Source organism: Glycine soja, chromosome 15 (assembly GCF_004193775.1).
Source record: "Glycine soja cultivar W05 chromosome 15, ASM419377v2, whole genome shotgun sequence".
Taxonomy (NCBI): domain Eukaryota; kingdom Viridiplantae; phylum Streptophyta; class Magnoliopsida; order Fabales; family Fabaceae; genus Glycine; species Glycine soja.
In genome coordinates this window covers 34,059,452-34,203,630 of record NC_041016.1, presented here as the reverse complement: position 1 = coordinate 34,203,630, position 144,179 = coordinate 34,059,452, and the positions used below count along the sequence as shown (strand labels likewise).

The following is a 144,179-nucleotide window of genomic DNA, read 5'->3' as shown; positions in this document are numbered from 1 at the left end:
TTTTAATATATAGTGGGCCTCAAACGGACAATCGTAGTAAAAGTTATGAGCATTTGAAGTTTACTGGTCATATCTGTTATCTTATTTGTTATCCTATCTGTCATCTTATTTGTTATCATATCTGTTTTTCAAATTAAATCTAATTTGTTATCCAAATCCAATCTAATCTGTTATCCAAATCAAATCTAATATATTATCCAAATCAACTCTAATCTTTTATCCAAATCAAATTCAATTTGCTATCCAAATCAAGTCCAAGTTGTTATCCCAAATCAAATCTGTTATTCAGTCTGTGATAATTATATTGTCTTTCCTTTTATTTTATATTACCATGTGTGTCTAATTTGGTCCATCCAGGAACATAAAAGGAAACACGAGTGGTAAAAGGCAAGAGGGAATACATTACACAAAAGCCTATTGAGAGCATCAAACACGAGTGAACTATCATCAAAGAGAGAAACACGTGAGTAGAGTAAAGTGAGGTCCTGAATTTTTTTTATAAAATTACTGCAAAATTCTTTTTTCCTTAATCATGGCAGGAGCTGGTGACAATGATGGTGTATATCATCAATTGGACAGATCTTAGCGCTTATTACTGGACGCGATGACTACACAAATGCAATGTTTGTTGAAACGTAACAGTGAAGAGCTCTACAGGCGAATAGAAGGACTAGAGCACCAAATGAATCCAAATGTTGGGAGACCTTATGGTGGCAACAGAAGGGTCAATGATGGATCGAACCGAATAGAGGGGCAAGACAGAATTGAGGGAGTAAAACTCAATGTATCCTCCTTTAAAGGCAGGAGTGACCCAGACGCCTACCTTACCTTGGAGATCAAGATTCAACATGGATTCTCCTACAATGAGTATCCTGAAGAGCAGAAGGTGAAGTTAGCAGCAGCTACATTCTCAGACTATGCCTTTGTTTGGTGGAAGAAAAATCAAAAAGAGATGAAGAGAGAAGAAGGGCAGGAAATAGAAACATGGACTGAGATGAGAAGGGTTATGCGAAAAAGGTATGTTTCAACTAGCTACAATAGAACCATGCGACAGAAACTCTAGAGGTTATCCTAGGAAAATTTGATTGTTGAGGAGTACTACAAGGAGATGGAGATAACACTAGCGAGGGCCAACATTGAAGAGGACACCAAAACAGTGCATAATGGTTTCACCAACAAGATTTCTTTCCAGCACCATGAACAGAAAATTATTCATAAACCTCTATCCCTCATAGAAGTGTGTGATGACCAAATCAGAAGGAGAGAAAAGAGAGAAAAAGAGAGAGACAATAGTGAGACACTACAGAGAAATAGAAAAAGAAAAAGTGATACACTTGAGAGATGGAGTAATACACAAGAGAGAGAGTGATAATTCTAATCAGTTAACTATTTATGTTTCTCCTAGTGTTCAATCCTTATTGCAGGAATTTAAAGATGTCTTTCCCAAGAATATTCCTCATGGACTGCCACCTTCAAGAAGCATAAAACATCAAGTTGATCTCCTTCCAGAAGCTTCATTGCCTAACAGGCCAACTTACAACAGCAAGCCCCAAGAGACTCAGCATAAGAATGCACAGGCCAAAGTTGAGTATGTGAAAAGATTGTATGACCAAGTGAAGGTGCAAATTGCAAAGAAGAATGAAAGCTATGCCAAACAAGCCAACAAGAAAAGGAAGGAAGTGAGGGCAAATGCCTTCCAAGAAGGAGGGAATGATGAGAATCCTGAAACTGACCAAATACAGACTAAAGGCCCAAGTGGAAAAGGATGAAGGACCAAGTGGAGAAGGAAAAAACCCCCGAGTGGAGAAGGATGAAGGCCCAGAGGCAGAGACACTACCAAGACTATTAATTGTTGCTGAATGCCCAGATTAATTTGAAGGCCCATACCAAATATGTTTTATTTTTATTAATAATTTTTATTTATTGTAATTTTGGCCCAAACTGTTTAGAAGGTCCATGTCTATTTTTATCTTTTTGTTCAGATACACTATAAGTATTGGTTTTTGTTTTCAATAAAAAACTGTTGTTATTTTCATAAAATTTGGTGAAAGCTTCTCTCTGGGTTCCTTGTTGAACCAATCTCAGACTTAACAAGGTAATCCTTGTGGCGTCTACCCTGACTTATCTTCCTTCACTGGAAGTGGCATCATCCAAATCTCCATAGCCTGTATCAAGCGATTCGCTCCTAGTCAGGATCACATCACATGAACAACATGATCATGCTGCAACACACTGAAATTAAAGCATCCTTTGAAACAAGTGCACATGTGGTTGGACATGTTTCTAAAGTTACTTTATACAAGAGGCTTCTTGGCATGGTTTCAAGGTATGTTTTAAATCAAATTGTTGCTGAGTTTGAGCGTGTACATTATGCTAGCAAGAATCCTTCTTCTTGTGGTTGTATCATGAGAACTACGCACGGTCTTCCTTGTGCATGTGAACTATCTAAATATGTTCTTGGTAGCATCCCACTAAATTCAATCCATATGTTTTGGAAGAGACTGAGTTTTTGCTTGATTGCCGTTGTATTAGGTATGGGTGAAGATTCTTGGTCCTTGGTGCGCAACCATTTGCTTAAAGAACTTGGCAAATGGTCAGATGACTATATCAGGCTCTTCGGTGGCACAGGCAGATTCGAGGAATTAAGGAGGTCCCTACTTGTTGATGGGTTATCCATGGTATCTAATTTATATTTTGTTTTTTAAGAATTAACTTTAAATAACTTTGATGTGTATATTTGTTTGATTTCGGTTACTGTGGATAAGTGGATGGATATAACCGAGATGAGATATGTCATTGCATCAAGGTATAATGTAATCCTTGTATCGTTGTCGCTACAACAAAGCATGACGTTCTTTCCACTTAGAAGTCAACCACCAACAGATTCTTCTGTGCATCGCATAATATGTATCGGTTACGTTTATGACAATCATTTTGTTCATGTACATTGAAGATAGTCCTATTTTAAAATTTAAGCAACCATTTGTGTTCTATTGACGTAATATTATTTGTGCATGTACAATAGGTTTATTTAAAATATCGTTGTCCTTTACTGCCTCAAGCATTGTTATGGTCTAGGAATTGTCATCGTCAGATAAAGTAGTGACCAACTCCATATATTAGTAGAATGCAACAGTACAAAAGCTTCATGATGTTGAAAAGATACTATGTTGACATAATTGAAGACTAAACTCGTAGCTTCTAATGCCTTTGTATTGTCCTACATGAATATATAATTGTTACGCTACAAATTCACATAATTTTCAGTAGGTTTGTTACATTAAATTTAATTGGCAAACATGTAGAACTTATGGATATATTGTTACGTCATTAATAGGAATACCTGGTAAGTTTAACGGTTACGTAATTTAAAATAATTTTTTAATGTTAACCCTAATATTTAGACGAATAAAAATAGAATAAAAATTATAAACCAAAATAAGTTAACATTTACAAAATGTTTGGGAAAACCAAAATGTTGTCAAATACAAGAAAATTATAAACATCGTCAAAATATGAAAATATAAAATAGATGACGTCTATGGCTGATCCGTGCGTCACCTTTGTTGCGACCTGACATAAACATTGTCATCTGGTGTGACACCCCTAGTAATCCTTATGTAGTCTTTCATAACCTCGTGTATTTCTATGCCTATAGTGACTATCCTTAGGTTGAGACGCTCCAACCTTTCTGCGATTGCTTGGCAAGCCTCCTATGACATTGAAAACAACCCATATAGTATTACAATAAGTGAACTAAATGACATTTGATAAAAAATTAAAGCAACATTACTTATTACTGCATGTCTAGGCTGCTCCACATCAGAAGGGGCATGTGCCGGTGGTGGTGCTGCTGGTGCCACTGGGACCTCAGGGATATGTGGCTCCACATATGTGTCATCCTGTGACCCAAGTGGATGTCTGGGCGGATCAGCAGGCTGTGCCGGTGTCATGAAAGGATGAGAAATCATGAAGAACCACTCCATGTAATCGGATGCACACTGTCCTGGCACAACACAAATCCGCCCCTCTGCTACAAGATAGTAAGAGTAATGCATCCACATGTCGTCAATATCTTCAAATGATAACATGGAAGCTGTAGTTTGTGGAGGAATGGTCTGAACGTATCCAAATTGTCGCACCACCCTCTCTGGTCGGTGTTTGACCACAACAGGACCCCATCGCAGATGACTTGAAAAACATGAAATCAAATCAAAGTCCCATACTCCGTGGTGCTCACCGTAAGGCATCCAACAAACATCAAGAATCATCAGTCCGTCTAGATGTTTCCTGTACGTCGATGCAGGTAATGACTTCAAAGAAGTCTTCGTAGCAATCCACCGGCAGGCACGTGATGAGATCTCATCATAGTCTGGATCAGTCAAACACTCAGGAACTGAGGGAAAATGCTCATATATCCAACACTACAAAGATTAGATCAAAATAAAACAAATGTCAAATGAACATATTTAAAACATAGTCCAAATTAACATATTAAAAACATATTAATTACCTGTAATAGAGTGATGTAATCAGCAAGCTGTTGGTCGCCGCTCTTACAAGCATCATTCAAATGATCATACATATGCACTAGGGTGGCAACTCCCCATGCATAACTTCCACTCTGACTCAAGTCTCAAAAAACGTCTAAAAAAACAACATGAACATGTGTTGCACTCTTATTAGCAAAAAGAGTGCAACCTAACAAATGCAGCAAATAGGCACGAGCTGCAATAGTCCAATGTCCAGCCTCACATATACTCTGATAAATATCTCGTAGCTACGATAGGTGTATGTATGCCCTATGACATTGTGTTGTCTTAGCTCTAGCTTCCTCTCCAGAGACTTCAAGTAACTCCACCAACATCAATACCGCTTCGTCAACATGAAGAGGCTCGAAGCTATAGAATGCACCAATAATTGGAAGATGAAGCAGAGATGCCACATCATCCAGGGTGATGGTCAGCTCTTCAATAGGAAGATGGAAATTGCTAGTTTCCTTATGCCACCTCTCCACAAAAGCGGATATAAGTCCCCGATCGCCAGTGTCTACTAAACATGCGATCAAAGGACTTAATCCTGTGGCAGCAACTAGCCCTTCAATTTCTGGAGCAGGCCTCCTAAATTTCTGAACCTTCCTCCCATGGGAGAATAACTTCAATTCAGGACGTTCCTACAAAAAAAATGATTCAACAACTTATAAAATTAATCATTTAAATTATGATAAATAAGTTTATTTTAAAATTTTAAATACCTCTCCATTCCACACAATGACTGCAACACGGTCACCATAGTCAGTCAGCATTGATGGGTCATGCGGCCCACCTGGAAATCTCTCAGCATCAACAACAGCTTTTTCACCATGTGCATGTACGTCTTCAGTAAGCACAGGATCATCCTCAACAATAAGGGCAGCTTCTCGTTGCCTACGTGCAAATGCTGTAGGCCTTCTCCGTTGGGGAACATCATCTGAATCATAATGATCATCTCTCCCCAGGGCTCTACCTAAAACCCTGCCTAAGGCACGACCTAACCCTCTAGTTCTAACCATAATCTATAAATTTTTACAAACATGCATTTTTGGGTCAAATTCAATATTTACTATTCAAATAAACATAAATAACTACAAAATTTATAACTACAAATAATATATGACTACCTTTCACTGAAATAAAATAACACCATTTATAACTATTTCATAACAGCATATATGACTACATAATTAAAACACAAAATTCATAAATAAAATAACAACTACATAATTAAATTATATATGACTATTTTTCATTGAAATAAAATAACAACATTTCAAACTATTTCATAACACCATATATGACTAAATAATTAAAACACAAAATACATAAATAAAATAAAAACTACATAATTAAATAACATATGACTATTTTCATTGAAATAAATTAAACATAAACAACTACAAAATTCATTTATTTACTATTAAAATTTAAAACTATTTCATAACACCATGCAATCATACATATTACTTTTTAAAACACAAACAATACCTATTTTTAAAACAAAACTAACAAATAAAATACCTAATTAAAAAAAATTTCAAAAGTTAAATACCTATTTTTAATTTTTTTAAATTAAAAAGGGGCATACAAATCAAGTTGATCCGTATGAGTCATATGGATCAACTTCATCCGTATGACTCATACGGATCAACTTCATCCGTATGAGTAAAGCGGATCCTATTATTAACATAGATTAACTTGATCCGTACGAAAGCCAAAACCAGAAACTGAAATGACAGCCATTAACGGGGAGAAGAAGCTTACCTCGACAGTGGAACAGCCTGTTCAATGCAGGTCCTCAATACCGACAGTCAATAGAGAAGAAGAAGCTCTAAAGGCACGGCCAAGGAAAATGACATGGCGGTGCACGGAAGAATAATGGAGGGGGCTCGTATGGAACGCGTGAAAAGAAAGGATGGGTGCACGCATAACTTTTAAATGCTGGGTGCAGCAGCAATAATGTTGGATGCACCTAGCATCACCCTAATTTGTTGTGGCACTATAACACTTCTCACACTAATTTTAACACATGGGCATTAACAAGACACCTCGATCAGAAAACATGATGCCCAATAACAGTTTGTAAATTTGGGCCCTCTTTCATGTATGTAGCTACGAAGCCATCATCAATAACCGCACGGGCTGGGTTCTTAGGTTGAGAAATGTAATTAGGTAATAATTGACTATGGCTGGGCCCAAGGTAAGGTGATAGGCAAGTGTTTCTTAATCATCAATCAAGTTATACAGACAAAAAGTTATATAGAACCGTTGGATGTTTGTATTCACAATCATTAGAGGTTGGTGTTATCTTATGATAGGTTGTTGGTTATCAATTATTTTGATTGTCCTAGTCTTTATCCTTACCTGAAAAATTATGGCCATCGAATTTGAGAGGAAACTCTCAAAGTCATTTTTTTTGTACATGCTCTCAATTGAGTATAATATAGAAGAACTCGACCTAAATATAATATACAAATTAGAATAATTATTTTTAACGAGAAAACGTACGCTCTTTAGGAATTATTTATCAAAATTTGAAATGTTTTTATGCATGTAATTTATCCATGATATTTTCAAAATTTTGGTTTAAATTATAAAATTTTGATGTGTTGATTCTACAACATGATTCCAAAAAAAGCTCCACTACCTATATAATTAGCATGCTATAAAGTAGAAATCTAACACTTAAATCATTAATTTAGTCACTGTAATGTAGAGTGAAAAAAATAGGTTCATATTACGTAAAGAATTTGTTCCTTCTAGTGAAATGTAGCACTTTTTTTTTTTATCTAACTTTTAATGGTTTCAACTTTATAGCTCATAAATGAACTTTGGATCCTTTGGATGCATGATGTTGGATTTGCATTATCAAAACCTCAATAATGTTTTGGTTGAATACAGGTTTGACACGTACCATATCATGGAAACTAAACTTGGGCACCAGGTTCCACCATTTCTTTGGTCCATCCGTTTCTTTGTCATTGCTTCTTGCAAACTCTATTACTAATTATAGAATAAAATATATAATGGATTATCTTATCTTCATATTGATCCACATGTTTAATTTGAATTTTGATATTTTTAAGTTGATCTATTTTTTTTAAAAAAAAAGACATTCTAAGACGATTATCTGAAAAACCGTCTTAGAATGTCTACATTCTAATATGGTTGTTCAAAGAATCGTCTTAGAAGGGTACTCTTCTAAGATGGTTTTAGCTAACAACCGTCTTAGAAGACGGTTCTTAGCTAAGAATCGTCTTAGAAAGGTATCTTTTTCTAAGACGATTTTTTGGGAACTGTCGTCATAAGTCAACACATTCAACGATGTTGGCTTCAAAGACGGTTCAAAACCGTCTTTAAATATGCTTAAGAATCATCGTAGTATGTTGTTTTTGTAGTAGTGTATCAAATTTGCATGATAGTTTCATGGAAAGTTGCCATTCCAAAAACAAGGTACCAGTACTTGCCAAGTAGCTCTTTCTTAGTTTCTTTCTTTAGTGGAAAAATGTCTAATTATCAACTTGTTCACACTTTCATAGGTCATCCAATAGGTAATAATGTAATATATATATATATATATATATATGTTGCATTTTTATAACAAAACTGTAATTTTGAAAACAGGATAAAAATAAGTTGCTTTAAATTGTGAATCATTTTTAATTTATGTCTCTAATTTGGAATTATTTTATTTGTCATTATTATTTACTAAATTTTGACCCTGCACATGGTAGTATTATTACATTCATGATTACATACTGACCGAGATTATCTGTCTTCTATTTTATACCAGTGCCTAACTCGGTTAGTGTTATACAATTGTTAGTTTGCATTATCATTGAATAGTATCGCTTTTCATAATTAACTAGTTGTAGAATGAGGAGTTTTACTTCAAAATATGGTGCAACTTACCCTTTTATATTTATTATGATTTTCTTTGGTTGCAGGATCCGCGAAAGGAAAGAGTTTGCGACAGTGTTACTGTGTGGCACTAGTGGCTGTGACAAATCTACATTGTTTGTATTGCTGGTAACTTGACAAAGAGAAACAATTGTTTTTTTTAAATGCAAAAAATATAATTTTTACTTATTTTGTGGTAGGATATATATGTGAAGAAGTTGAAAATAAGTAATATTTATACCTTACAGTTTGATAACTACCATTTAAATTTGTTTGTAGATTAATATTATAAGATTGTAAGCAATGTGATATTGTAATGAAAATAATATTTTTAAATATTTTAATTTAAAATTAATATATTTTTTATAAATTGGTTTTAGTTGGTTGATTGTAAAAACAAACAAAAATATTAAAAAATTTGCAAAAAAAAACAACATCGATTAGTCTAAAATCGATGTTGAAGACATTTTTTCTACATTGGTTTTGGTCAAAACCGATGTTGTAAGCACATTCAACATCGGTTTTTTCAGAACCAATATAGAAAGCGCTTTAGAATACACAATTCAACATCGATTTTTTCATAACCAATGTTGTTTTACACCTAACTGTTCTGACCAAAACCGATGTTATTTTTTGTAGTTTTTGCTTTTTTGTATATTTCTTACTATACGACATCGGTTTTCGTAAAAAGCTGATGTTGTATAGTGTATGTTAACATTTGTTTTTTGAAAACCGATGTTAACATTGATAATGTTAACATCGGTAGTTTCAACATTGGTTAAAAACCGATGTTGAAAGTCGAAAACAACCGGTGTTAAAACCATATTTTCTAGTAGATTTTACATTGCCTTGCTAGAGACTAACATAAGGCATTAGCATTAGAAAATGATGATTTTTCTAGTTATAGGTTTCTCTAGCTTTGTAGATTAATATTGTGAAGAGTTTAATCCCATTTAAGAATCAATAAAAAATCCAATTTGTGCTTCCATTAATGAAAATACATCCATAGTTCCATCTTCTTGATCAACCTTATAGCACCCATTATAGAAAAAGGGGTGGCTACCCCATTAGCCATTCACATACCTAAAAAGAGACTTCATGTTTATATAAATGAAATATATGATAACTAAGGTTTATTTAAGTATATTCATGTTATCCTAAAACTTTTTTGTAATTTTTTTTAAAAATATTGAGCATCAATATATTCTTAATAAATTATCTTGATAAATTAATAAAAAAGTGCGTGACAAGATTGAATCTAAATGATTGGTAATATGTTAAGTGTGAAATATAAAGTGTTAGAAAATTTTAGTTATAACTCAAAAAGTTAACTTATTGTAATTTAAATTTTAAAATAAATACTGTCGCAACCTACCCTTCGACGGGAAGGCGAGGCGAAAGGTAAAAGTGCATCTTATCATGAAGAAAACGTGTGGATTCGCCACCAACGTTTATTCGAGGAAAATGTTAGAAAAATAAAAAGGAGGTCTCTGAATTTTGAAAATAAGGGTTTGGGAGTTGTTTACGCATGGGGAAGGTATTAGCATCCCACGTGCCCGTCATAAGGGACAACAACCTTTAATCGAGTGTGCAAAAAACATGATTTCAATATTATTTATCTTCCCTCTTTTATTATTTTTTTAATTTTTTTGGGGTCGACAAGGGTGTTGCCCTTGCTCCTACGTATCCTCAGGTGCGATGAGGAATTCAGATTTACGTAGTTTTTTAAGTCTGAATGTTTGTGAGTTAAATTGGTTTTTTATGTTTTTGAAAGATTCATTTTAATTGCGAACAAAAAGTTGTTTAAGGCGTTGGCCCTTGAAACGATATTTTAAATTTGAAAAGCGGAGAAAATTGTTAAGACGTTGGGACTTGAAATGATCTCAAGTGATATTTGATAAAAAAGAAATTAGTTATGAGTTGGTTTTATCTTGGTTTTGTTTATTAACTTTCAATCTCTTTAAAGAAAACTTTACAACACTAGTGATCGGTTAAGATTGAACTTTGTAAAGAAAAATGAGATTTCCGATGATAGATGGAGAATATGGATGTGCACATAATAACAGGGGGGACCCCTAGGGGTACATAGATCATATTCAAATCTTAAAAACAAAACTAACTGACGGTCATACGAAGAACACCGAACAAGGAACGATGTAGGGAATGATCGCGGTCACGATTCGATAGTGCCTCGACTTCGTTTCCTTTTCTTTCTTCTTCTTCATTCTTAATTCTCTCAATTCTCTCCACTTATGACCCTTTTTTAACCCTTAAAACACCCCTAGGACACCTATTTATAGGCAAAGGGTCCCTTTGGGGTAGTTGTAGCTCGCCCAGGCGAGATGGAGCTCACTCAGGCGAGTTGGTTTCTTCACCATGAAGCTATATGGTGGCCTAGGCGAGCCCGAGGCTAGCCTGTGCGAGCTAGGGTCCAAGAAAACCAAGGAAAAGACCCTTTTGCCCCCATTTTTTTGGTGTTTTTCGCATTATTGATCAAAACACTGAATGGCCATCTGTTTTGCACTGTAACTAGCATTCAACACTATAAGTCGACTAGTAAGGACCAAAAGATCAATGAACGATAGTCCCCGGATGAAATTAGGGTATGACAGTTGCCCCTCTTTACTTATCTTTTATTGGAAATAAAAGAGAAGTAAAGATAACGACACTAATTTTGTTCGAGTGACCTTGCTATTCGACTGGGCAACTAGCAAAAACCAAGGAAGAAAAACCTGTAAACAAAAGGACAGTGAAGTCCTATAAAACATAAAAAGGGAGGACATGGAAGTCGTATAGAGCAAAAGACATTTGTAGTTTTTTTTTTCAAAGCATAGAAACAGAGGATGTTGAGTCCTAAGAAGCACAAAGACAAGGACATTGAGTCCTATAAAAGACAGAAGACGTTGAAGTGTTATAAAGTGTAAAAGACAGAAGACATTGAAGTCTTGTAAAAATGTAAAAGACAAAAGACATTGAAGTCTTGTAAATGTAAATGAAGACATTGTATTCTTTTGAAAGCGTAAATGACTGAAGACATTGAAGTCTTTGAAATGTAAATGAAGACATTGTAGTCTTTTAAAGCATAAATGACTAAAGACATTGAAGTCTTTGAAATGTAAATGAAGACATTGTAGTCTTTTGAAAGCATAAATGACTAAAGACATTGAAGTCTTTGAAATGTAAATGAAGACATTGTAGTCTTTTGAAAGCATAAATGACTGAAGACATTGAAGTCTTTGAAATGTAAATGACAGAGGACTTTGAGTCCTATGAAAGATAAAGGCGAGGACTTTGAGTCCTATGAAACAAGCCAATAGGTACTAGTACCAAAGGGCTTAACCTTATGAGAAAGCAAGAGGTTGACTCTTTGAGAGGGTCTCTCATCCTAAACTCAAAAGATAGGACATTAGATTTGGTAAATTGGTATAAAGAGAAATCTACGTACTTATAGCCTAATATGAACATGATTTTTGGGATGCAGATGCATACAACCTTCATCTTGAAATGCTAGTAATGCAAAAGGTTTTGAATCATGAAAATTGAGTAATGCTCATGACATTCTTTCCTATTTTTGTGATTTTGATTTTGATTTTGATTTGATTTTTTTTCTTTTCTTTTTCTTTTTGTGAAAAACACAGATTAACTGTCTCTTTCTGAAAGACGTGATAAGTCATGAGACCTCATCCTATCTTTTTGCAAATCTCTTTGGGGACTCCCTCAGAGTGTATGTTTTGTTTGATTTAGTCACTTGACAATTTTGGAGTGACGATGATGGAGCCATTTGACATTTAATAAATTAACCGAAATATTGATCCTAGGGATTTCCCCTGTCCTTTCGTTTAAAACTTTGACAATTTTGCACAGTAAGAACATATAAGCCTTTGGGACCGATTGCATGTACCATTGAAGGATGGCAATGGATGGTTACACTTTGGTGTATGACCAAATGAAACTTTCCTGACTTCAGATTATAAGTGATACCATGGGTCTATCAATCCCACTAAAACATGATGGCATGGGTTGATCCCAAAAGAATTTATACAACAAACACCACCGTTGGATTCAAAAGGAATCCTAAGGAGTCTGCATGAGCGACTAACATCAAATGTACTCTACTATCACAATTGTCTTTGGGTATTTTCCATGAGCTCCTGGTTTATAAGCCTTTGGGACCGATCGCATGTACCATTGAAGGATGGCAATGGATGGTTACACTTTGGTGTATGACCAAATGAAACTTTCCTGACTTCAGATTATAAGTGATGCCATGGGTCTATCAATCCCACTAAAACATGATGGCATGGGTTGATCCCAAAAGAATTTATACAACAAAGACCACCGTTGGATTCAAAAGGAATCCTAAGGAGTCTGCATGAGCGACTAACATCAAATGTACTCTACTATCACAATTGTCTTTGGGTATTTTCCATGAGCTCCTAGTTGAATGAGTTTTCTTCTCAAATGTACAAGTGCAAAACCTCGAGGATTCTCTTATATATATATATATATATATATATATATATCAACAATCAAAAGCGTCTGCGGGTTTCATTCGAGAATCCCAACTTAAAAGCAAAATTAGTCATTCATTGATCCACATGGGCTTTATTGGGCTTGTAACGCGGTCAGGGGTAAGAGGACTATGAAAGAAAGGATTAGAGAGGCTCAAAGAGTTTGAGGGTTATATTGAGTAAGAACCTTTAGAGTCTTGCTTGTACTTTGGCGGATTTTATTTTCTTTTTCCTTTCATTGTTGCCCAACTTCATGCATGTGTTGTTTGCAATGCTCTTCCCACCAATTTAGCGGTGGTTCCTACTCAGGGTTCCTAATTTGTTTTTGTTTTCTTTTTTTGTGTAGTTTTTAGAAAAAAATATGCTTTGGCTCGGAGGGGGTAGCAAGGGATAAATTAGTGTTTGGGATGTTGAAACACGACCATGTGTTATTTCAAATCTTGGCTAGATATTTTTGTAGTTTGGATTTTGGGACCAAACCTCTGACAAAACTCCTGATTCTTTATTCTTTTTATTTTTTACTAACCCTAATTTTTGCTTAGGTCGCCCTTTCGGGTTTTCAACCTATCGGGTGAGAACTTTTGATCTGCCCCTAAGTTTGCTTGAGGCTTATGCATGGTGTCTCTCATTGCCCTAGTGTAGGGCTCTGAGGTATCTATTCATGTCTTTTGTCATGACCTTGTAGCAAGGAAAAAAGAAAGAAGTTGTGCAGGTTCTCGAAAATGAATTTTCAAGGACGATAAATATTTACAGGATTTTCAATTGACAGATTAAGTCGAATGACTCTTGTTCTTGACAACTCACTTTTCTCTCGAAAGACAACCTTTAAGAATGATAAAATGAGGTCACATGAATGTCTGTACTTTGTAACACAGTCAATCGAACGTTTTTTTTTCCTTTTTTGTTTTGAACTTTACTCGTCGTTTATGGCACCCCCACCAAACGTGTAGAATGAGCAATTTTCGATTGAACAGACTTGGAGATCAACTTAGGAGCGCAGGTCACTTGAGCAAACAAACAAATAGCTTATATTCATATTCCAATGAAAGTTAAATAAGCAAATATGTAATTGTGAGAGAATGAGAGGCAAGGACATCAAATTTATCCATATTATTAGCATTGTGACTGTTGTTTACAGTAATGACATAAACCTAAAAATCCTAATGAGTCATTGGAGACATTTAACAACAACCTTTAAATTGCCCCAAGCATCATACATAGTATTGCTTAACAACATCAGAATTCACAAGCAATTCTTCTCATCGAATCTCAGCCAGCCTGCATCAATCAGACTTTGCACCTTATGTTTCAGGGTCATACAATGCTCAATGGAATGCCCCGGAACTCCTCCATGATAAGCACATGTTGCATTCGAGTTGTATCCTCGAGAAAATAGAGGTTGGGGAATCTTTGTTGGGATTATGGCTACCATTGCATTATCGAGTAGATGTGGGAGTAAGTTAGCATACGACACTAGAATTAGGGTGAATTCTACAGGCTTCTTTTCTGGAAAATTCCTTCCCTGGTTGGTGTTTTGGTTCGTGTTAAGGGTGGTGTTTGGTATCGAATATGCAGTAGGCAGGTTTTGTGGCTGATTTAGGGGTGGCCTTTGTGGATGATTGGGTGTTCTTAACTAATAGGGTGGTAGGTAATGAGAAGGGCTGATATTGGCTAAGTATTGATATTGTTGAGCAGGTGGGAAATTTGGCCATGTAGGAATGGTAGACACAGCATGGGTTCTTCTCTCCTTCTTATTCTCTCCATTTGCCTTAGGCTTCCTATTCATCAAAGCAGGATAATCAAATTTGCCTCTTCTCAAACCCACTTCAATCCTTTCACCGGCGAAAACTAAATCGGCAAAGCTTAAAGGCGTGTAACCCACCATCTTCTCATAGTAGAACATCGGTAACGTGTCTACTATCATTGTTATCATCTTCCTCTCCATCATTGGGGGCACCACTTGAGCAGCCAGATCCCTCCATCTTTGGGCGTATTAATTGAAAGATTCATGCTCCTTCTTACACATGTTCTATAGCTTCATTCTATTCGGAGCCATATCAGAATTGTATTGATACTGCCTACTGAAGGCAACCATTAGGTCCTTCTAAGAATGGACTCGGGAAGGTTCTAGATTAGTATACCAGGTGACTGCTGCCCCAGTAAGACTTTCCTAGAAGAAATGCATCAATAATTGTTCATCTTTTGCGTATGCCCCCATTTTCCTGTGTTCGGTCGCGGCAAGTGCACCGGATCGCGCAAGTAGTATAAAACGGTAAGAACCAAGTATCGAACTCTCGGGGAACTTGTGTTACTTGGTAAAGCTACTTTAGTGAATAGGTGCCTAGTCTGAAAAGAGAAGTGTGGACTATGCACAAGTATATAAACTAGCTATTAAAAGGAAAATCACATGAGTAATGATGCATAAAGACAAGTAGACAACACGTTGGTCTTCCTAATAGGTGCCTGATCTTAAAAGGATATTCTCTACTTAACAATGCTCATGTGTTCTATGGTGTCTCCTGAAATGCTAAACCCCAATTCCTCATGATAGTCTAGCCTAATCCTGATCAAGTCTCGTCCTCAGATTCCTCTTGTTGGACTAAACTCGACTAGAACCGCATTAAGACAAACATACAAACAACTAGGTTACCGTACCCCGATTCCTCATGATAATACGATAAACTAGCCCTGTCATATCAAGTTCTAAGAATCAGACTAGTTTCCACTGTTGAATGATCCTAACAACACATGCATCTATGTGATCAAGGAAAAAGCATGCTAGAATGAAGTTTTGATAGCACAATGAACACAAAGCATCATTAAATAGATATACAAGTATTTATATCAAGTACCTACAAGGAAGAACCAACAGAGGATTTAGCTCTCCATAACTGGGAAGCTTCCTTTACAACAAAGAGAAGAGAAAGATGAAGGATTGAAGAATTACAAGTAGTGGGGATGTCTCCTCCTCCTCTAGAACCACACAATCACTCACAGATTCATCTCATGCTCTCAGGACGACTTCCTCTTCAAGCTCGGTTCTCTGCAGGTCTTCGCACAGCAAAATCTCAAAACTCTCTGGAACTTGGACCTTTCTCTCTCTAGAAATCTCTAGACATGCAAAAGTTTCAAGAAAAGACCAAACTCTCTCTCCAAAATCTGATTTCAGGATTAAATAGGTGGCTTTGTTTGTGCTTTCGTGCTTAGCGCAACTCTGAACCGCTTAGTGCGCATTAGTGGATTTTGGCTTAGCGCGTGCTCTTCTCGCTCAGTGGATGGACTGAAGTGGTGTGCTTAGCGGGATGACCCTTCGCTCAGCACTAGTGCACAACTCATCCTTCTTCCATATTCTTCCTCGCGCTCAGCCGAGGAGTGTTGCCCTCAGCGGATGGCTCGCTAAGCCAGAAGATTGGCTTAGCAAGAGGGTGAAAATTGGCACTTCACAAACTTGCCTAATTAACCTGAAATGGAGAGGAAATGATTATTGAACACAAAAAATGGAAATACTAAGTATTTATTACCTATATTTACCAAAAAGTAATTACAACACTACAAAATAACCATAAATTGGAAGAGTTTGATACAATTTACACAGGTTTTATACACAAAAGTTAGTAGTATTCATCAACTAACATCATGCAGTACATCTTCAAGTGATTCTTGGGGAAAGTAGTCCCCTTGTACTTATTTAAATCCGACACCTTGAACATCGGAAGGATGACGACATCAGGCACTAGGCATAACTCTGCCATGTCAGCAAAAGCATAATCTCCGCCTCCTTCAATGGCCCTTAAACTTTGAGCCTGAAGAACCATCATTTCCTGGTTAACAATGAATTAGGTACCATGTTCACATGATTTTCAATCATTTTTTAAGAGAGATGAGTGTATAATCCCAACATGGTTTGTTTATAGCTATCATCATGGTACCCAACACATGTAACTAAGAATATGGTGTAAACTTCATTCTTCATTGTGACTTTCTTTTTGTTCTTTCTTTTGTTTTTGTTTGTTTTTTTTTTCTATTTTTTCAAAGGAAAATTCAAGGATTGTGCATGAGTGAACATAACATGCGAACGATGAAAATAGAATGTATGTAGTTGGCAGAACAAAAGCATGCTAAATGAAGATGTATGACAATGCAATGACTTATGCAAATGCAATGCATGAATATGATAAATGATAAATGCAGGAATGATATGTCCATTATGATGCCATGAAGAGATGCATCATGCGATCAAGGAACAAGCTAGAGTGAGTTTGCAATGTGCTCCCTAATTCAAGAATCTAATGGAAAGGATCCAAAAGTCCACTTCTAGTGATAACTCCCAAGGGTGGTTTCATGTAACTTTACTAGATTCTAGAGATATCATCCTCTTAGGTAATATATCACGGCGATAGGGACTATCAGCGACAATGCATCACTAAAAGAGAAAAACTCTAGATGAGGCTTCACTGTTATCAAGCGAGTCGGAGACCTAGCATGACCACAGATCGGCCTCTACTCCTTAAGGCTCACATAGACCCGAGTATAGGGCCTAATATGTCAATGTGTGTGCAAAGATGTAGGTGCCATGTGTGCATAGAACAAAAATATTTCTAACTAGAAATGTAATAGATAGACAGACACACACCAAACACAATAACATAGCAAAGTTTATACACAAATATGGACAAAACAAAAGATAAAAGAGAAGAGGGAAAATAAAGAAGTCACAATAAAACATTGCACACTGATCGAATGACTTAACTCTATAGAAAGTCCCGAGTGGAGTCGCCATCTATCGCAACCTACCCTTTGACGGGAGGGCGACGCGAAAGGTAAAAGTGCGTCTTCTCATGAAGAAAATGCGTGGATTCGCCACTAACGTTTATTTGAGGAAAACATTAGAAAAACCAAAAAGAGGTATGTGAATTTTGAAAATAAGGGTCTAGGAGTTGTTTACGCATAGGGAAGGTATTAGCACCCCACACACTCGTCACAAGGGACGACAGCCTTTAATCGAGTGTGCAAAAAACATGACTTCAATATTATTTATCTTCCCTCTTTTATTTTTTTATTTTTTTGAGGTCGACAAGGGTGTTGCCCTTGCTCCTACGTATCCTCAGGTGCAATGAGAAATTCAAACCTACGTAGTTCTTTGAGTCTAAATGTTTATATGTTAAATTGGTTTTTTATATTTTTGAAATATTCATTTTATTGCAAACAAAAAGTCGTTTAATGCGTTGGACCTTGAAACGATATTTTAAATTTGAAAAGCGGAGAGAATCGTTAAGACATTGGACCTTGAAATGATCTCAAGTAATATTTGATAAAAAGAAATTAGTTATGAGTTGGTTTTATCTTGGTTTTGTTTATTAACTTTCAATCTCTTTAAAGACAACTTTACAACACTAGTGATCGGTTAAGATTGAACCTTGCAAAGAAAAAACGAGATCGTCGATGATAGATGGAGAAGATGGATGTGCACATAATAATAGGGGGGCCCTAAGGGTACATAGATCACATTCAAATCTTAAAAACAAAACTAACCGACGGTCACACGAAGAACACCAAACAAGGAACGATGTAGGGAATGATCGCGCTCGCGATTCTGTAGTGCCTCGGCTTTGTTTCCTCTTCTTTCTTAATTCTCTCAATTCTCTCCACTTCTGACCCTATTTGAACCCTTAAAACACCCCTAGGACACCTATTTATAGGCAAAGGGTCACTTTGGGGAAGTTGCAGCTCGCCCAGGCGAGCTGAAACTTAGTGCTGAAGCAATGAGCTCACCCAGGCGAGTTGGTTTCTTCACCATGAAGCTATTTGGTGGCCCAAGCGAGCCAGAGGGTAGCCTGGGAGAGGTAGGGTCCAAGAAAACCCAGGAAAAGACCCTTTTGCCCCCCCTTTTTTTGGTATTTTTCGCAATCTTGATCAAAACACTGAATGATAATCTGTTTCGCACTGTAACTGGCGTTCAACATCGTAAGTCGACTAGTAAGGATCAAAAGATCAACGAATGATAGTCCCCAGACGAAATTAGGGTATGACAAATAGTGACAGTTTTTGAGATGTCAAAAATCACATTTTAAAATTTTTAACTCATATATTGCTTAACGGATGACAAGACAAAACAAAACTTTTAATATATCAGAAATCCAACGCAAAAAATTATTAGGGATCCAAAATAAAATTCATTAATTTATCAAAAATCTAAAACATATTTAAATCTTCATTTTGTATTAGTCCCTTTGAAAAATATTTGATAGGGACGCAATAGCAAATCTACATACTTTAGGCACAAAAACACACACAAAAAAGAATATATTAGAAGGACTAAAACAAAATAACAAGGTTCAAGAACAAAATTTTTATTTTATTAGGAACTCATTGCAAAAACATAGTTATATTTTGCACATGAATCCAAATTCTAGACATGGATGCTTAAAGGAGAATTTAATTAACTACTAACTTTAATGAAAATATGGCTTTCAAAAATGCCAATTGATTTTCTACAATGTTTTGTTGCATGTTCAGCTCATCAAGGAGAGTTTGTTGTAAAATTGAAAGTATGCTCCTTATTCATTGCCAATAATATGACACCATATCAATTAATAATATATATTGAGAAGATCTATTTTCAATATGTCATGTCATTAGTTAAATGGTGGTTCAAACTCAAAACAAAAGTTTTGATATATCAAGATCCAATAAAATGAAAAAATTTATTAGGGACCTAATACAAAGAGGCTAAATGATCATTTTGGTCTTTAACCTTATTTTTGGTTCAATTTAGTCATTTATCTTTTAAAAGTTCACCTTAATCCTTTATATTATTTATTTTATTAAAAATGATCCTTTATCTTTTAAAAAATTCACTTTGGTCATTCATCTTATTTAAAAGGTTCAAAATGATCTTTCTAATATTTAAATATATTCAAAATGGTCATTTATCCGAGTTTTATTCAAGGATAAAGTTGAATATATTTAAATAGTAGCTCAAATATGTTTTTGATCCCTAACAAATATTTGATTCTGCATTTGTTCCCTAATAATTTTTTTTTTGAGATAAGTCTCTAATAAAACAACAATTTTACTTTTGGTCCTTGACACTTATTTTTAGTCCCTAATAAATTAAAAAAAATTGTGTTTGCTCCATGATAAAAATATTTCCTATTTGTTATTAATACAAACTAAAACAAAATTTGCTAATTTGTTAGGAAGCAAACACAAAATTTTCTAATTAATCAGGGACTAAAAAAAATATCAAGGATCAAATATAATTTTTTTTTATTATGGATTCAACACAAAAAAATTTTTTATTAAGGAGCAAACATAAAAATCGGGTATTTATTAGGGATCAAAAATATATTTAAGCCTTGAATAGTTTAAGGACTATTTTGAACCTTTCAAATAAAATAAGGTACCAAAGTGAACCTTTTAAATACGATAAAGGACTAAAGTAAGTTCTTAAAAAGATAAAGGACCATTTTGAAAAAAATAAATAAGAAAAAGAACCAAAATGGCAAATGGCAATCCCAGCTAGGTTGGCCCTACCATAGCCAGCAATCCCTTGCCATATCACAAAACTTTATTATAAAGAAGAAGTGAAAGATGAAAAACAAACAAACAAACAAAACCATGAGGGGACTAAAGCCAATTTCCATGCCAACAACGAAATCTATATGATATGAAAGTAGACCAATTTTGTTCTTAATGACAAGACAAATCACACACTAGTAAGTCAAACCACTCTCACTAGGTAAAATCACAGGGAGACTAGTCAGGGTCACGCTGTTTTGCGAGAATACACCAACCATGTGGGATCAGCACAGGCTTAAAGGAGCACTCAAACCGAGTGTATTTACCCCCAAGGCCTACACTCCGAAGAGTTCGTCAGGGCCTCTCCCTCCTGATTCAGGTCCAAACCAGAAAATATTTTAGCACATGGACTCTATCTATGAACTATACAAAACACACAACTCCTCAATTGTTCTCAAAATAATTTTATTATGATGGGAACCCCACAGTGGTTCCAATCATAATACTCATCGTGCATTAACTCGTCGCCCTTAAAGGGTCTTATAGTTGTGTGATTGTACGGTTCATAGCTCACAACTCAATGCACATATATATTACAAGTCAATACATACTCAATTTATCACATACACTCGACCTCAATCACAATAGTATAATCCCAATGAATCATGTTATCACACCTCTTGAATCATATACATTTTACCTATGAAATATGCAATACACACAACTACTCAATTATTTTCAAAATCATTTTAACTCGTCGTGCCTCAAAGTGATTCAACTCGTCGGGTTCCCACAATGGAACCCATCACAATACTCGTTACCCTTAAAGGGTCTTACAATTGTGTGATTGCACAGTTCATACCTCACAACTCAATACATACAACATCTCAATACACATGTATCTCACCATTCATCATAGGTTCAATTTGTCACTTACTCATAATTTAAATTACCATTTCATAATATCAATATAACAATTTATTAAAAATGCTTCTCACAATATGAGGAGTAAAACCCCTCAAACAATTTCACACAACCATTTTAAAATCAATGAATGAAAATCATAGGTGAAAAACATGAAAACATCAAGAGCACTCAAGTTTATCAACCAATTCAAACCAAAACATCAATTGGTTCGTCAAACACAACAATATTGTATTTATAATCATAAAGGAAAATTTATAATTCAATAAACTTTCCAAAATAGACTCCAATTGTGATAAACTCATCTCTTACCTCTAATCAGTATCACGTGTGTATTTCGATAGTGATACCAATATCTATAGCGGTTTCTTGTGATTCCTCAAGTTTTTCCTCTGGTTGTTCTGCTGGGGTTTTCAAGCGTTAGAGAGAAAGAGAAGAAATTGAAGCCTTCATTCCACTGTCTGTGTGAGATGAGCATTTCTCCCTCTTCTGACTTTATTTTAACTATCCCGATGGTGACGATGTGTGAAAGGAAATTGCAAGCCTGGTGTCCAAATATCACTATGATCCAACGGTCAACGAGTCGAGGATCATAGTTTTACTGGGACGGATTTGAGTGTATGCAGGAAAAGAGAAAGCTCAATGCGAGGGACATTTCTTGCGCCGCGGTCATTATCTCAAAAATGTCAATGGTGGGTGTCTGTAGAAATAAGTTCCTAACCTTGTGTTCAAAGATTCCGATGATTCAATGGTTAACACATCCAGGATCATCGTTTTACCGAGATAGGTTTGAGTGTATGCGGGAAAAAGAGACGATTTTGGGAGGGGGAGAAGGGAAAACGAATCTGAGAGGAAGAGACAGCGTAGAGATGAATCGTCCATCTGAAAACTGACTTAATATATCTCTATTTATAGCTAGGGTACTCTCAACCTATTATTTACTCTATTTTTTTTATTTATTTGTTTGTTTTATAAAAAGAACTCTATTTTATTTCTCATCAAATGAATAAATAAAATATTTTTTTCAAACCATTATTTTAATTAATAAATCTATTTCTCCCTATTTATTTAATTATAAAAACCTCATCATTTTTCTACAACTCTATTTATTTTTAATTAAAAATCCTTTTTAATTTATTTTACGAAAAATGGGGTGTTGCACTGACAGGGTTACCAATGGCGAACTCCTCTGTGGCGTCGGACGAGGAGGGGTGGATGTGGGCGTAGATCATGGCAGAAGTGCATCGTGAGCCGAGTCGGAGCCGATAATCAAGGGTGCAATCTCGGCCAATACCAGCCCTAATCAGCCATTGTTCATCATCCTAATAAGAGGGTTTAAAGGGTCCATGTGGCACACATTTCTCATCTGAAACCATTGGTGGGCAGTTGAGCATGACTATTTAAATCGGTAGCACTAGAATTTTTGGGTATCTATGGGTCTGTGATGCTTCACTTAGTGCATATCAACAAAATTATATAAATGAGCTGAGTTTGTGAAAAACATATAAAACGCATAATCTAATTAAATCAATTTTATTCAATAAAGTCGTAAGTAAATCCAAGTGGGTAAAAGATCCACATACGCTTCACTGTTACCAAATAAAATTTCTTAGAAACATTTTTGACTCAAAACAAGGTCGTTCAAGTCTACAAAAGAACTCAAGTTAAGCAGTAGAATAAAATAAAGTATAATAACATGTTTGAAACATCATGCAATTAAAACAGAAACCCATGCCCCAATGTCATATCCTATTAGAGCATTGTCTCTCGACATCCTCCGGTATGAGGTTCCTTAAAGCAATCCACCCAGCCAACTGTTCTGACGAACATAAGGTTCAAGATCATCACAGGATCCAAACACAAACAACACATAGGGAGTGAGTCATCATATTCCTCAACAAATAGAGGTAAACAAAAGCATACATGTATGATATAAATATAACAACAATATAGGTATAACAAGGCTCAACTTTGACACAATTCGCATCATTTCAACACTCAACACGTAACATGACTATTCCTAGAATTTAATCACAAATCACATTCCACGCCTTCACGATTAATCACATATACAAGACAACACATCTCAAATACAATATTGCATCTCACACTTATATGTTGGATCAAGTGGCCTCAGAATAATTAAGAAGGGGGGGTTGAATTAATTATTCCTAAACCTTTACTAATTAAAAATTTACTTCTTCTAAGGCTTTTACTATGTTGTTAAGTAAATGAAGAATAGAAAAGAAACTTAACCAAAAGAAAAAGCGGGAATTAAAGTGCACAGCGGAAATTAAAAGAGTAGGGAAGAAGGAGACAAACACACAAGAGTTTTTATACTGGTTCGGCAACAGCCCGTGCCTACATCCAGTCCCCAAGCGACCTGCGGTCCTTGAGATTTCTTTTCAACCTTGTAAAAATCCTTTTACAAGCAAAGATCCACAAGGGATGTACCCTCCCTTGTTCTCTTTGAACAACCTAGTGGATGTACCCTCCCCTAGAACTGATCCACAGGAGATGTACCCTCTCTTGTTCTCAGTCAACAACCCAAGTAGATGTACCCTCTACTTGTACCACAAAGGATGTACCCTCAAATGTGTTAAGACAAAGTTCTCAGGCGGTTAGTCCTTTGAAACTTTGTGAAAGGGGAAACAAAAGAATTCTCAGGCGGTTAGTCCTTTGAAATCTTTTGTTTATGGGAAAGGGAAGAATCAAAAGAATTCTCAAACTGTGTCGTTTTGAATTCTTTGACAAGGGAGAAGGGAGACAGAAAAGAATTCAGGTGGTTAGTCCTTCGTTCTTTTGGAAAAGGGAGAAGAGAGACACAAAAAGAATTCAAGCGGTTAGTCCTTGGCGAATTCTTTTTGGCAAAGGGAGAAGGGAATGAAAATGATGAATAACACAAGTTTTTGAACAAAGAACTTTTCTTGGAAGAAAAAGCTTTGAACAAAAACTTTTAGAAAGATGAAGAGAAGATGAAATAAGAAAGTTCTGAAAGAAATGAAAGAAGATATTGAAAGATAGATTGAAAGATAGAATGGTTGAAAGAGATGATAGATCTGAATGAGATTGTTGTGTTTCATGCCAAGGTCACATATTTATAGTTTCTTGATGACTCAAGTCAAAACTTATAACTCTTGGCAATTCCTTTAAAACTAATCACTTAAAAAGATATGACTTTTGAAAGAATCTTCAGAAACAAGTCACTTGCAGAAATGTGACTTTTGAAAATGAATTTTTCGAAATCAGTCACTGGTAATCGATTACCATAAAGGTGTAATCGATTACACATCAACAGATGTGACTCTTCATTTTGAATTTTGAAAATCTTAACGTTTTAAAACCACTTGTAATCGATTACTATAATCTGGTAATCGATTACCAGAGAGTAAAACTCTTTGGGAATGATTTTGTGAAAACTTCTTGTGCTACTCAATGTTTTGAAAAACTTTTTAATACTTATCTTGATTAAGTCTTCTCTTGATTCTTGAATCTTTGAGTCTTGAATCTTGATCTTGATTATTCTTGAATATTTGAATCTTGAATCTTGATTCTTGATTCTTGAAATCAAATTTGCTCTTGATCCTTGAAGTGTTCTTGACTCAATCTTGAACTCATTCTTGAATGTCATCATCTTTGTTATCATGAAGTGATCTTGACTTTTGAGCTTTTTGACATCATCTTTGTTATCATCAAAACTCCTTGAATCAATCTTGATTCACCATGAAGCTTGCTTCTACATTATACAATCCATTATGCACCATAACATAACAAGTCACAATGATCATTACATATGTGTTATGCAATAAATACACTAAGACTCAATCCTATATGCAATGTGGTACCATGTCAGTGAAAAACCTCGTCGAATGCCTAGGAGTGATGCAATCCTCCCTAGGAAGGGACCAGTCACCAGAGCCATGAGCAAGAGGCTCCAAGAGGATTGGGCTAGAGCTGCTGAAGAAGGCCTTAGAATTCTGATGAACCTCAGGGTAGCTTTCTGAGCCCATGGGCCAAGGTTGGGTTCACTTATCTTTGTACATATTAGATTAGGATTTCATTATTTTTTGGGCCTTGTATTTATGGCTCCATAATGTAGGTAGGGTACCCTAGAAATGTAGGATTTTTCAGCCCTTGTATTTTAGGGCACCTAGACTAGTTTTTGTATTAGGGGTAGTTTTGTAATTTCACATACATTAACTGAATATTTGATGTTTGTGTTGGGAAATAAATTTAATTGGATTGGGCTTTAAATTTTAGAGGGGAAGGTGAGCATTTGCTTGCTACACCCCATTGCCACATCATATAGTCACGTTTTATGCATATCTCATGTTTTACATGTCTCATGACACCTAATCACACTTAGTGGAGAATCTTGGACTTGATCTTGGATTAGTGGGCTGAAATATAGCTAAAATTCACTAATCATAATTAGTGAAATTTTAGCTCCAAAATTTGGCTCCACAAATTCAAATTCAAGTGAAATTTGAATAGAAATTCAAATTTTCCTCCAATTTTGTGTGACACTTAGGCTATAAATAAAGGCCATGAGTGTGCATTTTTTGGAACTTTGATCATTTGAGAATTACACATCAAAGTTCAAACCTCATTTGAGGCATAAAATTTTGAGTTCATCTTCTCCTACCTTCAAGCTCTTATTCATGGCTTTCTATGGTGGTGAGCTTGTTCTTGACTCATCTTCTCCTTAAAGTGGCATCTCCAATCATCTTTCGTCCTTCTCCATTCCGTTGCCATTAATCTTAAAGAAGCAAAGGACTCCACTGATGAAGAAGATCCAAGGCCTACAAGCTCCACATGGAGCTACATCAAGGAGTACATGACAAGATAGACCACACACTGGTAGGTCAAGTCACTCTTACTAGGTAAAATCATAGGGAGACCAGTCAGGGTCATGCTATTTTGCGAGAATGCTCCAACCATGTGGGATCGGCACAAGCTTAAAGAAGCACTCAAACTAGGTGTATTTACCCGAAGGCCTAGACTCCAAAGAGTCTGTCAGGGTTTCTCCCTCCTGATTCAGGTCCAACCCAGAAAATATTTTAACACGCAGACTATATCTATGAACTATACAAAACACACAACTCTTCAATTGTTCCCAATATAATTATAACTCGTTGCACCTCAAAGTGATTCAACACATCGAGTTCCCATAGTGGATCCCATCATAATACTCATCGTGCATTAACTTGTCGCCTTTAAAAGGTCTTACATTCGTGTGATTGTACGGTTCATAGCTCATAACTCAATCCACATAACATCTCAATACACGTGTGACCTCACAATTTAACACATACTCAATGTGTCACTTACACACAGTTCATCACAATTTCATAATCCCAAGACATCACATTATCATGTCTCACACATCATACACATATCACACAATAATAATATTAATATGTTATGTTCATATGACTAATCATCTCATTAAAACGGACATTTAAAATCATATATGGGCCATTGGAGTTTGAACTATGCAATACACACAACTATCCAATTGTTTTCAAAATCATTTTCTTAGTCTTTTTTAGGCTACAAGTTAACTCACGTTGTCAGGAAAATAGCACGGACTTAAAACAACTGACTTTCATTAAGCACGAGCGTGCTCCCATCAAGCACGATCGTGCTTCGCGAAAAACCTTTATTTCGTGAAGCAAAAGAGGCACAATTTAGACCTCAAAATACACCCAAATTCAAAATGAATAGCATTGAACATGTGATCACATCATGGGAAACAAAACCCCTTAATCAATTTTGAGAAAACATGCAAGAATCAAGAATTCCCAAATTTCTAGGTTTTTAACATTCAAAGTCAAACACTCAATCAAACCATCCAATTTGCATCAGGGCATCAATTGGCCTGTCAAACATGAGTGATTCATAGTTATCATTGTACATGCAAAAACTAAACGAATAAAACACCTCAAAATTAACCCCAATTTGATCCTCTATGGATCCCTACAGATGCCACTCTAACTCTAATTGCGATAAACTCATCTCTTACCTCCAAGCGGGCTCACGTGTGTAGTTTGGCAGTGATAATGGCATCTCTAGCGGTTCCCTAAGGTTTCTCAAGCTTTTCCTCTGGTTGCCTTGCTAGGGTTTCCAAGCATTAGAGAAAATGAGAAGGAATTGAAGCCTCAATTTCATTGTCTCTATGCAAGGGGCATTTCTTTCTTTATAGACATTATTTCACTAATTCCAACGGTGTGAGTGTGCTAAAGTTAGTTCCAAAGGTGGTGTCCTAATTTCAGGACAATCCAATGGTTAACAATTCTAGAACCATAGTTTTACTAGAACGGATTTGGGTGTATGGGGAAAAAGAAAGAGCTTAGAAACATATCATAAATGGTAAAACTGACCTAATATATCTTTATTTATAGCTAGGGTACTCTGAGCCTATTATTTACTCTATTTTTCTTTATTTTATTTTTTTAAAAAAAAAGGAACTATATTTTACTCTTTCATTAAATAAATAACCAATTAAAACATCCCTTTATTTTCTAAAACATCATTTTACTCTATTTATTTTATAATACTATGAAACCCTTATTTTAATTAACAAAAATCATTTCCTCTGATTTATTTAATTTCTAAAAACTCTATTAATTTTGAAATAAAACTTTTTTATTTGTTATGGAAAACGTAGTATTACACTCAATAATCTCCCTTGACATCAAACAAACTCTTTCGCCTGCAAGCTGGCTCAGAGCTTGAGGGCTTATGTACTGTCCATGGCCCACAACGTGGACATGATAAGCTAGGTGGCACTCCAACACACACGTCGGCCCTGTCACAAGAGCACGAATGTATCACCCTTAGCAGTCGGGCTCCTACAATAATAGTAACCACTTCAATAATAGTAACCACGAATGTATTCAATTATCTATAATTTACACATTATAAGCTACAATTATCTACTAGCTATTATCTACAAGCTAGTAATTGTCTGCAAGGGTTGTTACAACACTGTAACAATCCCTACAAATAAGGACCCACAGCTTCCACTTCACTCTATAAGTATCAGGTTCTATCTCACCCTTTTCATCTCTCATTCTCACCTAACTCATGTACTTACTTGAGCATCGAAATCCTTTGTTTTGCAGGTCCTCCCTCTTGTCCTCTTAACAAAGGATATACTCAATCTGACGTACAAGATTGTGGAGCTCACTTTGGCCACGTCCACCCTAACGTTAGTCAGCTCCAGATTTTGGTAAGTACATATGTAAATAATAGAAAGTCATTTATGATGACAATGAGTTTTAATTTTTTTTTTTTACTAATTTGTTTAATAAATACATTTTTTATTTGGATTTGCAAATTTTCAATTATATATTTAATGTTACTTTTATGATTTTTAATACATTTCTAAATATGTATCATAAACGTATTGTATCCTATACTTGTAAGAAATGGCGTATCACCGTATCATATCTGTATCATATCCGATACACGTACTATATTCGTGCATCATAGGTACTCACTTCTTTTTCTTACATGTGCCTTTTTTTTCAGTTATGCAAATATATACACAACACACTTTTCAGAGGAAAAAACTTTCATTTCAAGTTTTTGGTTAGTTCTTTTCCATCTAGTTGATCTTCATTCTAATTTTTTTCCTTTGGCTTCCCAAAATTTTTCTTGCTTTGTCTTTTTCTTTCTTGCTTGCTTCAACTTGAATGCTTTCTTATCATTGTTTTTGGTTTCTTTGTCTTTTTCTCTTGTATACCAGTTACTCTGCCCACTCTCAAATGGCTTTTCAACTATCATGAATTTCAACAAACACATGATCACCATGCAGCATCCATCTGCACATATTTAGTATAGTTCAGTGGGTCTTGTGAGCTAGATGGTGGCCTTTCGTGAGATGAATTTCACAATTCACAATGCATCAAATACAGAATTAAACTGAAAGGTGAATAGTTTGATATCAAGGACATGCTTTTATTTTGTATGAAGTTTAAAAGCATAGAGATTTGGTGGTGGTCTTGTGATGAATGACACTATTAAGTTTTAATCATCTATATTTTGTAGGTTTTTGCCAACACACACCAACAGAAGGATGAAAGCACAATTGACGAAGAAATACAAACTTCACTTATGGGTTTCATCAACTGAGGATTAAAAGCAATCAAAGCAGGGGAGCCTATTAATAATAACTTGTTGGGCATACTCTTGGAATAAAATTACAAGGAATCTGAAAAAAGTAGTGTAGTAGAAGAAGCCAAGCTATTTTCTTGGCAACGCAGGAAGTGTATGCAGAGCTTCTGGTCTGCACTTTTTTATTATTAAGCAAGCATCCTGATTAGCAGGCAAAGGCGACGGAGGAGGATTTCCAAGCGTTCCATAACATATATAAAATTGTAAGTGCAAATATTTTTAACAGTAAGATGCACTATGTACTAAGGCATAATCTAATTAGGAAGAACCTGATTTCTTAAGGTAGACAAGCTTGGCCCTATAGGAAGATGCAAATCATATAAAAATCACTAAGTGAACTATCCAAAAAGGGGCTCCTGTAGACTTTGTCTATGCACGAAGTAATATAATCCACATTCACATCCAATAGTACCTGAATGTTCGGAAGCTCTAAGGTATGTTTCTGTGGTCAGCTAGTGGGTACAACTGTTGCTTTGGATAAATCTGATGAGAAATTTAATTATGATCAGGGGCCAACATCCTGTTGTTATCTTCTAATTGCATCCATTTGTTGTTTTTTGGATAGTGTAGTTTGCTAAATAAAATAAAATAAACTTGTGTAATTTACTAGGTACGAATAATGATAATGAAATTCTGAAAATGGGTTGGTTAGATCTAGATCAGTGGCTTTGATCACTATACTCACTATATCATTTCTAGCACTTTTTAAGTTGTCATGGAGTGTTAACCTATGTCGTATTTGAGAGTAGGTGTTTGTAAGAGACTTTGTCCCCAATGCTTTGGCTTTTCTCATGAAGGGAGAACCTGATATTATCAGAAAATTTATATTGAGAGCACCCTTTGCCTTCATTCATGGGAGTAAAGGATTGATAAGTTTCACCTAGCAGAAAGAGTAATGCCAGCAAGTTTTGAAGTACTTCATGATCCAGTCAGAATCTATGAGACTCTTGGAACAGACTTTGGTGAAAGTTGCACCTATTGGTTCTGGATTTTGGTGGATTATATTACTTCGTGCATACTTAAAATCTACATGAATGTCAGAACTCAGAAGGCCATGATACTTAAAATCTTTGTGCATACTTGATTCTGAATTTATGCCTTTAAGAGGGACTTCACACATTTTCGACTGTACTATGTGCTCACGGGTGTTGTAAAGTTGATTATACAATGGTGAGCTTCATGAAGTCTGAGATCCAAACTATCATCATATTTTACATTGCCTAGAGGCTAAAATAAGGCATTAGCAATAGGAAAAGATTATTGTTCTAGTTCTAGGCTTCTCCAGCTTTGTAGATTAATATTATGAAAAGTTTAATCAAATTTAAAAATCAATAACAAATCCAATTTGTACTTCCATTTATGAAAATAAATCCACAGTTTCAATGCTTCTGACTTTCAATTTTTTGACTTACAAATTCATAATTTTTATTGTTATCCAATTGAGATTTAAGCACTTTTATTTATGGCTTTCAGGGTGAGAAAGAAGAAGAAAAGTCAACTCACTTACTGATCACTTGGCAGTCATTGTCCAATCGCTGTTGGAGATTTGTTCACTGTTGAATCGCGTTTGCTTGTGGTCAGCAGGTTCAAAAGACATGGGATTCTTGGCTTTCAACAATTAGATCGGTTATTAGACCTTTGGAGTGTGAGGAAACCTATTCGTAGTAGTAGCCCTATGTTTGGTGTTTTTTCATTGTTTTGTTTGGTTAGTTTTTTAGGCTTTTTTGTACTATTGATCATAATGAAACTATTTCTTTGGTGTAAACGACTCCATGGTTTTTTTATCCTTATTTTGATGGATTTTTCACTTTGAAATCCATGTCTCTTGTGAGTTTATGTTGTTTTATTGCATATCATATATATGTTAAAGTTTTTTGTAGGTTCTTACAAGTTGGGAGAATTTATTTCTCTGCATATTAATATGTTACATTGTAATTTTGTTACCGTTTTGTCATTCCTCCCATAAGTCAAATTGAAGACTTTTTTTAACCAAAATGCGTATTTCGCAAAATTAATTACCAAAGTGGATGTTTTATAAAATTATTTACATGTTATGGGTGATTTTTTCCATGTAGGATGCAGGAGGTGTCACCCTAAGTGGCACTTTGTGTCTTTTTTATCCTATAATAAGAGGTGTCATCCTGGTACGCTCCATGTCATGCATTTAGCATCAACCAAACCAACCCTAAATATTTATTTAATGACTATAGGAGTATACTTACTTGATAATGTAGTTTTCTTTTCTTAGCTAATTTGTAAAGGTTAAACTATGGTTAGTAGTTAGTATATAGTTAGTTATTTAACTGTCCTAACAGTTGTCTCTAACTAACTTAGGTTAGTTGACAGTTATAGTTATGTAACTCATTATAAAAATTGAGTTGTAATTTGTTTTTCTCTTGGGTTGAATAATATCCCTTTCACCTCAATTCAATTTTCTAAATTCTCTCTAAAGTTTCTTTTATGGTATCAGAGCTTTGTTTCAATCCCTAGCTTTTCTCATGGCTTCTACTTCCAACAATCCTCATCCTTTTCCCCCTCTTCCCCTTCCTCCACCTGAGAAGGTGCAACTCCAGTAGCCACTACAATTTAAACGGTTGCGACGACAAAAGAGTTTTCTCACTCAATGTTGAAGAAGCTAACCAACTTCAACTACCTTCTTTGGTGTCAATAGGTTGAACCTGTTCTCAAAAGTCATTGCCTTCATCATCTTCTCACCAATCCTTATATTTTGCTGCGATACACTATTCTTGTCGATCGCGACATCGGAAACACCTCAATGGAGTTCTTGCCTTAGGAGCAACAAGATCAGCTCCTACTCTCGTGGCTACAATCCACCATTCCCGGCATAGTTCTTCCATGAATCATTCATTGAAAATCATCCTAGCATCTTTGGGACAAAATTCATTCGCATTTTCAATCTATTGTTCATTCTATGAAGTGTCAACTTTGTAACAATCTAATCAGTTCACTTTCTTTGATTAGAGAACATGTTTCAGAATCTGAACATCTTGATATAGTTCTTGATGGTTTGCCTGATGAGTTTAAGTGTTTTATCACTTTTGTTTGTAGAAAGTTTGAATCTTTTTTTATCAATGAGGTTGCAACCTAGCTTTTAGCTCATGAAACTCAATTATCTTGAAAGAAAGCACTTACTTCATCTCTTGCTTCGATTAATCTTATCAAAGCTACTAAACCTAATTTTAGACCCAATTCTTCTCAGTAAGTGTTTTCCAGCAACTCTATTTCTTCAAATCTACAAGCTTATGTTGCCCAGGGCTAGTCTAGCTCATCATAGAACTCTTGTTCGAATTACAACAACTATAATGGTGGAAATCAATTTTTCAACTCAAGTCGTGGTGATGGCTGAAATTTCTTCTATGGTCGTCGTGGAAGTGGCCACAACAAAGCTCGCTACTCCAATATGTAGTGTCAGATTTTCCATAAATATGGACATGAAGCTTATTTCTATTACTACAGACATGATGATGATTATGTTCCCACTCAACCTATGGATTACCCCCAATAAATCTCAATCTCAGTCTTCACCCAACCCCAATCAGTATCCAAATCAGAACCCTAATTCTTATCTCAATTAGAATTCTAATCAACCACAACACAATCAACATAATTAGTATTCTACTTAGTCTATTTACAACAATTAGTCAGCACTTGCTCAACACCCTCCACAAGCACATCTAACTAGTGTTCAATCAAACACTTCTAAAAATTGGTATACAAATTCAAGTGTTTTCCATCATGTCACAAATGTTTCTCAAAACATTCATCAGAAAAATCCCTTTGAAGGTCCAAACTAGATCATAATTGGTAATGGCCAAGGGTTAAGCATCAACTCTTCATGTGTAACTTCCTTTATTTCTCCCTTTAATCCTTATGATGAGTGTGAGTCAGCTTTGTAGAGATAATTCTGTGTTTTTTGAGTTTTATCCTAAATTTTGTTTGGTAAAATCTCAAGTCTCTAAGGAGGTCATTCTCAAAGGGGAGGTAGGCTACGATGGCCTCTACCAATTCCTTAATTTGCTTCAATTAGCTAGACAGCAAATCAAGTCTCATTTCACTATCAATACCATTTTTTTGCTAGCTCAAAATTTGTGCCAAGTGTTTCTACTTCAAATTTTGTTTCAAATTGTGTAAATAGAATAAATACTTGTGTTTCTCCTACAAATACACTTTTTAATAGTGTTATTTCCTTTGCCACTTGGCATTCCAGATTAGGACATCCTAATGTGGATATTATGAAACTTGTATTCAAGTTGTGTAATATGCCTATTATCGATAAAAAATAGGTTCTGATTTTTGTTCAATTGTTGCATTGGAAAATCCCATAGACTCCCCCATCCCCCTATCTTATTGTTTATTCTACTCCCTTTGAACTCATTTATACTGATATGTTGGGTCCTTCTCCACTTTTATCTAGCACTGGTTATAGGTATTATGTAACCTTTGTTGATGCTTACACTCGTTTCACTTGTTTGTACTTGTTAAAAAGTAAATCAGATACTCTTAATCTGTTTAAATAGTTTCAAGCTTTGATTAAAACCCAATTTGATTTACCTATCAAACGTGTGTAATCTGACTAAGGGAGAGTACAGGCCTTTCACTAAATATATTGCAGAACTTGGTGTGCAACATCAATTAATTTTTCCTCACGCACACCATTAAAATGGTGTCGTGGAAGAAAACATAGGCACATAGTGGAAACTCCCTTGGCAATGTTGTCTGAGGCTTCAATACCTCTTGATTATTGGGACCATGCTATTATTTCTACTCTATATCTCATCAATCATCTTCCTTCATCAATAATTCAACAAGATGTAACACCTCATTTTTCGTAAAATAAATTAAAAAGGATTTTATTTAAAAATAGAGTTTTGAGAAAATAATGAGATTTTTGTAATGAAATAAATAAGAAGAAATAGTTTTATTAATTAAAATAATGATTTTAAGGTAAATAAAATAAATATATGTTCTTATAAAATAAAAAGAATGTTTTATTTATTCATTTGATAGGGAATAAAATATAGTTCCTTTTTATAAAATAATAAAAAAGAAAAATAGAGTAAATAATAGACTCGGAGTACCCTAGCTATAAATAGAGACATACTAGGTTAGTTTTAACTTTACGGTATATCTATACGCTCTCTCATCCTCTAAAATTCATTTTCATGTCTCCTCTTCCAAAACTTTCTTCTTTTCCCGCATACACTCAAACATATCTCAGTAAAACTATGACCCCCAACTTGTTAACCATTGGATCATGGTAAACTTTGAACACCAGGATTTGTGAAATAATGTATGTGGTGAGAGAAATGTCCCTCACACATAGCTCTCTTTTTCTTGCAAACACCCAAACCTATCCTAGTAAAACTACAATCTTGATTTTGTTAACCATTAGATCATCATTAAATTTGAACACTAGGTTTGGTACTTATTTTCACACATTTTGACTGTTGGGATTTTTGAAATAATGTCTGTGGAGAGAGAAACATCCCTCGCACGGAGACAGTAAAATGGAGACTCCTATCCCTTCTCCTTCTCTCTAACGCTTGGAAACCGTAGCAGAACAACCAGAGCAAAATCTTGAGAAATCTTAGGGAACCACTAGAGATCTCATTATCGCTACCGGACTACACACATGAACCCACTTAGAGGTAAGGGATGAGTTTATCACAATTGGGGTTAGAATGAACATGTGTAGGAATCCTTATAGGATTAATTTGGGGTTTATTTTGGGATGTTTATTGAATTATAATTCTTCCTTTACAATTATAATTATGATGTTGTTGTGTTTGACGGACCAATTGATGTGCTGATGCAAATTGGTTAATAAAATTGAGAGCTCTTGGTGTTTTCACGTTTTTGACCTATGATTTTGATTCCTTTGATTTTGATGTGATTATGTGAAATTGTTTGAAGGGTTTCACTCCCCATGTTGTGTGAAACACTTTTGTAAAACTTGTTTGTATTTTGTACAAGATTTACTACATTAGCATGATAAATTGTTGTATTGGAATCATGAAATTGTGATTGAAATTGTGTGTAAGGGATAAAATGAGCATGTGTTAATCTGTGGGATACACGTGAACATGTGATGGTGGATTGTGACATTGTGTGATGTTAAATTGTGGACATGGGATGTGATTATAAATAAGTGTGTGGTTAACACTTGATGTGACAATTACTTGTGTTGTGAGTTGTGAATTATACAATAATCCGACTGGTGTTTACCTTGAGAAAAGGGTTTATGCACGAGGTGTTAAAAGAAAAGTGTAGAGTTCCATGTTAGGAACCTAAGGTGTTAAATTTTAGCACAATGCACAAGGTGTTAAAAGGAATGTGTAGGGTTCCAAGTTAGGAACCTGAGGTGTTAAATTGTAGCGTAATGTGTTAAATGTGTTTGAAAACAAGTGTGAGGTCGTGGGTATTGTATAATTCATGAGCAATGTCTGCATGTTGTTTTAGAGGTTGGACATGAATCAGGAAGGTGAGGCCTTGACAGACTCTTCAGAGTCTAGGCCTTAGGGGTAGATACACCCGATTTGAGTGCTCCTATAAGCATGTATTGATCCAGATGGTTGGAGCATTCTCACAAAACAGTGTGACCCTGACTGGTCTCCCTATGATTTTACCTAGTGAGAGTGACCTAACTTACCATTGTGTGGTCTGTCTTATCATGTACTCTTAGGCGTCCAATGAGGTTTTTCACTGACATGGTACCACATTGCATATAGGACTGAGTCTTAGTGTATCTGTTGCATAATGCATGTGTAATGATATTTGTGACTTGTTACGTGATGATGTGTAATGAATTGTGTGAGTGTGAGATGTTGTATTGTGCTTGAGATGAGTTGTTTTGAACACGTGATTAATGTGAATGTGTGGAATGTGATTTTGTGATTAAATCCTTGGGACAAGTGATGTTATGCAATGAATGGTAAAATGATGTGAGTTGTGCCAAGTTAAGCTTGTTATACTTATATCATATGTGTGTGTTTGTGTGCATGCGTGTGTATGTGTGTGTTTTTTCATAAAGATGGTATTGTTAAACCCAAACTTTAGCACACTATTCTTCTATCTTATTTTGAACCAAAGTCTACCAAGACAGCTCTTTCTAACCCCACATGGCTTGCAGCCATGAAAATTGAATATGAAGCCATGATTAAGAATGATACCTAGTCCCTTACTAATCTTCCTCCCAATAGATTTTTTGTTGGTTGCAAATGAGTGTGTAGAGTAAAAGAAAATCTGGTGGCACTGGCAATAAGTACAAGGCTAGGCTTGTGGCCAAAGGTTTCCTTCGGCAACTTGGTTATGATTACAATGAGACCTTATCTCTTGTAAGTGAACCAATTACTATCAGAATCCTTCTTACACTTGCTATTACTCAAAAATGGAGTCTTAAGCAATTAGATGTCAACAATGCTTTAATTAATAGAATTCTTGAAGAAGATATTTACATGACTCAGCCACCTGGGTTTGAAATTTCCAACAAACACATTGTGTGTAAACTGCATAAGGCAATTTATGGTCTTAAACAAGCTCCTAGAAGTTGGTTTGAGAGGTTAAAAGCTACTTTACTTCATTTTCACTTCAAATCTAGTAAGTGTGACCCTTCTTTCTTCATTTACATTGATTCCAATAACATTGTGGTCTACATGTTAGTGTATGTTGATGACATCATTATCACCGAAAACAACTCTTCATTCTTCAAATCACTAGTTACTAAACTCAATTCTGAGTTTTCTCTGAAGGACCTAAGGAGTCTTGACTATTTCTTGGGAATTGAAGTCAAATCGCAACCCAATGGTGTTCCAATTCTAACTCAATCCAAGTTCATTAGGGATTTGTTGAGCAAAACAAAGATGGATGAAGCTAATCCTATTTCTTCTCCAAGTTGCAAATTAACTAAGTCAAGGTATGAATCCTTCCCTAATCCCACACACTACAGGTCTGTTATGGGAGCATTACAATATGCAACAATCACCAAAGCTAAGATAGGTTTTTTTGTCAACAAGGTCTATCAATACATTTCAAATCCAACTAAACAACATTGAGCAATAGTGAAAAGGATTCACATATGCTTGGCAGGCCCCATCAACTTTGGTTTGAAGTTTCTTCCTCCTTCCACTTGATCTCCATTCTCTTTGCAAGCATACTATGATGCTGATTGGACTTTTGATCCTGATGATAGAAGGTCCATTTATGGAGCTGCCATATTTTTTGGTTCCAATTTGGTGTCTTGGTGGTCCGAAAAACAAATTGTAGTTTCTCGTTCTAGTACAAAAGTAGAATGTTGTAGCTTAGCCTTGGAAACATCAAAGGTTACAATGATAGAGGACTATCCAAGGAGGAAGAGTTTGGCTTAGGTGGGCTCAACATGGATGGACCAATCACTTGAGCAACAAGTAAGAGATTTCAAGAAGAGCTTGGCAAGAGACTAAATTCTCTCATGGAGGAAAGGAAAAAATAAGGGAAGTTCATTTATTTTAGCCAACTTTTAGAATAAGATTTATTTTTGTTTTTAATTATATTTTGGGGCCTATTTTTGGACTTGTAATAGGCTGCTACCTTTTTTTATTGTTATTTTTAAGTCTTTTAATTATTAGATTAGTTATTGGGCCTAATTTAGGATTATTAGTAGGAGTTATAAATAGACCCCTTAAACACTTTGTTGGGAGTTTTTATGAAACTTTCAAATTAGACACAGTTAAGAGAGTGCGTCTCTTGCTTCTTGTGTGAAACCTTAGGCTCTTATCAAAGAATTTCATTCATTGTGATGAATCATCCTCAACTTATCAACCTTCCAAGATTGTGACATTGTTGTTTCCATCTTCTTCTCTAATTTCGCTTTATCCTTTTATTTTCCCCAATTTCATAGAGTTCTAAATTGGTTTTCCAGTTTGCTGATGCTAAAAATTGGATCCACAAATCAGGATTTGGCAGCAGCAAAGGTTACAAGGATCAAATTTCTTCTACCTAAACTTCACATTGCTCATGCTACACTAAGTATTTTTTGTGATAACATAAGCACTTTTGCTTTTGCTCACAACCCAATGATACATCCTCGTACTAAACCTATGGAGTCAAACTTGTTCTTTGTCAAAGAAAAGGTTTTGGCTAAGAAAGTTCAAGTCATCCATGTTCTAGCTATTAATAAAAAAGCAGATATTCTAACTAAGGCTCTTACTCCTTCAAATTTTTCTACATACAAGTTCAAGCTCAGAAGGGTTGAAAGGCATTTTGCCAACCACTCATGAGCTTACAAGGGGTATAGGACTGTACTTACTCAATAATGTAGTTTTTTTTTTCTTTAGCTAATCTATAAAGGCTAAACTACAATTATTAGTTAATTAGTTAATTTTTAAGACATTTGTCACTACCTCAGGTTAGTTGACAGTTACAACCACTCACGAGCTTACAGGGGCGTAGGAGCATATTTACTCGATATTGTAGTTTCCTTTTCTTAGCTAATCTGTAAAGGCTAAACTACAATTAGTAGTCTAATGTTAGTTAATTAACTGTTAGGATAGTTGTCACTAACTAACCAATTGATTACAAAAACTGAGGTCTAATCTATTTTTCTCTCGAGTTGAATAATATCTCTTTCACCTCAATTCAATTTTCTAAATTCTTTCTTAAGTATCTTTTAATGACTAGATACCATGTAACATTTCAGTCAATTTAGTGTCGGTTTGGCCAATGCTAAATACCAGGGATGGAGCATATTAGGGTAACGCCTCCTACTACAAGACAAACAAAAAACACATGGTATCACTCAGAGTGGTGTCTCCTGCATCCTATATGGAAAAAATTACCCATGATAGGCTAATAGGTTTGTAAAACACCCATTTTGATAATTAGTTTTGCGGAATAACCCATTTTGGTATATAAAAAAAAGTCGGTATCAAAGCTCTTTTGTTGGAGGGCTTTTTGGCTTGTTTGAATGATGGAGGCATATATTATATATATATGATAAATAAATATGTAAGTTTGATACTATTTGTCTTTCTATTTATTAAAAATTAAATTTTAATTATAATATAGTTTTTATATTGAAAAATATGTATTTGTTATAAACTTTAATTATATAAAAATAAATATTCATTGTATGCAATGAAATTAAAATACTAGTTGTAAAAATGTGTTATACTTAATATAAAAAAGAAAGTGCTATACTTTAAGTATATTTGTTCAACTACTTAAGCATGATACAAGTGATGACATTTTAGTGTTTGGGAGAAAAACCCTAACTTCAAATTCATGCTAACTAAATAGATTTGTCTTCTTCTTGTAAGTTTTGCTTAACGCTCACTTATCTCATTGGCTTCCCTTTCAAATAAAATTAAATTTTAGTGTTTGGAGAAAAACCCTAACTTCAGTTCCCTACAAACTAAATAGATTTTCTTTTTCTTGTTGTAAGTTGTGCGTAAAATTCACGCGTCTCATTTGCTTCTCTTTTTTCGATAGTAGTAAAACTAATTCATTTGTAATAAAATGTTGGATAAAATGAGGATTCAAAATACAATGAGGAATAGAATAAAAACAAAGACTACTAGGATTAACAATAGAATATATTTATTTATAAAAAATAATTTTTGAACTATGCAATCATAGGCTGCCACATTACTATTTTTTGTTACATCAGCATAACTGATTACATGATGCAGGATCATTACTATAATCTGTAATTAGATTGCAGATTAGATGATAATAGGAGGTTGAGGGAGTTAGTTAGCAGTGCCATGTGTCATTATGTAGTTAATTTTGTTAGGTTTTCCAATTGGGAAGTTTGTTAGGAGGTAGTTAGTAACAACTTGCCATATATAGCAAGTTGTTGTGAAGGCTTACGTTTGGAAATTTCCAATACCCTTGTAATCCTCTGCATTCTTCATTCTATATCAATAATATTAGAATCTCTTCTTGTTTGGGATTCTCTTCTTCATTTCTAGTTCTTCAATTTGATCCAAAATCCTAGTACTATATCAATAGGTATCAACTTAGCACCTTCTAGATTCATCTCAAAATGGTAGAAAATATCAGAAATCAGTCCCTTCTTCGTGAAGCAGAAGAACGTTTAAGCTCGAAGCTGGATGAGAGGTTCTTGTAGCTTGCGGGTTCGTTACGGAAAATGCTACGTGAAGACATGGATGAACTTTTGCAACAACAGGCAGCGGGGCATTCTCCTTCTTCCAACGCGGGAATTACGACACGCGGTGAGAAATCTTCTACCTATTCTTGTTATACACGTCTTGCAAGACTGGTCTTCCATGGGTTTAATGTCGATGGGATTAAGAATTGGTTGGTTAGGTGTGAGACTTTTTCGGTGGATAATACTCCAGAAGATTTCAAAGTTAGGTTGGTTGTGGTACATTTCGAGGGAAAAGCATTGCAATGGCACAGTACTTATGTTTGAACAGTGGGATTGAGAAATTTGCCTTCTTGTAAGGATTATTCCCAAATTTTATTGGATAGATTTGGTGAAGTCTATGAGGATCCTATGACTGAGTTGATAAGGTTAAGGCAGAAAGGATCCGTGACTGAATTTCATGAACAATTTGATGCAACTGTATCAAGAGTTGAACTGGCTGAGGAACATCAATTGAGTTGTTTCTTGGGAGGGCTCAAACAGGATGTGCAAATGATGGTGAGGATGTTCTAGTCAGATTCAATTAGGAAGACTTTTTCTTTAGCCAAAATGTATGAATTTGCTATTACTGCTAACCCCCAACAAAACTATTTTTTAAATCATCCAAGACCAGTCACTTCTTGAAACCACCCTTGTTACCTACACCCCTTAACCTTGCTGAAACATCTAAGCCCAAAACACAAACTACAAGAAATCTTACATCTTCCTATATGAGTGAAAGAAGAGAAAAGGGGTTGTGTTATTTCTGTGATGAGCCCTTTACAGTAGAGCACAATTTGACACACATGAAATTGCAAATACATGTTACAGAGGTTGATGATAATTCAGATTCAGAAAGGGAAGATGTTGTGAGTGAGGAGTTGGCTGTCTCTTCAGGTAGTGAACCACTAATATCAGTAAATGCTCTAACTGGAACTACTAGTTTCAGAATAATGCGAGTCACTGGTTATTATAGAAGAAAAAAAAACTCCTTCATATCCTCATTGACAATGGAAGTACACATAACTTCTTGGATGCACATGTGGCCAAGAAATTAGGATGTAGAATTGAGGTGATTCCCTCTTTAAATGTAGTTGTGGCTGATGGAAATAAGGTACAAATTTCAAATGTGGTTAAGAGTTTTACATGGGTGATTCAGAATACCAGTTTCTCATTTGATATAATGTTGTTGGCCCTAGGCTATTGTGATTTGGTGCTTGGGGTGGAGTGGTTGGTAACTTTGGGTGAAATTACTTGGAACTTTGATAAGCTGACTATGGAGTTTGTTACGTAAGGAAGGAGACATGTGCTGAGAGGGGCTTCTAATGCTAAGCTGAAAATAGTGAAGAAGCAGCAATTGCACAAGGCACTTTCTTCTGGTGTGCACATTTCTATGTTGCAATTGTGTGAGGGAGAAGAAGACTTATTGTTGAATTCACTTACTACTCATGCACCCGCATCTGCCATGCCTACTAGTGTTGCAGAATTGCTATGCAATTTTGATGATATGTTCCAAGAACCTACCAATCTACCTCCTTTTAGGCTTGCCCATGATCATAAGATTCCTCTAGTCTCAGGCGTTGTTCCTGTAAATAAAAGGCCATATAGATATGCTAAACACCAGAAAGACATCATTGATGGTCTGGTCAAGGAGTATCTGCACTCAGGCATAATACAAAACAGTAGTAGTCCCTATTCTAGCCCAATTGTATTGGTAGGGAAAAAAGATGGCAGTTGGAGGCTTTGTGTGGATTATAGGGAGTTGAATAAGGCTACAATGAAAAATAGATTCCCAATCCCTCTTGTGGATGATCTTCTAAATGAGTTGCATGGTTCCAAGTGGTTCTCTAAGGTAGACCTAAGATCTAGCAACAATCAGGTGAGAATGGATGAAAATGATGTGCACAAAACAACATTTAAGACTCATGCAGGTCACTTTGAATACCTAGTTATGCCCTTTGGTTTAACAAATGCACCAGCTACATTTCACGGTCTTATGAATGTTGTGTTTCAAGAATATTTGAGGAAGTTTCTGCTAGTATTTTTTTTATGATATTCTCATCTATAGTAAGTCATTAGAAGACCATGTCTCTCACTTACATACTGTCTTTTCTACAATGAGGTCTAATTCATTGTTTGCAAAGAGGTCTAAATGCTACTTTGTTGTAGCTAGAGTGGAATATCTGGCTCATTTCATTTCAAGTGAGGGTGTTGCAACTGATCCAGCAAAAGCTGAAGCAGTTAAATAGTGGCCTCTGCCCCAACCTTTGAAGCAGCTAAGGGGATTTCTTGGGCTTGCGGGGCACTATAGAAGGTTTGTGTTTCGATATGGGATTGTGGCAAAGCCCCTTAGTGACATGCTTAAGAAGGATAACTTCTGTTGGACTCAAGAAGCTAAGTTAGCCTTCTAGAAATTGAAGGATGTATTAGTCTCAACACTTGTCCTTGCTCTACCCAATTTTGATAAGGAATTTGTAGTAGAAGCAGATGCCTTAGGTACGGGTATTGGAGTTGTCTTGATGTAGGACAATCGTCCCATAGCCTTCATCAGCAGGAGCTTGAATGTGCAGCAACAGTCCCTATCCACTGATGAGATGGAATTGCGAGCTGTTGTCTTTGCAATGTAGAAGTGGAGACATTATTTGTTACCTAAGAAGTTTGTAATCAGAATCGATCATAGGAGCCTCAAGTATATTTTGGATCAGAGGTTAGCTACAACATTCCAGCAGAAATGGTTAGTAAAACTCATGGAATTTGATTTTTTGCATAGAATACAAGCAAGGTCAAGAAAATTTGGTGGCTGATGCATTGTCTCGAGGACGTTTAGTTGAGTGTAATGTTGTTTTTATGGTTCAACTTGAATCAGATATGCTTACCAGAATTAAAGCTTCTTGGCAATCTGATCTAGATGTTCAAAAGCTAATTTCTAAGTTGCAAAGTGATTCAAACTGGGTAAGGGGGGAATTGAGGAGGAAAGGAATGTTAGTAATTGGTAAAGATTTGGAATTAAGGAAATATATTCTGAAGTGGTTACATTCTTCAGCTTGTGGAGGCCACTCTGGTAGAGATGCAACCTTGCAAAGGGTCAAGGCAGTTGTCTTTTGGAAAGGAATATCCAAGGATGTTAAGTTGTTCATTCATCAGTGCAGTACTTGTCAAAGGTGCAAATATGACTCTGTTGCATATCCTGGACTGCTGCAACCTTTACCTATACCTAAGCATGTATGGCAGCACATTACAATGGATTTCATTAAGGGACTTCCTAACTCAGGGGGCAAACAAGTTATTTTTGTGGTGGTGGATAGACTCAGTAAGGCTGCACACTTCATGGCTCTCCATCATCCTTATTCTGCTGATGATGATGTAGTTCAATGTTTCATGGACAATGTCTTTAAATTGCATGGGTTTCCTGACTCTATTACAAGTAACAGGGACCCTATCTTTGTTAGTCGGTTTTGGCAAGAGTTTATGGCTTACCAAGGTGTGCAAGTCCAGTTGTCTACTACCTATCACCCACAAATAGGTGGGTAGTCTGAAGTGGTTAATATGTGCTTGGAAACTTACTTGAGATGTATGTGTTCTGACAATCCTAAACAATGGTCTAAGTGGCTTCCCTTAGCTGAGTGGTGGTACAACACAACCTACCACAGTTCAATTAAAGCTAGCCCCTTTGAAATAGTGTATGGACAAGCCCCACCTACCTACCTTCCCTATATGCCTGGTGAATCTAAGGTTGAATTGGTTGATAGAAGTTTGCAGAAGAGGGAGGAAATGCTTAAATTGGTGAAGTTTCACATGAGAAGGGCTCGGGATAGGATGAAACAACTAGCAGATAAGCATAGATCTGACTGAAAGTTGCAGATTGGAGATTTGGTTTATGTAAAGCTACATCCCTATAGACAGGTCTCTGTAGCTTTCAGAAGCAATGCTAAATTGGCCCTTAAATACTATGGTCTTTATCCTATTCTGGATCAGATTAGTGTAGAGGCTTACAAGGTTCAACTTCTGCCTAATTCTTTGATCCACAATGTGTTCCATATCTCCCAACTCAAGAAGTTTATAGGGGAGGCATCAACATCTGTTAATTGTCCAAGTACTGATGAAGAAATCAGTCACAAGGAGCCTGAGGTTATACTCGATAGGATGACAATAAAAAGAGGCAACAAGGCGGTGACAAAGGTGCTCATCAAGTGGAAACATTAGCTTCCAGAGGATGCCACATGGGAATTTTACTATGATCTAAAGAAAAAGTTTCTAGAATTCAATCCTTGAGGTCAAGGGTTTGCTTGAAAGGGAGGAATTGATGCAGGATCATTATTATAATCTGTAATTAGATTGCAAATTAGATGATAATAGGAGGCTGAGGGAGTTAGTTAGCAGTGCCACGTGTCATTAGGTAGTTAATTCGGTTAGGTTTTCAAATTGGGAAGTTTGTTAGGAGGTAGTTAGCAACAACTTGCTATATAGCAAGTTGTTGTGAAGGCTCATTTTTTACGTTTGGAAATTCCCAATACCCTTATAATCCTCTACATTCTTCATTCTATATCAATAATATCAAAATCTCTTCTTGTTTGGGATTCTCTTCTTCATTTCTAGTTCTTCAATTTGATCCAAAATCCTAGTACTATATCATTACACGTTACTTCACCCTCGATCTTACGTCAAAATATTCACTCCGGATACAATTCACACACACTCAAAACGTTCACTTCAGATGCAATTCAGGCACAACCAATCACACCAAACTCTAAATGCAATTGATGTTTTTGAAATACACGCATGGGACAATTCACACTCTATATGCAATTCATGTTTCTGAAACACACAAATAGCTCGCGACATTCACTCCAGACACAAATCATGTTTCTAAAACACACCCATGGACAATTCGATAAGCTCTTTCTTCCTTGAGAGATAGTTGATCTTCTTCCTTGAGATGACTTGGTTGTGATGCGAAAGAATAAGAAGACTATTGAATCACAGAATCTAAGGGCAGTAATTGATTCTAATTGTTTCTATAGAGTTTATACTTTTTAAAGATCATATGGCAATTTGGTCTTCCAGCAAGCAAAAAGAGTTGGTAATAGTCTTCTCTGAATCCTATAGGCATATTTTAATACTCCTATTACAGTCCATGTTTCATAAATACTATTTTCTTGGCATACATTCTCAAAAATGGCTTTCTGAAATTCATCTTGAACAATTATCAATTAATTTAAAGTTGATCCATATTTAAAAGTTGTTAATTTAGCTCTGCTCATTGTTTTTGTTGACTTTCAATAAGTAGTTTTCCACTCCGAAATCCTATTACATACTATTATCAACTGAGGCCCCAGCCATTGTTATGGCAAAATTCCACCACGTACTTGTATTTGTTATGGTAAAATTTCAAGGATATCATTATAAGGGGTTACATGGAAGGTTACTTGTTGGCGTCATTTACAATAGCATAAACCTGTTGATAAAAATATTTTAAAAAAATAGCATAAACCTTTTTCCTCCTAGATAGTTATTTTCATTCACCTTCTGGATTTGATTTGTAATTGTGTGTACCACTCTATTTTTTTATTTATTTCAATTTCAACATTTGGAACCGCACTCAACATGAGTAATGGATTTGTTTTCCCTAACCTGTAGATAATTAAGTTCCAAAGTTTCATTATTTGTTTCGATCAATCTCCAATAATTGTAAAAAATAAATAAAAAATGGTCAAGTGTGAATATATTAGAGTATTAATAGCCCCACCTTTTAAATTTCTCTGTTATGTTAAAATAATTATTAATGGTATTAATTATATATATTAAAATATAATTAAATGGAGTTTTTTGAAACCGTTAAAGAGTTAATTACAAACAAAAACCCCTGAGATTATCATAAGGCATTACAAAGCACTGCTAACAGCAAGAAATACAAACCGGACTACACAATTGCATGCCCTTTTGCCCGTTACGAACTAACAACCATTCATAATAGTCTGTTATCATAGTTTCCCGCATAAACCTCCATACTAACTCATTATTAATACTAAACTGCTATTTCAAATCGTAAAGACATTAAGAAATCTCTTAATTACAAATTATATATATATATATATATATATATATAACTACTACTTAAATATAATTTAAAATTATACTGATTACAAATTGTAACAACATTGTTAATAAAATTTCAAATTTCCCTTTACTTTAATACAAATTTTAAATTCATTATGGTTCTCTTTCTTTTTTATCAATGGAAATCAAAAACAATGTCCGAACAATAACTCATGATCTGTCCAACATACTAAGTTAGATTTCCTTACATTATTATTATCTTTATTGTATGTATGATACTTTAAAAAAATATTTAAATTAGTTTAAATCAGTTATTAAATCCAGAATAAAAATTTAAATTTATACTTTAAAAATATAACTAAATTCAAATGACTCATGCATAATTACCAATACACTACAATTTAAAATAACTTTTAAATCATACAATTTAACAAGATAACAACCTCATGTCTTAAAAATGATTCAGGCATAATTTACCAATATATTGTACTTACGGTTGCCTCATCCATTATTCTAAAATCTTCATCTCCTAAAGTTTAATTAATAAATAAAATATATGTTATCTATGCTTAAATGTTATTATGCTTCTTTATTTATTTCTGACATATACTTTAATATTCATCAATTTTATTTATTTTTTAAATATTTCTAATATCACCAAATTACACCATATACATTTTTTACAAACTTGCGCAACACGGAGGTCAATATCTTGTTAAATGTAAATATATAGAAGCAATGGAGTGTCAACTATGCAGGGACGGATTCAAGGCAGCAGGGCGTAGGACTCCCTCCCTTATATATATATATATATATATATATATATATATATATATATATATATATATATATATATATATATATATATATATATATATATATATATATATATATATATATATATATATATATATATATAAAGAAAATTTAAAATTAAAAAATAATAAAGAAAAATATTTTTTTGAGTTAATATTTGATTATTTTTTTCTAGTAGTAGATCATGTAACCCCTCAATTTTTTTCTAAAATATAGTTTTAAAATTGTTTAAATAATAAATATTGTGAAATATGTGTCACTAAATTTTAGTTTCTATCTCTAAGTTGATAAAATATCTCAATATATTTTTTCTTTTGGGAAAAGAAGGAATATGTATGCATATATATTTATTGTGCTTGAATAAAACGTGTACATATAATTAAATGTTCATGAATAAAAGGTATTGTCAAAATGTGTAATAAAAAATAATAAACTTTTTGAAAGTTGTTACCATTTTTCTTTTGTCCTTATGCAACGCTATAATAAATTACAGATTATAAAGAAATAACTTGCACAAAAATTAAATGATAAAAATTAGAAGAAATAGTAAACATCTATATTGAGTCTCAACGACTCTAAAGGTTTAACATAAGTGTCCTAGAATCATTACAACCCGCCCCCTCCCAATCTAAAAACATCACACAGTATCGTCAAAAGGTTTTATACAACAAAATATTATGACTAAGTATAGAAATCTTCTCACCCCAAATATACATCAAAACGAGAAAAAAAAATCCTACACTCAAAGTCGTCACTACCCCAAACCCACAACAACCTAGGGCAAAGTCATATCTTCAGAAGGGTCGCTCTCATCTCCCGAGGAATCACATTCCTCATCGGATGAAAGCATCTATCCCTCAAGTATCTCTTCACCGATAACATCCCAATAAAAGGTTATATCGAACGGCGTTAGATCCCCATTATCACTAAATCTCCCACATCCTCTTGAACTTCAACAGTCGTGTCCTAGCGAAAGGTAGATCTAGTAGGCCTCTCGTTGACATCGTGCCCAAAGAACTGCTGCAAGAATTGCAGTAGGTTGTCCTGTCGCGCAAGCTAAAAGTAATCGTAGTAAGAAATGATATGGGTAATATCACACTCAGAGGTACGATCGAACGGGTAGTGATACAAAGCATTTGCCTCAATGGTGATTAGTGGCACATGGGGCTCATCTACCAGCAAAACGCGGCACCAGATGTATCCAAAATATGTGTGGAGGCATGCCTCTTCCTCCATCGTGTAGCTGTAGCGGTAGTTACTAATCCATCTAAGCATCCTCTACTAATGTTCCATGACCTCCCCTTGAAATTGGTGGTTGCAAAGGTGAGTCCTCTGGTCCTTAAACACCACAAACAAAAGGCAATGACAAACAAAATTAAAACATACAACCTACGTAACCCTACGTGTGGTCATCTAAACAAACAATACTTTGCATCCTAAGCATGTAATATCACACTTAATTCACAATAGGGCCCAATCACTACCATCATTCCTTCGAGGTCTTAATGGTCTTACAAAAATCATATGGATGACAGTCGGGAGTGATCGCTACATACAAATACATCGTACATCAACCCATTATCTCCAACTCAAAACACATAGTCTCAGAGCTCGTTAGGAGTAGCAAAGTGAGGTTTGTCAGTTACTCGCGCTAAATGATTGCACCAATTATCGAGTAGTCACCATTGCCTAATTCCCCTAGGTTCTTCAAGCCTCTCCACCCCCTACACCCCAGTGTATCTCTATCCATCTTCCACTTCCTCAACGCAATCTCGTTTTCACAAAAGGAAATAGAACCACTGGTTCTTTTATTCTCTATCCAGTCCTCTTGAACCTTGCCACCGCATCGCGTGCGCAGTTATCGTACCACGTACATCAACGAACATGTACAAACAAGCAAATATATATATATATATATATATATATATATATATATACTAGAAAATAACGGTTGTAATCATAGCTATCTAACCAAATAGAGCAAACAATTTGCCGAGGGTTAAACACCTCTAGACCCAAACCACAGCGCATACAAATAAAAATGACAATATAATTACCAGAGTTCACACTTTTCCGGTCTTATCATTCAATAATCATAATAAAATACAGGCGTGCATTTCAGTAATTTTATCTGTAGAGAATCATCACAATTTCAAAACATGCATCAGTCATAGATCTTGCATTTATCTCAACAATACAATAGTAAATAAATCAGCAATTCCAAAAAATAAATAATTCTAAGATAATTTATATAGAGGCACAGATTCCAAGTTTAAGCTATCTAATGTTTAAAATCGCTCTATCGCTCATTTTCCAAAGTTTTGCTCCTAACTTATTTTTAGCGCTCTCGATGTTTCGATAGTCGGATATTTGCAAATCTTATATGCTACCCTACATTTTCAAACCTAAGAAACTCATTTTTAGGTCAAAGCTTTAATAAAAATGGTTTATATTTTTGTAACTCTTAGTCCAAATTAGTGACAGACTTTTCATTTTACTAAAGGTCCTTAAACTTGTTTTATTTGTAACTTTTGCTAGGAAACTTCGATTTAAGTGAAATTTAGGCTAACTTTATGTTTTAACATGCAAATAACTCATTTTTAGCATAAAAAACTCGAGGAAAATAACTCAGCACACAAATTCAAGACATGAAAACAAGCTCAAAAATTTCAATGCAACATGTTCAAGGAAGTTCAACAACAAGCACATGGTTCAAGAGTTGGAGATTGAGATCCCCCCTTACCTCTTGATGAACTCATGAAATTTTGAAGGAGAATGAAGAATATTCAATTTTTTCAAAGTTTCCCTTCATAAGTAAAACAAAATGACTGTTCCAAGTTATTAGAGAAACTAGAACAAGAGAATGAAGAGGAATCAAGTCTAGGATGAAGAATGGAGCTCATTTACCTAAGCTCAAGAACACTAAGAACCAGCTTGAAAGAAGAAGAAGCACAGTTGAACTCCACCCCCTCAAGTTTGAATTCGTGCAAAATGAAGGGATAATGGCACCAAAAGATTTTTTTTCTCACAAAGACTAATAAGCTATGGTTAGGCTTCAATTGACAAGGCTTGGTGACACTTGAATGACCCCTTTCGCTGCCAATTTAAATGTGTCAAGGTATACAACAAATGGGTAGTTTTACTTTTTGCAAAACTATCAAAAATGGAAGGAATAGGGTTTGCCAAAATGGGTATTTTTACTTTTTACCTAAACTAGTAAATTTTATCTTAATCGTATAGGTTGTTGCACTAATCTCCCTAGGAATACATGTACCTAGAGTGGTCCTCACACAGAGAATACTCTTATACAAAGTTAAATTACATTGTCGCTCAATGTGTGATGCAATATCGCTACAACTGAAATTTTTTTATTTAGGAAGTTTCTAAATTTCTGCTAACTAACTAAAATGAGTTATTTACACAAAAAATAAATAAATATAACTTACTCTAAACTTATACAATTAACATGTGTAGAAAAAATAAATGAAAAATGAAATTTCAGGGTGTTACATATCAGATTTCTAATTTTATATCTAAAATTACTAATAAATATTTTTTTAAACTTAATATTTATTAAATAATTATTTATTAGAAGTTAGATATTTAAATAATTGTGAAAAAGCATAATAGGTTGATCTAGGAATGATAGTAATTAAAAAACTTAAAAATATAATAAAAATAAAATATTTTGTATGTAGAGTAACATGGATATAATTATAAATATATTTAGGATATAAATATTTATACAATTTTAAGTGAGTTTAACATTTTAATATTATATAAATATTAAGACCATATAATATATATCTTTTCTAATATATTTATTAATAAGAAGCACCTTTACATTTGATAAGAAATTATTTAAATTAATTATTAAACAAGTTTGTTTTATTTTTTTCCAAAAAAATTAAATAACTTATTCATATATACAGTTAATAGATTAGATATCAGACACTTGTAGGTTATAATTACATATTAGCGCTATCAAGTTATAATATTATATTTTATCATCCATATTACCAGTTTCATCACAACTTACCAGTTTCATCACAACTCAAACAAAATCAAATTATTAAGCTTTGAACCAATATCTTGAACAATTCCGTCCGATTTTGAAACATTATTATAAACACCCAATGTTATTTGGTGAATGGTGATAATAAGAGGAAAAAATAGTTCAATTAGTATATTTTGAAAACTCATCGCACTTATTAACAAATTGTAAGATTAATTATTCTGATTAACTTAAATTACTATTTATATAATTTTATGAATTATAAATAACAAAAAATCCTCTAAAATTTTCATGCTCAATTGCATAAGATTTATCTCGCAAAGATAAAGATAAAATTTTAATTATCTTCATTACTATGATTTATAAAATTTCATGAATTAAAAACAATATCTAAATTTTTTCTGCTCAATTGCATAAGATTTCCCTGACTTGTTAAATGCATGAAATATTTATCAATTGTAAATATATTTAGGTTTATACTTACAATCATTTACCAAGAATTACTAATAGTTTTTCATGTATTTATTTAACTGTCAGTTACACTTAATCCACTCCACTACACAAACGCCCTAAAATGCAGAATTCTAAGGTATACTACATAGTAATCATTCACAATAGCTGTATGGCTAAACAACTTAAACAATTAAAATATTACACAAATGGCATTCCCCGCACCACAAACTAAAAAGGGGAAAGTGGGGAAACTAGAAACATCATGATACACAAACAGGACGATTCGTGTTTTTCCTGAATCACCTGGTTCGCATAATTCTAAGTATACGAACCATGATGCAAATTCAATTACACATCTTTGCAAGCGATAGAAAGAGGGTGAAAGGGAATGAGGAGACTACAATATGAACAAATCGAAGCAAAATATTAAGAGGCAAACACTTGTCATAGCTCTGAGAGAATGGCAGGAATGTAATGTGATAACTCTGCTGTCAGTGACTGGAAACCATTTACAAGTTGTGTGTGGAAATCCTGATCTTCCTCACCAATCAATCTGAAATGTACACGGATGGCACGTTTACAAACAGCCATGAACTCAAGAAGGGCAGCTATAAGTTGCTGCAGTTCCTGTGATCGTAACCTGGTCGCAGGCTCCCCGGACAAGAAGGCAGTGCAGACACTCAAGACTCCACTATTCACCTGCACAAAGAGAAGTGTGCTGACAGAATTGAAAGACCAAAAGTAAAATATTCAAATCTGGGAGGCCAAAAATAGAATTATCAACCAATGTTTTTAAAACCGGTTAGGTCATTGAACCAGATATGGTATGGGTTCAGAACCCTGGCCAAACAAGTAATAATAATAATAATATCATAACTAAAAAATAAATAAAGTTTCAAAAATACACAAAAATATTCATTAACAGTAACAAGTTTACATCTAGAACCAAAAAACAAAATGACAAATACTTTAGGTTGATCTTTCATTTTTTTTTAAAAAAAATAAAGAAATTTTCATTGGCTCGTGAAGAACCAAGGTTTTGCCAGGTTTTGACTGGTTCTCTGATTATTTGACCAGTTTTTGTCAAGACCGGTTCAGTACTTTATTGAAAGGACACTGAACCGATTCACCAGTTTTCCAGTCAGACGGGCAGACCTGGTCTAGTTTTCAGAACACAACTTGTAACCACAATTAAAAAATGCATAATGTAATAAGAACCAACAGTAAAACATACTTGTACTGCAACACTGCCTTGTAGGATTCTTTGTAGACTCTGGAGTCTTGGAAGTTGATCCCCCTCTGAACTTCGAGGCTCTTCAAGCTCATTTCTTAAGGCAGCGGTTCGTGTTTCAATCATTCCGATTGCATTTTCTACAGGAGAGAACTCAAGGGACTCGGATTTGATTACCAATAACCTATTTACTAATGCAGGAAAAGAACCCTCAGTCCGAAGAACAGTGCGTCTCTTCCATTGATCTTCCAATCCACCTTGAGTCTTGCCATTTTTGGTAAATGGGGTGTCAAACAAGAATCGGTCAAATACGCGGGCTCGGATGCTTCCAGTAGAGAGAGAGAAAATTCTTTCTCTCCTACTTCCTAAATCCTCATCTTCCATTACTGGATCAACGGCAGTAATCTGAAGGTAACAGACACCAGGCTGCAACTCCTCTGCCTTCACTTGTCTAGAATCTGGAATAATATGCAAAGTGTGATTACCATCCATTCTAGACTCGTATGTGTGACTAAGTTTTTCCATTATGTCACCTAGACGTACATCACGAGGCTCACGATATACATACTCCTTTTTATCAAGTTTCCCAAATCTAACACCATAAAATCCAACCCTGTAGTACGTTGCATTTGTGAAAGGAATTGGACTAGATTCCTGTTCAAGAATTGATTCATAGATATTAGTAAGTAATGTGTGACATTTAGCCAACTGTCCATAAGCCCTCCTGCTTTTGTAAACTGGGATTACAAGTTCCAGAATGCTTGCACAGAAATGAAAAAGCTCAGCTTGCGAGAAGAGCTTATTAGCAAGCTGCAAGTATTTCACAGCCGAGTCAACAGTCAGTTTTGAAGCACCATATCCCTCAACCTCCGCAGCAGATGCTTCAGACGTAATCTCATTGCTAACCATAGGACAAATCTTCCGTAAAGCAGAAACGTGGTCTTTGCTCCAAACACCATCGTTTCTGGCAACAAGGGCCTGCATCAAATTTAATAATGGTGTAAGCTCAGAAAAGAAATATTGCCAAAAAAATCAGAGGAACTTTTCAGCTCTGCCTTCCCCCTCCTCCCATGGAATAAAATAGAAAAGACAAACCATGTCTAAAATGGAAAGGATGGCTATTAGTGAAAACATGAAAATATTAATAGTGTATTAGGAGTATATCTGATAGAAGGCAGTGTAATTTGGCAGTAATATGTGGACAGGAGACTTTTGTCTCTGGGACAGCAAGTTTATTGCTGTGTGATGGGAGATTTGTCTGAGACAGCAAGTGTATCGCTGTATTATGTGTGATTCCAGTGTTTCCAATTTTATAACTTCCATCCAGCAGTTTCTAATATAAAACTAACTACAACCAGATATTTTGTGCACAATCCTAAAGTTTCTAACATAGAATTGTTTTTTAAAGCAGTTATGTTCTACACATAACTGAATAACAGCCCTGAACTAAGTTTCCATCAGAGTTCTAAATATGCACTAGATCTTTTGTGTTAAGCAAACCTTAATAAGAACCACTGTTCAAGCAAACACTTAAGATCCCAAAGTGAATCACTTAGGGGGCATTTGGTAGGAAAAAGGCTTTTTCATGCCCGGAAATCATGATTCCTGGATACGAATAAAATTTATTTGATTGGCCATATATATTGTTGGGAATATTTATATAAGTTTCTTGAAAATCAAAGAGTTACATGATATTTTTATCAAATTGTTTACCTCATTAAATAATTTGATAAGGGTAACATGATAGTTTTTACTGCAGTAAAAGAAAATTTTAACTTGGAAAAGTAAGATTCTAACCTCCTCCCATGGGAAACTTTGTGGAAAACCTACGAAAAACAAATATCGGGAAACCTTTCCCGGAAATTTTATTTTTTAAAACAGATACCAAACATGGAAAACAAAGATTCTCAATCTACAATTCCTAAGAAACTAACTTTCACCCCTACCAAACACCCCTGTAAGTTGTTAGTTTAAAGATTTGTAAAATTATTCCCGATAAAGTGAACATGGAAATGAGATATTCCCATGTTTGATACAAGTTTGAAAGAAATATTCCTGGGCATTATTCCCAGAAAAGTAACTTTCTCATTTTTTTTATCAGAAAAATAAGAATATATATAATAGTAGTAAAATCAGTACAAGTAGTACTGTTGTATTTACATCCTTGATTGACTATGTGCTGAGCTATGGTGTCCTAATACAATCTGTAGTGCAAGAATTAGACAGCCATAGATCTGAATGTAACTAGATTCCCAACCACAAAGAAACTAGACCAATCCCCCCCTGAATACAAAACCCAACCCTGACATTGCTAGGCCATGAATGAAGAGGAATGCCAAATCCTTTTTCCATATTTTTAAGCAATGTCCAACAGAAAAATATCATGTCATCCATCAGCTTTCGTTTGAGAAGATAATCTTGTTACTATGATACCATATGCACCAAGTCAAAGAAATCCACCAAATTTGCCATCACTGAAGTCTGATACTGTTGAGATAGCAATAGGAATGTTGAAGGAAGTGTTCTCTAGGCATTTCCGGGGAGACACCCACTATGTTTAGCAAAGATAGTCATTCCCACCATAGTGGCATGGTTTTAGCACAGCTGAAGAAAAGGTGGGACGCATCCTCATCGCAAATTCTGCAAAATGGGTAGCAAATGTCATTCAGTTCCACGTTCCTCCTCCTCAAGTTAACCTTTGTTGGCAATTTATCCCAAATCAACCTGCAAGCAAAGTGTGATGCTTTACTTGGGACTTTTAGCTTCCATAGATCAATAAACACTCCATCCTTATTTTCATCTGTCACATGTCTACTGAGCAGTTTGAAGGTGCTCCCCACTGTGTAACTCCCGCTTGGATCCGCCTCCCAACTCCAACTATCTTGTTGAACTTGCACTGCCACGCCCTCCATAAATTTTGCAGCTATGTCTATCTCCCCCTCCATAAATAATCTCCAATGGAACTGTCATTCCCATCCTCCATTTGATGCCACCCCTAGCTGCTGGATATATTGTTGCTGTTGAGAAATGATGTACATTGGCGAATATTTCTCCAGCAACGAAACCCCATCTTCCCAAAACTTCACCTTTGTCCCAATTTTGAACCAACCCCCCTCCTCAAACATATTGCGAACAATGCTTAAATCCCACCACCAGATAGACTCTCTAATATTCCTTCTTGGTTCATCCAAACTCCTCCAACTTCCATATCTGGAATCTAAGACTTTAGCCCACAATTCTTCTTGGTGATGGAAGAGGTTCCACCGTCATTTTGCAAGTAGAACATAGTTGAATTTCACCAAATCCCATGGGAGACAGATTGCCTCCCAATCCACCCAGGCAATCTTCTGCTGGTCTGAATCCCCCCCCCCCTAAAAACACAAAAACCAACGCTGCAGCCTCACCAGTCTATCCACAATCTTCTTCGAAATCCTAAGAATTGAATTGAGGACTGACTTTATCAAAGGTCACCTATCCCCCGAAAGAGAGATATCTTTGTGATGAGAATCATGAAACTGGCCAAATACAGGCTAAAGGCCCAAGTGGAGAAGGACAAAGCCCCCGAGTGGAGAAGGATGAAGGCCCAAGTGGAGAAGGATGAAGGCCCAGAGGCAGAGACACTATCAAGACTATTAATTGTTGCTGAAGGCCCAAACTAATTTGAAGGCCCAAGTTAAATAAGATTTTAGTTATAATTTATTTTTATTGTAATTTTGGCCCAAACTGTTTAAAAGGCCTATGTCTATTTTTATCTTTTTGTTCAGCTACACTATAAGTATGGGTTTTTGTTTTGAATAAAAAAGAAACTTTTGGCATTTTCATAAAATTGGGTGAGAGTTTCTCTCTGGGTTCCTTGTTGAACCAATTATCAGACTTATCAAGGTAATCCTTGTGGCGTCTACCCTGACTTATCTTCCTTCACCGGAAGTGGCGTCATCCAAACCTCCGTAGCCTGTATCAACGATCCGCTCCTACTCAGGTTCACATCATCTGGTATCAGAGCTTCGGCTCTTGATACAGTTTCTATCCTATCCTATTATTTTTCTTTGTAATTTGTCCAGGTTCGTGTTTTGTCCTTGTTCTGTTATTTGCGTTTTTGTTTACGTCTTGTTTGGTTCTTGTTTGCGTCTTGTGTTCTGTTATTTGCGTTTTGTTTACATCTTGTTTCGTTCTTGTTTGCGTCTTGTGTTCTGTTATTTGTGTTCTTGTTTACATCTTGTTTCGTTCTTGTTCTTGTTCTTGTCACGTTCTTGTTCTTGTTTCTTGTGTCTTTCACACTTTGTGTCAAAAAAATGTCTATTTTTATCTTTTTGTTCAGCTACACTATAAGTATGGGTTTTTGTTTTGAATAAAAAAGAAAGACTTTTGGCATTTTGATAAAATTTGGTGAGAGTTTCTCTCTGGGTTCCTTGTTGAACCAATTATCAGACTTATCAAGGTAATCCTTGTGGCGTCTACCTAGACTTATCCTCCTTCACTGGAAGTGACGTCTACCCTGACTTATCTTCCTTCACCAGAAGTGGCGTCTACCCTGACTTATCTTCCTTCACTGGAAGTGGCGTCTACCCTGACTTATCTTCCTTCACTGGAAGTGGCGTCATCCAAATCTTCGTAGCCTGTATCAAGTGATCCGTTCCTAGTCAGGTTCACATCATCTGGTATCAGAGCTTTGGCTCTTGATACAGGTTCTATCTTATCCTATTATTTTTCTTTGTAATTTGTCCTGGTTCGTGTTTTGTCCTTGTTCTGTTATTTGTTTTTCTTGTTTGCGTCTTGTTGCGTTCTTGTTTGTGTCTTTGTTTCGTTCTTGTTCTTGTCACGTTTGTGTTCTTGTTGTTGTTCTTGTTTCTAGTGTCTTTCAGACTTTGTGTCGTAAAAAAAAATTGTTTGGGTTCTGTTTCAAGTAAAAAAAAAGTTGCAGAAATTTTGAAGAAAAAAAAAAGAGAAGAAAAGAAGAAAGAGAAAAAAGAGAAAGTGGGTGTTTGATCTTTCAACACGAAATTGAGGCAGTTAGAGGCTTTTTTTTGGCAGAAAATCGTGTACCAAATCCCCTTATCTAGATTCTCCTCTGAATTCTGAGCGTTTTGATATATAGTGGGCCTCAAACGGACAATCGTAGCAAAAGTTACGAGCATTTGAAGTTTACTTGTCATATCTGTGTTATCTTATCTGTTATCCTATCTGTTATCTTATTTGTTATCATATCTGTTATCCAAATTAAATCTAATTTGTTATCCAAATCTGATCTATTATCCAAATCAAATCAAATCAAATTTTTTTATCCAAATCAGATTTGTTATCCAAATATAATCTGTTATCCAAATCAAATCCAATCTGCTATCCAAATCAAGTCCAAGTTGTTATCCCAAATCAAATCTGTTACTCTGATAATTATATTGTCTTTTATTTTATTTTATATTACCTTGTGTGTCTAATTCGATCCATCCAGGAACTTAAGAGGGAGTGAGTGGTAAAAGGCAAGAGTGAAAACATCACACAAAAGCCTATATTGAGAGCATCAAACACGAGTGAACTACCATCAAAGAGAGAAACACGTGAGTAGAGTGTGGTGAGGTCCTGAATTTTATTTTTTTTAATTTACTGCAAAATTCTTTGTTCCTTAATCATGGCAAGAGCTGGTGACAATGGTGGTGTATATCATCAATTGGACGAATCTCAGCGCTTATTTCTGGACGCGTGGACTACACAAATGCAACGTTTGTTAAACCGTAACAAAGAAGAGCCCTACAGACGAATAGCCAAATCTTCCTCGTTTACTCTTAAACCTCTATCCCCTAGAAAAGTGTGTGATGACCAAATCAGAATGAGAGAAAAGAGAGAACAAGAGAAAGAAAATAGTGAGGCACCACAAAGGAATATGAAAAAGAAGAGTGATACACCCGAGGAAAAGAGTGATACACATAAGAGAGAGAGTGATACACATGAGAGAAAATTTAATTATTTTGCAGAGGCGAGTGAAGTGAGGAAAGTGTTACCTGCTCATGAACCACTCAATCTACAGTATTGCAAAGACAGTAAAATTTCTACTGATAATTCTAATGAGTTTACTATTTCTATTTCTCCTAGTGTTCAACCATTATTGCAGGAATTTAAAAATGTCTTTCCTAAGGAGATTCCTCATGGACTACCACCTTCAAGAGGCATAGAACATCAAGTTGATCTCCTCCCCGGAGCTTCATTGCCTAACAGACCAACTTACAAAAGCAATCCCCAAGAGACTCAACGTAAGGATGCACATGCCAAAGTTGAGTATGTGAAAAGATTGTATGACCAAGTGAAGGTGCAAATTGCAAAAAAGAATGAAAACTATGCCAAGCAAGCCAACAAGAAAAGGAAGGAAGTGGTACTTGAACCCGGTGATGATCCTGGACATTTGAGGACAAATGTTTTCCAAGAAGGAGGGAATGATGAGAATCATGAAACTGGCCAAATACAGGCTAAAGGCCCAAGTGGAGAAGGACAAAGGCCTAAGTGGAGAAGGACAAAGCCCCCGAGTGGAGAAGGATGAAGGCCCAAGTGGAGAAGGATGAAGGCCCAGAGGCAGAGACACTATCAAGACTATTAATTGTTGCTGAAGGCCCAAACTAATTTGAAGGCCCAAGTTAAATAAGATTTTAGTTATAATTTATTTTTATTGTAATTTTGGCCCAAACTGTTTAAAAGGCCTATGTCTATTTTTATCTTTTTGTTCAGCTACACTATAAGTATGGGTTTTTGTTTTGAATAAAAAAGAAACTTTTGGCATTTTCATAAAATTGGGTGAGAGTTTCTCTCTGGGTTCCTTGTTGAACCAATTATCAGACTTATCAAGGTAATCCTTGAGGCGTTTACCCTGACTTATCTTCCTTCACCAGAAGTGGCGTCATCCAAACCTCCGTAGCCTATATCAACGATCCGCTCCTACTCAGGTTCACATCACTTTGTTTTCATTTTGATAGTTTTCTCTCACATCTTTGGACTATTGTATCTCGTGTCCCACTACGCCTTGGGTTTGTCCCAATAGGGATACCCAAATACGAAAAGGTTACAATCAACAATCTGCAATTTAAATAATTGGCAGCATTTTGCATCCATTGATGAGACTTTCCGATCGCCCCAAATTTGTTTTTGGCAAAGTTTATCTTCAAACCCGACACCAACTCAAAGCTCCTCCACATCACCTAGATTGCTTTTACATTCACCAATATTGTTTTTCCAAAGAAAACCATATCATCAGCATACTGTAATAGATTGATGTCCACATTATTTCTTCCTACCATAAAGCCTTGAAACAGATTCTTCTCCTGAGCTTCTCTCATCAATCCAGTTAGACCCTCAACTACAATATTGAACAGGAATGAAGCTAGTGGGTTCCCTTGCCTATGTTCTCTCTGAGGGATGAACTCATCTATGGGGCTCTTATTAACCAATATAGATATTGAGGCAGATTTCAAGCATCCCTCAATCTATCAAACCCATTTGGTACAAAACCCTATCCGAGTCATCATATACAAAAGAGAACCCCAACACACTAAGTCATACGCCTTTTCGTAATCCACTTTGAACACTAAGAAGCTTTTATTACACCTTTTTGCTTCTTCCACGACTTCATTGGCTATAACCATGTTGTGCAGCATATGTTTAACCTCCATGAAAGCAGTTTGGCGTTCATCTATTATAGATGGCAGCACTTCTTAAATCTCCTAGATAACAGCTTTGCCACAATTTTGTAAATACAGCCTATTAATGAGATAGGTATGTATTCATTGAGGCCTTGAGGGTCATGGACCTTAGGAATCAGGGTCAAGAAGGATGCATTGCTTCCTTTCGAGAAGACTCCATTGTCATGCAATTCATCCAGAATGCGAAGCAAGTCTGTTTTGAGAATATCCCAAAATTCTTTGATATTTTAAATTTAGTCCACCTGGCACTACGCACCACTACAATCCCACATTGCAGCCCTCACTTCATCCTCTTCAAAACGAGCCACCGAAAGATCATTAAGTTGCTGGCCAATAAATAGACTTGAATTTGACCCCATCCAACCTAGGTCTCTCTCCCACTTCACTTCCTCAAATCTCCTCTTGAAAAATAATTTGATTTCCTCTTTGACTCTGCTCGGCTCTTCTATCCAGCACCCACCAACATGCACTCCTCTAAGCATGTTATAACATCATTTCCAATTTACCATCAGGTGGAAATACCTAGACTTACAGTCCCCTTCCTTAATCCATCTAGATCTTGCCTATTGTCTCGCAATGGATTCGATTGAGATTGCTGCCACCCAAAGCTCCTCCTGTAATTGCTTTCTCAATTTTTCCTCTTCGTCATTCAGCTGTTCGTTATCTCCTTTCTCAAGCTTGTTAAGATCCAATTCCGCTTTTTTCAATTTCTGCTGAGCATCACCAAACTAATCTTTGTTCCCTTCATGTAGTCTTAGGGCATACTCCCCCCCCCCCCCCCCCCAACTAATTACAAACTTCTCCAACCAGAACCTGTGCTTCCTCCAACATTAGGTCCAGCCCTACCTCACTCCCGTCTGAGGATATTTCTTCAAAGGACTCTACATAGCTCCCTATGTTACAATTGCATCTAAGATAGTTGTAACACAACTCTTCTACAATCATAACCACATAATCTACCCCATTAATGGACGCGGTTATAGTGTGGTTGATTGTAGGAGGCCATGATGTTTTGATTAAAACTCGTGCCCTATCCAACCTTTGGAGATCTTCTACGTAACTCACCATTTCCCCTTTGCGATCTTTGTGATGTTTTCCACATCCCATGCGTGTAACAGAATCCCCCAACACATAATCCAAACCATCCTGAATCCAGGCCTTAGATTTGGGCTCTATTTCCCCATGGTAAGGAACATGGATAGCCCGCTTTCAACTCCTTCTCTACATAAATCTCCTGCTCTTGTATCACTGAGCCCTGTGAGAACCATGTCGCCACCAAGGTACTTCAATTTAATATTTTCGCCATCGTCCCACATAAGTTCTTCTAGTCTATCTTATGCCATTAGGTTCCTCAGTCTACCTATCTATCTAGGCTTTGCTTAGCCATGTCTTCTTTTCTATTGATATTGTTAGCTGGATTGGCAAGCAAGATGTCATGTTCAATGCTTGGACATACTTCGATGTCCATCATTTCGCCATATTTTTGCTACCTGTTGCAACCACTTTCACATATGATCCAAATGTTGTCACTCGTGAGGGATTCTACTTTTGTAATCCTCTAGCCAATGTCGTATGCTTTGCTATCCCTTTCCTTTACCTTTGTCTCTCTCTCAACCAACTTCTCTATGGCCGCTGCCTCCTTATGCTGATGATCCTTGTTAACTCTGTTGGTTTCCATTCCTTTCATTTGTCTCTCTAATTCCCTGGCATTTTCGACCCTTTTAAATCTCATAAAGCCGTATCTTCAACCACTCATGTTTCTGTTCTTTGCGATAAATACCTTCATGACATCGCCCCACTTCTTAAACTCAAACCACAGGTCCTTTCCCCCCATGTCTTTTGGAAATTGTGTGAAGTAGAATGACTATATGTCTGGTGCATCACTCCAGTTTTTGCTCCTTCCCTTCCGCCATCGTGCTACCATTTTCGTTGCGTCATGTTGAATGTACCCCTTCCCAGCGTAGTTGAGACAAGACCTCTCACTCACGCACTCTCTGTTTCGCTCTCTCACCTCTCTAGAATTATACAGGTCTAAAAGTAACTTTCTCATAACTTCCTATACTCTTATTCTTAGTGAGGAGTGAGAGTGTTTCTTAAACATGGGAATATGAAAGTTACCATTCAACCAATCTAGTAACTTCTCTTCCGACTCCCAATTTTAACTCTTATTTGAATTTTGAAAAAAGCCAATAGCAATATATTGAATTTCAACTAAATACATTCTTTATGAAAAAACGTGGAGAAACATTCCTATTATTTGGAATGACATTCCCAAGAATCCATTCATAAAGCTTGAAACAAACGCTCCCTTAGGGCTGAATTTTGTGGAAGCGAATTTGTGATATAGGTTGCTTGTTATGTTTCTGTTATTTTATTTAGGATTTAAAAAAATTGTTATTTTTATTTAAGATTGGTTATCAAGAATTTTGCCTTAATTTAATTATGCTATAAATTTAGTTTGGTTTCGTTATCATTTGGATTAGTTAATGGGTCTAACAATAGAACCTTCAATGTAAACATTCATAGAGCTTTAGCTATTTTGATATCGATATTTCCTTTTGTTGAAATATTTTATAATATCAATATTATATCTTAGAGTATCATAAAAATTATGTCTTTGGATTATTTCTTAATTTACATGTCTTCTAATATTATTTGTATTTGTTTCATTATTTAATTAGGATTCTTAGTATAAATAAGGACCAGCGTTTTAGGTTTTATTGTCACATTAAATCTTATAATGTAAATAATCATAGTATGGGGAGGAATAGTCCTCCTATTTCTCATCTGTTTGCTGATGACTTGCTCCTTTGTAGTCAAGCTAAAATCTCTCAGATGCAGTGTGTTCAAGACACAATGAACCTCTTTTGTGAAATGTCAAGTCAAGAAGTGAGCAAGGAGAAGACTCAAATATACTTCCCAAAAAATGTCAGTCTGCATACCAAAACATCCTTGGTGGCAGTGTCGGGGATATTCAGAGGCAATGACTTTGGGGCAACATTTAGGGGTTCCTCTCTTAAGGAAGACACCTAGAAGAAGACGAGATACAGAAAGTACAAAGGGCCTTTATCTAGGGAGAACAGAACAACCAGTAAAACTCATGCTGTTAATTGGGGTACTATGTGTCTCCCAAAACCTAGTGGCCATGAGGAATCTCAGTGTCATGAACAAAGCTTGTCTCATGAAACTGGGATGGGCTATCAGAAATAGGATCCATTTGTTTAAACTTTTTTGTTAAAAAAAGTGTTTTTTTAATAAAATAAGCAACTTTCTATTTTCTGATGTGTTTGTTTAAACTATCTAAAAAAACAATTTTCTGCTTTTTTAAGAAGCAAATATTATTTTCTTCTTAGAAAATCACTTTTTCATAAACACTTTCAATTTTAAACAAACAGGCCCATAATCATTATACCATGTGGTGTATGTTATCAGAGGGAAATATGCTAGACATGGCTTCAGCCAAGATTCATTAGCTGTCACATCTGCAGATTCTAGCCTATGGAAAGCTCTGGTGGAAATCTGGCCTAACATTGTTAATGGGGAGTTTTGGACAGTTGGCAATGGCAACTCAGTTGATGTTTGGCATGATAAATGGGAGGATCGGGATTTGAGGTTGGTGGAATATCTTCACAGAACTCCATTCAATACCAACATAACAGTAAAAGATCTAGTTGATGCAGGTGGAAATTGGGATTTACAGTTTCTTCAGCAGTTGTTTCCCATGGACAGAATTCACCAAATTACAGCTATTCTTCCTCCTAGGCAAGATGCGGGAGAGGATATGTGTTTGTGGCCTGGTGATCGGTTAGGAAATTTTAGTGTTTCTAGTGCTTACTGTCGAATTCAGAATTTCCACATCTTGGTGGAAGATGCTGATTCGAAAAGAATTTGGAACATTAAAGCTATAGAGAGAGTAAGAGCTTTCATTTGGCAATTGAAGCATAACAGATGTATGTAACACAAATCTGTGTACTTCTAAGTGGTGCTGCCAGCAATTATAGACGAAAGACAGACTGCCCTCATAAGGGCACTTGCTGCACAGCGTGCTTATCACAAATGAAGCAGTTGAGGAAGCAATAAGGTGCCAAAAGCCATGTCTGGTGTTCCAAGTCGACTACGAAAAGGCATATGATTCAGCTTCGTGGGATTTTCTAATATCCATGTTGCAAAGGTTGGGACCCACTAGCACCCCTCTTGTTTAATATTGTTGCTGAATGCCTAAACGGATTGATGAGAGAAGCAGTGGAGAAGAACATATTCAAAGAATTCTTAGTAGGAAGAAACAATGTGAAAATCAGCATTCTACAATATGTTGATGATACAATATTTTTCGGTGAGGCATCAATGGAAAATGTTGAGGCAATCAAAGTCATTCTGAGGAGCTTTGAACTCGTATCAGGGCTTAAAATTAATTTCACAAAGAGCAGTTTTGGGCCAATCGGGAAGTCGGAACAATGGAAGAAGGTTGCTGCAAAATACTTGAACTACAGATTGTTGTCCATACCGTTCACATACTTGGGTATCCCAATAGGGGCAAACCCAAGGCGTTGTGAGTTGTGGGATCCTATCATCAAGAAGTGTGAGAGAAAGCTAGCAAAATGGAAACAAAGACGCATTTCATTTGAGGGTAGAGTGACTCTTATAAAGTCAGTATCCATTCCTATTTATTTCTTTTCATTTTTCAAGGTTCCTAACAGAGTTGTGGATAAGCTGGTGAGTATACAACGCCGATTCCTATGGGGAGGATGATTTGAGCAAAAGAAGACTGTGTGGGTCAAGTGGGATACAATGTGCCTCCCAAAGGAAAAAGGGGGATTAGGAATCAGGGACATCAAGAGCTTCAATTTAGCTTTGCTTGGAAAAAGGGGATGGAATCTATTTCACCACCAAGGCAAACTTTGGGCTCGAGTATTGGATTCAAGATACGGCAGTTGGAGGAGTATGGATGACAAAAGAAGAGGCAGCAATGAATCTTTGTGGTGGCAGGACTTAAAGTCACTGTTCCAGTCATCGCAGGAGGTTAATTTCTTTCAAAAGGGAATAGCCTGGAGGGCGGGGTGCAGAGATAAGGTCAGTTTTTGGGTGGATAAATGGAATGATGATGGCAATCCACTAATTCTAAAATACCCTAGGCTATACCACATTTCCTGCCAGCAAAAACAGCTCATTCAGCACATGGGAAGTCACACAGCTGCAGGCTGGGAGTGGAACTATATATGGAGGAGATCTATGTTTGACAATGAAATTGACATGGCTGCTAGATTCTTGGGGGATATAGAAAACAATTCAATCCATCAAGATCGACGAGACAACTGGATGTGGAAAGCTGATCCAAGTGGTCAATATTCAGTGTGGAGTGCATATAATCTGCTGATGGGGGAATCAATAGACGAGAATCAGGATGGAGTTTTTGAGGACTTATGGAATTTAAAGATCCAAACCAAAACATCCTTCTTCGCTTGGAGATTAATTAGAGATAGATTTCCAACAAAATTAAACTTGCGAAGGAGGAATGTAGAAATCAATGATCTACTTTGTCCATTTTGCAGAAACAATGAGGAGGATGCAGCTCATCTATTCTTCAACTGCAGTAAAACCCTCCCTATATGATGGAAATCTTTGTCTTGGGTAAACATTTCAGGTGCTTTCCCGCAAAACCCGAGACATCATTTCCTCCAACATGCTCATGGGGGATATGCTGGACTAAGGGCTCACAGATGGAAGTGTTGGTGGATAGCATTAACCTGGACTATTTGGCAGCACAGGAATCGGATAGTTTTCTCAAATGATAGCTTTAATGGTAGCAAACTGATGGATGATACAATCTTCTTGTGTTGGTCATGATTTAGGAATATGGAAAAAGGTTTTGTAATGCATTTTAATCAATGGTCGAGTAATCTAAGAGAAGGATTTTGTAATCAGGGGAGGGAAGCATACATAGGACCTGGGTAGCCTATAGCTTACAATGGAAGCAACTTAATGGTTAGCTAATTTGACTGTTCAAGCTCGTATTAGGAAACCATATGTCTGCTGAACTACAAAAATTTGTAATCTTAGTAACCCAAACCCCTGGTACTTACATATATATACTAATTTAGCTTTGCTGATAAAAAAAAATAGAGGAAAGCATCCTCCATGTCATGAGGGAACTCCCTTTAGCAAGCCAGGTTTGGTGTCATTTGGTTCATTCTAATTTTAGAGCCACTTTCTTTACCACAACCCTGCAGGAATGGATTCATCTAAATCTGGTCACTCTTGTGGGGAATTTCCCTACTGATACTTGGACAGCAATTTGGGCAGATGCCTGCCACCCAATCTGGACTTGATAAATAAACACGTGCATGAAACAATGCAAGCTGACAGATCTGTTCAGGATGCAGAAAACAATGCAAGCTGTGGAGGGCTTATAAGAGATGCAAATGGTAGATTTACTGCTGGTATTTTGCTAACTAGATTGGTAGAGCTTCCCCATTAATAGCTGAATTATGGTGGTCTGTGTCGGGCTGTTGATAGCTAAACAAAGAGGCATGTAAGCTGGGGAATTGCATGTAGATTCTTATGCAGTGGTGAGAAATATAGCTGGCTCAGCAGATGGATGTGCTTCTGGATGGAGCCTTCTTCCAGCAATTCGTCATAATTTTTTTTTTGGAAGGCAGAAAATATATATTATAAAATAAACTAAACAGTACCAGGGGTACTGGATGAAAGATAATACAAGGCACCTATGGTGCTGCCCTCCAAAAAGAAAAAACCCAAGCTAACCCAACAAGAAAAGGCAAACCCAAGCAATTCGTCATAATATAATAAATAGTTCTAGGCAGGTTCATGTTAGGCATATTTATAGAGAAGCAAATAGTTGTGCTGATGCATTAGCCAACTAAGCTTGTAGTATGAGGGAGGACTTTATGATGGTTCCGCATCCACCTACTTTTTTGAGTAGTTTCCTTTTAGCAGATGCTTCAGGAGTTGTAACTCCGAGTTTGGTTCATTTGTAATTTTGTTGCTTCAGGTTGTTAAGCCCCTTATATTACCAAAAAAAAGAAATATCATAGTATACAATATTATACAAATTCTCTTTTTTCTTTATTCTTTCCCTGTATTCCAAAACACAAAAATTTCTCATATTTGAGTTGAAGGAGCACTCTGCCCTAGAGGAGTACTCTACATTTGAGCCAAAGGAGCACTTTGCTTATTTATAACTAAGTGTTCCTTTATATGCTTCACTAACTATCTATAAATAAAGTTAACATTTGTTCAAGGGCATTGCATTGGAGATTCTACATCTACTAGTGATAAGGGCCTGAAACATGTTAAACAAATTTGTGTTTGGATGTAGTAGGGATGAGGACCCAAACTACGTTAAATAAAATTGTGTTGCGTGTGTCAGTATGAGGGGCAGAACCACGTTAAATAAATTTGTGATCTTTTTCTATATGGTGTTGCCTTTTTAATTTTACGGTGTCTTCTCTCATCATTGTGTGTAATGAAGAGGTGTGCACTTTTCCCAGCACATTGCCACTGAATTTGTCTTTAGATTATAAAAATAAGCATGATGATTCAAAGCATAATTGGTCTGGTAACATTTTACACAACAAAAAAAACAATATCCAAGAAGCAATCATTTAAAATCATAACAACTACACTGGTCTATATCATGATTAAGATAAAAAAAAAAAATCAATATTTATAGATCACCTTGGCATTAATAATTTATCTGAAAAATGCCCATCACAATAATTTATGTATCAGAGAAATTATTAGGTTGCACAACATGTATATAAACAAATTGTGTCTTTACCTGCATTACAACACCAGCAACAGCAACAGCACACTGAGCAGCTTCTGCCCATGACTGCATTTCCTGATGTGCATCACATAGATGAAGCAACCACATTATGTGAAGATCAGGGACTGGGGCAAATGCCATGGCCAGTTTATAGAAGCTTTCAGCAGCAGCATATCTATCCATAGTCATCATGGGGGCCTGAAACAGAGATTAAACTTATTTAAACTGAAGCTCAATAAACAAGTAGTGATCAGGAGCTAAGCCATGAACAGATAAGCATTCTATTGGGAAAAATCCAAGTTCCACATTGACTAGAGATAAGACAAAAATAAAATATATAAGTGGGGGAAAACCCTCACCCTATGAGCTAGCTTTAGGGTTGAGTTAGGCCCAAACTAGACAACCAGAATGGACAACTTCTTCCACTTCCATCTTGAGCAAGAGAAAAAAAAATGTTGAAAAAAGGAGGCAGAGGGACATGTAACTCCAGATTATGCTAACATTAGGGAATAATGACAATATACTAAAATGATCATATGAAGACCATAAGTTACTTTCACTAGCTTAAACAAACATATTTATGTGTTTATATTATAAGTCTTAGAATTTGGACTAAGGGCCTAACTCAACCCCACAGAAAGCAACTTGTAAAGTGAGGGTTGCCCCACTTAAATACACTATTTTCCCCATCTAAACCACCACCCTAAGGCAGCCCCCAAAGAGGCATAATAATGGCTTTCTATTTCTACAACATCTCTAACATTTCATTTGTTTATATAAAAAAACAAGTTTGCACATTTAACAAAACAAGAATTAGGATCCTTTTAATATTGTTGATACCGTTCTTTAAAAATTTCCACGAGAGGATAAATTGACATTTAGTACAAGAAAAACGAACCTATATATTAATCTTCTTGCATTACAAATGAAAACATTATACCATAAATATCAGAGAAAGTCGAAAGAGCGGACTCAGTATTTGTAATAGTGAATCTAGGCCCAGCATATATAGCATAAAGCATAGTCCAAATTGGTTATTCCAGAGTATATAGAAATGACTGTATAATTAATCTCACTGCAATTAAAGCCTATAATGATGCATAAATAATTAAACTCACCAATAGTGCATGCTCCAAGCTGCCATCAAGGGCCAAAAGAAGGCTGTCAGAGAGATATTTCACCTCAGACCAGGACCATCTATTTTCTGTCATTTTTTCTGGTACAGTCACAAGAGCATTCTCAGGTAAACCACACTCCTTCAACAAGTAAGCATTTTTAGTTTCATCCTTCATTTCATCTACAGACTTCCTAAGTCTCCGTGCTTCACCACTTTCTTCTAAGCTTCCATCAGATCTCATCTGAGTCACTTGCACATCAGACATTAGCTCTGATAATGTGATAATCAACATGACTCTCAATCTTGCTGTCTGCATAAAGTAATGAAATGAACTCTGCACAAATTGGAGAACCAAAAACAAGAATTTGATTAATATGATATGAAACCAACCAAAGTAACAACTTCTAAAATTTAAATAAATGGAAACATACCCTCACAAGTATTTGAAGCCCGACAACTGCCCTTTGCCTGATGTTTTCATTTTGGAAAACTGCAAGCCGAAGGAGATGGAAAGTGACTTGCTTTAGAAAACGATCATTTTCCCTTGCCATCAAAGTTGCCCCATGTAAATCAAACACACTGTTAAATACAGGAAAAAATGCTTTCCAAAAAGTTAACGGCTGATTTCTGGATAAAAAGCTCATGAACACAGCAGTTATGCAATCAAGTTTTCCATAATCAGTGGCAATGCTATGGGATGCTGCCATCATGGAGAATTTCTCAGTCACCTCCAAAGCCTGAAGACTGATAAAGGCACTCAAATTTTCCTCCCAAAGTTCCTACATCATATGCACGTCCATATCATAAGAAAGTGGAGAGTGCAGTTACCAAAAGTAACCAAAAAAGAAACACAAAAACAAGCAGGTGGAAATTCCTTCCAAAGGAACAGTAAATATATCCAAGCGCAGGTCAGGTGTCATTGCAGCTGAAGATTAATTTGAAAATTGTGCACAACAGCATGGGAAGCCTTGACCAATAAAATAAAGTAACAATGGCAGTTTACAGCATGACCCATAAACAAATTATATTTTAACTAAAGAAGGAAAAGTGTACCAATTTCTGCCTCAAAAGTGGATGTAAAGATTCTCGAAGTGCTTGAGCAGAAGCTCCAATCCTAGAAGACTGTGCTTGAGCTAGAGCTTCTCTCAAGGAATATGGCTGGCTAGGGGAGCTTAACTGGGAATTTACTCTCTGCCATAAATAACCATTATCTGGTGTTCCCTGAGGCTGCAACAAAATCATAAGGCGTGAGATGCACAAAATGCAGTCACCTACATCCAGTACTTAAGCAAATCAAGCAGTAACAAGATATCAAACAGCAGAAAAATATATTAGAACACTTGACTAGTAATAGCTAATTAGCTCTGCAGAAGTTGGCTCACTCTGACTTCCTGCCTTGAGGCCTCAGACAGATAATTGTTGATTGCAGGAGAAAGTCTGTCAGAGTACTTAGGGGAAGCAGGTGCCTCCCCTACTGGGTTGCGAGAACTGGAGCCAAGTAACATGCCATCAGCAGGTTTTTTGTGCTGTAAAACAAGTCAGAGTTAACAAACCAACTATGACAATTGACAAAACAAGATTAAAGGCAAAAATAAAGCTTCGCTGTCCAAATTAGCACAAGTGATCAGCAACATCAAAATTTCTATTAATTCAACACCATAAATCACATGATTTGGAAGAATGATAACTGACAAGTTAAAGCATAAAGTGTAACCTCAAAAAGAAGCAAGCATTCCTCCATGAGCTTGAAAAACAATCTAGTCCGGGCAATGCTTTGCTGCCATGCCTTGACAAGTGATGCATCATCAAGGTTTCGAACTATTTGCAAAATTACTATTGAAACTTCCCGCTTTTCAACAGAATTAAGGTTGTAGAAAACAGGCATTTCATCTAATATCTGAAAAGACCAACAACATACATTATGGAAATTGGACATCAAGGAATAGTTTAAAAATGATGACATGATAAACTCAAGATCACGTCCATTTTCCATGTGATATTACAACAAATATTAACTCTTCTAATTCAATTCACCTATACCTTTGCATTAGTACCAATAGGTGGGCACAAGCCAACATCTACATTTCAATTTAGTGAAAAATATTGTTTTTCAGGAAAAATGGGTAAATATTATTTTGCAGTTTACTCCAATTCTCCGAACTGTGCCAAACATCATATAGCTCCCACTAGTCACAATTTTGCTTCAGTTCCACACATCCCTAATAAAAAATACAACCAAATCTTCACTACTATCACATGAGACAAGTATTGTTGGCAAGTCTACAATCAAGTTTCTTCTCTCCAAAAATATCTTCACAACATAGATACTTGTTGGAACAAAAATCAAAAGAAAGTAAAGGGACTAGGGCCGGTAGTTTAGTATACCAATCATATTATTCAAAATGGATGGAGCCTAATAACTCAAGGGCGGATTTCCCAAGTATTAGACAGAAATCCACATGAAAAGTGATCAAACATGGAAACACAAAACTCCACACAGAAAAATTCCAACTGAAATAATGTCAGAAAATTAAAATAATTCTATACACCTGTCCAACAAGTGGGAAATATAGCTGAGCAATATACAATTTATCTTCAGGCTTCTGGTATCTCACATCAAACTCATGTTTGCACAAGAGCACTACCAAAATTCTTGCTGCCTACAATGGATAGACAAGAATGTTAATAACAAATTTAAACACTATCAATCAGAAATGATAAAACTTTGATCAGGCAGAAGAAAATTAACATTACTCTATTCTAACTAAACTCACCTTTGCTCTTAGAGACAAATCTTCATGATCCCAAGTTACAAAGAGTTCTTGTATTAGTACAGAAGAAAGGTAGTTCCTATACCAATAGAATACAGTCAAAAACATGTGGGATTGACTGATAATATACAATTACAGAGTTTCCTCTGGCACACTTACACCGATACATTAAATATCGCAAGTCATAAATCATAACCGAGGTTATTCCATTTGTTCCAATTAGTTTTGTTTATTAGCACCTTCTACTTCAATAATGTATAACATAGTGTCATGTCATTAAAAGAAAACCATGTCCAATCAGATAGGTTATCATAGGTAAACTAAAACAGTTATCATCAGTAAACAATATTGAGTACTTATCATCAGTAAACAATATTGATTATATAATGCACAGGAGTAGTTTAAAACTTATTAAAAAATCGAACTGCATACATTACAATATTTGTAAGTTAATATCTGTGCCGAAGATAAAAACACAATGAAGTACCTATCTGAAGGGTCCCTTCCAGGCATTTCCACAAAAAGATCGTGATCACATATTATTTGTAAAAAGGTAAGTTTGCATTCATGAAGTACAGATTGACATACACCAGAGAACTTGTCAAGATATAATGATACCTGCAGTAGACAATGAACTTCACATTAATCACAGAATCAAAGTATGGCAAGCAGTCATGAAAAAAACACCAAAACTTAAGAGACAATACTTGCCAACTGAAACAAGATTTAGCATGCACTAGCAACCATATCAAAATCAAAAACTTCACAAACAGAAATATAAGCTGTAAATTGTCTCAACTATACCAGACTATATACTAATATAATGAACAAAATACTAAATACTAACAAAAGAGTCTTAAGAGAATTTCAGAAATCTAAAGTGAGGTGAAACTTTTGATTGCATTCAACCCAAGAAGATGGTTACACCTCAGTTTATATAGAAAGTTACACAACTGTGACTGTTAACTAAACTGAAATAGTTAGTGACAGCTGTCCTAATAGATAACTAACAAACTATAGACTAACTACCAACAGTAGTTAAGCCTTTACAGATCAGTTAAAAAAGAAAACTACTACACTGAGTAAGCATACTCCTATACCCCCCGCAAGCTCATGAGGAGTTGGCAGAATGCTTTTCAACAACTCTGAGCTTGGACCTATATTTAGTAAAATTAGAAGGAGTGAGGGCCTTTGTTAGAATCTCTGCTCTTTGATCAACTGCTGGAACATAAACAACTTGAAGATGCTTGGCAATGACTTTCTCCCTGACAAAAAATAAATCAAGCTCCATATGTTTGGTGTCAGAATGCATCACAGGATTATGGCCAAGAGCAACAGTGCTCATACTATCACAAAAAATGATAGGAGTTGCATGAGGTATATGAAGCTAAGACAAGAGAGACTTTATCCATATGGCCTCTGTTGTAGCCAAAGCTAGACTACGATAATCAGTTTCTGTGCTGGACCTAGCAACCACAGATTGCTTTTTATTTAGACCCCCAATACCCTAGATTTGAGCCAAAGAAAACTGCTGCTCCTGAAGTGGATCTTGTGTCATCTGGATCAGACCCACAGCCACAACAGATTTGTACAGGATGGGATCAGAAAAGGACTCATACACAAACTTGGTTAACTTACAGCCACCAACCACTGGAGAGGAGATCAGATTAGCTTTATCCATCTTGGTTTTAGTCAACAGATCTCTTATATACTTGGACTCACCATTAGGCTGAGGTCTTACTTCAATACCCAGAAAATAATCCAAATTACCTAAATCCTTTATAGAAAACTCAGAATTAAGCTTAGTAACCAAGGATTTAATGAAACTATGACTGTTGCATGTGACAATAATGTCATCAACATATACCAACATATAAATCACAGTGCTGGATTCAGTGTAGATGAATAAAGAAGGATCACATTTGCTTGACCTGAAATTGTATTGAAGAAGGGTAGTCTTACGTTTGCCAAACCAAGCTCCAGGAGCTTGTTTTAAGCCATAGATGGCTTTGTGCAGCTTACACACAAGTTGCTTGTTGCTGTTTTCAAAACTAGGAGGTTGAGTCATGTAAATATCCTCTTCAAGAATGCCATTTGAAAAAGCATTGTAGACATCTAACTGTTGAAGACTCCACTTGTGAGTAATGGCAAGAGACAAAAGAATTCTAACAGTTACTGGTTTGATTACAGGAGAAAAAGTCTCATTGTAATCATAACCAAGTTTCTGATGAAAACCCTTTGCTACAAGTCTTGCTTTGTACTTGTTCATAGTGCCATCAGGATTTTCCTTCACCTTAAACACCCATTTACAGCCAATTGGAGCCCTAGATGGAGGCAGATCAGTAAGAGTTCATGTACCATTTTTCATCGAAGCATCATACCCAGTCTTCATCGCTGCAAACCAAGTAGGATTGGAAAGAGCAGTTTTTGTTGACTTAGGCTCAGAATGAGCTAGAAGAAGAGTAGGATGGAGTCAAGGCTTGACAATACCAGCTTTAGCTCTTGTTTTTTTTTTTTTTTTTTTTTTGAACGGCCAAAAATATAATATATTAGTTTAAAGATAGAAGATACAAAGTACCAGAGGTACTATAACAGACCACAGGAGGTAGAGCCTCCTGAAACAAACCGCAATAAACAGAAGCTACCAACCCAACAAAAACCAAACAACCCATCCCAACAAGACAAACATTACTTAAAAGCTACTGCCATAGCTGAGGACCATTGGTGAAAAGCAACATGAAAATCCTTTTCCCACCCCCTCATCCAGGACCAAGAGAGGAAAATTGTATTATCCACCAATTTAGAGATGACAAAAGGCTTATTGTTGAAGATAATGTCATTTCTAAGATTCCATATTGATGTTGTAGCTGCTATCCACCAGATTTTCCAGCTTTAGCTCTTGTGCACATAGAGTGCACATTATTTTTATTTTTTTGCTCAGCAAAAATATATTATATTTATAGACTAGTACCAGTGGTACTGAAAGTACATAGGAATAGATGTGAATCCTGCTTTTCCAGAATATAGACTGGGAAAGAGCTGGAGACACAAAAATGTGTTACAAGAATCCACCCACACCCTAATTACAGAATCCTTCCTTCAGATTGGAGGACCATTGGTTAAAGTGAAGAGTAAAATCAGGTCTAACAATATTTATAGTGTGCACATTATCAGGTCTAACAAGAGCATTTTGAGAAGTATTGACATGAGGTACAGAAGCAGTGGCAGGTAAAGATACCTCAGCAGTACTAGCCTCAATATTGAAAGATCCATCTGAAGAAACAGATGATGCTGTTGCTGGTGGAATAAGAGGTAAGTCAGGATCTCCTTGTGGCAAAGGAGAAGAACTAGCTGAAGAAGTGTTGATAAGGCTGGTGTTGCAGCTACATGTGAAGTGACAGATGCTGGTTGTGAAGCAATAGCAGAAGGTGGAGGCAACTGGAGTATGAAAATGCTGAGGAGACTGTAGTTCAGTTAAAGTATTGTGATTATCAACACTGTCAGAAGGAGTCTGATCTGATTCACCCATTAAGGAAGGAAAGGGAAATCTGATTTCACTGAAAATTACATCTTTGGAGATGTATATTCTTCCATCAGCAGCAAGGCATTTATAGCCTGTGGGAAAGAGAGTACCCCAAAAATACATATTCTTGAGACCTTGGTTGCAGCTTGTGTTGATTATAGGGCCCTGAGAAGAGGAAAGCAAGCACAGCCAAAGACTTTAAGGAATTTGTAATCTGGCAGCTAGTGAAACAGTCTTTGATAAGGCACTTCATTTTGAATTGCTGAAGGAAGTCCATTTACTAGGTAAACACTAGAAATGACTGCATGATCCCAATAGTCAAGTGTCATTGAGACTTGAGACAACATAGTTAAAGCTGTTTCCACTATGTGTCGGTGTTTCCTCTATACAACACCATTCTGATGGTGTGTATGAGGACAGATCAATCTATGCATAATACTAAGATCTGCAAGATAAGAAAGGCCTATATTCCCCTCCCCAATCTGAATGAACAGCTATAATTGGTAGGTTAAATTGAGTTTTAACCATAGTTCGAAACTGTTTAAAAATAGTTAGTGTATCTGATTTACTTTTTAACAAGTACAGCCAAGTAAATCGAGTGTGCACATCAACAAAGGTTACATAATATATGTAACCAGTGCTGGACACAAGTAGAGAAGGACCCCACAAATCATTATAGATGAGTTCAAAGGGAGTGGAATAGACACTAAGAGAAGGGGAGGAGGGAAGTCTATGGGATTTACCAATGCAAAAATGTGAACAAAAGTCAGAACCTGTTTTATAGATAATAGGCAGATTACAAAGTTTGAATACATGTTTCATAGTAACCACATTAGGATGTCCTAATCTGCAATGCCAAGTGGCAAAAGAACTAGAACTATTAGAAATTGTATTTGCAAAAGAAGCATCATTAAAACTCTATTTACAGAATTGGAGACAGAATTTGAGGAAGATGCTCTGAAGACAGGTATTAGAAATTGTATTTACAACAGAAGCATCATTAACTCTATTTACAGAATTGGAAACAGAATTTGAGGAAGATGCTCTGAAGACAGGTTCTGAAACATCAGAGGAAATGGTATTGACAAATGAGATTTGAGTTGCTGTCAACATGACTGAAGCAGATTAGGGAATTGGTAAAGTCCATCAATACCAACCAACCCTTGAAGCAGGACCTCTTTAGAGACCTGAGATTTGACCAAGCAAAACTGAGAAACAAACTCAAAAAACACAAGTTATCTCCACAAAACTGACTTACACTCATCAAATTTTTTGTTATAGAAGGAACAAATAACAGACTGTTGAGAACAAGAGGAATTTGAGAATTAAAAGGAGGCTTCAAGGCAGTTACACCTGAGGAATTAATGTTCAATCCCTGAGGTCTGTTGAATATTCTGCGATACAATGGTCACATGGTGAGATGCACCCGAATCTGGATACCAGTTCTGTGAAGACGAAGACTGAGCACTGGTTAGATGAGCTTGTGGTGGTGGATTGTTGTATTGAGGTGGAGCTTTCTGAAATTGAAGCTGATTAGGGTACTGATTAGGATATGAATTGGAAGGTTGAGTGGGATATTGGTTTGGATGTTGGTTATAATAGTTGGAAGGCTGAGTGGTATACTGACTTTGGTATTGGTTTGGGTATTGGTTAGGATACCACTATTGATTGGGATTTTGGTTTGAGTACTGATTCTGATTTAGATAGGGTTGGGTCATTGGTTGAGTAGGGACATAGATATCATCATGCCTGTAATAGCAATATGAAGCCTCATGACCCTATTTTATGACAGATTTGACACTGAATGTTAGAGTATCTACCACCACGACCCCCACGGCCATCACCATAGCCGCGACCTCTGCCACGGCCACCACAAGAGAAATTGCGGCCACCTTCACGGCCATTGTTGAGGAAATGATTACTGCCATTATTGTAGTTCGAGTCAATGCTCTGAGCAGCATTGTTTGAGGCCTGAGCAGCATCATTGGCTTGCGCCTCTAGAGTAGTGTTGGACTACACTCGCTGTGGAATTGGGGCTAAAATTAGGTTTAGAAACTTAAGTGAGCTTGATGGAAGCAATTGATTTCTTGCAAGACTTTTCAATGCGAGTCTCATGAGCAAGAAGAAGAGCTTCGACTTCATCAATCGTGGGAGGCTCAAACCTACAACTAATAAGCGTAACCAAAGACTCAAATTCATCTGATAATCCATCAAGAACATTATTAACATGTTCATTAACCAGGACAAATTCTCCAATAGATGAAAGTGAATAGATCAAGATCAGAACTCGAAGAAGATATTCAGAAATTGAACGATTATCCAGCAAAATATTATGAAGATCATGATGAAGTTGTTGCTTCTTCGCATGAATTGTAGATTGAAAGTGAGAATGAAGTTTATCCCAAAGATGCTAGAAAAACTTACAACCAATGAGTCTTGGAAGAACTTCACCGGAAATCATGGATTGAAGCCACGAGAGTAAGAGTTGATCTTGTTTTTCCCAAAGTAGTAACCTGGGAGAGATGTTTCCAGCATCACGATCGGCAAGAGTTGCATATCACAGTGGAATTTGTGGATTTGTGAGAAGATAATGAAGGCGATGTCCTTTGATCACAGGTTCAACTTGTTGACACCATAGCAAATAATTGGAATTTGTGAGTTTCTCTGAAATCGAGTGCGAGAAATCCTTTGTGGTAGTAGTGGAAGAAATAGTGGCGACCAACGTAGCAACAACAGGTATCTCTACATCACTAGAATCTCATTACCGAATTCACATCATTCATTGGAACTTCATTGTTCATTGGCAGCGAAGGAGGAGGAGGAGGATTGTGAGAAGCAGAAGCCATGAAGATAAGCTAAGGATCGAAAAACTAGTTGTGTGATACCAGAAAAGAGTCTAAGAGAATTTCACGAATCTAAAGTGAGGTGAAACTGTTGATTGTATTCAACCAAGAAGAAGATGGTTACACCTCAGTTTATATAGACACTTACACAACTGTAACGGTTAACTAATCTGAGTTAGTTAGTGAAAGCTGTCCTAACAGATAACAACTATAGACTAACTCCTAACTATAGTTTAGCCTTACAGATCAGTTAAAAAAGTAAACTACTACACCGAGTAAGTATACTCCTACAACTAAGATACAATTTTCCTAAATCCTAAGTACTATATTTTCATAATACACAGTACCATCTGTTCCGCAACACAACCACAAAAGCTTTACAGAATATTATTCACCACGAAATCCGTCTTAATTTTTTTTTTTTGCTCAGCAAAATATGATATGTATATATAATAAAGAAGTACCAGAGGTACTATAATTACAAGGTGTTATGAAAATCCTAGTGGATCCACATAACATGCTACATTCGGACTGATATGAACCGCCCTACAAAAGAATACATCATCAATACCCCTTGGCTTGTGAACCCTCCTATATAAATGCCCCACTACTAATAAGCCCTCCTAATCTGCTGAAAAAGTGAAAAACATATTGATAGGTTGGTAGACCAATAGTTAAAGTGCATATTAAAGTCTTTCTCCGATGCTCGAAGCCAAGACCATAGCAAAAACAGTGCATCATCCATCAGCTTAGTAGCGCTGAATGATTCATTTGAGAAAAGGATCTTATTCCTATGCTGCCAAATTGTCGACGTTAAAGCTACCCACCAGCACTTCCACCTATTGTTTTGTTTCCCTCCATTCATCCCTCTTAATAATTTCATCGTGTACTTCTTAGTCTCCCTTTACCCTTTTTCACAGGGTTACAAAAAAAATGCAATCTGCACTCCTCACTAGTGCTTCCAATCACCTTGTTTGCGCATTCATGTCCCTAGCACTCCTCTTCAAGGTAGAGCATACAATTCCTATGAGTCAAACTTGTAATAAAGGAAACTTATCAAACGACCTCTAAATAATTTGGTAAAAAAAACCTACTGGTTGATCATTTGAATTGACAATTAGTATTGATGTCTCTAAATAGGATCTTCAGTATGACAAAAGTGCCAATCTACTCCAATGTGCTCACTGCTCAGTAATCTCATGGAAAACAGCAACAAACGCTATAAGCAGTAAAGCTTGGTGATCACCACCAAATGTCAATTATGTGATTTCCTTGTGTTGAAGATTCTTTAAAAATTTGTTTGACAAAATTAGTATCAATGTCTCCAAATAGGACATTTGCAACAATAAAGTGTCAATCTACTTCAATGTACTTGCTCTCAGTCATCTCATGGAAAACATTACGTTGTTTCCCTTTTAGGATATTATGTTACCCCCAATAAGAACACAACACTCCAAAGATCTAGTAGTAGGACAACTTGCCCATTCACCTTGAATATCCAACAACATCCCAATAGAGGAATGTAGAAACTACACGATAACTATACTACTATTATAGTCATTAAAAAAACTAAAAATGATAGAAGTGTCGTGAAGCAGATAAGTTTTCTAACCAATCTTTTGTATCTTCCAACCATTCACCTTACAGTAATTTTCAGTCTTTTCTTCACCTTTCGGTTGGCCATAATAAATTCTGGTCAGTCCTTCTCACATATTGATTCATGCATGTATCACATGATCCAAAGCAATCTTTGATTCATAACAAGGTATGCTGGATCGCCAAAAAAAATGCACCAATTTGTGTGTTTCGAATCACAAATCATGAGATTCTAACAACAATGGTCAAAAACACTAATAGATTCATACAACAATCAAATAACTTTCATGTATATTAGCAATTAGCATAAGTTAAAGATTTCAAGACAGTGTACAGACACGGACAGAAAAAGAAGCATCTTATGGTAGTTACAAATAGAAAGTCTTTTTATAGTTGATATGCATAAGCTATTCTTAAAAGTAAAGAAAAAATTACATCCAAATATATAGAAACATGGGAGGGAGGGGGGGGAAGCATAAATAACATACCAACTCAAAAACTTGCCGTGGCTCAATAATGGATAGAAGATCATAACAAAAGAAGGCCAAACTACTGTTCAGGCGTTTTGCCAAGCTTAAACCCTTCTTACAGCGCTCATGCACCTCAGTAAGAAGGCAATCATACAACTGCAATATACATCTGAATACACCATCCTTCAACTGCATTGGAGGGATATCTTCACCTTTTAAACACAAAAGAAAGAAAGAACAAGATCAAAATTCAAGCCCGAAACTAAGCCAATTCAGAGAGAAGTGCAGTGCTAAATTTTGATATCATTAATTTGACTTTCAATCACAACCAAAAAAAATTAAAGGACATAGTTTCTCCAGTGAATCAAATACACAAACAGTAATGGGGACAACCAAAGTATAGATAATACTACTGTTAAGTTGCATAATTGTATCTGTTAAGCTAAATAAGGATGCTTCCATTTCTATGGTAAAGTCCATTTTATGGCAAAAGGCAATGTGAAAAAGTGTTTGACCATGGGCCCACAAAACACATGGCAGGACAGATACATATAGACCCCTGTTTTAAAAGGTTGGCTAACTTCAAGAAGGAGCCAAGAAAAACAGATATGGACATATAGAGTGGAAACAGAAGTGAAATAAAATAACAAATGTGATTCCAAACATATATATTCTCAAAATCAATATTTATGTAAGCTTAATAATGGGATCATAGGAAGAGATGATAGAGGTAGAGGAAGAGACCAAGAAAAATCTAAGTGAAACTATTAAAAAGGCATTAAATCTAGATGGCATGTCTACAGATTTGGTTTTTGACATAACACAGTGCCCCATTTGATCCATGTAGCTAAAACCCACTGAGTAGAAAAGGCATGAAATTAGGAAAAAAACCTAAGCCCCAAACTTTTATATTTTCTCATAAATATAAGTATGAGAGAGAGAGAGAGAGAGAGAGGAGGGATCAAATTACATTGGTGAAACTTACACCACAAATAACTTTATATAGAATGTGAATTTTATTGATCCAACCAGTGAATTTTAACTATATTACCTTGCTTGTTTGTATCAAATTTTATCAAAATTGAACAAGATAATCAGACGAGTCATATTGGTACATGTTTTAAACGTACAAATTACATTAATTTTAATGTACATGAATGAGGAACCAAATACTTTTGAATTAAAATAAATTTTGTAAATATAAATCTTTGTGAAAGAAACTTTAATCCAACAGTATGTTTTGAGATAAAATTATCCAATTAAAAATTATTGAATGGTGTAAGAGTTGGTAAAGTTACACTAGTGTAATTTGATTCCTACACACACATATTTCATACCCTAACCAATTTAATCCATGTGCTAAACAGGTCTGGTCTGGTTTACTGCTTTTAAATTTCAAACAATCCAGACTACGAGAAAGCCAAACAATTTTTAAAGCCAGGTTTGAATTATCTAGTCCATGAACTTATGCTCTTTTCCCCAGCTCTAATTATACAATACTATTCATAACAGGATAACACATAGAAATGAATTATGTGGAGAATTGAAAAGGATTAAAATTTTATAAGAGGACATACATGATCAGATCATAAGCTTTTAAAGGTACCTATTGGAAGGCTGTGATAAAAGAGACGAGTCTTCTCCAATGCCATTGATTTAACAATTAGCTCCAGAAAAAACCATGCCATAGCCAAAACATCATCATACACAGGTCCAACACGATACCCTTTGGCCTGCAAAATGAACCCTTTCTATTTACTAACCTGAGGGATGAAAAGAAGCATACATTTGAGAAATCCTGCTAATGTTAATTAACTGAATTTGTTTTGTTAATATCACTCAATAGCCTGCAAAATTAGGAAGCACATCTTGAATTTTTTTTATCGGCAAAAATAAATATTTAATTATATAAATAGGATTGAAGTACCAGAGGTACTTTGTACATAGATAGGATTCCATAGACATCGTTCCTCAGTGAAACTAATATAGTTTGATTAGGAACCATATTATGGCTACATATGTATTATACAGCTACTAAAATCCAAATGAAAGCTACCCTCTACTGATACAAAAAGCCTTGTCGAATATGACTTGACCAATAATTAAAGTGAAGTGTGAAGTCTTTCTCAGAATTTCTAAGCCAAGTCCAAATTAGGAACATTGCATCCTCGACCAATTTGTTGCCATTGAATATTTCATTTGAGAATATAATTCTGTTACGCATCTGCCAAATGGACCATGCCACAGCTACCCACCAACATTGCCATCTCTTGACCCTTATGCCATCCACCTGAACAAATGAATGTTTGAGGAAATGACATTTTGGGTTTAAAGAAAGAACACTTTTAATATTCATCCACGACATGGTTTCCCACCAAATAGGCTTGATTTTATTGCAGTGAATGAATAAATGAGATGCCTCCTCCTCCACCCTACCACAAAAAGGACATAACAAATCCATAATCTGCACTTGTCTCCTGTGCAAATTTTTCTTTGTTGGCAGTCTATCTTTAAATAGTCTCCACGCAAATACTGCAGTTTTTCTAGGGATTCTTAATTTCCATATCTCCGCAAAACAGTCCTCCTTACTTCCAGTTGCTCCCCCCTCCCATAAAAACTGATAAGCATTATGTGTGGAATAGGTACCCGATGGGTGACCTATCCACTCCCATTCATCATCTCCCTGCTGCTGTATGGGCCTGCCTTCAACCTCTCCAAGGAAATTAATAGCCGAGTCAATTTCACAATCAAATAGCGGTCTTCTCCAAAGAAAGTGTCACTCCCATCCGTTATCCTTGTGAGAACCCATTTGTCGGATAGGCTGGTGCTGCTGTGATGAGATGAGGTAAAGTCTAGGATATTTTTCTGCTAGTGATATCTCCTGACTTATCCACCTATCCTCCCAGAATTTGATCCTATCCCCAGCTCCTACCTTCCATCTGAAACCATCTTGGAGGGCTCTACCCTAGTATGAATGATGTAAAGCCCTTTTTAAATCCCTCCACCATACTGACTCATTGGCTGCCCTGCCTCCTTCCTCCAAACCCCTCCATCCACCATATTTGGACTCCATTACTCTAGCCCAAAGTTCACCTTGGTACTATAGAAGATGCCACTTCCATTTGCCTAATAGAGCGAGATTAAAAGTGTTGATGTCCTTGATGCCAAGCCCTCCCCTTTCCTTTGGTAAGCACACTGTCTCCCACCTAATCCATGCAATTTTCTTTTGGTCAGAACCACCTCCCCATAGGAATCTGCGCTGTATTTTCACTAACTTATCCACCACTGATTGAGGCACCCTGAAAAAAGAAAAGAAATAGATAGGAATTGATGTTAGTACTGACTGTATTAATGTCACTCTTCCCCCAAACAAAATGTGTCTTTGCTTCCATTTTGCCAATTTTCTCTCACAATTTTGGATGATGGAGTCCCACATCTGACACCTCCTCGGGTTGGCCCCTATGGGTATGCCAAGATAGACAAAAGGAAAAGCCAGCAAACCACAGTTCAAATAATTGGCCACAACTTGCTTCCATTAATCTGTTACTCCGAAAGCTCCAAAACTACTCTTAGCAAAATTGATCTTTGAATAGAACAGTAAACCTATGCAAGGTTAGTTTAATTGTCGAAAAGGAAAACTAGGGATGGCTTATTCGGTAATTCAGATATTTTATTTTGTGTATGCCACTAATAAGCACCCATGTACTTGGGAAACCCTCCCTTAAAAGCTAGCTGTGACAAGGAGGAGAACCAAGCAACTTAAATACTCCATCAAGCATCCCATACTACTCAATGTAGGACTCAGGTACCCTATAAAGCTACAGTACCCTATGAAGAGATTTCCCACCTTTTTGTAGAGTAGGGTTACCACGCTCTTGTGAGAGTGGTGTGACTTGAAGCTGCACAGAGTCACTCCTAAAGAAAATTGCATGTCGCATTTATAAATTTTCAAACATGCAGGGCCATACCACATCCCTATCATAGCAACACCCTTGAGAGTTTACATCCCGGTGGCTGCACTCTACAATGCTTAAGTCTTCCTTTCAGGTCAGCCTCTTCACAGGTAGCTCTTTCCAAGACATTGGCAACCAGCTCTAATACCAATGATACCCAAACCAGGGGAAGCCTTCGTTAAAAAGTTAGTTGTCAAGGGGAGAGAACCAAGACACTTACTTAAGCACTTCACCAAGCATCCCATATTACTCGCTGTGAGACTTAAGCACCCCATAATATGGTGCCTATCAGCCACTTCATCCATACGTCAAGACATTCTTGAAAAAATAGTTATAAACAAAATTCAACTTACTGGGAAGAATTTCCTGCTTTTTATGAGATAATTCAGATAATAATTAAAATCTCCTCTTTCTCTTGGTTACGACTACAATCTAAATCTTCTGTGACAGCTGTTATAAATTGATTACACCAATAATGTAAATAATTGGTTGGAGAACAAAAGTCTTCGGTTCAATGTAAAGAACCAATAAAGGATAAGACGGACATGTATTATCTCAGAGATTTATGTTCACAATAGCTTTGGTGACCTTAAACACGTTGCATACATTAGCATGCAAAATAGAGATGAGTAGAGAGAGAAACACTGGAAGGGAGAGAGATAGGTCTAAAGGCCAGGCAGCTGAGAGAGTTAGAGTGAGCTTCAGGGAAGATCTCCGAAGGGCCTATGCCGGAAACAAGGAAAGAGACCAGCAACATTACATTAATTCAAATTGGAGGGATCACAAGGACATATCATCCTTCTACTTCACACGGTTTTCTGATGAAATCACTGAGAAGGAGTTGTGGCACCATTTCAAAAAGTGGGGTGATGTGAGGGAAATCTTCATACCCAATCGAAGAAACTACAATGGAAGGACGTACGGGTTTGCCAGATTCAAAGGGGTAAAGGGCGCTCACTACCTAGCAAAGCAGCTGGGCAAGATCATTATTGGCGGGATGAAATTATATGTTAACAATCCAAAGTATGGAAGGGAGATGCCAAGAAAGGTAGCTGCAGGAATCAAAGCACAGGGGCACGTGGAGAGTAATGAAATTGAAGTTGATCGAGCCAGACAACCACACCAAACAAATCCAGCCTCATACGCGGCGGCGCTGATAAGAAATACCAGGTTTCCAGGACAAAGGTGGGCTCCCAACAACCAACCCCAAAGCCGCGAAACTTCAGTATCCTCGGTTCACCTCGACATAGGACCAGAAGACAAGAAATGGCTGAATGAGGCATGGGTAGGGCGTTTAAAAACCCTGCCATGTTCGAAAGAATGGAGGATGACCTACTGTTGGAGATAGGATTGGACATAACACCCAAGTACATAGGAGATGACTTGGTTTTCCTACTTGGCCTCACGGACGCCGAAGCAAAACAAGTGCTGAATGGTGGAAAAGATGGAGGCGCCTCGCCGTTCTACTCACTGGAGAAATGGAGTCCAAGCTTATGCACTGGATTCAGGCTAACTTGGGTTCAATGCTGGGGTATCCCGCTTCAAGCTTGGGATACGAAACACATCAAGAAGATATTGGTCGCCATGGGAGAAACAGTGGATGTGGACGATGATGTCGAGGAAAAACGGAGGCTGGATAAAGCAAGGGTGCTCATTAAGACCCCATGGAGGCCTACAATCCAGCATACCGTCAACGTCCACATCGACGGCAAAACGTTCAAGGTGTAAGTGGTCAAGGAGTGTGGTGACGACAGCCACGACTGCCATAGAAGATGATGCAGCTTCATGGGATCGTCGGAGGAGATCGACTCCTACGAAAGATACCTCGGCATTCTCTCTCCAAGACCGACAACCTCGATGGAGAACAAAGGTGACATGCACGACCTGGTGGCATCGGAATCGCTAACTGCACCATGCAGGACCACCCCCAATCCCATCGCCGACAACGACGACCACGGGATAACCTTATTAACCAGTGGTCAAAGTGAGTGTAACTACCCACTGGGTAATAGCAATAGTCCGCGGACACTAGACAAAAAGCAAAAAGCCATCTTGGAGGTTCAGATAGCAAGTCTAGGGAGACAAGCAACGGCTACCTACCAACACGCTGATTCACCCAAACAGGGGGAGTTTCAGTGTATCGGGTACACAACCCATGCAGCAGGGGAGCAACTAAGACATGGAAAGGGCAATCAAGAAAAGGGGGAGCAGTGATGCGGCAGAGGCACAACTGATATTTGAAAAAGCAGCACATGATACTTGGATGGCTGAAGGATGTTTAAATAAAGGGATGGGTTTTTCTATTCACACCCCCAATGAGAAAATAGAACACTTGGGCCTCAGTCCACAAAATAAAAAAGGGGGATCTACAAGTACTTGGCAGGTTTATTCAAGACAGAGGAGGTACTAAAAGAAACCACAAATGGGCCATGCACTCTTTACTACAGTGATAGAAACAGATATGAGCAGCCTACATAATCAGCACCTACAGGACATGGCACAAATTGGGACTGCTCTCAATGGCAACAGTGCCCCTATCACAGAAGGAAGGTCAAGAAGCAAATTTACAGAACCATCACATTCAAGAGGCAGCCAACATCTGGAGCATGGCCAAACAATTGGGGGCTACAGGAGGAGCTGAGCAGGATATACTCATTGACAAAATAAAGTCTATGGAAGAAAGGGACAGGAACGAAGCAGAGAGGTTGGGAAACAGCAGTAGTAGTCCATGAATATTGTTTCATACAATGTCAGAGGATTAGGGAGGGGAGTAAAATGCGGATATGATGTTTTCAGGAGACAAAGAAAGAAATGATAGACAAAGCCATGTGACAAGCATTATGGGGGAATTTGGAAGTTAGTTAGGAGCTGCAACCTGCTAATGACACAGCAAGAGGCATTTTATGTATGTGGAGTGAAAAAACCTTCAAGCTACAAAGGAAAGTCATTGGCAATGGATTTATTCTCTTGGTAGGGGAATGGATTAAGGAGGCATAGCAAATCAATATAGTTACCATCTATTCGTCGTGCAACATTCAACTTAAGAGAACATTATGGGATAATGTAAAGCAGCTGAAAGATTCAATTTATGGGGGACTATGGTGCATTCTGGGTGATTTCAACAACATCAGAGACCCAGAAGAAAGGTTTGGAATATGTCAAAGGGGTTCAGGGGATAGTAGCATTAAAGAGTTCAATGATTGGATAGATGACTTAGAGGTTGTTGAGGTACCATGGTTGGGAAGAAAATTCACTTGGTTCAGACCAAATGGTGCATCTAGGAGTAAGCTAGACAGATTCTTGGTATCCCCTGAGTGGCTTGCCAGATGGCCTGGAAGTACTCAACTTACATTACCAAGGAACTTCTCAGATCACTGCCCAATCCTGCTTTGGTCTAAGTCTATAGATTGGGGTCCTAAACCTTTTAGGATTCTAGACTACTGGCTATCAGACAACTCTTTCAAGGCAACTGTTCATCATTGTTGGACCTCCAACCAGCAACCGGGTTGGGGAGGTTATGTCCTCAAAGAAAAAATAAAGAGACTCAAGCAAAGGCTGAAGATCTGGAATAAGGAACAGTTTGGAGATACTTTGAAGAAGGTCAAGAAGATTGAGGCTGACTTAAACAAAATGGAGGAGGAAACAATTCACAAACAGCTATCTATCCAAGAAGAGATGACAAGGAAACAATTACATGAAGCACTATGGGTAGCTGCTCAAGCTCATGAATCTTTGTTGAGATAGAAGGCAAGGTCAAGATGGATCAAGGAAGGTGACTACAACTCATTACATTCATTTGATGATGAATGCTAACCGCAGGAATAACTCCCTAAAAGGAGTCATGATTGATGGAACATGGACAGACGAGCCACATAAAGTGAAGGAGGAAGTTAGATCATTTTTCTCACAAAGATTTCAAGAACCAGACTATCACAGACCTCGGCTTGATGGAATTTATTTTCAGACCATTAGTCAGCACCATAATGATATGTTGGAGGATCGTTTTCAGGAGGAGGAAGTAAAACAGGCCATATGGGATTGTGGGAGTGAGAAAAGCTCAGGTCCTGATGGACTGAATTTTAAGTTCATCAAGAAGTTTTGACAGATAATTAAACCTGACGTTCTTCGTTTTCTAGATGAATTTCATGCCAATGGTACCTTCCCAAGAGGCTGTAATGCATCCTTCATAGCATTAATACCCAAGGTGGCTGACCCACAATTCTTGAATGATTACAGACCTATTTCACTAATAGGTTGTATGTACAAGATAGTGACGAAGCTGTTGGCTAAAAGAATGAAGAAGGTGATGCCATTTATCATAGATGAAACCCAATCTGCATTCATTGAGGGTCGACATCTATTACATAGTGTCCTCATAGCAAACGAGGTGATTGAAGAAGCCAAAAGGAGCAACAAGTCATGCCTTGTATTCAAAGTTGATTATGAGAAAGCATGACTCGGTCTCAAGGGATTTTCTATTGTACATGTTGAGAAGAATAGGTTTTAGCTCCAAATGGGTCAAATGGATTGAGGGGTGTTTAAAATCTGCGTCTATTTCGGTTCTGGTGAATGGTAGCCCCACGGCTGAGTTCTCTCCTCAAAGGGGACTTAGACAAGGGGATCCATTAGCACCCTTCCTATTTAATGTGGTAGCTGAAGCTCTGAATGCGCTGATGAGGAGAGCTATGGAGGAAAATTTGTATAAAGGTTTCCCAATAGCTTCCAACAATGTGAGAATAAGCATATTACAGTATGCGGGTGACACAATCTTCTTTGGGGAGACATCTATGGAGAACATCAAAGCAATCAAAGTTATCCTAAGGACGTTCGAACTTGCATCAAGCCTAAAAATCAACTTTGCAAAGAGTTGTTTTGGAGCAATTGGTGTATCAGATCAGTGGAAGCAACTTGCAGCCAATTATTTGAACTGTAGTTTGTTGGTCCTTCCTTTTGTTTACTTGGGCATACCCATTGGGGTCAACCCAAGGCGATGTCAGATGTGGGATCCCATTATCCAGAAATGTGAGAGAAAATTAGGAAAGTGGAAACAAAGACACATCTTTTGAGGGGAGAGTGACACTCATACAGTCCGTGCTAAAATCGATTCCTATTTATTTCTTTTCATTGTTCAGGGTGCCTAGTAGAGTGGTGGATAAGCTGGTGAGACTACAACGTAGATTCCTATGGGGAGGTGGACCTGAGAAAAACAAGATTGCATGGATTAGGTGGGAGACAGTGTGCTTACCAGAAGAAAAGGGGGGTCTGGACATCAAGAATTTTAATCTTGCATTGCTCGCCAAATGGAAGTGGAACCTCTTTCAACATCAAGGGGAATTATGGGCTAGGGTATTGGAGTCCAAATATGGTGGGTGGAGAAGTCTGGATGGAGCAGCTAGAGTGGGCCCTGAATCAATATGGTGGAGGGACTGAAAAATGGTTTTCCTTCACTCACATCAGGGTCGGGCTTTTCAAAACGGACTGAAATGGAAGGTAGGATGTGGGGATAGAATCAAGTTCTGGGAGGATAGATGGATTAGTGGGGAGGAAACATTAGCAGAAAAATATCCTAGACTATATTTGATATCATCACAGCAAAATCAGCTCATCCGACAATTGGGAACTCACAAGGACATAGGCTGGGAGTGGAATTTTAACTGGAGAGGCTGCTATTTGATAATGAAATTGATTCAGCTGTTAGTTTTCTATATGAGGTTGAAGGGAAGTTAATACAGCGACAGGGATCTGATGATTGGGAGTGGAAGGGAGATCCAACAAGCAAATATTCGGCACACAGTGCTTATAATATGCTATGGGAGGAAACAACAGCAGGAAGTCAGGAGGATTGCTTTGAGGAGTTATGGAGAATAAAGATTCCAAGCAAAATTGCGGTCTTTGCTTGGAGGTTACTTAAGGACAGATTGCCAACAAGACTAAATCTACAGAGGAGACAGGTGCAGATTACAGATATGTCCTACCCTTTCTGCAGAAGTAAGGAGGAGGACGCATCCCACTTATTCATTCACTGCAACAAAATTCAACCTATTTGGTGGGAATCCATGTCCTGGCTGAATATCAAAGGTGCTTTCCCGCAAACTCCAAAGCACCATTTCCTTCAACACACATGTTCAGGCTGAAGGCATAAGGATCAAGAGATGGCAATATTGGTGGTTGGCTTTAACATGGTCTATATGGCAGCTCAGAAATAGAATACTGTTTTCCAATGCAACTTTCAATGGCAACAAATTGTTTGAAGATGCAACATTCCTACTTTGGACTTGGCTTAGAAGCTTGGAGAAAAACTTCACAATCCATTTTAATCAATGGTCAAGTAACATTAGATAGGGTTTTCTGTATCAGCAAAGGATAGAACAAATAGAATAGTAGCAGATGTAGATTTAAAGTGTAGCCATAGTCTGATTCCTATTCAGACTTTGTTTTGTCTGATTCGAGGAACCATCTGTATGGTCCTTCCAAACTATGTAATCTTAGTACCTCTGGTACTCCAATTATATATATATATATATATATATATATATATATATATATATATATATTTTGCTCAGCAAAAATATTATATTACAATATAAAATAGTACCAGAGGTAGCTGCACAAACAGAAAACAGTAGACCTGAAAGTAACCTCTATAACCAAATAATATTAAGTGCTTAGTGCTTAAAAACATTATATGGAAACTTGAGAACCAATATCAAACCGACACCATGTGAACGGAACTTGGAGTTGGAGCCCTAACACACCAAATCATGCACATGTACAAATAGCTTATTTCTAAAGCATAATGAAAAACAAGACAGAAAAGTGATGGTTGTGATTATTACAGCGAACAAGGGGTAGATTAATAAACAAATCATAATGAACTCGCCAGTACCTTACTTCGTGCCAAGCTTCCCCAAACAGTGGACAGTCCAGGATATACAGGTGGTTGACGACCACCAAAATCATCAAAAGCACAATCAACATAGTTGACTAGGAAATGATTTCTTTCAGCATCATCAACTGACTCCTGCTGCACCCTAAATCAAACTCACATTACAAATCATAGTAAATTTCCCACAGCATTTACATGACAATTACAAAATCAGAGGTTTAATGATTATGCAGTCACATGTCTATTCCCCTTCTTATTTTCCATTTTGCATATCTGGTTACAAGACTCAGGCAGATTGGCATGCCTATTTACTAATTGGAAATGACGCAAATACCATGCAACTACAAGTAATAACACAGCAACAAAATACTTCCCGGTCGTCCCAAAATTTCCCATTTAGAATGTCCTTCAAAGAGGTTTTAACAACATACAATTTTAAAAAAAAAAAAGGAATCTTTTATCTACTGTATTGGAAGTTCTTAATACCTCTATAAGCAAAGGTGTGTACCAATTAAGAATTTCAAACACAGGTAATGCCCATAACAGATGTACCTCTAAGCATAGTCATTAAGATAATAAAGTACTATAGTAAAGACATTCTGTTGGGAAACTGTCTCAATTGCAATCACCCCTATCGAGCCTTTGGCCAATTCTCATCTTACAAGATGGTTTTGTAGGATGAGTTAAGCCTTAAGCCTAATTTCTTAGTACAGAATCAAAGAACAAGCGCTCGTAAAACAAATGAAAGATTTATATACGAAAATAATTAGGGCTGTTGGTTTGGGAAAATGTTTTCAATTTTCACTTATAGTTACAAAATTGTCACCTTGTTTTCATTTTGTTTTTGATTTCAAAGATTTATAAAGGAAACAGTGAAAACAACTTTTTATTATTTTCACTGTTTCATGTATTAACTTTTGAAAACAGAAAACAAAAGGAAAACAAGATAATATTTTTTGTAGTTAACAGTGAAAAACAAGACACATTTTTTCAAACCAAAGAGCCCCTTAATTTGTTTCAAACATCAAATACATTTTTATCCAACTTGGATCAAGTATAGGTAAAAGGAATACCTGGTTACAATATTAACCATGGCCCGAAAGGCAGCAACCTGAAAACAATGGTGGAAAGGTAAATATAATGTAAAAAGCAAACCACATGTGCAATTAATGGAGACTAGATAGAAAATTAAACCACCAAAATGTAAAGGAAAAACATAACAGTAAATGCAGCTTATTAGAGTAGTTTTACTCTGTTCTTATTTTCTTTTCTTTGTACAGCAGTAGGCATAGCTTTGTAGTGTACCAGCTGCCATCTCCAACTAACTGATAATTAGTTGAGTTTGTTAGGTTAGTTAGGACTTTGTTCAGTCCTGTATATGTAGCTTTGTTGTAACCTTTCACAGAGTGGGTTGAATAATATTCCTCTACATTTTACAAAACACCTTTTGTTTTCTCCAAATCTTTTACAGCTCCAAGGCACTTATTTCAAAAATGTAATTAAAAAAAAGAACTAACTAAGGTGCAAACCTGGAGTGTTTCTCCGCCATTGCCAATAAGATGAAGTAGCATGTTAAGAATTGGGTGAAGAAACTGAAGTAAAGCGGTGGAATCAACATTCTTCAAACTATTAATAGCCTGTATCCAGAATAAACAAATCTTAACTAAGCATTTGAACAAAGAAATCCAAAAATATGTATACAATATAAACAAACAAAATCAGACAGTCAACAATTTGTTTACAAATAACTAAAACCTATAACTTTTCCAAAATAATTTACACAATATATTAAGAAGACATGATCTTTGACATGATAATAGAACCTCTATGACCAAGTGATTGCAAACCCCATTATAGCAAGAAAAGGTTGAATTTCAGCATATAAAGAGTAGACATGAGCATTTTCCAAGCTTCAAGCCCTTTGGTGTGAGAAGGCATGTCAGATAAAATAACACTTAGCATTTGGTGGATGTTTGTACAGTACAGAACATAACACAAGTCCCATCCGATGCTAGGTTCATTATATTCAAAAAAAGAAAAAAGGATAGTAAAAGGTGATACAACTTCATTCCATAAAAATGGTGAACCAAATGTAACAAAACAAAACAATTCTGTAGAAAAGATAGAAGAGAGAAAAAGGATTTGTATATTGATTTAGGAGAAAATACAAAAGCCACCTCAATCTCTTACAAGTGTAGTACTTATACTACAGAGATTCAGCTGTAACTGAAAATACAATTGTCAACTAACTACAGTTATTGGAACTCATAAGCAAACCGAGTAGGAGACAAGGGCTTAGTAGGTAGATCTGCCCATTGATCTGTTCCAGGAATTTTTTTTTGTCAGCAAAAATAGATAATATATTAATTGAGTACCAGAGGTACTAGATTTACAAATGGTGCATTATAAGACCACAGACCAATGATTCCCTTATCAGACTAATGTAGTCTTGATGGTAACCAAAGCCTAGATTACATGTGACCTGTATTTTGCAACTATGCATTGTACTGTCGACAACTAATACACAAACCCTGATCTAAGATTGCTGGACCAGTGATTGTAGCTGATGTTAAAGTCCTTCTCTAAATTCCATAGCCACGTCCACAGTAGAAAAGATGCATCGTCCACAATTTTATTAGCATCAAATGTGTCATTGGAGAAGAGTATCTTATTCCGCTGCTGTCATATCGACCATGTAAGAGCCAACCACCACCACCTCCACCTGTTACCCCTAGCTCCCTGAGTCACTCCATGTATGTGTTGGAGGAAATGTTGTTTTGGATTTTGCGGGAAAGGAACGACAGAGGTCACCCAAGACAACGATTTCCACCAAAGAGGAATGACTTTGCTACAATGAAAAAACAAATGTCATGTGTCCTCCTCCATGTTGCCACACAACAGACATCTCCTATCATTTATCTCCACCTGTCGCCTATGAAGGTTGCTTCTTGTGGGAAGACGGTCTCTAAGTAGTCTCCATGCGAAAACTAATATTTTATTCGGTACCTTCATCTTCCACAGTTCTGCATAAGCTGTATCTTCTATCACTTCTAATGGAGCCTCCCTCATGGCGATGTAAGCGCTCTTTACTAAGAATTGGCCACTGGAATCTGCCATCCACACCCACCCATCTGACCTCTGGCTGAATTTGCTGGATTTCCATATCTTTTAGAAATGCAATAGCCACGTCTATCTCATTATCAAACAACGATCTCCTCCACGTGAACTACCACTCCCACCCTGAGTCGTTATGGACCCCCATATGCTGAATAGTGTGATTTTGCTGACTAGATATGAGGTACAATCTAGGATATTTTGTTGCTAATGCACCGCTATCTCCTATACAATCATCTTCCCATAACTTAATTTTGTCCCCACATCCGACCCTCCAGACTGTGCTCCTCTGTAATGCTTCGCCGTGCTCCAGATGATGGGACGCCACCTTCAAATCCCTCCACCAAATGGATTCTTTGCTGCCTCATCTAGACCCTGCTATCCGCCGTATTTGGATTCCAATACCCTAGCCCACAGTTGCCCTTGGTGCTGGAAAAGATGCCACTTCCATTTTGCTAGTAATGCGAGATTGAAGGTGTTTACGTCCTTGATCCCCAGCCCCCCTTTGTCCTTTGGGAGGCACACTATGTCCCACTTGACCCAAGCTAGAGTATGATCAAGCGCTCCTCCCCATAAGAACTTTCTCTGAATGCGAACTAACTTGTCGACCACCTTCTTAGGAACCCTGAAAAAAGAAAAGAAGTAAATGGGTATAGATGTTAAAACCGACTGTATGAGAGTCACTCTCCCCCTAAAAGGCAGGTGTCTTCGCTTCCATCTCGCTAATATTCTCTCACATTTATTTTTAAGAGGATCCCACATATGACACCATCTTGGGTTTGCCCAATAGGTATACCCAGGTAAATGAAAGGAATGGTCAACAAGCTACAATTGAGATAGTATGCAGCTTCTCTTCTCCATTGGTCAGACATGCCTAATACACCGAAGCTGCTTTTCGCAAAATTAATTTTGAGTCCCGATACGAGTTCGAAGGACCGCAGAATTACTTTGATTGCTTTTACATTCCGCATGGATGCCTCCCCAAAAAAGATTGTATCATCTGCGTACTGGAGAATGCTTATGTCAACATTGTTTGACCCCACTGAGAATCCCCTGTATAGGTTTTTCCCAATAGCTTCTCTTACCAGCCCATTCAAAGCTTCAGCCACAATGTTGAATAGAAACGGTGCTAATGGGTCCCCTTGCCTCAGGCCTCTCTGTGGTATGAACTCATGCGAGGGGCTGCCATTGACAAATACTAAGATAGAAGCAGATTTTAGGCATCCCTCCATCCATCGAATCCACTTGGAGTGGAAACCCATCCTCCGCAGCAAGTAAAGCAAAAAGTCCCATGATACTGAATCATATGCCTTCTCGTAATCCACTTTAAAGACAATGCACAGCTTCTGCCCTCTCCTAGCTTCCTCGACCACCTCATTTGCAATTACCGCGCTATGCAACAAATGCCTTCCTTCAATGAATGCAGATTGCCTTTCGTCTATGACGAAGGGCATGACCTTCTTCAATCTGTTGGCTAGTAGCTTTGCCAAGGGATTTAATCAAATAACTAGTCAGGATTATTCAGAAACCTTTCCACCTGTTGCTGTGAAACCTGTCACAATCAAAATAATGTTGACTATTGCTCTTGCTCATCACTGGTCTATTCAGTAAATTGGTGTGAACAATGCTTTCCTTAATGGCTATTTGGAAGAAATCTACATGACCCAGCCACCTGGATTTGCTGATTCTGATAAAAAGTATGGTCTGCAAACTCAAGAAAGCTATCTATGGGTTAAAACAGGCACCTAGGGCCTGGTATGAAAGATTAACCAAATGGAAGCTTGGCAAATGGAAATGGAAGCTTTTTCAGAATCAGGGGGAGTTGTGGGTCAGGGTAATAGAGTCAAAGTATGGCAGGTGGAGGAATTTAAATGAAGCAAGGTCAGCCAATAACGAATCTACATGGTGGAGGGACCTGAAGATTGTAGCTCAGCATCCTCAACAGGGTCAATTGCAGAATAGTTCGATAGTGTGGAAGGTTGGACGTGGGGATAAATTTAAATTTTGGGAGGACACTTGGACAGGGGAAGATAACAAATTACTAGAGAAATACCCTAGGCTTTACAGTATATCTGTTCAGCAAAATTATTTCATTCTGCAAATGAGAGACTTCAAAGATTCAGGGTGGGAATGGGACTTTAAATGGCGGAGACCGTTGTTCGACAATGAGATAGATATGGCGGTATCATTTCTACAAGAACTTGAGGGGAACAGAATTCGGTCCCACAGGGCTGACCAGTGGGTATGGGTGGCAGATCCTAGTGGCCAGTATACGGTTAGGAGTGCCTACAATGTGCTTAGAGAGGACTTATTACAGGAGGACCAGGACGGAGAGTTCAAGGAGCTATGGAAGGTGAAGGTTCCATCTAAAGTAGCTGTGTTTGCATGGCGGTTACTCAAAGATAGGTTACCAACAAGAGACAACTTGAGGAGAAAGCATGTGGAGCTACAAGATTTTATGTGCCCTTTCTGCAGAACAATAGAGGAGAGTGCAAGTCACTTGTTTTTTCACTGCAGCAAAGTGTTTCCTATATGGTGTGAAATGCTGTCTTGGGTAAATCTGGTGGGTGTCTTTCCACATCACCCAAGACATCATTTTCTTCAGCACATATATGGAGCATTTGAAGGAATACAGCTGGACAGATGGAAAGGGTGGTGGCTAGCATTGACATGGACTATTTGGAAGCACAGAAATAGTATAGTTTTCTCCAATTCTGCCTTCAACACAAATAAAGTGGTGGATGATGCAGTATTTCTGTTATGGACTTGGCTCAAAAACTTAGAGAAGGATTTCACAACCCACTATAATCAGTGGTCATCAAACCTAACTGAAGGATTTTTCCGCAGATGAGGATTTGAATCTAGGTTCAATAATTGTATTAGTCTTATAATATGAAACTTATTCTGGGTCAGCAACCAAATTGTTATGGTGCTGAACTAGACCAGAATTTTAGCTTGTACTTCTAGTACCTCTGGTACTTTGCTAATATATATATATACTTATTTTGGCTGATCAAAAAAAAAAATGAAAGATTAACCAAAACACTACTGACTTTTGGCTTTGTTCAAAGCAAGTGTGATCCTTCCCTTCTGGTGTTCAAGATTGATTCTGTGTATTGAAGTAAATGAGGTATTGAAGTAAATGCTGTTCTTGCTCTAAAACAACTAGGAAATTCGGATTATTTTCTAGGTATTGAAGTAAAACATTTGAGTAAGGGTTCCTCTATTGTTGTCTCAAGCTAAATATATTCGCGATCTACTTGAAAAGGCTAACATGGTTGATGCCAAACCAATAACCACTCATCTGCCCTCTGGTCTTAAGTTGACCAAACATGGTACAACTAAGCTTGTTTCAGTTCCTGTTGCTGATGCTACTCTCTATTGGTTGGTTGGTTGTTGGGGCACTTCAGTACATTACTGTAACTAGACCAAAACCGAACTACAGTGTAAACAAGGTCTGTCAGTTTATGTCAGAACCCATGGAGGAACATTGGAAGGCTGTCAAGTGTATTTTAAGGTATCTAAAGGGTACTATAGACTATGGATTGTCTCTAAAATCTGCTTCTCAGAGAGAAGCCTATACTTTGGAAGCTTTCTGTGATACTGATTGGAGAATGGATATGGTTGACAGAAGATCAATTTCAGGGGGATGTATTCTCTTTGGCCCTAATCCTGTTTCTTAGTGGTCAAAGAAGCAGTCTTTTGTTGCTTGATCGACTACAAAAACTGAATATCGAAGCCTGGTTGTTACCGCATCAGAACTTCTATGGATTCAATCCTTACTAAGAGAACTCTATTAAAATTACCACCCCAGCTGTCTACTGTGATAATCTCAGCACTGTTGCTTTGAGTCACAATCTTGTTCTTCATTCAAGGACAAAACACATGGAACTAGACATCTTTTTTGTGAGAGGAGATTTTTTGGATAAGTCCTTACTAATGTGTCATGTTCCTGCCTATCCTCAACTTGCTGATGTGTTGACAAAGCCTCTTGCCAAGCAGCCATTTCTGGATTTACGATCCAAACTCAGTGCTTTCTTTCACTGAGTTTCAGAGCACTCTGCATTTGAGGGGGGGAAAATAATGTATAGTAGATACAGCTGAGTCATTGCTGACTCAGCATAAGAGTTAGTTAGTTAAGCTAACTACTAAACTTCAGTAGTTAGAATCCTTTATATATACACCATAGTGTAATTCTGTTGTAACTAACTCATTCATATATACAATAACAATTTTCATTTTCTCTTGTTCTCTCTCACCTCCATGGATTTCTAAATTCTAATTATAAATAAATCAATCTGCTGGGTGGAAGATTAACCCAGAAATAGCTATATTTATTGAACACCTGACGAGTCAGTGGAGAATTGAGATACCATCAAGAGCAGCATATATAAAATGATATCTACATGAGTCTAGAATAAACAAATAATAAGATTAACAAGAATACCCAAAATAACAAAAAAAAAAAAGCTAGACAAGAATGATACCTCCAGAAGTTCAGAACCCCATGGTGGACTTGTTCGAAGAGTATGCCGGTCATATTCAAGAAAGAAATCTCTAATACGCTCATTGATAGGGTATAAAGAAGAACATAGTCGTAAAAGCAATCTGAAGACACTTTTCCCATCTTCCAAATAATCCAATCTCTCCTATAGTAAAATAAGAAACCAAAATATAGAATGACTTTAAGTTCAAAATTCAAATATAATAACAGAAACCAATTAAGAGCCACATAAAGTCAAGTGCAGTACAATACAATATTGTGCATCACATTACAATTCACAAGACTAGTAACCATCATTACAAATTTAAAATAATTAGACAACCATATTATAAGTTTACTAATGCATTAAGTAGCGCCCTAATAAGTTATGTCCCCTGTCTTTGAATATTTAATATTCTCCAAAATTGGGGGAATTTAAAATGTTATGAGGGAGAGGTTCTGAACAATTAAATGAGTATCTATAATTTTCTTCTTTTTATAAAAATCTTAAACAATAGGAAATTTTAAGTAAACCTTCCCATCCTCCATCCAAACATACCCATTGGGTCACACTACTCAAAGAGAAAAGGGAGAACAAGCAACACATGAAAGTTAATTAACATGTATAGGTGTACAGTAATAAACACATACCCGCCCTGCATCCTGGAGATAATGAGGAACCAATTCTCTCATAATTGGAAGATTTATTTCTGACCGCAGCCTGTATAAAACGACTAAAGCATAAGCTGCCATATACCAAGTTAAGATTATAAGTGCATGTTCGATAACAATTTTTTAGGGGAACTTCTTAAAAAGCTCTCTAGTAAACTGGGGCAAAAGAAAAGAAAACTTTTTGGCCCCAAAGTACACAAAACCAGATATGAACCAAGTCTTCAAGACATAACTAGTTCTTTCTATATAAAAGGAAAATAGGAAGCGGCAAAAACATAAATGAAGAATCACATTGGCAACAAAATATCAATTATCATGTAGAGTCAAACCAGACCTACAAGAGAGGTATTATCATGAAAGATATTGTAAAGATTTTCAATGCAATATAGGTGACCATTTTTTACTTTTTTGTTAATAATACATGTTGCGATATGATTCTATTTCCATATTTCTGTTGAGATATGATTCTGTTTCCATATTTCTGTTGAGATATGATTTTGTTTCCGTTATTATTACCACAATAGTCAAAATCAAGATCTTACTCAAGATTGGGAAGGGGAGTATGGGTCGTAAATCGGGAGATCGTAAGATCCTACAAAATTTATGAAATTCATATATATGCACATAATCATATATATGTGCATATATAAAGTAACATAAATCATTATATCACACTTAAAACACAGAAACACAGAATGTATGTGTGTGCAGCAAACAAAATCACAGAAATGATGTGCATACACTGCAAACAGAATAACAGAGACGGTGTGCATGTTCTGCAAACAGAATCACAGATTAGAGAAGAGTGCCTCATGCACAGTCCACACAAACAGAGCAGGAGAAAGAGTGTTTAGTGAGTGAAAGAGATCAAAGAGGGGATTAGGGGGCGCTGTAATTTTTTGTTTTAGGCAAAAGCAATGCAGCAGTTTTCATTTTTTAGGTGAAAAGGGGGCACAGGATTATTTGGACGCAGAGGGAATAGAAATTGGGCTTAAGTAATTAGGTGTTTTGAGCTAAAGCAGTTCAGATTAAAATACTGGGTCATAAGCCCGACCCGCAAATAACCTAGAAACAAACTCGTGAAAAAGCGACGTGGCACCGCAAGTCTCAATCTTCAACAGCAATCCAGTGTGATCCGCCAAATTGCGACCCAGATGCAACACAAACTCGGAGGATGGAAAAGATCGTAAGTAGTTACTATTTTTATGCAATTGATTCTGATTGTATCCCTACAATTAAGGAATCACCCATTATTATCTAATTCAATTCTGGTTATTATAAATAAAGAGCTGAGGAATCATTCTCCTCAAGCCTTTAGATCAATCTAAGTCTGATATTCAAGATTGTGCTCATTAGGTAACTTATGATCCATTCGTTGTATATGAACACATGCTAAAGGCTGAACCACTTTTCATATTGCCAGTTTGAATTATTAGTTAATCTGGTCATGTATAAGAATATCAGAAAAGAGATATAACCAGCATGCCACACAAGTACAATTTTGGATCCAGCCTTGCCATCAACATTGTGATCATTAAAATTGTAATTGAGATTCCTATGGTAACCATTACAATTTTGGTTTCACTATGCAACAGCAACCGGCCAAGAACTATCATTAATTAATAAAATAAACATTAAAGTCTAACCAATGGAAAAAATATCAAATTAAGAGAACATACTGAGCATGGGAAGATAAAGGAAGTGCTGCATATCCAATCACCACCTGTAAAAATTAAGAAGCGTAATCAATTCATAACAATCAATATGCAACCCCAGACAGCAGTGGTAAAAGGAAGGAATTAAAAAACAATAAATTGGGTGGAAAGCGAAAATGAACTTACCGGCTTTGGGGCATCCAATTTTGTTTGCAGATCAACATGAAATAGAGTAAATAGAAGGTGGTGCATTGGTGTCCACATAGCAGGAAGGGAAAGTTTAATTTCATCATGGTAACAAGCAACCCTAGCTCCAACAGCAACTTGGGTGTGACCCCACTTCTGAAACGATGCATCTAGACCTGGATCTCTAGGATATATTGCCTGGGCAGATTGAGTCACACATAAGATGAAAGCATAGGGCCATGGCTTTCCTCAAGAACAGAAAAATAAAGGTCACTACCTCCAATGGCTGCCTACGAATATCACCATCATCCTCCCTGAGTTCAACCCGTATAAACAAATTCCTTTTCCTACCCAAACTTACAGTCAACGGATACACATACAGGCAGTGAAAAAGTTGCAAAAAAGGCTCGTTTCTTGTTGTAGTGCGGAAGTCAAAAGCATGGAACTATATGTTAACCAATATAGAGCAATTAGCAGAAGCATGGCACATACAAATAGAATTACTTAAAACCACCGTATCATGAAATATCTTTACCCCCATAGCAAAATTAAGCACTATTGACACTATTATATTAATCAAATACAAGATAGAGTAGCAAGATGCAAATATCCCTCGTGAAGGGATCAACATGAGAAATGACAATTAAGAAACACCAAGTTTTGAAAATTATGTCCTCCTTGAAGTGGTTCAAGATTATACACAAGTTCCTTTTATCTTACCATTAATTAGAAATAAACCATTAAAAAATGAACCGTAGCACCAAATATGTCCAATTTTACTCAATGATAAAACTTGGCACTTTGGTATAGTACACCATAAAGCTGTTTTCATGATCATGCACTAAAATATCCATAGTTAGCACTATCTTCCTTGCAAAGACTCCAAGTTTAAAGAAAATATCAACCACAAACTCAGCAATACAAATTCACTTTTAACATCAAATTTGTTATTATTTGGAAAGTGGAGGTGGGATATGACTTCAGCGTAGGTTCTTATGGGGAGGAGGGTTGGATCAAAGGAAGATAGCATGGGTAAAATGGGAAACAATTTGCCTCCCAAAAGAAAAGGGGGGCTGGGTATAAAAGATGTTAGGACCTTCAACAAAGCATTACTTGGAAAGTGGAGGTGGGATATGCTTCAGCAAAACAAAGAATTATGGGCCAGAATATTGGAGTGGAGTCCAAGTATGGCAGGTGGAGATCACTGGTTTAAGGAAAAAGTGGCACCAATGAATCATTGTGGTGGCAGGACCTAATGGCGGTGACCCATGACCATCAGCTGAATAACGTTCTGCAAAATGGAACAACATGGACTGTGGGGTGTCGTGATAAAATCAAATTTTGGGAGGACTGCTGGTCTAGAGATGGTGTGGCACTAATGCTGAAATACCCCAGGTTGTATCAGATCTCTCGCCAGCAACACAAACTCATCCAGAAAGTGGGTAGTTTCACTGAAACAACCTGGGAATGGAACCTTTCATGGAGAAGGCCTTTATTTGATAACAAAGTCGTCTCGGCTGTCGAATTCATGAGGGAGATCACACAGACTGTAATCCAGCAACAAGTAGCTGACTGTTGGTTGTGGAAACATGAACCCAATGGTCATTACTCTACAAGGAGTGCATATAACTTACTGCAGGGAGATTCAGAGGATGAAAATCTGGATGGAGCACTCCAGGATCTATGGAAGCTAAAGATCCCAGCTAAGGCATCAATCTTTGCTTGGAGGTTAATTAGAGATCGATTGCCGACTAAGTGTAACTTGCGAAGGAGACAAGTAGAGTTAGATGACAGCATGTGCCCTTTTTGCATAAATAAGGAGGAGGATGCATCCCACCTATTTTTTTACTGCAGCATAACACAACCTTTATGGTGGGAATCCCAATCTTGGATTGGAACCTTGGGGGCTCATCCTATAATTCCAAGGCAACACTTTATGCAGGTCGAAAATGGGACGACTGGATCGAAGAGGTACAATAGATGGAAGAGCTGGTGGGTAACCCTAACCTGGTCCATTTGGCAGCAAAGTAATAAGGTCATCTTCTTGAATGAACCATTCAATGGAAGCAAGCTGATGGAGGATGCAGTGTTTCTGCTCTGGACATGGCTCAGAGCAATGGAGAAAAAAATTTCAATGTACTTTAACCAGTGGTCTAGCAACCTAACAGAAGGTTTCTGTAATTAGGAGGGAAAACCAGCTGAGGGATATTGTATATGTATATGTGGTGACCACTCTGGATCCTATCAGCCTGTAGACAGCCTGATCATTGTATCCAGAAGTCTACCTAAAATTATCTTGTAACTTTAGTTCCACTGGTACTTTTATATATATATATAACTACTTTTGCTGACCAAAAAAAAAAAAATTAATTTCTTTAAAAGATAAATTCTACTCTAAAAAAAAGTTAACTCCACTGGCTAACTAAAGACTGGTAACTCTGTCAAAAGATATAATACTTACATCATCAGCATTAAAATCTGAATTTCCATGTTGATTTGCTCCATTTCCCAAAACTGGAGATACTACCCTGAGGTTGCTACCCTGAGGATCATCACAACCATTACTAGGATACTTTCCAGACAGTGAATCCACAATTCGATCCCCAGGGTCAACAGAATCATTGGTTATACTACCACTTTCTGACACATTTTCCAAATCAGCTAGGGAAATCTGGTGCTTTTCAATTTCCAGCCTCAAAACACCTTTGATAGGTTTGTGCATCTTACGTTTAGGATCCTAGATATTTCAAGAAATACCAGCCACAGAATAAATCAGTATGAAACACTAATTTTTTTTAATCATAGTAGTCATATAAATGTCTTCTCAAGAAAAAAGAAATGCAGCTACCAAAAGCTCAAACTTGATAATAAAAAAGAGGCACAGCAGAATTGTAATCTGCAACTTGTACCTTTAGTACCTCTGGTACTCAATTAATTCATATAGATTATTTTGGCTGATCAAAAAAAAAAAGTGGCACAGCATAGTGACATATATACCAAACACAGATTCTTTGATAATCTTTGGAAACCCAAACAATAAGAACAATTAAAAATAAATTTGAATTTAATATTAAATAAAACAAACAATAGATCATAAAGGACAATGCAATGACAATCTAACATTCAATCAGACGGAGGAACAGAAAACAAAACCCAAATAAGAAGAAAATAAATAAATGTTTAAAGCAAACTGAATAAATGTAATATAGTGCATATAAACAAAAACAATAAATAAACAAAAGCCATATAAGAGGGGCAAATCAATAAATAAGTATTTATTGCATAAAGAATTATTGCCAAAGTCATTAATATCACCTTAAAAGTGTTATAAATAAAAACAAATTTAATCCAGAAATTTCATTCCTTCAATTCAGCCACTAAGAACAAAACCAAAGTCAGGAAACCTGAAGCACACACCTGAAGTGATTCCTCAGTATAGCTTTCTTTGACTTTATTTAAGTTTGAAACCTCTACTACCACAGAATTTCCATTGGAGTAACTCAGCTTTCCATCTAAAGAGATTTTTGCACTAGTATCAAAAACACCTTCATGAGAACTCGAACCAGATATACTTGGAGCAAGAGGGCTGCTTGGGGAAGCAGGCCCTACTGAAGCTGCACCAATACTGCTATCAAATAATGATACGATGGTCCATGTGAAGGACTCTTTGTAAGGCATGATTTTAGACCACACCTGCAGTTTTTGCTTCTCTCTCTCAGTCAAGTGCACCTGTAAAGTGAAGTAAATGTTAAAGCCTAAACAATTTCCTAAAAGGCATCATCTCACACAAATAGCAGTCACCTTGTAAATTATACACTAAAATAAGCAAGCATCCACAGTCAGCAAGAAAAAATTCACAGAACTTATTTATTATTACTACAAAGAAAAAAAAATTCAAAGTCCAAGGTAGAAAATGCATATTTAGACCCTGCTTCTACCTTTTCAACTAATATTTTAAAATCTTGTAACTAACATCCTAGGAACACATGTTCAAAATTAAAAAATTTTAAAAAAAATGTCTTCACCATTTTTTGAAATGTCCAAGCCCAAAAAAATGTCTTCACTATCTTTTATAATGTATTTCTTATAGAAGCATATGGTTTCATTGCATCTTTCAAGTCCCACATAGGACAAATCACACTCTTGCTCTCCCATCACACTCTTTTCCTTACCCTTTTCCCAGTTTCCCTAAATAAAGTGCTGATCCCCAAATCTAACTTGTGAATCATACATTTCTACAATTCTGGAGATGCCATTGATCACAATCACCTATGGAAACTTGTTCTAGTGTGATTGGTTGATCCATTGCTGATCAGAAGAAGGCCCACTTATGAAGGAAAAAACAGGAACCTAACCAACTTTGAACACCCACCTAAAAGAATCCAAGCCCTATTTCTTCCTCCATTCCGACTTGTGTCTTCTTGTTCCAATCTGCATCTTCTTCTTCAGGTTCAATCTTGTCTTTTCTGTTTCTGCTAGGCAGCTCGCTGATCTGCCTGTTTTTTTATCTTCTCTAGGTGCAAGTTCAGCTGCTTTTCATTAAATCAACTTATGGGATTTTACTGCACAATCTAACGGTTATGCTGATTCAAAGCAGGTTTTTTCTTCTTTGTTTTACTTGTAGCTTCTCTTCCCTTCTATGTTTTGGTGCTTGAGATTAACGGAGTGCTAGTGCAGCTGCTGGTGGTGGCAACCCAAGTGATGCCGTGAGTGAGGGTTCTAAAATGCACAAGAATCCAATTGGACATGGGAGTGAGGTGGAAGCATATTTAAGTGGACGGAGATGAAAGAAAAAACATTAAATGCAAACATTACAATCAAAAAGCATCATAGGTCATAGGGTGTGGACACAAAGCAGGTTGTAGCATGTAAAATTGTTACTAATGAAATGAAGAAAGAAATGTGAGTAATTGCATCCCTGTTGCAAGAGAGATTAATCAAGAAATCAAGCACCAATGATGAGCATATAAATCTGGGGAAAAAAGAGAAGGGAATGATGTGGTTGAGAACTGGTTGAGAACTCGAGAAATACTTTTAAGAAAAGCAGAGTAAGCACCCCAATCCACAACAAATCACATTTTTAAGAAGAATTTGTTGGAGGAAGCATGTCAAGAAATTGGTTCTTTTTCTAAAATGCCATCCCATACCATTCAATGTGGCAAGGAGTGATGAATTCCATGACATCTTGGAATTGGTTGTAAGACATGGCACAGGATTTAAACCACCATCCTATCTTGAGATTAGAGTCAAATATTAGAATCAACAAATGAATTTGACCATAGCTTATTGGAAGAAAACGGAATGCAACATCATGATTGGTGGGTGGAAGAATATTAAGGAAAAGAAGACCATATTAAACTACTTAGTGAACAGCTCTAACGCTTTGTTTGAATTGATAGATAGAGGAATGGAGAGGAATGAAATCAAGTTTTAAAGTGCGCCATTGTTTTAATATTATAAACGAGACTATCTATTGTGTGCCCATTCAAACATAACCTATTAAATGCCTAAAATTACTTAAAAGAGCATGAACTGAATTGCTTATGTTTTGGATATAATAAATACTCTCATTCCCAATATAAACTTCTTATTTCTATCTTCTTATCATGTGTCCATGCCTCCATGGCACACAATAAAAACCCTGTTCTAAAATTGCAATGCATCAAAACCCCAATTTGACCCCCCACCCCACCCCCCAATTGATGGGGGTATGGATGGAATCAGCACTTTTGATTGTTTTATTTGAAAAGAAATTAATTCTTTATTGTGATTCTTCCTCCCTCTGCAAGTGTATGCTTCTTCCTTCCAAAGTTGAAGGCATCCAGCATATCTACAAACTAGGCCATTCTCTCATAAGTATGCCCTCTCTTTCATCTTTAAACAATTCTTCCTTGTAGGAAGTTATTTAGACTATTGAATTGACCTTTTTGTTTACCCCCATTGTTTCACAAATTATATTTCCAAATACCCACATTCAATGACACAATAGAGGGATGATAAGTCCCAAATCTCAATTTATTGTTAGTTGCTTTTTGCAATAGGGGCAACCCACTTCAAGCTCATTGCTTAACTGGGTAGAGATGGGCAAAAATGGATATACAAATTAGGAGAAGCAACCAGGAAAAAGCACCAAGTGAGATAAGAATAATAAGTTAATGAAATAATTGTTACCATGTTCCATCATAAAGTATCCAAACAATGGACTGGAATTTTGATTCTATTTCATTCACCATTAGATATCCAAAACATAATCTAAGAGAACAGTCCTTTTGAAGCCTATTGATACATCTCACATATAAATAACAGCTAAATAATATTTTTAAGATAACGGATGGCAGTTGAAAAGATTGGTCAACAAAATGCAGTCCAATTTGTGACAATGCAACAAATTAAAAAGACTTGGGCTTAATATTAAGCCGTAAGTATAGGCTTTGTAGTGTTCAAGCTCTAGTTATTTTACTCAAGATCTTCTTTTAAAGAAAGTAACCATCGGTTGCTCTTCAAAAATTCAGATTTGATTGTAGTGCACCCACCCCATCTTTATGGACAAAATGTGCTCCTATATACTGTATGTACACATGCAATAGTGGAAAACCAGCTTAAATTCTTGGCTAAGGCACAAAGAAAACAACAACAACAAAGGAAGAAAAATGTCAATACATACTGGATCTTTACGTGAATAAACAGAAGCAGTAACCCCGCCTTCTTCAGTAGCATGCTTCTCCAACTGGATTAACAAACAAACTGAAGCAGATGGCGCATCTAAGTAAAAGACTGCACGAGGTTCACATGTAATTTTGGCCTGGAAATTGTAAAAAGTGGGGGGATGGGGCCAAATCATTGTCACTTCAAAATCACCCATTGATTACATATAACTTAACAAAAAAAAATCATATACTTACATTCTGCATTTCAGTTGGTAAGACATGAAAGTAAAAGTCTTCTGATAACTTTTCTCTTCTCTCCCTATTGTACAAGCACATTGTACCATAAAAGGGCTCTATAAATTATGAGAAAAAAAAAAACAGAGCTCTGTGTCAGACACATAAATCCACTTTCAGCATAAACACTAAAAATTAAATGGCATAGCATTGGCAACAGCACAATGAGAAGAAGCAATTTGTCTACCACATTATCCCACCAATATCAACAGCAAAACACTCACCGGCCAATCCTGCTTGAAATTGTAAAGACTGAACTTTTACAGAGATCTTCATTCCACTGAGATGCCAAACAGAAAAGGATTGACAAAAAAAACTCAGTTGGGCCAAAAAGAACAGGAAAAGATGAAAATATACTCTACTCAGAAACATCTCACAAATGACATACTGCAATACAGGAGTTTCCGGTATCCTTTGTCCAAATATCAATGCCCTCTCATTTTCCCAATCAAATGCAGGCTCATAAGCAGGAAGGAGAGATTGACCAATATGCTTCACATTTAAGTAAATTAATAAAATCAAAATCAGTACCAATACCATTTCTACAAACTTGAATCGTAAACTAGCACAGAATCTCCAATAGAATTAAAACAAGGAACCAAACTACACCCCTATCAACCTTTGGAACATCCGAAGGCAGCAAGTCACCATCTGCACCTTCCATAAACTGCCTTCCTGAAGTACTAGGTATGTCATCTTCACTAATATCATCACCCTTTGTTTGCCTTGCCCCAGCAAGGCGCATTTCTGCATACAACAATAATTTTGTTCAAGAAAACAAAAAACTTGCTACAATCATTAATCACCAATAAACACAACCCAAAACCCACCCATATGATATTACCAGTGTTATGATGAAGAATGCAGAAGCTGATATGAGGAAGATGCAGCAGAAGCAAAAAATATAAAAAATATGGGGAAAAAAACAAAAGAGAAATACCAGTATCTGTGTCACATGCTATTAGCAGTAATAACCTAGTTAATAAGCACATGCACATGTAAATCCCATTTCATAATTTTAAAAAGTATAAACAAAAAATTGCTAAATGCAGAAGCTAGTATGATAGAGGAAAGGCAAAATTGTATTTACAAAAAAATCTACAACCACTAATCACAAACACAACCCTAAACCCACCCACATGCTATTAATAGTGTTATGACGCAGAATGCCCGAAGTCACAGAATGCAAAAGCTGATATGATAAACAAGAAGCAAAAGCAAAAAAAAGGGATAGAGAGAAATAAATACCAATCTCAGTGTCAGCGTCACATACAATTATTAATTTATTAGCATTATCCCAGTAAATAAGCACATTCACATTTAAACCCCATTTCACAACTTAACAAAAAAAAAGGTAATCGCAGAATGCATAAAGCTCTGTTTTTGGATAAACTCCATAAGCACTTCTAGGAGAGAAAAGATAATAAGGAAAAATGAAATAAGCTTCCGCATAAGCTAAAAAATTTAACTTATGCATAAGCTAATTTATGGAAGCAAAGCTAACTTTAGCTCATGGAGAAACTAATTTCATTTTTTCCATATCCAAACAGCCCTAAGCTGATATAATGAAGAAGAAGAAAAAGTGGCAGAACAGAAATAAACACCGATTTCTGTCATTGTCACATCACAAATGCTATTATTAGCATTACCCCTATTGATTAACCACACTCACATTTAACCCACATTTCAAAAATTCAAAAAAAAACGCAGAATAATGCAGAAGCTAATACGATAAAAAAAAGCAAAAAAAAATAAGAGAGAGAGGGAGAATACCGGTTTCAATGTCAGTGTCGGGGCCTTCATATATCTGGTTATGAAACGACGGCGTTCCGACGGAGTCGTAGTGTCCGTACTTGTTCTCATCCTTGACCCAATCCGTGGTGTAGCAATGGACGAGCTCGTTGAGGTGCGGCCACTGCTCCAGATTCTCCTCGAACTGCACACAACACAACACAAACACAACAAAAGCGTCACTTCAAAAACGTACCGTTTCGGGCGAGGAGGAGGAGGAGGTTGTTGTAGCCGTAAAACTACCGTGTTGCGCCAGCGCGTGGTGGCTGGCGCGACGGCGTCGCGGCGCTGGCGGAGGTGGAGCATCGCAGTCGCAGTCGCAATCGCAGCAGATCTAGGGTTTTGCGCGGGGGAGTGAGGGCGAGACGGCGTCGTTTCGGGGTTAGGGGTTAGGGGTTAGAGAGAGAATGCGCAATGTGGAGCATTAGCTGGATCTGGAAGAAGGAGGAGGAGGAGCATTGTTCGCGGGGGTGATAGAGAGAAAGGTTGCTGCAGTTCAAGTGCCGAGAGAGGAAGAATACGAGACAGAGTGAAAAGAAGTCAAAAGAAGTCCAAAGAGAGAAAACGCCAAAGAGGGTTCATAAAGTACACAGCAGGCAGGTGTCGGACCCAATGTCTCTTTCTTATTATTTTTTTCCCCAACTTGGTTATTCTGCTCTGCTTCTGCCATTCTTTTCTTTTCCGAAAACTTTTTTTTAAGATAATAAAGATCATCAGACTTTAATTATTTTGCATCCATAATATGATAGTTTTTTATATAGTTAACTAATAAAAATTATAATAATTATCATTTATTGACCAAGGCATTCTAGCTGAATTAATGTTGAGTGGGATCTCTGAATTAGTATAAATTTATTGTTTTTTATTTCTATAAATAAAAAAAATACTATTATTTGTTGAATGTATAGGATATTTTTAAGTAAATATATGTATTGGGTCATAAATGGTATGTATAGTAAAATGGTATGCATTTTTAAAATATTAAAAGTTTTTAGTTTTTTATGCAATGCTTTCTTTATTAGATCGTAGGAGAATTTGTAATAGAATATAACATTATAAAAAATACACTAAAAATATATAGAAATTACACTCATTAATAATTAGACTAAATTAATTTGATTTTCTTTTTTTTTTTTACTATTTTGGTCCCTATTTTAAAAAATTAATAATTTTGATTGATCTTTAATTATGTATATGTTTACTTCTTTTATTTTTTATATTTTAATTAACTAAATTATTTTATGATATCTTCATAGATAACATTATAATCTTGTCGTAAATCTTTTCCACATGTGAATAGTGTTTTTTTCTGCAGGTTAATATATAGTCATTTAGACTTTATACAAGGGTGAGTCCACCCTTAATTTAGGTCTCTTCAAGGTGGCTGTAAGAGTATTTATGGTGCATGTCTCTTATACGGATTTTTTTAATTTTTTTTTTTTTTGTCCCTGTAATACTTTTTGTGATTTTCACAGTGTCATATCACTCAAAACAAAATCATACATAATTTTCTCAAAAAAAAATCATACATAATTTTCATTCAATGCAAAAGATCAAAGGAAACTTTAAAAAATTCACACATTTAAATTTTTTTATTCTAACTTAATTTTATTCCAATAAAACAACTAATTCATTTTTCCAATTTTTATGTATACAAATAATAAATATAAATAATTGAAGAAAATATTAAATATAAATTAAAAATAAACAAAATTTCATAACATTGAAAGAAAATGTGTAACAATAAAAAATACATTTTTATATAATAATAGATAATTAAACACAATGACATTGAAATAAAAAACATAATGATGAAAAATTAAAAAAAAATATTACATAAAATTAATTGTTATTTTCATTTTTGAAATGTTCCTAAATATGTTCAAATAAATCTGCTTGAAGTTGGCGGTGGTTTTGTTTGTCATGAACCTCTACTCTCCTTTGGGGGTATGTTGATTTGATACTAGGGTGAGCACCTAAAAATACTTACCTATACTACTGTAATCAATGTTATTTTGATATGTGTCATGTTCATCCTCAACAATCATATTATGCAATATGATGCATGCATAGATGATATTCTTCATTTTACCAGCATCACAAAAACGTGTCGGACTACGTATAATTGCGAATAGAGATTGGAGCACTCTGAATGTCCGTTCTACATCCTTTCTTGCTAATTCTTGTCATTGTGCAAATAATTTTTATTTTTCTCCTTGCGGAATTGAGATGGTCTTCACAAATGTGGCAAAGTTTGGATAAATGTCATCCACTAAATAGTATATCATATTATATTGGATTCTATTCACTGTGTATTGCACTGCAAACGCACGTCTTGACAAAGCTTCATCAAACACATTAGATCCAATTAACATAGCAATGTCATTATTTGAACCAGCGGTGCCAAAAAATACATGTCAAATCCACAAGTCTTGTGATGCCACAACTTCAAGAATGATTGTTGGGTTGCAATGATCACCTCGACAAAATTGACATTTCCGTGCAACTGAACAATTTTTCCATTCCTAGTGCATACAATTAATGGAACCTAACATACCTGAAAATCTGTGTGCTACTCCCATTTGTAGTAGTCGCTCGGTGTCTTCGTTATTTGGTCTCCTCAAGTACTCATTCCTAAATATGGTGCATATGCCTAATACAAATCGCTCCAAGCATTCCATTGCAGTTGTTTCACCAATTTGAACATATTCATCCACACTGTCAGCAAGTGATCCATAAGCCAATATACGAATAGTAGTTGTGCACTTCTGCCATGGAGATAGGCCTTTTCGACATAATACATCGACCCTCATTTGAAAGTATTCATCATAATTGTTGAGCGTGTCTACAATTCGGAGAAACACATGCCTTCACATATGAAACCTTTTTCGGAACTGAATGTATGTGTATACAAGATTTTCTGAAAAATAGCCATTGAACAATCAACCATGACCTTTTTCACAATTACGGTGTATCACTCTTCTTCTTTGGCTATGCCTAGTGGTGTTGCCATCTGGTTGTTGTTGGCTCTCAAGTATCAACCTAATGATTTCTCCATCAGTGTTGTCTTCCAAATCCTCATCTATCATTTGATCCAAAGCTTTATCTAAATTGATGTTTGGATCCATTATATGGTAATTAAAGTGTTTGAAATAAGAGAGAAATATTGCATATTTTGTATGAGAACATGTGAGAATGATGAAACATTGGACATTTATATAACTTCATTTGTAACGCTAGTTTTCTAGCGGCTAGTTTTTCAACAGCTAGTTTTCCAACATAGAATTCTGAATTTGAGATACAACAACAACCTACACTGCTAAAATTAAATATCAAACACGACATTAGCATAACATTCATACATAAGAACTAAACATTTAATATCCTAGTTTTTTCCTAATATGGTCACAATACTTTTCGTGATCTTGGTGTTGTTGTTTGAACATGTTGGATGTATCCTTCATGAAATTTCATACTATATGCGTCGTTCCTATTCTTGCAGACGCCTTTCATGTGCCTCCTTTAACTGAATAAGTTTTGATGTGTTGACATTTTTGTCCTTCATTACACTTTCTATGTTAGATAAATCGAGAGTGTTCGAAGATTCATTTCCTTTGCTCTTCCTTTTTGCTGTTTTTTGTCCAATTGGGTGAGAATTGGCGATGGCGTATCATATTCTTTGACTTCAATGGGTGTCTCTGGGTTAGAAGATGACGAGTAATTTCCAGAAATAGAAACCTTTGTTCTTTTTGAATACTTTGACATAAATTTTGCATCGAATTTTGGTTGATCTTTCAACAACAACCAAGCTTGCTCAACCTCAAATTTTTTACCTGAATCCTGTCTGTAAATCATATGAGCATCAGCCAAAACATTCTTCTCAAAACTTCCACTTCTCCTATGTTTACGTGCTTGTTTGTAGCACTCATTAAACTTTTGAATTGGAAGGGGGATCCTGTTCTACCTAGATTTTAATTGAGTCCATCTTTTTTCACAAAATTGTCCGCTTTGACGCACATCATCATTGTTGTACGCATTTTTTATCCTTGCCCAATATTGGTTTGATGTTTGGTCGACTCCTGTAATTGAATCCTTTGACACATTGAGCCATGATCAGACGAGAATCACATCTTCTGTCATTAAGAATGTTGTACGACTTTTTTCCCATCTGAATTTTGATCTCTTTCGTCTAGTTGAATACTATCTACACCGATTGGTGATTCAATTTCATTGCTAGGGGACTCAATATTGGATAAAGAAGGCCTATAACATGTGTTTGGGTTGTGGGGTTGATGATTTTGACTATAAATTTGTGAATTTTGAGAACTATCATTGGTACGTAGCTCTACATTGGATGAAGGATGCATATACCACATGTGTGGGGGTGGTGGATACATAACATACTGTGGTGGATTTTGAGAATTTTCATTGGTATGGAGTGGTACATAACGTGTTGTGGTGAATTTTGAAAATTTTCACTGATAGGAGGTGGTTGATTTTACAAATAACTATAGTAATATTGATTGGGATCCACTTTAGAGAGAATAAAAAATATTGAGGCTTGATCGGAACAAGAAAAAAATTAAGAGTACAAATATTGTGCCCAAAACTCCATCAGATGAATCCAAATTTATAAGAATAATGTTCTTACGTTAAAAAAAAATTATGTGTGCAACGCTAACTTCAACAGTCCAATCCTCCACAATGTTCCAATTTATCCAACATTCCAATTCTACACTTTTTTTGCCATTATTTTCCAATTTCATTTTTTTAACTATCAACGTTGCTATGTTATCTCGGTGGAAATAATATCCATTCACGAAACTTTTCCTTTACACCAATTATGTGTGCAAATCATAACAATTAACAAATGTCATCACATATTAGTACTTGTTAAGAATAAATAACTAAATTATATTAAAAAAAATAAAAGTTTTAGGTTTTAAATAATTTTTTTGTTAAATATCATTTATTTTTTAGCTCGAATTTAACTAGCATTTCATAAATAAGTTTTGATGGTTATGGCCCCAATACAAGATTATCATTAACCTATTCATTATAAATATATCACTAATATAGAGATTTTTTTTTAAAATTTATGATTCCTTGGATATGAGAAATAAAAATGTGCTTTTATTTAATCTATTTTATCATGAATAAACTTTTTTTTTTTTGCAACTACTGCACTTCTCCACTTCACCTTTCCACTTCTCTAGAATCTTTCCCTTCCCTACACGTTGCCTTTCCCACTTCTCCACACACTCTCCATCCACACCCCACCTCTCTTGATGTGAACCTTACAGGGAAGATCGCTTGATACAAGTTACAGAGATTTGGATGACGCCACTTCCGGTGAAGGAAGATAAGTCAGGATAGACGCCACAAGGATTACCTTGATAAGTCTAAGATTGGTTCAACAAGGAACCCAGAGAGAAACTCTCACCAAATTTCATCAAATGCCAAAAGTTCTTTTATTGAAAACAAAAACCAATACTTATAGTGTATCTGAACAAAAAGATAAAAATAGACATGGACCTTCAAAACAGTTTGGGCCAAACAAATTATAAATAAAATAAAAACAAAATAGAACATATTTATTATGGGCCTTCAAATTAATTTGGGCCTTCAGCAACAATTAATAGTCTTGATAGTGTCTCTGCCTCTGGGCTTTCATCCTTCTCCACTTGGGCCTTCGTCCTTCTCCACTTGGGCCTTTAGCCTGTATTTGGCCAATTTTAGGATTCTCATCATCTCTTCTCTCTTTTTCTCATTTCTCTAGAAGCTTTCCTCTTCCTCGAGCCACACCACACCTCACTTATTTTCTCTCGCTTTTCTCCACCAGACCTCCACACCCACACCCCTCTTCTCTCTTTTCTCTGCCACACCCATAGACCTCTTCACTTCCCCTATTCTCTTTCTGTTCTTTTCTTCAGGGCACCACCACCATCGTAGCACCATCTTCACAACACCACCATCACGCCACCACAATCTTGCCACCATCATCATGCCATGCGCCACCATCGCGACCCTTCCCTCATGCAACCATTGTTGCCCCTCTTGCCATCATTGCGGCTCCTCCCTCGTGCAACCATTGTCACAACCCCTTGAATCCGTTCTTAATTTTTTTTCCATTCTCAGATTAATTATTCATCGTTCTTTCATTTTTGGTTCTATGTTGTTCTTGTTTGATATGTGTTGTTCTTGGTTCTGTGCTCTCACTGTTCTTCTTTCTATTGTTTTCCCTCTTTTTTTTTACATGGTGGTTGATGTTAGATATTAATATATTAATGTTAAGCACTTGTTCCTTATATAAGAATCATTTCTTTTTCAAGAGGAAACCGTTCCGCCATGGAGACCCTCTCTAGTGCAAGGTCTCTTCATGAAACTGTATCTTGCTATGAAGGAACCACTAAAGAACCTTGCGTTGGAGATGCAATAAGTTTATGGCTTTTAGATTTTAAATATAATTTTTAAAATAAAACACATTTGACAAAATTTAAGTTGTATTGGTTTTAAATTCAATTCTAAAACAATTTTACATTCATTATCAAAACCAAAAAAGATTTTGTGAATTTGATTTTTAGTTTTTAAAAAACACATTCTAACCATAATCAACATACTACGACTGCACCACCTCCACCACCACAACCATTCCACTACCGCCACTATCATCACACCTTACCTTTGTTGTCATCACCACTTCTATTTTCATTGCCAACATTGTCGCCACCACCACCACCATTTAGTCACCTTCATGGTCATTGTCACCATTGTTGTCAATATTTCACCTCACCACCACCCCTAATTTTAAAAACCGAACTAGTGATTGACCCGGTCAAGGCAGTGGGTCTCTGGGATAATGTCAAAACTAGTTGACCCGTATGACCCGATCTTTATTAAAAAATAAATGAAACTTTATGCCCAACGTCAATTAACCCGCATGACCCAGTGTGTTTCCTGCATTGGGCATGACTCGACCCGAGTTAATGGGTCATCAAATTAACTACAAACCCAATCAAATCGTATCGAGTTACACCAAGTTCAATATATGATTGATCTGATAGGTGACTCAATCTACTTAGACTTCCGAGTCATGGTCGAACCGGTCTGACCTACTAGGTTGGTCCAAATTTTAAAACACACTCATCGTTATTCCACCGTCACTATTATCATCATCATCATTCCACCACCACCATTGTCGATGCCATCGTCACTACTATCGCCGTCACTCCCACCCTGCTACCTCTACCACTATTGTTATTTTATAAAAAATGAGATAAGATAAAACAATTGACTTATTATATTTATCTTCAATTTATAACATATTTTTAAAACTAAAAACAAAGAATAAATTAAAACTCAAAAATAAAACTAATTTTAGTTTTTAAAAAAATTTAAACTAAAAACAAGAAATCACTTGGGACTTAAATATTTTCCCATCAAAAGATGTGGAAATGGAAGTGTAGTAGTTATTAGGATTGATTTATTTTATATTAAATGTGTTTTTTTTTAGTTTTTAAAAGGATTTTGTATAAACTTAAAAAATATTGTGATCACTAAAGACTATTTTATGTAGATTTTTCTTCAAGAAATTATTTTTTTCAAGTTTCTATTCTTTCAAGAAAATATAATTGTTACCATTTTTTAAAATATTTTTAAGCAAAAGGAAATTATTAAAAAGCTCAAATAAATGAGTCTTATGAGAAATTAATTCCTAAAAGTACACATCTATTTAAGACTTATTTTTTCAACTGATTTTTTTTAATCCAACAGATTTTATTTCATATTACATATGAATCTAGAGATTGAATTCTAAGTGGACATGCTCAGTAGACATAATTATTTATATCATAACATATACTTAAAAAACTTCAAATTTTAAGTTTAGGTTTGACATTTTTATCTAATATATATCATTTTTTTAGGATTTCACTTCACCTAAAACTTTATTTGAAAAAAATATTTTTGCAAGGTATGTAAGTTGTTTTCTAAAATACACTTTATTCGTTTATATTTTTAATTATATTTAGTTTGATATCTTATCTTTTAAAAAAAATTAATTTAATCATTTTTGTTTTTAGAATGAGTCAAAATTGTTCTTCCAAAACAATAATTAATTTCAAGTTTGATACATAATTTTTGAACCCATTCATGACTTATTTAAGATCTGACTAAATTTGGAATAAGAAAAGATTTTTCGTGCTTAGGAATCACCATTCCTGAGAATCATGAATCCTGAACATCACGACTCCTAAGAATGACTAAATTTTTTTGGTTGGTTATAAATATTTTCATATATAATAATACTTTTATCACAATCTTTAATTATTTATCATATTTAATGATTTAATAAGAATAACATGATATTTTTATTATAATTAAACTTATTTTTAATTCAAGAAAGTTGGATTCTCAACTCCCCCACTCGAATATTTTTGTGGGAAACATAGCAAAAAAAATCTCGGGAAATATACATTATTTTCCGAGAATGCTTTGTTTTAGAACAAATCAAAAATGGGAAACAAGCGTTGTCAACTTTAAGATTCTCAAAATTTGTCTTGTACAAAAGGATCCTTACAAGCAAATGATGTTTGGATAGAAAATGACCCATAAATATGGTGAAAGAGAAAAGTAAACCTAACCAGCAATTGAAAAGTTCTAAAGATAAAAAATCATATTCTTTTTTGGTTACTCACACACTGAGTTTCATAATTTTTATGTAAGTGAAAAAATGGGATGAATTTAATGTCTTAGATGAGTCAAATTGTTCAAAATTATGATCCAAACTTTTAAAAAACAATCAATATTTCAAAAGAACTAACTTGCTTTAAAAACATAAAGGATTGCATTAATATTTTAAAAAATAAAGGATGAAACTGAAGATAATAAAAACATAAAAGACTATAATTATATGTTAATAAAAAAATTATTCCCGGCTAAACTATTTTTTTTAACGAAGTTCTCTTAGGAATATAATTCTTAAGAAAATTCACATTGTGCAGTAAAGAAAAAGAAAAATAAAAATTCACATTGATTATTATTCAAATTTCTTGAAAGTAATAATATATTTATCATCATTTTTTGTAGACTTTTTTTCTTTATTATTTTTAAATTAGTATTTTTTGAAAACTATTTGCAATTTTTTTTAATTCTCTTTCTTAACTATTTTAAAAAAATCTTTTTTTAAAAAAACTTATACTAATTCATTCAGTAAATAAATTATATATGATCTAATTTGAATGAGTAAGACAATAATATTTACAGAATGAAAATGAAAGCTTCTTCTATACCATTAATAGTTTCTAAAACATTTTATAATTAAGGTTTTAAGGAAAAGAAAAAGGGTTACCTTAAAAAAAGGAAAAGAAAAAGAAAAAGAGAAATGGTCCAATATTTTCTTAATTATCAACACCAAGGCTGAACTATCAAATTAATGGTGAAGGGAGAAGAGAGATTGTGGATTCAAATTTCCCACTAAAAAAACTAATAATTACCCACTAGCATTTGCAGTAAAAAACTCATAAAAACTAATTCCTTTTAAAATGTATTTATACATTAATATAAGGTTTGTCTTTCTTAATAAAGTCTCAACCAACTTCTAAAACCTCTTAGTTCCGATTGTAATGACCTAAATGAAACAAAATAACCACATCATTAACATGTGGAACACACCTCACTCACACATACACACTCACATAATAGAAACCGTTATACCCTTGGAAATCCAAAAATTAAGCTTGACTTTTACATTTAAATTGAATTGTGAGTTGAAGAAGTGACTTTTTGGAGGAATGAAAGGAACAACGACGGATTGAAGAGAAAAATTCTTGAGCTTGATTTTGTAGAAGCATGGGTAAGAACAAGGATGAACAACAAAGCATGTGGGTTTGGAAGCAACGGGAATTTTGAGGGAAGGCACAATGCAGATGAGGAGGTGGTGCGGGTAGTGGCGTAACATAGAGGAGATGTGGTAGTACCATGGTCACCAAGTCAGGACTCATACCCAATCGAAACCACCGCAAATCCAAAACACCTCATTGCCATGCAAAACTCCTTTGTAGGTCTATATTATTCTCTTCCCAGGTCTAAATCCACGGTAGCTAATCACAACTACAAGATTGAGTGTTGGTTTGGATCGTGCCAAAGTGAGGTTTGGGATGGTGGTTGGCGAATCTGGACTAGAGGTAGGTGGTGGTGGTTGGCGAATCTAGGCCAGAGACAGATTGTGTTGGAGTTAGGTTGAGGATAAAGAAGGTTAGGGAAGAGGGGTTCACAAATTTGTGGGTTTTTTTCTCTCTATATTTTGTAACAGTTTTTAACTCTTAGAAATCACCCACTCATAAAAAAACTAATGAATTTCAAAAAATTTCTTTGGCTAAAATATCAATTAGAAGATTTAGCTTGTATAAATTGATATTGGTTTAATACCCATAATGGTAGTTGTTTCAATATAATAAGGATACATAAATATCTATGATTAAAAATTTGTTAATCCAAATTTGTCTTATATTTACCATTTTTATTTGGCAAATAGAAGACAAATTAATATTGTAGCCAATGATGGAGTCAATGAAAAAGTGTAACGTAGATTTGGATTTACCCGAACCTATGTCTAGGTAAAAAAAATAACATATTTAATTTTGTGAAAACGAAAAAAAGACTCAAAATTATGTTAGTGTCTTCGGAACATTTTGATATTTATAAAGATGAAAAATATATTTTAGTCATTTATTTAATACGTAGACAAACATTGCTTTAGTTTTAGGCATATACCATGGCTTGAAATTGTGTTGCAATTAAATTAACACATGGGATTAGTACCTTGAATCCACTCGACGTGAATCATGATCCAAGATTGGTGCTTGTTAGTTTCATACAAATTTATATGTTAGTTTTTCATTCATAATTATTTTTTATCAACTATGTATATATATATATATATATATATATATGTTTATTTATATTATTATTAATTGATAGTTATGATGTTATAGTGTTTTTATAACATGATTTCTAATATGTAAAATAATTAAGTAAAGATGGAAATACTAGACTTGGATGGTGACATCGATCTTGATAAATAAATGTCTAGTTTTGGACTTGGAATTTGCTCGATCCACTGTAACTTCACAATTATCTATTCATCTATCTTGTTCATCCCAATTCACTAATGTATTCTACCTCAGCTCCTGCATGGTCGCATATTCTAAACTACTTGCTTGATAACCAATTCCTTGGACATACAGACAAAAGCAATTGGCATTAATGATCGAGAATAAGTGAGGCTTAACCAAAATTATTCTATCCCTAGAGATAATCTCTACTAAGTACTTGATTCATGTTCAAGTTTCAACAAGGCTCACCAAAGTGCAAGTCAATTCCTGAATTCATCTATAATATGATCAGTCAAATAAAAACATAAGTATGGAAACAAATAAAAAAAAACTCAAGATGAAGTATTGAATTGATAGAATTAAAGTGAAACAAGGTTCTTTTTTTTTGTCTCTCGTAGGTGGAAGGAAAAATAATACAATGAAACCTAGGTTCTCTAATGGAATAATGGAGGTATCTAGTAGGTGAAAGTCTAAAATATAATTCAAAGAACTGCTTGGGACTTCTACCACATTACAATGAATGTCTAATCTCTTATTTATAGAATTATAGTTAGGTTTAATTAATGAGATAATCACAAGAAATTACAAACAAATAACATATCTAATTAATTCAAGTAATTATCTTCTTCTTCAGCTGATTTATCCTTGAAAAATATCTTGCTCTTGATTTTTCTAGCTTTTACCTTTACTTACCGCAAATTTTCCTTTTCTAACTCTGCTAATTTTGGTCCTCTGGAGCTTTGCCAAAATGACATGTTTATGCTGAAAAACTATTAAAAAATTCGTTAAAAATAACTAATACATAAAATTCTACCTAAGACAAAGTAAAAACTAAATTTAAAGCTAATTTGATTTAAAACAAGGCTTAAAATTAACTAAAATGCCAAATAAACATCACAAAATGCATATGAAATATGGTAAATTTGACGTTTATGAACGCTCCAAAACTTAGAAACTTGCTTGTCCTCAAACAAGACTAACTAAAACTACTAAAACAGTAAAAACTACTTAAAAGAATAAGGACTCAAAAACAAAATTAAACTAAGACTCAAAAACAAAATTAAACTAAAGACTAAGGGTATACAATGACAAGTTACATACACACTCTTCTTGCATTCCCCTTATTCAACAATTATTTTGTTCATGTGCTTCAATAAACTAAATATGGTGCCCACATTCAAATTTTCAGCTCAACCAAATCAAATGCAAGGCTAGAAATATGCAACAAGAATGAGAATCAAATTTAATGTCATAGCAACTTGTCCTCACAATAAGTGTTTCACTCTTAAGCTTTTGACTTAGTTTTTGGTAAGTGTTTCACTCAATTCACAAAAGACACCACAATTCAACTTTGACTTTCATTTGAAGTTAATCAACTCATCAAATGCATGCAGAGATCACATAGGACTTTCTTGACTTGTAATGGAGCTTGGCTAATAAGGAAAATTGGTTTTTCTAGATATTCAAAAGTAATTCAAAGGAAGAAAAACATTTAGTCTATTCATTGGATTTTCATTCACTTTCCACCGATCCTTGGTACCCCTAATTTTTCAATTTCATACATATTTTGCTTTGTCCTCAATTTTTTTATTTTTTTTCTTTACTTTATTTTTCTTCAAATTTCCCCTTTTTCAATACACTTTACAAGAGAGAATAAGGATAATACTTTCTGTCTTTGTTCTCGTGATAGCTTGTTGGTATCCATTATTTTGTTTCCTTTGAGTGATGCATTTCCACTCCAAACTTAAAACTTTTCTCAATTCCTAAACCTATGCTCTCCTATCTTTTAAGTTAAGGGTAGTAGCGAATATATAAACATATAAATTTCAAGGTTAAGGAATTAGAAAAGAATACATCAATTAAGCTCAAAGTAAGGTGTAAGGGATAAACAATGTAGGGTAGGTTTTTTTGCTCTTGTCTAAACATACAATCATGACCTTGATCATTTCAATGCATACAATTGCAATCAATCTACAAGAGATTCAGTCAAAGTCTATTGTAAGTGAAATAGGAGTGTCTCTCAATATATATTTGTATCATTATAAGGATCACTCACTCACCGGGTTAGGTCTACAAGTTGCTTTATTTGCTTTTAATTTTTCATGCCGAACTCATTACACATCTCAATTAAACAAAATAAATGATTTTCACTTTTAACATTTGAGTTCAACCACACAAAGAATTATTTAAGCATACAAAATTATTTTATTTTATGATGTGTTTGCAAGAAAATGGTGATGCTTCTTAATCAATTGTGTTTCCTTATCTTCCTAATAATAAACATATTCCTAAACTACCACACATATACTAAACAACTAAACTAATAAAGTGAAATTAACAAAAAGTAAAAGAGAGGGGTAGATAAGGCTTCACTTAAGGCTGAAGAGCTATCACCATCTCCTCTTATCCATTGTAGCCTCGCCACCTTCCTGGATGGCGATTACGTGGTCCTTCAAACGAGTTGGTCATTAAAACCTGCCAATCTTACCTATATGCATAATTGTAGAAATATTATGAGATGAGCATGGGGTCCTCGGTGCTTGCTACTATGAATTGGTTGTGGTTGAGGTTGTTGTGGACTCATGGGGGGAAATTGATTTGGTTGTCTTCGGTGTTTGATGGTCTAATCGGTTGGCTCACGTCAATTCCTTGATCAGTTGCTAGTTCTGCTATGGTTTGCTCTACTTTTGCCATTCCTTTGTTGTCTATTTTGGTTGCTTCGGTTAATGAGCTTGAAAAGGATCATTCTTTGAACAATTGCTTCTTTGTATGGGAAACTTCTCCCTTTAGCTTTTGAAAAATGTATTCAATTTCGAAATCAAAAGGAGTTAGAACACCCATTTTGTTTCTTGTACCTGACATATAAACATAAAATAGAAACTTGAAATATGTGTAAGTAGAGTGATTAGTTTAATTAGTTTAAATAGAAAATAAAATATATAAAAAATTATTAAATTTTCAAAAATTAACTAAAAAGGGAAAATATTAAAATATGAAAATAAAAGATAAATTCATAAGTACTAAAAAATAAAAATCAGAAAAATAAAAAATTAAAGATAAATCTACCAACTAAATAATACATATTATATTTACTAATAGAGATTAGAGATAAAAATTTAACAACTGAAAATTAAAAAATATTTACATGTTATTCAAAAATTAGGAGTAATTAGGGAAGAAAAATTAAATGTTGAAAATATTTACAAGATAATTAGATAAGATATGTTACAAAAAAAATCTAAAAATTATATTTAATTAGATAATATATTTAAAAGATAAAATTGAAATTAAAATTCCAAATAGGAGTGAAATGTCAATCAAATCTTAAAAGATATGATATATTTCAATTTCAATTTCAAATTTTTTACTAACTACCTTGAAGATAAAAGATATTTACAATCTAATAAAATCTAATTATAAATAATTACCTAAATCTAATCTAAAAGATATATAAACCTAATTAAATATGTATTCACTCTAATTATTATCTACTAATCTATCTACAACTTATAAAATCTATCTTCAATTATCTATAACTCTTTACAATTAATTACTAGTCTATTCACAAATATTTATAAGTTCTTAATCAAATAAAAATAAAAATTCATTCATTCCCTCACAACGACATAAAAAATGTGTTAGGATTTTATTTCATGGTAGATTCAACTTATAAGTCAAGTGTAATCCAATCATGATGTAATAGCTGAAAACTAAGTTTTTGTAAGTGCAATCAAAGGAATAAAAGAGAGATTTCATGTAATTATTTAACTAAAAACTAAGTTTTTGTATTTTTGTTTTATGATTATCATGGAATAAATAACATAAAATAAATTACAATAAAAATTAAATGACAATAAAATAATTAAGTAAAGATAAAAATACTAGACTTGGATGAGACGCCGAATTTAATGAATAAATGTCTAGGTTGGACTCGAAATTCGCTTGATCCACTATAACTTTACAATTCTATACTCATCTTTCTTGCTCATCTTCAATTCACTAATATATTCTACTCCACTTCCCGCATGGTCATAGATTCTAAACTTGTCCAATACCCAATTCCTTGGACATACCGTTAATGGTCGAGAATGAGTGAGGCCTAACCAAGATTATTCTATCCCTAGAGATAATCTCAATTAAGTACTTGATTCATATTCAGGTTTCAAAAAGGTCACCAAAGCGCAAGTTAATTCCTAAATTCATTTATAAGATGATCAATCAAATAAAAACATAAGTATGGAAACAAATAAAGAACTCAAAATGAAGTATTGAATTGATAGAATTAAAGCGAAACAAGATTCATTCTTTCCTCTCCTAAGTGGAAGGAATTGAACTCAAAAAAATAATACAATAAAACCTAGAGTGTCTAATGGAATAATGGAGGCGTCTAATAGGTGAATGTCTAAAATATAATTCTAATAATTGCTCGGAACTTATACCACATTACAATGAATGTCTAGCCTCCTATTTATAGAATTATAACTAGGTTTAATTAAGGAGATAATCATAAAAAATTATAAACAAATAATATATCTAATTAATTCAAGTAATCATCTTTTTCTTCAGCTGATTTATCCTTGAAAAATATCTCGCTCTTGATTTTTCTATCTCTTATCTTCAATTTTTGCAATTTTTCATTTTAGAACTTTCTATTGATTTTGGGTCTCTGGAGCTCTTGCCAGAATAACCTATTTTGGCTGAAAAATCATAAAAAAATTCATTAAAAATAACTAAAACATAAAATTCTACCTAAGACAAAGTAAAAAATAAATTTAAAGCTAATTTGATTTAAAACAAAGTCTAAAGTTAACTAAAATTCCAAATAAGCGTCACAAAATATATACCAAAATCCGATAAATTTGATGTTTATTAGAGGATAAAACAAAATTTATGAGACACACTTTACATGCAAAAGACAACACCTTGTGTTTCCAAAGAGACAATTTTTTTGAGAGTTTATCTAAGGTTTTCGAGTAGATTCTAGCCTACGGTTTGCAACTATAGGGACTCCTAGATAAACAAAAGGAAGAGACAATAACTTGCAATTCAAAAAATTGGCATACCTTTCGATTAGCCCACTATCACCACTAATGATCCCATAGTTGTTTTTGAAAAAGTTTACTTTAAAGCCGAAGACTAACTCAAAACATCTAAGCATACACTTTATAGCCACCACATTAGAAAAGTACACCTCTCTAATGAAGATAGTATCATCTACATATTGGAGTAAATTCACTTTCACCCCTTCCTCTCCTACTAAGTAGCTAGTAAATACATTCTTGTCAATGTCTTCTTTCATCAATCTACACAATCAATTTGCCACAATATTGAACAAAAAGAGTGCAATTGGATCTCCTTGTCTCAACCCTTTTGTTACCTCAAACTCACTTGTAAGGTTCCCATTAACCAACACCAACACCTTACTACTCACCAAGCAACCTCTAATCCACCTAATCCATTTTTCATGAAAACTCAACCTTAAACATGTAAAGAACTCCCAATTCACTGAGTCATACACTTTTTCATAGCCAAAAAGAGTGCACTTCTTCTTCCTTTTAGCCTCCTCCACTACTTCATTAGACCCAATCCATTTTTCATGAAAACCTAACCTTCCAAGCATGTAAAGTAAGAACACCTAATTCATCGAATCATACATGTTTTCATGAATCTACATCATAATGCTTGTATGTCTATGAGAATGTTTGCAAATGTGTTATTGTACATCATAACTTATTTATTTTATTATGTTTGGTAATCTCTTCTCCACTCCGAGAAAAGTAAAAACTTTTCTCATGCTTTTCTCTCCCAACTCCCATTTTCAAGTTTTGCATTTTCTTCAAGTGGTTGATGATAGATTATAGTGCATAATTTTGACATTTTGACGGAAGAAATATAGTATCATAGTAATGTCATTAGTAGCAAATAGGAAGAAGCAAACAATTCTTCTTCATCATTGTTGATTCCTTGTCCCACCATGACTGAGAGGCAAGAGTAGGAGAGATGTGAGCAAGATGATAGGAAGTCTTCATCAACTTTAATACTTCCATTGCTATTTTGGATTTTAGAATATGAATGAATTTTTCTTAATCAAATAATGTTAGTTATATACTTATATATAATAGATATATATAATTTTGAATTTTTTAATATATATCTGGTCAACCTGGATCAATTACTAGCCCACCGGTTGAACCACTGATCCACTACCTTGACCGGATCAATAAGACCATATTTCATAACTTTGGTTACAATATAGTAGAAAACATTTTTAGAAATACTTAAATATATTTTAATTCTTTCAATATTGTCTAATTTTAGTCCTTTTAGAAAAAAATTGTTACTTTTAGGTCTTTAACATGTTTTTAGTGTTTTTTAGTCCTTGCTATTGACTTTAATAAGGTTAGTGTTGATATGATTAATAGAGTGAACAATATTAATTAAGATGATTAATGTGATAAAAAATATTTTGCATTAATATAATTATATTATTTTTAGATGTGTAATTCTATTAAGTATTTTATATAAATAAGGTAATTATATATGATTTAATTTTATAATTTATTTATAATTATATTTTTTAAATTTTAATATTTGTTAATTTATATTTCTTAAATTAACAAATGGGAGGTTGAGGAGTAGAATCACTGAATGAGTCATGACTCATGATGGCATATAACCCTCGTCCAACCAGCTAGTTTTTATGGAGTGGGTTGGGTTATCTGTACCTTTACGGTGTAGGTGGGTAATATATGATAGTGGGGTGACATAATGTTAATATCACATTGAACTAACAAGTTAACAACTCTAGCTTAAATTAATATATATTTCTGCCTTACGTCAAAGTCAAGTAGATGACCAATGAGTTTTTCCACTGTTTAATTTTGGGTTAGTTTATTAGCCAAATTTGGATCAGTTAGTTTTGAACAGAGAAGCAGTAGCATGTTAGGTAAGTACAATATACTGTTGCTACAATAATTAATTATTAATTTCGATGTTGAATTTTCTTAAAATAATTTGTAGAATAATGTTTTGAAATGGTTAGAATTTATTATATATCAATGTCAATGTCATAGCTGCGCAGAAGTGAGACTAATCCTCTTTGCTAAGAATTGAAATTGTCATCTAACATTTAAGCTGTTATACAAGTTTGAAGCTAGGTAGGGCCCCAACTTTCCCTCATTCCTTTCCGTCAATTATCTCCACTTCCAAAGCCAAAAGTGTTGCTAATTTCGCAAACAAAGGGAACAAATTGACCCCTTATAATTATAATATTTTTTTTACAACAATATATAAAATTAGAATAGTTAAACGTTAGATTCTCATGAAAAAAAACTCGCTAAAAAAATAAAAGATTCTCATGTAAATTTGAATTTATAAAGTCTGTTTTTTTTATGTGAATGTATAAAGTCTGGTTTATAACTCTGAAAAAGAAAATTCAAAAATTATAATTTATTAAAATAAATTATATAATTTATCAAATCCTATATTATAAATTTAAGTTCTCATTTTTAAACACGAAGAAATTTCTTACTATACATTCTTTCTTTCTATGACATGTAAACTTAATCTTATTTAGCACTTACTTTTATATTATTTAAAAATTTCTATTTTCTTTCCTTTTAGGATTTCAAATTCTTGAATACAGTATTTGATTACTTCTAATTTGAAATTTTAGGTTAACTTTTTTTTTTCTTAAATCTTAACTATCTATATTCTAAAATTAATTTTTAAAGTATTTTTTTTAAAAAAATTTGGTTACAAAACTTTGTTACTTATGTATATATGCCGTATTCACAAGATTTGGACCACTTGGCTACTAAAAATCAAGTATATATGCTTAAATAGTTAAATTTGCTTCGTTAAATTTTTACATTTTATTTTAATAATATTAACAGAAACATGTAAAATGATCAAGTCGCTTCACTAAATTTTACATTTTATTAGCACAAGGGATGTAAAATAAATCTTGTTTGATTCCTTCAATTGGGTTTGTTTGTGATTCTATAACAATAAACTATTGGGTTTATCTTCATGCATCCAATAGAAATTCTTTTACACTCAATATAATTTTTAAAATTTCAACTTTATCTTTATTTATTTCTTCTTTTTCTTTGGTTTGTTGTGTTTTTTTTCTTCATACATCATTCCCCGTTTTGGGTGAGCTCCTCCTTTGTTGTTGTGGTTGGTTTGATCGAGGTGCATTGACACGGTGGTTCGTTTGTAATTTGTGATTGTCGTCATGGTGGGTGTTTCAGTGCAATTGCGGAGGAGGTAAGTTTTTTCATTTGCAACTTAAAGTTGAATCTGTACAAATCCGTAATAAACACATAGATTGACAATTCGTATGAAACTTATGGATTGACAATCCGTATAAAATTTAAGAATTGTCAATCCGTATAAAACTTATGGATTGTCAATCCATAAGTTTTATACGAATTAACAATCCATATGACTCATATGGATTGACAAACCATAAGTTTCATATGGATTGACAATCCATAAGAATCATAAGGATTGACAATCTATAAGGTTTATATGGATTGTCAATCTTTATGAATCATACAGCTGACAATTCGTATAACCTATTTTTTAAATTAAATAAATTTTATTTTGAATGTTTTTTTTATAAATTTAGTTATATTTTTAATATATTTGCGTAACTATTATTACATTAGGTAGTTTATGAAAGTGTATAAAATATGAAAATTTAGATATAAATTTTCATATATATGCTTATCAATTTCAATGTAATATTAGTGTATGCAGTAAAAAAATAATAAAATTGTGTGATAGTACATATTAAAAAATATATATTGATATATCGACATACTTATCTAGTGTAAAAGTTTTTAAAATAAATTTTAATATGGAAGTTTTTTAAAATAAATAAATTTATTTGTAAATAATCAAAATTATGGATGGTGTTTTTAGGTGTTGTTAGTTTGTTATTGATTTTTTTTTAATGTTTTGTTAAGATGAACGAAGATCAATGGATATATGACAATATAATGTCTGAAAAAGTTAATATGAATGAAGACAATGGACATGAACCCAGTGTTTTGAAAATATTGATTGTTCTTATGCTTTGAATACTTGTCAGGTATTCATATGATTTTTTTATTTTGTTAAAATAAGTAAATGAATGTTCCTTGAAAACTAAACATGTATTATCCCTTTTGTTGGTGTTTGCCACCCATGATGATGTTTTGCATTTGGCTCGCTCTGTTGCGTATGATATTGGTTTTGTGGCAGTGATAATGAGGTTAGACACAAATACTAGAAAGAACGAAAGCATCTCATATGTTTTAATTGGTTGTGAGAGGAGTGGAAAATATAGAGCATACAAGAAAGATTTAGTATGAACAGTGAATGTTAGTAGAAACTATGTGTGTCCCTTTAAGCTGTGAGTGAAACCGGTGTAGGGAGGTGAAGGGTGGATGGTGAAGTTAATATGTGAGACTCATAATCATGCATTGGCTAAGTCATTCATTGGACATCCATATGGTGGTCGATTGACTGAGGATGAGAAGATTATTATTGGTGATATGATAAAGTCAATGGTCAAACCAAATAATATTCTTCTAACTTTGAAGGAGCACAATGCCAATAGTTGTACAACAATGAAGCAAATATACAATGCAAGATATGCATATTGTTTTTCTATAAGAGGTAGTAATAGTGAAATGCAATAACTGATGAAGCTTCTTGAACGCGAACAATATATTTATTGGCATAGACTGAGAATGAAGATGTTGTACGTGATATATTTTGGGGTCATCCAAATGCAGTGAAATTAATCAATGTCTATAATTTGGTATTTCTCTTAGATAATACCTACAAAACAAACAGATACAGGCTGTCTTTACTTGACATTGTTGGTGTGACACCTACTGGGATGACATTTTTAGCTGCATTTATCTATTTGGAGGGAGAACATATAAACAATGTTGTTTGAGCTCTGTAACGATTTTGAGGTATTTTTCTTAGACATGATGCAATTCCTCAAGTTATTGTTATCGACAGAGATTCAACATTGATGAATGTAGTGAAAACTATTTTCCTTGAGGCAACTAACTTGTTGTATCAGTCTCACATTGATAAGAATGTGAAGGAAAAATGTAAAATTCTTGTGAGTCAAAAAAATGCATGGGATTATGTTAGGGAAGCATGAAGGAGTCTGGTGGATTGTCCTTCTGAGCAAGAGTTCGATGACTGTCTTATGAATTTTGAAATTGCTTGCTTATCATGGCCAATGTTTATTGACTATGTCAAACATACATGGTTGATTCCCCACAAGCAAAGATTTGTTAAAGCCTGGACGAATAAGGTGATGCATCTAGGAAACAAAACAACTAATAGGTATGAAAATTGTAAATGTAAATTAGTTTAAATAACAACACATCAATGAATAAAAATAATTATTTGTGTTTTTCAAATGCAGGGTTGAGTCTGCATATTGGACCTTAAAGAGACTACTGTAGAATAGCCTTGGAGACCTATGTAGTGTTTAGGAAGCCATGAACAACATGATCACTTTGCAACGCACTGAAATTAAGACATCTTTTGAGACAAACACACATGTGGTTGGACATGTTTTTAAATTTATCTTATACTAGAGATTGATGTAAATCATGAAGATTTTGATGATGTGAAGAAGAATTAAGAATTTGCTTGAGAAAGGGGGAGAATGTAAATCATGTAAGCTTTGATGGTGTTAAGAAGAAAACACATATTTGTCATCATCAAAAAGGGGGAGAATGGGAATGTATGTATACATGATTTTGATGATGTCAAATGAAGAATCAAACAAGGCTCATTTTGATTCAAGATTAATACAATATTGTTTCAACAAACAAAGCCTTGATTCAAGATTTCTTCAAGATCAAGCCTTGCCTCACAATGAAAGGTTTCAAGTCATTCAAGGCACATGTAATCGATTACCAATACATGTAATCGATTACCAAAGGTTTGAAAGTGTGTAATCGATCACACATCATATGTAATCGATTACCAGAGACTCTGAACGTTGGGAATTGAAATTTTAAATGAACGGTCACAAATGTTCAAGAAAAACAACTGTGTAATCGATTACACTAATTCTGTAATCGATTACCAAAGAGGATTTTCAATGAATATCGCCAACAGTCACATCTTATCATTTGGATTTTGAGTGACCATTAAAGACCTATATATATGTGTGACTTGGGACGAAATTGAAGAGAGAGTTTTGATTGATTAAAAATGTTTTATCCTCTCAAAAGATAAAGAGAGAGTTTTGCTTGGCAAAAATGTCTTATCCTCTCAAAAGAAAATGAGAGATTCCAAGTAAACTTCATTGTCAAATGCTCTCTCAAAAGAAATCCTTGGCCAAACACTTGCAAAATCTATAAGGATTCTTACATGATCTTCATTGTAATATTCTTCTCTTGAAGAGAGAATTCTTCTTCCATTCTTCTTACTCAATGAAATTGATTAAGGGACCGAGGGTCTCTTGAGTTGTAAGGATTCCTGAACACAAGGGATGGGTTGTCCCTGTGTGGTTCAGAAGTTATAAATGGATTTTTACAAAGATAGTGAAAATCTCAAGTGGGTTGCTTGAGTACTGGACGTAGGCACGGGTTGTGGCCGAACCAGTATAAAACTGTGTTTGCATTCTCTCTTCCCTTATCTCATTAATGTTATTGTAATCAATTTTGTCTTGCATGTTTAAAGAACATTATTAAATTGATTGTTGTTGCTTCTTCTGCATTCTAAGCATATCCCTCTTAAGTTATTGAGGCCACAAGGTCCAACAATTGATTGGCACGATATTAAGGTATGCATTAAACCAGATTGATGCTGAGTTTGAGCAAGTAAGTTATGCTGGCATTAACAGTTCTCATTGTGGATGTATAATGAGAACTACTCATGGTCTTCCATGTGCATGTAAGCTAGCTAGATATGTTTTTGGTAGCATACCACTTGACAAAATCCATATGTTTTGGCGGAGGCTAAGTTTTTCAGATCAAGGTTTATCTGAGCCCAGAGTCTACATAACCGAAGAGATAAAACCCATATCCAAGCAGTTTGAGGAGCTTGATGTCTGTGGCAAAGTGACTCTAAAGAGTAAACTTTGAGAAATTACCTACCCTGCTCTAAATTATATGTGCGCTCCTCCTGAAAAGGTCAAAACAAAAGGTACTCAAAAGAAATAGATCACCAAACAGCAAAGATCAACAAAGTGTGATCCATCTTATTGGGAGTGTGTGGATGCATTACATTTTGTGCAAAATAGTAATTCTTCAGTGAAACGTTGTACATCATTATCTGAACAACCAAAACCAAAGCGGAAGATGCCAATGTTGGATCAATTTCATCTATGCATTCATGATTTCATTGAAAACATTGTCGATGTTAAAGCTGATGGTAATTGTGTATATCGTGCAATTGCTGCCTTATTAGGTATGAGTGAAGATTCATGATCTTTGGTTCGTAACCATTTGCTGAAAGAACTTGTACAATGGCCTGATAAGTATATACACCTACTTGGTGGCATAGACAGATACGAGGATTTAAAGCGGTCACTACTTGTTGATGGATTGCCTATGGTATATAAGTGTTTTGGTACGTATTCATGGATTTTTATTAAATAATACTGATTAAAATTGTTACGTGCAGGTTACCATGGACAAATGGATGAATATTACCAATATGGGTTATGTGATTGCATCAAGGTATAACATTATCCTTGTTTCTCTTTCTCTCCAACAAAGCATGACATTTTTTCCTCTTAGAAGTCAACCACCGAGAGATACTTCTATATATCACATTATATGTATTGGTTATGTGTATGACAATCATTTTGTTCGGGTATAACAATAACCATCCTGTTTGTTCATTTTTTATTATAACATGTGTTATGAACATTTGAATGTGTATTTGTTTATGTAATAGGTATTTCTAAGAGATGGTTGTCCCTTGCCACCAATAACTTTGTTATGGTCAACACATTGTCATTATCAAGCAAAACGATGACCTCTTCCTTGTATTAGTAGAATGCACCGGCATACCAATTTTATGAGGTTGACCACACAATATGTTGATTTAGGAGAAGATTGAACCTTTTGTTATTGTTTGGACAATGTTTCTAAATTACATAGTTGTGACAACATGGATAATGCATGTAATGTTGTAATTAACAGGTCTTTGAATGGACATTCATATAATTATTTTTGTTACGCCTTCATGAGCTGTTGAAATATTCATATTACAAAAAGGCAGGTTTACTAAAGATAAAAGGAAGAATAAGTGGTCTAAGTTTGCAAGCAAAAACTACTATAATTTAATCACTTACCAGGTACGGTACGTGTGCCGGAAAAATAACTTGTTGTGTTAGGATTTATGGTTAATGGTTTAAGTGGTTTAGGGTCTAGGAGGTTTATGGTTTACGAGGTTTAGGATTTAGGGTTTACTTATTTTAGGGTTTAGGTTTACAGGTGAGAGTTTATGGTTGATATATTTAGAGTTTAGGGTTTACTTTTTTAGGGTTCAAGGTTTATATGCTAGGGTTTATGGTTGATATATTTTAGTGGTTAGGGTTTACTTATTTTAGTTTTAGGGGTTTACAAGTTTTAATGTTTAGGGTTTTCTATTTTTAAGGTTTAGGGTGTACTTATGTTAGTGTTTGGAGTTTACTTATTTTAGTGTTTAGGTTAACTTGTTTAGGGTTTACTTATTTTAGAGTTTAGGGTAACTAGTTTTAGGGTTTTGGGTATACTTATTTTAGTGTTTGGTGTTGACTTGTTTTAGGTTTTAGGGTTTACTCGTTTTAGTGTTTAGGATAACTTGTTTTAGGGTTTAGTTATTTTAGTCTTTATGGTAACTTGTTTTAGGGTTTAGGGTTTACATGGTTTAGTTTTTAGGGTTAATGTAGTTAGCCGAAGAACATAATAACAAAATATCATATAAACACAAATGAAATTCATAGTGATAATATTCATACTGAGTCAAATAATAAAAATATTAAATACTTTTCTATCATATTGCATACAAATATCCTGTAGTACTCAGTCTATCGCAACTCTCTTCATCGTTGTCCATATCATCTTTGTTCTATGTAGTCTTCCGTCATCTGGACCGACCATAAATAGTTCCTTGGTTAGTGACAATCCTAGCTATTGTTAGACAGTTCTCAATCAGAGTGTATGCATCAGTTCCAGCAGTGACCATCCTCATGTTGATCATGTGTTCCAAACTTTCTGCTATCTTTTATCAAGCAGCCTACCACATTGGCAACAAAGTCAAAAACAATTAATGGAAGCATGACACAAAAAATCACTAATAGTGAATTAAAAATATATTATATCATTGCATGTCGAGGCATGTCTGCATCGGCAGCCGCAGGTGCAGGTGGTTGTGGCATAGCTATTGAGTGAACAAGCAACACAGGTGGATCTGGCAAGGTTATCAGACTCACGATTCTACGTAGAATCGTGGAGGCTCCATAAACTCGACTTGTAGAATCATAAGAGTTTACTCAAATAAAAAAATATATTAATATTCTTTTATATAAAATCATAAGTAAATTTTCTGAACAAACAAAACATAAGTTTTTTATCCCAGCCTATATTTCTAGTTTCAGCCTCATGCTACCTTAACCATCTCAAAGAAGGCTAATTTCTAGTCGTATTTTGTTGCTTGTTCTTTCATCATACCTGCAAATATTTATATTTGGCCCCTGCTATTGGTCAAGATTCTTGACAGACAAGTTCTTTTTAGGGATGTGAACAAGCAGATATTCTGACAAGTAGCTTGTTGAGATTTTGGTTCTGCTTTAGTAAAAGAGTTGAACTGCCATGTATAAAGGTCATTCAAACGGAGATGTTATGCATACTTTGGCTTATTTATAGTAAAAGAGCTTAACTGCCATGTATAAAGGTCATTCAAAATTGCCAAAGTAAAATAAAAATACAAGTGAGCTGAAACTAGAGACGTTCTGCATACTTCAAAATTGCCAAAGTAAAATAGCTGAATTGCCCTGCATTGTGGTGTGTTCCAGCATGTATTGATTTTATTAAAAAATAAAAGTGAAACATGTATGTTTCACTATATGTAGTGTGTGTACTAGTACTGGAACCATAACAACACCAGTGCAAACAAGTTGATTATGGTGGGCTGACTGCCATATCAATGCTTCTTAGCTGATGTTGGAATTTATGAGGATGGCAAAAGGAAATAATTTTAAGTTCCAAAGTAGTAGGAATACAAATCCATTTACTAACACCTACGATTAGAGAATTCACATATGTATTTGATTATGAACAAAGATAATCACACAAAAATCATTAAAATCGAATGCATCTAAGCAGCAAAACAAAAAAAAGGATAGAAGCAAATATAGACGTCAAGCATCAATCATGTTACAGTCTCTTAATATATTACTGCAGATTTGTTTCTATTTTTACCCGGAAAACAGGCATAGATTTTTGTTGAATAGCCAACATACATCTTAAATAAATCTAGATTTGATAATCAAATTGATTCTGGCTGCTAAACTGGACAGAGTGACAGAACCGTTCTTAACCAGGGAAATAGAGATTTCTAGCTGCATAAACAGAGCTAAAACATTGGAAAACTTTACTTTTGTCCCCTTATTGTTGTCAAATAATCTAGTAATATTAAGAAAAAAACTCTGATTCATTAGGGGATTTGCTTCAGAGAGATCTTATCTTATAATTAACAACCAACAAAATGAAAGAACAGGGAGATAAAAAAGTACATTAAGCTGAAGGGAATTTGCATTGACTGAAGCACATTAAGCCATTCATTCAAAACATCCTTTGGGAAGATGCACAATCAATACATGCTTTTCTATTATATACTTAATATGGAATAAAAAAAAGTAAAGGCTAGCAGATGAAACAGGAACTGCTCATTACTAAAATGCTCACTGTTAGGTCAACAGTAAAAAAACTAAAAACCCAAGACCTCACAGTGGATGATGCACAATCAACCAGAGACATCTAACAACTCATTAGAAGCCTTGCAGTTGCAGGGGAAGGGAGCACCACAACGCGAGTTAGGTCATGAAAGGAGAGGAGAATTTACCTTAGCGTTGTGACGTGAAGCAAGGCTTGTTGCACGAATGAGGACCAACGAGGTCGCAACGACGACGGAGGACAGAGGACCAACGACGATGAGGACCGTGACTGAGGGCCAACGATGACGATGTGAGTGAGGACTTTCAAAGCAGAACTCGAACAAGGTGAGGTGAGTAGCTCAACTTCAGCACAACACAAAGTCGCAAGTAAGGTAGTAGCTCAGCTTCAAAACAACACCGTTTCATAATTTTCGTAAACCCGTGAACTCGTAACAGACTTGCGAGTCTACCTAAACTCGCCCGAGTCTGCGCTAAATCGAACGAGTCTACTCCGATTTTGATTCTACTTCTGATTCAACTCGTTGACCCTTGGTGGAATCGTAAAATCATACGATTTCACGAGTTAAAGCACGAGTTTAACAACCATGGGATCTGGTACAATAAATGTATCATCATGCACCACATGTGGATGTCTAGGAGGCTCCCCAAAATATGGCGAACTCATGAAGGAGTGAGATATCTTATAGAACCACTCCATGCAGTTTGCTGCATACTGAACAAGAGAACTACAAATCTGTCCAACTAATGCAAGGTATTCTGAAAACTGAAGCCATATATCGCCAATCTCCTTTGTGGACAAGGATGAAGTAGTAGGAAGTGGAGGAATGGTCTGAACATAACTAAATCGTCGCACTACCCTCTTTGGTTAGTGTCTGACAATAGATGAACCCCATATGAGATGTCCATAAAATAATGAAATGAATTCAAATTCTCTATATGCACGGTGATCACCATAAGGTATCCAACACACAAAATTTGACGTCAATCTATCCAAGCGCTTATGATACGTCATCACTGGTAATGTCTGCCCTGACTTCTAGCAACAAGCACGTGGTTTCCTCTTATGGTAATCCTCATCAGCAATAATGGATGCAATTGTAGGGAAATGCTTGTAGATCCAAGATTGCAGATATTAAAAAATACAAACAAAAATTCTAATCAATAACACATATAAAGTTCAAAACATATAATTGGAGGTAAAAATAATTATAATTACTTGTAATAGAGTGATATATCTTGCAAGATGTTTTGTCGTATGCTTGGATGCAACATTTAGATTGTCATACATATGGACTAGTGCAACCGCTCCCCATGAATAGCCTTCAGATTGGCTGAGGTCACAAAATGCGTCCAAGAATACCACAATGATGTATGTGTCACTCTTGTTAGCAAAAAGTGTGCAACCTACTAGATGCAATAAATATGCTTAAGCTACCAAGGTCTACTGTCTTGTGTCACATTTGCTACGATAAATGTCTCGCAACCAGGCTAGGCAAACATATGCCCTTCTGCATTGCTCAGTCTCATCTTTTGCTTCTTGTGTACTGACTTCAAGCAACTCAACTAACAAGTCAACAACTTCCTCTACATCAATAGCATCAAAGGTATGGAAGGTACCTGTAATCGGCAGATGTAATAAGGATGCCACATCATCGAGGGTTATAGTCAGCTCTCCTATTAGTAGATGAAAACTACTAGTTTCCTTGTGCCACCTCTCCACAAAAGCAGATAAAAGTGTCTTGTCACTTGTATCCAACGAACATGTAATAAGAGAACTTATTCCTGTAGTAGCCACTATGCCTTCAATCTCAGGTGCATGCCTTCCAAATTTCTCTACCTTCCTCCCATGAGAGGTCAACTTCAACTTAGTATGTTTCTGCAAATAATTAAAATTAATTAGGTAAATTAAAATGATAAATGATTATTCAAATATGATATAATCAAACAAATAACTACCTCTCCTGCTGAAACTCTGGTTGCCACACGATAAGCATAATTCGTCAACACTGATGTATCTTGGGGCCTACCTGAAAAACCCTCTGTATCAGCACCTATATGATCCGTAATTGGATTGTGAGACTCCTGATGAAACTCGTCAGCAACATCATCCACATTCTAAACATCCTTTGCAACAGTTGCAACTGCCCGTTCTTTACGTGCCGATGTTGTTGGCCTTCGACACTGAGGGGCTTCTTCCTCATTGTCACTAACCTGTCTACCTAAGGCTCTTCCTAAAATTGCCTAAAGTCCAACGCAATCCTCTGGTTCTAATCATAATCTACAAATTTAAACAGTAATAACAATTAATGTCATCATTTAAATAATAATTGAGTTTCATATTTGATAACAATTTTTTTTTTCCATTCTATTACTCAAAAACTAACTAACAAATTCACTAATAAATCTTCTAAAATCCTACTATATTATTAAATGTAGTATATCTTAACTAAGGTAATAAAAAATATTTAAATTAACATTAAATGAATAATCTAGCAAACTAAAATATACCATCAAAATCAAACTATAATTTAATTTAAAATATTTAATAAATTATTGTTTAATAATTCTTAAATAAATATTTAATTATTTTATAAATAACTATTTTAATAATTTTAAATATTTATAAATAAATGAAGAAATTAATTTTTATATTTTTATACTTCCAAGCACTATTTATACAAATATTTAATATTATTAATTTAATAATATTTATACAAATATATTAACAAAAAACATTTTTCATGTACAATATTACCTTTTCTTGGTTAACTAAATTCTAAAATATATACAGTATAAAAATTTGGAAATTTTCTTATTTAATTTTTTTATAAATAACTATTTTAAATATAAAATGTGTTAAAATAGTTATTTATAAACTAATTAAATTACAAAAAAATTTATACATTGATTTTTAAATAAAAAAATTCTTAAATAAATTATTTATTGAATAAAAAATTATTTTAAAATAAACCAAAATAGATAATTAAATAAAGAAATATTTAAAATAAACAATAATAGTTATTTATAAAATAATTAAATAACAACAAAAATGAAACATTGATTTTTAGATGAACAAATTATTTAAATTAATAATTTGTTAATAATAGAATAATTTAAAATAAACAAACACACAATTAGGGAGATAGGGGTACTCATGACAACGACGACAGTGGGAGACGACACCACCAACAAGATGATCCATAGAATGGTGAAGATGAACGGTGGGGAGGGATGAATGGCGACGCAACACGGAGGTTGAATGCTGAAACACGAAGAAAGAGATAAGTGTATTTCAATTTTAAGTGAAAGATAATTTAACCGTTTCACTTTAATTGTTGAGTGTAGAAGAAAATCCTCTAGTGCTAGTGCAGGAAGAATTAACCTAAGCTATTTTTCTTATTTGTAGGAAAAAGAGTCCAAAGCTGGGCATTGGCCCATCAACTAAATCCTTAAGCATCACTAACAAACATTGAAAGGATGCGTTTCTAGCATATGTATGCCTAGCGAGTAGGAGTGCGCACGTGCTGCCAATAAGTCAGCAACAACAATTTTTATATCAACATGTCATGGTCCAATTATCTATATTCTATATCTATATACTATCTAATAAAAGAGAAGTCTCTAGAAAATTCTAAAATGCCCCTACCTAAGGCTGTGACACCTGTCCATTTCCTTGGTTTTTTGGTCTTTTAGCCTTTCCATTTCACACTCCCCTGCCTCTTACACGTGTCTGATTTCCCAGACTCTACACCTGCTCCCATTTGCTTCTTGCTTCTTTGGTTGGTTACGTGTCTAATTTACCACACTTTGCACCTGCTCCCATTTGCTTCTTGCTTCTTTGGGTGGTTACGTGTCTAATTTACCACACTTTGCACCTGCTCCCGTTTGCTTCTTGCTTCTTTGCGTGGTTAATCACTTCCATCTTTTCTGTTCTTCTTCATCTTTCTAGATACAAACGAGGTTTGCCTTCTCTTTCGGTGCTGTTTTCATGCATCCTTTCTTACATGCATGTTAGCTTATTGTTTTTCTCTGTTCATGGTACTTTTGTTGTTCTATTTTTTAATGGTAGCTTTGCTGTTGTATTTTCTTTTATAAATGTGTAACTTTTGACTTCCTATTATTTATGTTTTTCTCTTCTTCATTTTTCCAGATACAAACAAGGTTTGCCTTCTTTTTTGGTGCTGTTTTCATGTATGGTTTCTTACATGCATGTTAGATTTTTGCTTTTTTGTGTTGGACGAGGTTCGGCTTCTCTTTCAATGCTGTTTTCATGCATCCTTTCTTACATGCATGTTAGCTTATCATTTTTCTTTGTTATTTTTACCCCAAAAAGTTTCAATTTCTTAGAACAAGCGCAGAAAATAGACTAAAACAAATTCACGGGTACTTGAGATTCAACATTTTTACCCCTAAATTTGAAGTTTTTCATTTGTTTAGTCAATGTAGACATTAAAGCAAATGATATGCAGTACCAAAATCAATCTAAATCGTTATATTCTTCTTCTTGATAAGATGTTGTCTCTATTTAGTTTTATGGTGAATACTAATTTTGCTGATATAGAATAATGATATGTAGTACCAAAATCAATTTGAATCGTTATATTGTTCTTCTTGATAATATGCAGTAGCAAAATCAATTTGAATCGTTAATGATATGCAGTATCAAAATCAATTTGCTGATATAGAATACTTTTAATTTGAATACTAATTTTGCTGATATAAAATACTTTTAATTTTACAAGTAGCGAAAAAAAATTTCATCCTGTGATTCAAATTTCTTTTCTGAATATTGTCATTTTAATTTTGCAGGTTAATTTAGAATACCTTGGTAGAGTTGTGTTCAACACAAATGATGGGAACTGATTCACACACAACTATGATTGATGGCCTGGGTGTTGCTGGATGTGGAGTTTTGCCCCAAAAAGTTTCAATTTTTTAGAACAAGCACATTCACGGGTACTTGAGATTCAACATTTTCCCCCCTAAATTTCAAGTTTTTTATTTGTTTAGTCAATGTAGACATTAAACCAAATGATATACAATTCCAAAATTAAAATTTTGGGGATCCTTTTTTATTTGTTATATATGACAGTGAGACATTAGCTGATGTCAAATTGCGGATATAGAAAAAGTTACAAGTTCCAGATGTGGAGTTTTCAAAGGTATGTATGTATGTATGTGTTAATTCAATTATCTGCACTAGCACTACTTTTTAGGCCTTTTAAAGCTTGGTCAACTTTTTTTATGGGAGATTGATGCATATTTTACTAATTATGTTAAAATTTTGTTTTCTCTTATTCTACATTGTAGTTAAATTAAACTATTATGTGAAAGTCTGGTCCATCTGTGTTTCAGCCCTGCTTCAATTACTTTCTGGGTGTAGAGCTATCAAGGTTTTATTTCACAATTGATATATTTTTCCTTTTGTTGTTTGTCTTTCCAGTGGAGGTTTGCATTTGTGTTACATGGTCAATGGAATCTATTTAGGCAGTTTAACTTCTACATGATTAAGTTATTACAAATTTGCATTGTTTGATTTTTTAGAGAAGGGATATATATGGTGCTTGGGAGCAATATCTTGGATTGGAACACGATGACAGTGCTCCAAAAAGGTCCTATGCAGTCAACCAGGTAAATATTGAGGATTAGCTTCTTTCTTTCCTTTGGGGGATTGCCCAATGTAGCTGTTTAGGTGGTATATATGCACACACTATCGTTTACCCTAAAATGTAGATAAAAACAATAGAAAGTAAAAAGTGGTATTACTTTTTATGCATGGCTAATTAATTATATTTTGTTACATCTAAGCTATTAAGAAAATATAGAAACATAGAATTAGTTTTGAACCTGCAACCATAGATTTTCTGCAGCAATCAAAAACTAAATTGACCATATTTTTGCAATGTGATTCTAGGAACTTTTTGCCCAGTAATATAAAATGGACTTCTATGAAATGTGGCATATATGGATACGGTTGAATGGTTTTGGGTTTCTAGAATCTAAGTTGCATTGTGGGAAATATTTTGTTAACCCAAATCATCTTGAATGTATTCTAATTGATTACATGTATGAAATTAAACGCATTAAGGTCTACTCCCTTCGGTCTCAAATTTAAGGGAAAACACTATTTCGTGTTAACTAAGAAAGTTAGTTAACCACATTTAATTGCATCAATCTTAATTAATTCCACAACTTATTGTAAGTGTGTGACTATTGTAAGTATATATCATACAACAACATTTCTTCTTTTCCTCTCCCCATATGCTGTGGTTTGTGGCTTACAAAACTCCACAGTGACTGACAAATTAATGTTTCTTTTGTGATTGAGGCAGTATGTTGCATCATTGGCCCAAGCCCTTATATATTACCAAGGAAAGCATGTAATGCATA

General features: G+C 35.4%; 3 protein-coding genes and 1 pseudogene across 5 annotated transcripts; 1 reads left to right on the top strand and 3 right to left on the bottom strand.

Moving 5' to 3' along the window:
• Positions 1-3,557: 3,557 nt before the first annotated feature.
• Positions 3,558-5,551, bottom strand: LOC114386083 (protein MAIN-LIKE 1-like). The gene is made up of 5 exons (XM_028346090.1): positions 5,255-5,551; positions 4,874-5,173; positions 4,514-4,624; positions 3,801-4,424; positions 3,558-3,713 (listed from the first exon to the last, which is right to left on the bottom strand). Exons 1-5 carry the CDS (start codon positions 5,549-5,551, stop codon positions 3,558-3,560), a joined length of 1,488 nt encoding a protein of 495 aa, XP_028201891.1.
• Positions 5,552-41,446: 35,895 nt separating this feature from the next.
• Positions 41,447-43,342, top strand: LOC114386082. The gene is made up of 3 exons (XM_028346089.1): positions 41,447-41,681; positions 42,011-42,594; positions 43,241-43,342. The coding sequence occupies exons 1-3, from the start codon at positions 41,447-41,449 to the stop codon at positions 43,340-43,342; spliced, it is 921 nt and encodes a 306-aa protein (XP_028201890.1).
• Positions 43,343-52,092: 8,750 nt separating this feature from the next.
• On the bottom strand, positions 52,093-111,337 carry LOC114387087 (guanine nucleotide exchange factor SPIKE 1-like). 3 transcript variants are annotated; one of them, XM_028347209.1, is made up of 30 exons: positions 111,000-111,336; positions 110,739-110,901; positions 109,585-109,712; positions 109,354-109,457; positions 109,190-109,245; positions 108,927-109,024; positions 108,689-108,826; positions 105,442-105,753; positions 104,486-104,761; positions 102,302-102,469; positions 102,025-102,222; positions 101,863-101,906; positions 100,163-100,232; positions 99,516-99,677; positions 93,444-93,551; positions 92,988-93,025; positions 91,915-92,059; positions 82,682-82,808; positions 81,094-81,287; positions 73,131-73,261; positions 72,647-72,722; positions 72,422-72,532; positions 71,587-71,769; positions 71,255-71,398; positions 70,926-71,099; positions 70,304-70,651; positions 69,874-70,206; positions 68,768-68,953; positions 53,291-54,265; positions 52,093-52,755 (listed from the first exon to the last, which is right to left on the bottom strand). In XM_028347209.1, the coding sequence occupies exons 1-30, from the start codon at positions 111,060-111,062 to the stop codon at positions 52,501-52,503; spliced, it is 5,508 nt and encodes a 1,835-aa protein (XP_028203010.1). In that variant the 5' UTR covers positions 111,063-111,336; the 3' UTR covers positions 52,093-52,500. The 3 variants fall into 3 exon arrangements, with proteins under 3 accessions (XP_028203010.1, XP_028203012.1, XP_028203011.1); XM_028347211.1 differs by lacking the exon at positions 53,291-54,265 and having other exon boundaries at positions 111,000-111,337; XM_028347210.1 differs by lacking the exons at positions 108,689-108,826; positions 108,927-109,024; positions 109,190-109,245; ... (2 more) ...; positions 110,739-110,901; positions 111,000-111,336 and adding an exon at positions 106,397-106,618.
• A 1,395-nt stretch (positions 111,338-112,732) lies between these two features.
• On the bottom strand, positions 112,733-113,884 carry LOC114386081 (annotated as a pseudogene).
• Positions 113,885-144,179: the final 30,295 nt, after the last annotated feature.

Excerpts from the sequence above, each read along its gene's own strand:
- LOC114386083 (XM_028346090.1), bottom strand. The coding sequence starts at position 5,551 with ATGGTTAGAACTAGAGGGTTAGGTCGTGCCTTAGGCAGGGTTTTAGGT. Across the intron at positions 5,174-5,254 it reads TCATTGTGTGGAATGGAGAG|GAACGTCCTGAATTGAAGTT; the intron begins GTATTTAAAATT and ends TTTTTTTTGTAG. Across the intron at positions 3,714-3,800 it reads TGGAGCAGCCTAGACATGCA|GAGGCTTGCCAAGCAATCGC; the intron begins GTAATAAGTAAT and ends TCAATGTCATAG.
- LOC114386082 (XM_028346089.1), top strand. The coding sequence starts at position 41,447 with ATGAGTGAAAGAAGAGAAAAGGGGTTGTGTTATTTCTGTGATGAGCCC. Across the intron at positions 41,682-42,010 it reads CAGAATAATGCGAGTCACTG|GAAGGAGACATGTGCTGAGA; the intron begins GTTATTATAGAA and ends TTGTTACGTAAG. Across the intron at positions 42,595-43,240 it reads TAAGATCTAGCAACAATCAG|GACAATCGTCCCATAGCCTT; the intron begins GTGAGAATGGAT and ends GTCTTGATGTAG.
- LOC114387087 (XM_028347209.1), bottom strand. The coding sequence starts at position 111,062 with ATGCTCCACCTCCGCCAGCGCCGCGACGCCGTCGCGCCAGCCACCACG. Across the intron at positions 109,025-109,189 it reads ATTTCAAGCAGGATTGGCCG|AGCCCTTTTATGGTACAATG; the intron begins GTGAGTGTTTTG and ends CATAATTTATAG. Across the intron at positions 93,026-93,443 it reads ATGGCGGAGAAACACTCCAG|GTTGCTGCCTTTCGGGCCAT; the intron begins GTTTGCACCTTA and ends CATTGTTTTCAG.